The sequence below is a fragment of the Mesocricetus auratus genome, unplaced genomic scaffold (genome assembly GCF_017639785.1).
Source record: "Mesocricetus auratus isolate SY011 unplaced genomic scaffold, BCM_Maur_2.0 Super-Scaffold_100004, whole genome shotgun sequence".
In the NCBI taxonomy this organism is placed as follows: domain Eukaryota; kingdom Metazoa; phylum Chordata; class Mammalia; order Rodentia; family Cricetidae; genus Mesocricetus; species Mesocricetus auratus.
In genome coordinates, this window is record NW_024429189.1 from 96,513,535 (window position 1) to 96,657,713 (window position 144,179).

Here is a 144,179-nt window from a genome sequence, read left to right on the forward strand (position 1 = left end):
TCATTGTGTAAATGTACTACATTTTCATAATCCATTCATCAGGTGAGGAACATCTAGGCTGTTTCCAATATCTGTCTATTGTGAATGAGTAGAACGAACATAGATGAACAAATGAATATCTCTTGTAGTAAGATATGCCAAGAGTGGTATAACTGGTTCTTGTGGTAGATCCATTTTTTCATTTTTTTGAGATACAGCCACACTGATTTCCCACCAGCAATAAATATTGTTCCCTTTTCTCTGCATCCTTTCCAACATCTACTGTCATTTGTTTTATTAATCTTGGCCATTCTGACATGGGAAGGAGATAAAAATCTTTTTTATTATTATTATTTTAATTTTAAATAGCTTGTTTTACATGTCAATCCCAGTTCCCTCTCCCTTCCCTCCTCCCGCATCCCCCCACCATTACCCCATAGCCTCCCACCCTATCCCCACTCCCTTCCACAAAGGGGATATACAGAGTCTGTCATTTCACTCAAGGCAGGCACTCCCCTAAGAGTCCAGGCTGAGAGAGCATCCCTCTTTGTGTTATGGACACACAATGTCTGTTTGTATTCCAGGGATAAACACTGATCCACTGCTCAGGGCCCCATAGGTTGCCCAGGCCTCCTCACAGACTCTCACATTCAGGGGGTCTGGATCACTCCCATGCTGGCCTCCCAGCTGTCAGTCTGGGGTCCAAGAGCTCTCCCCTGTTCAGATCAGCTGTCTCTGCTGGTTTTGCCAGCCCATTCTTTGCCAATTTGCTCACCGTTCCTCTCTCTCTGTCACTGGGTTCCATGGGTTCAGTTCAGTGTTTAACTGTGGGTGTTTGCCTCTGCTTCCATCAGTCACTGGATGAAGGCTCCAGGATGGTTATAGACATCAAGTTCACTATCAGGAATGATCATTCGAGGTGGTCTCTCCACTACTGCCTAACTTGCCAGTTGGTGTCATCCCTTTAAATCCCTAGAGGTCACAATGGTGCCTGATGTGTCTTCTAACCTATGATTCGCTCTTCCCCCTATTCTACCCCCCCACTCAACCTTCCTGTTCCCCCATGACCTACTCTCTTTTCCTCTTCTCCTCCTCTTTTCTTCCCAGCTCCCACTCCTCCCCCCCATACACCTCGCCATGTTCCCCATCTGTTCAGAAGATCTTGCCTCATTTCTCTTCTCTGAGGTACCATGCATATCTCTTAGGTTCTTTCCTGTTTCCAAGACTCTCTGTCAGTGGAAGTGCAGACTGGCACTATCCTGATCCGTGTCTAAAATCCATATATGAGTGAGTACATACCATGTTTTTCTTTTTGTGACTGGGTTACCTCACTCAGGCTGGTTTCTTCCAGTGCCATCCATTTACCTGCGAATTTCAAGATTCCATTGTTTTTTTTTCTGCTGAGTAGTATTCCATTGTGTAAATATACCACATTTTCTCTATCTACTCTTCAGTTGAGGGGCATCTAGGTTGCTTCCAGGTTCTGGCTATTACAAATAATGCTGCTATGAACATAGTGGAGCAGATGCCCTTGTTGTATTAATTTGCCTCTTTTGGATATATGCCTAGGAGTGGAATTGCTGGGTCTTGTGGTAGATTGATTCCCATTTTCCTGAGGAATCTCCATACCGATTTCCAAAGTGGCTGTATGAGTTGGCACTCCCACCTACAATGGAGGAGTGTTCCCCTCTCTCCACATCCTCTCCAGCATAAATTGTCTTCGGTGTTTTTTTATTTTAGCCATTCTAACAGGAGTAAGATGGTATCTCAAAGTATTTTGATTTGCATTACCCTGATGGCTAAGGATGTTGAGCACTTTCTTAAGTGTCTCTTGGCCATTTTAGCCTCCTTTGTTGAGAATTCTCTATTTAGTTCTGTACCCCACCTTTTAATTGGATCCTTTGGTGTTTTGGAGACTTGCTTCTTTGGAGATTAGCCCTCTGTCAGTTGTGGGGTTAGTAAATATCTTTTCCCATTCTGTGGACTGCCTTTTTGTCTTGTTGACTGTGTCCTTTGCCTTACAGAAGCTTTTTAGTTTCAGGAGGTCCCATTTGTTAATTGTTGATCTCAGTGTCTGTGCCACTGGTGTTATGTTCAGGAAGTGGTCTCCTGTACCAACTCATTGAAGAGTATCTCCCACTTTCTCTTCTAAGAGTTTCAGTGTGGCTGGATTTATGTTGAGATCTTTGATCCATTTGGACTTAAGTTTTGTACAAGGCGATAAACATGGATCTATCTGCAGTCTTCTGCATACTAATACCCAGTAATGCCAGCACCATTTGTTGAAGATGCATTCTTTTTTCCATTGTATAGTTTTAGCTTCTTTGTCAAAAATCAAGTGTTCATAGGTGTGTGGGTTAAAATCAGGGTTTTCAATTCGGTTCCATTGGTCTACCTGCCTATTTTTGTGCCAATACCAAGCTGTTTTCAGGACTATAGCTCTATAGAGCTTGAAGTCAGGTATGGTGATGCCTCCTGAAGTTTCTTTATTGTATAGGGTTGCTTTGACTATCCTGCGCCTTTTGTTTTTCCATATAAAGTTGATTATTGTTCTTTCCAGGTCTGTGAAGAATTATGCCGGAATTTTGATAGGGATTGATTGAATCTGTAGACTGCTTTTGGCAAGATTGCCATTTTTATTATGTTGATCCTACCAATCGAAAAGCATGGGAGATCTTTCCATTTTCTGGTATCTTCTTTAATTTCTTTCTTTAAAGACTCAAAGTTCTTGATATACAGGCCTTTCACTTCCTTGGCTAACATTATCCCCAGATATTTGATGCTGTTTATGGCTGTTGTAAAGGGTGATGTTTCTCTGGATTTCTTTCTCAGCCACTTCATCATCTGTATATAATAGGGCCACTGATTTTTTTGAGTTAACCTTGTATCCTGCCACTTTGCTGAAAGTGTCTATCAGCTCTAGGAGTTCCCTTGTGGAGTTTTTCGGGTCACTTATGTAAACTATCATATCATCTGCAAATAGTGAAAGCTTGACTTCTTTTCCTATTTGTATACCCTTGATCTCCTTTTGCTGTCTTATTGTTGTAGCTAGAACTTAAAGTACAATATTGAAGAGATTTGGCAAGAGTGGACAGCCTTGTCTTGTTCCTGATTTTAGAGGAATTGCATTGAGTTTCTCTCCACTTAGTTTGATGTTAGCTGTTGGTTTACTGTATATTGCTTTTATTATATTCAGGTATGTTCCTGTTATCCCTGATCTCTCTAGGACCTTTATCATGAAGGGGTGCTGGATTTTGTCAAAGGCTTTTTCAGCATCTAGTGAGATGATGATGTGGTTTTTCTTTCACAGTTTGTTTATATGGTGGATTACATTGATAGATTTTCTAATGTTGAACCATCCCTGCATTCCTGGGATGAAGCCTACTTGATCATGGTGGATGATTTTCCTGATGTGTTCTTGAGTCCGGTTTGCTAGTATTTTATTGAGTATTTTTGCATCGATGGTCTTGAGGGAAATTGGCCTATAGTTTTCTTTCTTAGTTGTGTCTCTGTGTGGCTTGGGTATCAAGGTAATTGTAGCCTCATAAAAAGAGTTTGGCAGTGAGCCTCCTGCTTCTATTGTGTGGAATACTTTGAGGAGTGTTGGAATTATCTCTTCTTTGAATTTCTGGTAGAATTCTGCACTGAAGCCATCTGGGCCTGGGCTTTTTTTGGTTGGGAGACTTTTGATGACTGCTTCTATTTCATTAAGGGTTATAGGTCGGTTTAGATTGATTATCTGTTCTTGATTTAGTTTTGGCAAGTGATATCTATCCAGGAAATTGTCCATTTCCTTTAAATTTTCGAATTTTGTGGAGTACAGATTTTCAAAGTATGCCTTGATGATTCTCTGGATTTCCTCAGTGTCCGTTATGTCCCCCTTTTCATTTCTGATTTTGTTAATTAGCATGCTCTCTCTCTGTCTTTTGGTTAGTTTGGACAGAGGTTTGTCCATTTTGTTGATTTTCTCAAAGAACCAACTCTTTGTTTCATTAATTCTTCTCAATGTTTTCCTGGTTTCTACTTGATTGACTTCAGCTCTCAATTTGATTATTTCCTGGTGTTTGCTCCTCCTGGGTGAGTTTGCTTTCTTTTGTCCTAGAACATTCAGCTGTGCTATTAATTCTCTAGTGTGACTGTTCTCCAGTTTCTTCATGTGGGCAATTAGTGCTATGAACTTTCCTCTCAGCACTGCTTTCTGAGTGTCCCATAAGTTTGGGTATGTTGTGTCTTCATTCTCATTGAATCCCAGGAAGTCTTTAATTTCTTTTTTTATTTCTTCCTTTACCCAGGGATGGTGCAATTGTGCATTGCTCAATTTCCATGAGTTTGTAGGGTTTCTGCGATTTGTGTTATTGTTGAATTCTAATTTTAATGCATGGTGGTCTGATAAGATACAGGGGGTTATTCCAATTTTTTTGTATCTGTGGAGATTTGCTATGTTTCCCATTATGTGGTCAATTTTAGAGAAGGTTCCATGTGGCGCCGAGAAGAAGGTATATCCCTTTGTGTTTGGGTGGAATGTTCTATAGATGTCTGTTAAACCCAGTTGGGTCATAACTTCTATTAGTTCTTTTGTTTCTTTTTTAAGTTTCTGTTTGGAGGTCCTGTCTAGGGGTGAGAGCGGAGTGTTGAAGTCTCCTATTATTAGTGTGTGAGATTTTATGTGCGATTTGAGCTTTAGTAATGTTTCTTTCACGAATGCAGGTGCCTTTGTATTTGGGGCATGGATGTTTAAAATTGAGACTTCATCTTGATGGACTTTTCCTTTGATGAATATGAAATGTCCTTCTTCTCTTTTGATTTATTTTAATTTGAGGTCAGTTTGTTAGATATTAGGATTGCTACACCCACTTGTTTCTTGGGTCCGTTTGATTGGAAAATCTTTTCCCAACCCTTTACTCTGAGATAACGTCTGTCTTTGATGTTGAGATGTGTTTCTTGTATGCAGCAGAAGGAAGGGTTCTGTCTTTGTATCCATTCTGCTAGTCTGTGTCTTTTTATAGGCAAGTTTAGGCAGGGGATGGGGGAGTGTTCCCCCCCCCCCCCGAGGCCCAAGCTCACCTGAAGCTGGGATCTCCGGAGGTTGGGGCTGATGCCTTTCCTGTGTGGGCAGGTCTTCTGGATGCCAGGAGCAGCCCTCGGAAGATCGAGGGGATGGGTGTTGGGCGGAGGATGGGGAGTGTCCCCCCGGAGTCCCAAGCTCACCTGTAGCTGGGATCACCTAGTTTTGGGGGCCTAGAAGGGCTGATGTCTTTCCTGTCGAGATAAAATCTTGAAGTAGTCTTAATTTGTTGAGTGTGGTAGCTGTGGGGTCCTTGGTGGAGACTCTGCTGTATCTTTTATTCTTGAAGAACTTAGGTGGACAACACTGCCAACTCAAGATATAACATGACCCATCAGTAAAGGTTTGGTGGCCTCTGTGTGACCAGGCAATTGTTTTTGAGCAGGGAAGCCCTTCAGCAGCATTATCTACTTAGGCCTCTATTTTCCACATACAATCTATTTTGATATGGCATGGCCATTGCCCTCACAGCAGATGTAGTTACCTACACAAGACTTGCACAAAATGGGGCTTGTCTTTATCCTGTCATTTATTTATTTGTTTGTTTATTTAAATTAGAAACAAGCTTACTTCACATATCAATCCCAGATCCCTCCTGCTATCTTCCTCCCCCTCACCTCCCCAACTCCCCACCCAATCCCACTCTACTCCCGGGAGAGTGAGGCCCTCCATGGGGCATGTCCAAAGTCTTTCATATCATCCTGGGCAGGGGCTCAGCCCTTCCCCATGTGTCAAGGTTGAGAGAGCATCCCTCTATGTGGAATGGGCTCCCAAAGTCCATTCCTATGCCAGAGATAAATACTGATCTACTACCCAAGGCCCCTTAGATTGCTGATGCCTCCTAACTGACACCCAAATTTAGGGAGTCTGGATCAGTCCCATGCTGGCCTCTCAGTCATCAGTCTGGGGTCCATGAGTTCCCCTTTGTTCAGGTGAGCTGTTTCTGTGGGTTTCACCAGCCCAGTTCAGTGTTAAGCTGTGGGTGTCTGTTTCTACTCCCATCAGCCACTGGATGGAGGCTCATATAAGACAGTTGTCAACCTCATTATCAGGGAAGGGCATTTAAGGCAGCATCTCCACTATTGCTTAGATTGCCAGTTGGTGTCATCCTTGTAGATCTCTGGAAATCTCACTAGTACCAGATCTCTCCTCAAACGTATAATGAGTCCCTCTATTATGGCATCTCTCATCCTGCTCTCCTCTATTCTTCCCCTGACTCAAACTTCCTTCTCTCCCATGTCCTCCTCTCCCCTCCTCTTCTCTCCCTGTCTTTCTCCCAGCTCCATCTTTCCTCCTTCCATGCTCCCAATCCACTCAGAAGATCCTGTCCCATTAGCCTACTCTGAGGTACCATGCATATCTCTCTTGGGGTCCTCCCTGTTTCCTAGACTCTCTGGCAGTGGGATTGTAGGCTGGAACTCCCCTGCTCCATGTCTAAAATCCATATATGAGTGAGTACATACCATGTTTGTCTTTTTGTGATTGGATTACCTCACTCAGGATGGTTTCTTATAGTTCCATCCATTTGTCTGCAAATTTCAAGATACTGAAAGACCCCTACCCAGGACCCCCTAGGAAAAGAAAAGCAAGGCCAGGCCATTGCCTAATGAAAGAAACCCAGACCAGGTGCTTTGCCCAGCTGGCAGGATGTCAAACAGGATCTGTGGTCACCAGAGCAGTCATGGGACCTGGATAATAATTGCTGAAGCGTGCCAGGGTCTTTTATGTGGCAATACCAGGACACCTAGTCCTTGGCAACTACCCTTGCCCCCAGTTGTGTCTATGATCACCATAGTAGTCATGGGACCCGGATAATAATTGCTGAAGTATGCCTGGGTCTTTCATAAAGTAATACCAGGAAACTTAGTCCGTGGGAACTACCCCTGCCCCCAAGATGAGCCAATGAAATGTCTGTTGCTTATGTAACCATTAAAACTCTATAAATATTGTGCTCCCTACAAGCCCGGTATGCTCTGCACCGGAGTTGCAGTAGCATCCGCAGGCGCCTGTGTACTCAATAAATCACCTCTTGCATTTGCAGCCAGTGGTCTGGCCCCAGTTCTTGGGCAGAGGGTTCGGTTCAGTGCCCAGCGCTTTGATGCCGAGGTCTTTCAATACCATTTATTTTTCTGCTGAGTAGTACTCCATTGTGTAAATGTACCACATTTTCTCTATCCCCTTTTCAGTTGAAGGGTATCTAAGTTGCTTCTAGGTTCTGGCTATTACAAATAATACTGCTATGAACATAGTTGAACAGATGTCCTTGTATGAATATGCATATTTGGGTATATGCCTAAGAGTGGAATTGCTGGATCTTGTGGTAGACTGATTTCCATTTTCCTGAGGAATCTCCATACTGATTTCCAAAGTGGCTGTAAGAGTTGGCCCTGCCATCAGCAGTGGAGGAGTGTTCCCCTTTCTCCACATCCTCTCCAGCATGAATTGTCTTTGGTGCTTTTGATTTTAGCCATTCTGACAGGAGTAAAATGGTATCTCAAAGTTGTTTTGATTTGCATTTCCCTGATGGCTAAGGATGTTGAGCACTTTTTAAAGTATTTATCAGTCAGTTTAGACTCCTCTATTGAGAATTCTCCATTCAGTACTGTACCCCAGAACTGAATGGCCTTTAAAATAATATTTATTTTTTTTATTTTAAATAGCTTGTTTTACATGTCAATCTCAGTTCCCTCTCCCTCCCCTCCTCCCGCACCCCCCGCCCCCCATCCTCCCACCCTATTGCCAATTCCTTCCGCATAGGGGATATCTAGAGTCTATCATTTCATTCAGGGTAGAGTCCAGGCACTTCCCTAAGAGTCCAGGCAGAGAGAGCATCCCTCTTTGTGTTATGGACACACAATGTCTGTTAGTATTCGAGGGATAAACACTGATCCACTGCTCAGGACCCCATAGGTAGCCCAGGCCTCCTCATTGACTCTCACATTCAGGGGGTCTGGATCAGTCCCATTTCATCTGGATCAGTCTGTCATTTCATCCAGGGCAGGGCCTAGACCCTCCCCCCAAGAGTTCAGGGTGAGAGTGCATCTCACATTTTTGGATGGGAGTCCAAAGTCCATTTGTATACCCAGGATAAATACTGATCTACTACCCAAGGCTCAATAGGCCTCCTCACTGACACCCACATTCAGGGGGTCTTGATCAGTCCCATGCTGGATTCCCAGGCTGATGCCTGGGATTCAATAGCTACCCCTTGTCAGGTCAGCTGTTTCTGGGGTTAAACCAGCTCAGTCTGATTGATTTTAGTTTCAAGTCTAATTTGTTAACTGCTACGATAGCTATACTAGCTTGTTTCTTGGGTTCATTTGATTGGAAAATCTTACCTTACTCTGAGCTAATGTCTGTCTTTGAAGTTGAGGTGTGCTTCTTATATGCAGCAGAAGGATGGATTCTGTCTTCATATCCATTCTGTTAGCCTGTGTCTTTTTTTTTTTTTTTTTTTGGTTTTATGAGACAGGGTTTCTCTGTATTGTTTTGGAGGCTGTTGGTCCAGCCTGGCCTCGAACTCACAGAGATCTGCCTGCCTCTGCCTCCCGAGTGCTGGGATTAAAGGCGTGCGCCACCACCGCCCGGCAGCCTGTGTCTTTTTATAAGCAAATTAAGACCATTAATATTGAGGGAAATAAAGGACCATTGAGTGTTAATTCTTGTTTGCTTTTAATTTGTTGTTGGTGGTGTTATTGTTTGTGGATTTATCCTGCTTTTTCTTTTGACTTTGGTAAAGTGGGATTATCTATTGCCTATGTTTTTGTGAGTATAGTTAACTTCCTTAGGTTGGAGTTTTCCTTCCAGTACTTTCTGTAGGGCTGGATTAGTGGTTATGTATTGTTTAAATTTGATTTTGTCATGGAACATCTTGTTTACTCCATCTATAGTAATTGAAAGCTTTGCTGGGTATAGTAGTCTGGGCTGGCATCCGTGGTCTCTTAGTGTTGGTAGAATATCTATCCAGGACGTTCTGGCTTTCAGAGTTTCCATGGAGAAGTCAGGTGTGATTCTGATAGGTTTGCCTTTATTATGTTACTTGGCCCTTTTCCTTTGCAGCTCTTAATATTCTTTCTTTATTCTGTATGTTTGGTGTTTTAATTATTATGTGGCAAGGGGACTTTTTGTGGTCCACTCTATTTGGTGTTCTGTAGGCTTCTTGTACTTTCATTGGCATTTCTTTCTTTAAGTTGGGAAAATTTTCTTCTATGATTTTGTTGAATATGTTTTCTGCACCTTTGTGTTGGGTTTCTTCACCTTCTTCTATACCTATTATTCTTATGTTTGGCCTTCTCATGGTGTCCCATATTTCCTGGATATTTTGTGTTAGGGATTTGTTGGACTTAAGATTTTCTTTGGTCAATGAATCTATTTCTCCAAGTGTGTCTTCAACACCCGATATTCTCTCTTGCAACTCTTGTGTTCTGTTGGTTATGCTTGCATCTGTAGTTCCTGATCATTTACCCACCTTTTCAAATTCCATCATTTCTTCAGACTGTGTTTTTTTTTAATTGTCTCTATTTTAGCTTTCAAACGTTGCACTGTTTGAATTGTTTCTTGCAATTTTTAGTTTGTCTTTTCTTCCATTTCTTTAAAGGATTTTCTCATTTCCTCTAGCATCTTCATGAAGTTGTTTTTAAGGTTGTTCTCTTCTGCATCATCTGTGTTGGGATGTTCAGGTCTTGCTGGTGTAGAATCCCTAGACTCTGGTGGCATCTTATATTTGTTTTCCTGTTATTGAATGTGTTCTTATGTTGTCATCTTCCCTTCCCTTCTTCCAGTGGATATAGGTGGGGTCTCTTCCTCTCCTAATGGGTATGGGTACAAGGTTCTCTTTTGGTGGGTGCAAGCAGGTCCTATACTCTGATGGGTCTCACAGTGGGTGCAGGCGAGTCTGAGGCACTCCCTCTCCTGCTGGGTGGGAGCTCTGCCCTGTTTGGAGGTGGGGGTAGACCAACTATCTAAGCAGGCTTGCAGTTGCTTGGTGAGCTGGGAACAAGTCAATCTGCCTGCAGTCCCCAGGTCAGTAGATCCCAGAGTTATCCTGTCATTTTTACCCTCCTCCACAAACTCTTTCAAGATTCATTCACCCAACTTTATCTCCAATTTTTTAACTTATCAAATCTAATTTGATTCTCTGGAACATCGTGAGCCTACCCAGGGCCACACCCATAAAGAAAATTGACTGTCCCTGTCCCAGGAGCTATCAACTGCTAATGGCTCTTCAGCTAAGGGGGGGGGGTATTTCATTCATGTGTCCTCTAGTTTATTCCAATAATTCATATACCCATTTCTGTGCTGACATGTTGTTTTACTGGGTTCCATAGTATGCTTTTAAATCACATATGCTGATATGCCTGGAATTATTTTTTATTACTTAGAATTGATTTGGTGATCTGGGGTCTTTTGTGTTGCTGTATGTATTTTATGTATTTTAAGATTGTTTCTATTCCTGGGGAAAATATTATTGTAATTTTTTTGAACTCTGAAGAATTCTCTTGGTTTTCACCTTTTTCACAATATTGACTCTCCAAATCCATAGGCATGCACATGCACACATGCATGCCTCTCCATGTGTGTGACTGTAAAGTTATGTAAATGCCACAGTGTGCATGTAGAGGTCAGAAGACACTTTGTGAGTCCGTTTTATCCTTAAACTCTGTTGAAACACAGTGTCTTTTCTGCTACACTGTGTAACGCAGTCAGACTGGCCTTGGGGCTTCTAGGAGATCCTCCATCCCTGATTCTGTTCTTCCCTTAGAAGTCCTGCTGTCACAGACAGGCGCAGCACATCTTGTTTTTTCACACAGGTTCTAGGGGTTGAACTCATCCTCATGCCTTCACTGTAAGCACTTTTACCTCTTAAAAAGTGAAGAAACAGCAATTAATCTTCATGACTTTATATTTTTATTTAATCCAGTATATAAAAACTATTTCCATTTCATGGTGTGATCATTGTAAAGACTATTGAGATATTTTCCATTTTGTAATAGCAAGTGTTCAATTTTCAGATTAAAGGCCAGTCCTAGCAACTTAATCATATTGGGTCAGAAGGATTACAAGTTTGAGTACAGCCTGGTCCTCACCAAGGGAACCTATTAAAGATATATTGAGATTGATTTACAACTCACGTCAGTATGGATCAACCACCTGGTGAGTGCTTTATAATCACGTAAGGTTTGTGTCTATCACAATGGACAAGGAAGTCACTTCAACTCAAAAGAGAAGGATCCATGTTAGGAATATTATATCTTGTAGAGCATGATAAGGAGAGAACTGTATATTTGAATTCATTCACTGTTTATTGAGCACCTCCTATGTGCCAAGTGCTGTGGTCTAGGCCTTGCAGACAACTCACTTAGTGACTTAGAACAAGACTCTTCCATTCTCAGGGCCTCCGACTTCCTGTTTTACCTTTTGGGAAAATTAATATATCTGGGATGAAATGTGTAACAGTCAGAGGAAAAAGTACCTCAGGAAATTATTTGCTTAATGAAGAAGTCTTCAAAGGTCATTGATACTAGTCACTTCATTAACTTGGTACTTGGAATATTCATAGTCTCTATTATTAATGTCAAAACCACCCAACTTCATCCATGGAAGCAATGAGTTGTCACACTCATGCTGTCACTGAGACCTTGATTTCATCACGGTGTTACTGGCCATCCTTTTGGGAGGTGCTAAAGAAGAGCTAATAAAACAAGTCATAAATTCCAAGGGCTGCAAACATGACATGCAGTCATCACCATCTATCAGTCTACTTAACTCTGGGAAGATGCCCAGGTGTTGCAAGGAGTGGTACTGGGACTTCTTACTGCCACTGGACTTGGAAATATAGTCACCTTGTTAGCTTATAGGAGTCCATGACTTAGGTATGACTTCAGCTTCAAGAGAAAAGGGAAATAGACCTCTCTCCCGGCCCCCCTGACCCGGAAGCCAAGTAGCATTCACCACTCCCAACAGGTGGGCTGTTCCAGGAAATCAGGTTGCCATTTCTCTGCTGGGAAAATTATTCTACACAAATATTTAGGAGGGAGAAGGACTCAGAAAGTAGAAGTGTTAGAAACTTATTAAATAGATAATGATCAGAAAATCAACTTAGGTTTCAGGACAAACAGGCATGACAATTGTCACGCAGAGGGATGACAAGGCATGACAATTGATATAAAAGTTCAAGTGATGAACACTGAAAAATAATCCCTGACTTTAGCCTGTGGCCTGTAGCTTAGCAAAGTGCTTTTGCAGCATTGTTGCTTAGCATGAGTGGTAGCCAGTGTGTTATGATGCTCAATTTATAGAAAATGCGGTGGTGAAAGTTATGGAACTGGTAAATGGCAAAACCATCTGTAGGCACCATGATTTTTTGCTTTTGTTGGTCCTTTCCACATTTTGCTGTTGTTGAGACAAAATAAAAGTAGTCCTGATGTCTTTTCCAACTTGGAGAAGCTATAGAGCTTTGTGGAAGAGTGCGTGCAGAAAGGGCCTGGCAGCTGAGCAGTATCCGAGCTAACTCAAGAATAGAAGGAGGCAGGGCTCTATCAGTTTTTACACATTGTTTTTTTCCTACAGGCAAGATAAAAGGAAAGGACAATGGCTGCTCTTTTTTCTATAGGCACAGTCATGTTTGCAATGCTTTAGCTTCCAGTGATGACGAAGTGAAACAATGGCTGGACTTCTGAATTTGATCTGTTCCCAGGGCAGAATCCTCTTTCAACATTGGGCATTAGCTGCAACAAAAAAGTCCTAAAACCATGTGGGAAAACAACTGGTACTATAATGCTAGCTGTTGCTAAACGTTGATGCTCAATAGATTAGGTATAGACAACGCCTTCATCATGTAGTTTCTTTTTATAAATGAAGATACATTTATTTTATTTTTATGTGTATGAGTATTTGGCCTGCACACATGTATGTGCAGGGTCTGAGAAAGGTGTTGGATCCCCTGGAACTGGAGTTATGAATGGTGCTGGAAATTGAACCTGGGTCCTCTGTAAGAGAAACCAGTGTTCTTAACAATTGAACTATGTCTCTGGCCCCTTTACTTATATTTTCAATTACACTGGCTTTATTGGTATATAATCTCATCCTAAACCAGAGGTCATCTGTTTTTCCAGTGCTATTGACCACAAAAGGTCATCACTGAGAAGCATTTCCCTGGGAGTGGGCATAATGAATTTAATTTAAAAGAAAAACGTATTCTAGATTGCATCTATGTGAAACACATCCACACCCTGTAGTTTATACTGGCACAAAACAGAGATATAGGCCAGTGGAATAGAATAGTGGGCCCAGAAATAAACCCACACATATACAGTCACCTAATTTTTGACAAAAGTTAAAAAAAATACACCAGAAAAAAGAAGACAGCTTCTTCAACAAATGATACTGAGAAAAACTCTATATTCACATGTAGAAAAATGAAACTAAACTCCTACCTCTTGAATAAATATTCACAATGAGTCGAAGAAAAGAGGCTTGAGGACTGGAAAGATGACCCCATGGTTAAGAGCACTGGCTGCTTTTGCAGAGGACCCAGGTTTGATTCCCAGCACACACACAGTGGTTCACAACTGTCTGTAACTGCAGTTGCCTGGAATCTGACACTCTCCTCTGGCCTCTGCAGGTACCACACATATAAGTGGTGCCCAGACCAGTAAAACTCTCATACGCATTAAAAAAAAAAAAGAAAAGATAAAGGGCATATATGTAGCCTGAAGCTTTGAAATTCTAGGGGAAAACACTTTAGGATATAGGCACACATAAGAACTTTTTAAAAATTTAAATTAGAAACAAGCTTGCTTCACATAAAAAAAAACTTTTAAGAAAGAACTTCAGTTCTTCCAGTGGCACAGGAAATAACTCAAATAATTGACAAATAGCTTCACATGAAATTGGTAAACTTCTGTACAATGAATGAAATAATCACCAGAGTGAAGTAGAAACTTACAGAATAGGGAAAAACCTTTGCCAACTGTGTATACCAGGGGTTAATATCTTAAAGACATAAAAGACTAAAAAAGTGGACACAGCAATGGGCTAATGAACTGAATAGACAGTTCTCAAAAGAAAGCAGACAGATGACCAGTAAATGTTTGGAAAGAGTTTGACATCCTTAGCCATCAGAGAAATTCAAGTTAAAACTGCTTTGGGAGTTAGAGGTTGCTCAGTGACTGAGAGAGATGTATGATAATACTGTTAGTCCAGAGGCCTGGAGTTCAGTTCCCAGCACCCATGTCTGCAGCTCACAGTCTCCTATGACTCCAGCTCCAGGGGTGGAGTCCAGTGCTCAACCCACACATAGACACATGTGTATACACATAACTAAAAATAAAATAAACCTTTAAGAGAACCCTCTCTTAAGATTCTGTTTCACTCTAGTTGGAATGGCTAGCTTCAAGAAAACCATTGTTGGCAGGAGCACAGAGAAAGAAAAATCCTATTGGGGGTGTAAATTGGTGTAACCACAATGGAAATCAATACAGAGATTTTCTCAAAAAAAAAAAAATAAAACTGCCACGTGGACCACTGATACCATTGAGTCTATACCCAAAGGACTCACCATTCCACACTCCTTTGTTTATTACTGCATCATTCATACTATGTAGGATATGGAGTTAGCTTAGATGAATGGATAAATAAAATATACATAAACACAACAAAATTTTATTATCTTTAAAGAAAAATGAAATAACAGTCTTTGCAGGAAAATGGATGGAATTAAGCATCCTATGTTAAGCAAATTAAGCCAAACTCAGGACAAATCTCAAATTAGAACCTAGATTTAACTTAGATTTATACACACACTTGCCCACTCCCCATCGTGTGTGGGGTGTGTGTGTGTGTGTGTATAAATCAGTAGTGGACAATGAGAAGAAGCAATCTTTTTTCTTTTTATTATTATTATTTTCATTTTAAATAGCTTGTTTCTCATGTCAATCCCAGTTCCCTCTCCCTCCCCTCCTCCCGCACCCCCCACCATCCCCCTCAGCCTCCCACCCTATCGCCATTTCCTTCCACATAGGGGATATCTAGAGTCTGTCATTTCACTCAGGGTAGGGTCCAGGCACTCCCCTAAGAGTCCAGGCTGAGAGAGCATCCCTCTTTGTGTTATGGACACACGATGTCTGTTTGTATTCCAGGGATAAACACTGATCCACTGCTCAGGACCCCATAGGTAGCCCAGGCTTCCTCATTGACTCTCACATTCAGGGGGTCTGGATCAGTCCCATGCTGGCCTCCCAGCTGTCAGTCTGGGGTCCAAGAGCTCTCCCCTGTTCAGATCAGCTGTCTCTGCTGGTTTTGCCAGCCCGTTCTTTGCCAATTTACTCACCGCTCCTCTCTCTCTGTCACTGGGTTCCATGGGTTCAGTTCAGTGTTTAACTGTGGGTGTTTGCCTCTGCTTCCATCAGTCACTGGATGAAGGCTCCAGGATGGTTATAGACATCAAGTTCATTATCAGGAATGGGCATTCGAGGTGGTCTCTCCACTATTGCTTAGCTTGCCAATTGGTGTCATCCGTTTAGATCACTAGAGGTCTCACTGGTGCCTGGTCTGTCTTCTAACCTATGATTCCCTCTTCCCCCTATTCTACTCCCCCCCACTCAACCTTCCTGTTCCCCCATGACCTACTCTCTCTTCCTCTTCTCCCCTCTCTTCTTCCCAGCTCCCACTCCCGCCCCTCGCCGTGTTCCCCATCTGTTCAGAAGATCTAGCCGCCTCATTCCTCTTCTCTTGGGTACCATGCATATCTCTTAGGTTCTTTCTTGTTCCCAGACTCGAGAAGAAGCAATCTTAAGGGAGGAGAGGCTAATGAAATCTATGTGACATGAAGGCACAGAGGGCTGCTGGGGAGGGGGTCAGAAAAAGTGGGGAGGATTAGAGGGGGGGGATGAAAAGAACGATGCATGAACATACCACAATGAACCTATTACTCTCTGATTTTTTAGAAAGTCTTTCCACAGATACACAAATCTGTGGATGCAGCAGTTCTGTAAGTGAAAAGGGGTCTCACACACAATGATTTGTGCATTGGCAGCAATCAAATATCTGTTGAGTGAGTAAACAAATCAATCTCCATGTTATAGATAATAAAAGTGAGGCCTAAAGTGGTTGTGTGGTTTGTCTCAGTGAGGGATCCGTAGCTGAGATCTGTGTTTTCTGATTCAAGTCTTATGAGGATCCTGTTTAATCTCTCTCTTGAGAAATCTGCTCTATGGAATATAACAAGGGGACACAGTCACACTTTTCTTGTATGATTTTTCATGAAACAGAGACTCATGAGTATTGAAGGTCTCTGTAGTCGTTCCTAATCACTGGCGTGGCTACAAGTTAAATCATTATTCACTCCCCCTGGAAAAGCCATAAAAATATCAAATTAGCATTGGCTTCCAAAGTAGCCCAAGGCAGAGTGGAAAATGGTAGGGAACAGTAGCCAACTTTCCAATTATCTCATCGAGAAATCAAAGCAGAAGAGCTAATCCATGAGCCACCAAGCACAAATGTAAAATAATAACTGCTTGGTGGAGAAAGCAGAAAATATACACGTGGGAAATCCCCCAAGCAGCACCTGGTATTAATGTCTCTCCCAGATGGGAGAGCCAGATGGCCCCACAAAGAGCGTTTATTTATTCTCCAGGAGTTTCAGCATTGAAGACAGAAATAAGAAATGGCTTCATTTTGTATATTAATATGAAGCTTTTGAGATTATAATAAACTTACATCATTTCCTCCTTCCCTTTCCTCCCTCCAGTCCTTCCCATATACCCCTCTTTGCTCTCTTTCAAAATCATGGCTGCAAAGGTGTTTATGACCAAACCTCCCAGGAGGACTGGAGGATGGAGTCAGGGGTGAGGGGAGAATGTGGCTGCCATAAATGCTAATGTTTTGGGAGAGGTGTTCACACTGTTTTTCTTTTGGGAAGGATTCAGGTACTAATGGGTGGGTGGTCTCTACCAGAGGCCAAGGAAATCTTATTAGATGTTTCCCAGGACTCAACTCGCCAGATTGAAGGAGAACGTAAAATGACAAGATAGCCAACATCTCTAAAATATTGCTGCTGCTGCTGCTGCTGCTGCTGCTGCTGCTGCTATAACTGAACCTGCATCTGTCTTCAGCGCTAGCAAATCCATCCTGTGAAATACAATATCCTTTTTCTGACTTCTACAAAGCACTGCTTTATGCTAAGCCTGGACTAGAGCTCATCCTAACCAAGGCTAAGCCCTTCAGGACACCAATTAGTCAATGACTAACCATGATGCTTCTGTCCGGGGAGAAAATAACTGTGAAAAACAGCTGGGATTCCAGAACTACCAACACCAGGACCACCTTTCTGGCCACAGATGAGGCTTGGACCCCAGGGATATTCTGATCTGAAGAGGTACTTCCTCCGGAACCATTCCTTTCAAATTTTATTATCCCCAAAGTGGGGGAGAATGAAAGGACTGCCAAGTGTTGTCACTGGCTGTCTTGTTCTACCCTGCAACTTTAGGACCTGCAGAGAAAGGGATTCCCCCACCCCTGAGAAACCTTCCGGGTCCGCTGGCCCTCCCTTCCTCCTTGCAGGCTGCACAGCAACCCCCGCTAAGCCACCCCTCCCTTTTAATTTTTTAAGTTAGGCAAACCCAACGTTTATTTAAAGCAAACAATCTTATTAGAGTTTAAAAGAAAAATTCCAGGGCAGGCAAGCTGGAGAGGAGGATGGAGAAGAGAAGGGGAAGAAAAAAACAAGTGTGCCTGTTTGAGTTGAGTAGGCACGGAAATCAGCTACATGCTGAGCACACAGGCAAATGGTAGGGAGGTGAGTTTTAGAGAGAGATTGCAGATGCCCCAAGTACCAGAAAAAAGCATACTTAGGTTCCATCCAGCATCTGAAATAGACAAAAAAGAAGAAAAAGAAATAGTTAACGCCTTTCTGAGTCAAGACTCAGAAATGCCAACAGACACTGCAGAGCCTCATGGCAGCCAATGTGACTATCCCATCACTGCACTCTTGTCCAAGCATGTTAGCTTTAATTTGTGCTCTCCCAGCAGCAAGCCCCATGCATCTGAGGCCTCAGAGTACTGAGCATACTGTCAGGGAACATGTGGTCAGTAAGTGGACAAGGTGGGGTACCGAGAAGCATCTGTAGATTGACAAATGGTCTTTGACCTGATGGCCTCTCCAGTGGAAAACAGAAATTTGGAGCCAGGGGAAAGCTCAAATTCAACTTCCTGCTTCTTGTAGTAAGGAAACAGACCCAGAGATGGAGAGTGACCTACCCAAAAACACAGTTACATATATGCAGAAGGATTTTGACTTTCCATTTCAGATGGCTTAGGTGTCACACTGAACATAAACCGCAGGCTAGTGAGTACAGCAGGTACACAACCAGGCTGGGTCTCCAAGACCAGGAAACCACAGCAAGTCCTGTTCCTCCAGTATTCCTTGTTCATTTACAGCCTGGATTTGTGTTGCTGAGTCATCAAGATCTCTTTCTGCCTGACATTCTGTGATGGTTCTGGGGTTAGACAACACTTCGGGAATCGTTCTGTATCCCCACACACACCGTACAGGGTTAGGGTTTTATCCAGTGTCAACAGAAATCAAAGTAATGTATACACATGCCAACTGCTTCATCTATTATTACACAAGATGCAATTTTGAGGATGGGGTTGGAACCAGACAATGGCTTGCATTTGTGATGGATGAATTAGTAACACCAACACAGGAGCTATCTCAGATTCCCAAAAGGCATGTTGGCACATTGCAGGACCAAAAAAACATCTACCCACTCATCCCCATAGAGGGCTTTCCTAACCCCAGGCCATAGCCTTGTCAATGCCAACTACACACTGCTGTGAGGTTGATACCATGTCTTGTTTACCACGGTGACTGGCAGGTGTACCTTCTTCTTAATGGTCAACAAACTGAGCATCGTCTATGGAAACAGGGAAGCAGAACAGAAATGAGGCTGTGATGTGCATGAAACACTTTGGATTATCTTGTTACTTGGGCACACCTCCTCCTTCCTTCTTATACCCAAAGGGATGTGAAAGAAGAGCATTTTCAAAACTATTCTGTAAAACACTGTGTGTGTGTGTGTGTGTGTGTGTGTGTGTGTGTGTTGTTTCACATATAAACAATCTCCTTGGGTGATGTGGGCCATGAGACATGCTACACCTTTGGAGACTCACATGAACTTCATAAAGACTCAGAAATTCTACAATGGAAACATCTGATTGCATTCAACCACCTTCCCTCAACAATTATTGGCCTCTTCCTCTTCAGATCTAAGAAACTGGTGTTCTTTCTAGAGCATACAATTTTGGAGGCACTGGATTAGATAACCTTGAAATGCTTTTGTAAACCTTTCTCTCTCATCTAGAGGTCATGGAGACTGTGGACTTTAGAGTTAGATGGACTCAGGTTCAAATCTTCACTCTGCTCCTTAATAGTTGCGTGGCCTTGGGCATGGCCCTTAAAGTTCCTGTAGGGTGGGCTTGGTGATGCCTTCCTGTTAGGATCACAAGTTAGCTATTGATGGTGCTAAATAAGGTAACAGACTCAAGTATCCGTAACAGTAGTTGGCACACTCTAGGCCCATAGTAAACACCTGGCACTCTGCTCCTCACTCGCTTCTTCAACACCCTTCCCTGTCTCTGCTGCTTCAGATATAGCTGCTATCAGGGGAGAATACAGCAAAGAGGTAAGCCGAGGCCAGGCCCTCACATGACCCTTTGATGTTCTTTTGATTTCATAGACCAGGTGCTTGGTAGGGAGGCCTAGGTGACAGGGCCAAAGGGTAGGTGGCAGAGAATCCTGCTTTTGTTTATCAACCAAGTGAGTCATCTGTGCTAGGCAACTAGGTACTGTTGGGGATTAAGAGAAGTTGCAAGAATACTTTCCATTTGTTCCAGAATAATTCCCACAATTTAGGACTGTGATAGCAAACTGATTCTCAAGGCCCCATGTAGAACAAAGTTTTGTGTTTGCCCGGGCAAGAAGCAAACGTTGAGGAGGAGCTGGGTTGGGACTCTGAAAGGGTGGGATTAAGAAGGTTTCGAGCAACTCTGAACAGACCATAGCCATAGTAGGAGATGCTGGGAAACAAAGCCACCGCTCGACAAACACACATCAAAGCCTCGGGTTGGTGGCATCGTGACTACTGAGGGGACTGATACAAGGCGTCCACAAGGGAGGGAAGGACAGATGGAGCCTGGGTCTTGGTGAGTACTGAACAAGGCCCTACAGACTGATCTTGCTTTTGTAGGCCTCATCTTGCACTCCCTCCCCATTACAGGGCAAACTGAAATGAAAGAGCCCAGCTCTAGAGGACAATAGTGGCTTTGAGTCTCCCTCTGGCTTCGATGCCTTTGTATTCCTGGGAAAGTTACCCAGTCTCTCAAAGAAACTTAGTTTCGTCCTGTGTGACATGGTAATAAGGATACCCACCTCAGAGAACAATTGCAAGGATGGGAGGAATCCTCACTGATGGGTCCCAGATTGTGACACCTTGAGCTTTCAGATGGGAATACTCTTCCATTCCAAACAAGTTTATTTTCATATGCTTAGCATATAACTAATAAAACAAACTCTCTTATTTCGATAGTTACTATGGGTTTGAAGTCAATATGCAAGTTGAAAGAAGAAAAGGTATTTGAAGGAAACTATTTGATAAATAAGGGCACAGCAGGTGTGCACATGAGGGACACTCAGAATTCACAGGAAGGCAAGTGGGGTCTGGCACATGGCAGGAGGTCAAATCCCCTCCTGTTCTTCCACACCCACGAAAGGGAGAGAAGCTCCCATTTTCAGCGTGCAAGTCCCCACTCCCATTTTCAGCATGCAAGTCCCCACTCTTCTGGCTAAATCACCCCATTGTTTCCATTTGCTCCAGCCATAGGTCTTACTTAGGTCACCACCGGGACATTCTTGCCCCAAGTCCTCTTGCCTTAATGGGGGCATTGTAAGCTCTAACAGCTTGTACCAAATGACACCCTCCATGTCTTCTGGAGAGTTTCAGAAGGTAAAAACTCTTCACAGGAAAATGGAGGGAGAGAAGGAGAGAACTAGAGAGGACAAGAGAAAGGGAGAAAAAAGGAGTAGGAGAACAAGACAGAGGAGGGGTCTTGCTCAGATTCTGTGCCTTTCTGTTTCTCTCTTGTCTCTGTCTGCGCCCCCCCCAATATCCAAAGAAAGGCAGCAACTTCCCCCAGAAAACAGAGCGCCTAAACTCTGATGTCTCATTTATTCGACCCATTCTGTTTTCTTTTGCAGCAGGGATTCCCAGCCCTAGAAGGACCAAGTAGGTCATCTTTAAAATGGGTTCATCTGTGAGAATGGAACTAAAGCAAAAGCCACGAGCCAAAGAGCTCTAAACCCCCTAGACCCTGGTAGCTGAAGGCCTAGCCCTCAGGTGGCACAGTGGAGGAGATCCTGCTGCCTGGAGTGGAGCTTGGCTACATGAGCAGAGGGAGGACAGGACAGGACTAAAAGGTGTAGCTCTTGCCGTTCCCTCCAAGGCTTAGCAGATTCCCTTAGATCCTTAGATACATGTGTTTTGTTCTCATCCTCTGTATGGCCTTAGACAACATTTCAGGTTATTTCCTGGTGGCTGTGCTGGGAACCTGGTGAGGTTTTCACTTTGACGTTCTCACGGTCACCTCTCATTTGTGACTTTCATTCCCAAGGCCTTCTTCTGTCCACATTATTGTTTGAAAAGACTATGTATGGATGGTAGACCCTATGGACCATCAGGTCTGCACCGCATCTCTCCATTAAAACCCTAATTTTGCATTGGACATGCAGAGCATGCATGGTAGTAATCTAGCAAGACAACTGTCTTTCCCAGCCCCTCACAGAGGAGGGGGAGCAGCAGCCCTCAGCTGCAGCAGAGCTGTGACTTCACCAGCAGCGGCCGAGGCATCCAGGATAGCTCATTACATAACCAGCTGGCAATACTCTTTGCCCTTCTGCTTCCCTGCCAGAAACACAGGGTGTCACCCAAAAGTGTGCTAAGCATGAGCTTGAGGCCAGGTAAAGCCAGATGGAACTGGAAGCAATCCTCATAACCATGTCCCAGACCTAGGTAGCCTGTCTAAATGTTTCATTTAGAAGAAAGATAAAAAGAAAAAGAAAAAGAAAAAAAACCCGCTTACGTGATTAAGACCCATCCTTGGTGACCCTGTGATATGCAGTCAAATGAAATCCCCCCAAGGACTCTGGCATGGTGGCCCACACCTATATTCTCAGCTTGTGGGAACCTGAGGCAAGCACATCAAAAGCCCCACTCCAGCTTGGGCCACATAGTGAAACTCTGCCTCAAATAGTGGAGAATTAACAACTTATCTCAGCGGTAGATTGCCTAACATGTGCAAGGCCCTGGGCTCAATCCCCAGTACCACAAAAACAAACAACAAAACCAATACTATAATTTCCCTCATTATCAGGTTCCTATATCCTCTCTCCAGAGAAAACTAGAGTTAGCATCTTCTTTTAAGTCTTTCCAGCTATTAACAAATTGTATACAAGGATAACTACATCTATCTATTTTTTCAAGGCTTCTACTGAAATGTAGACTCCTAAAACTTAGGAATGGGGTGGGGTGGGGATACAAAATACATTGTGATCAACTGGTTCAGAGATTCTCACCGAGAACCAGGAATGGGCAGAGGTGGCCGCGTCTACTGCCGACCACAGAGTCTGATGAGAGAGGCTACTGTGGGTTTGTAGATGAGATAATGTAATGGCTGAGACAAAGGTTGACACCTCGAGCCCTGTATCTCCCAAGGTCTCCAGGTATGTTAGAGACAAACCTTGTCTAGACCCCAAGTCCCCAGGTAACTAATGCAAAAGGCTCTGTGTTCCCCAAATGTTGGGGACACAAAATCCAAGCCAGAAAGTATATTGGGAAAGTCAAGAAAAACTGGGTGCTAGGTGCTTGCTGGAAGAAGACAAGAGATTATTTATTCTGAGTTTTTATTGACCTAAATTAATAATTCTCTTTCCTCTCTGGTTCCTTCCGCAAAGGCCCCAAGAATATTGTCATTCTATGAGGAGCAAGTCTTGTTTGGATTTTCTAGACCTTTTTATTTTTTTAAATGTCAGAGAAGTGGATAAAGCTATTTCTTCAAACATGTCCCTACTTCCTGCAGTCTAGTCTGACAGAGAAGGTTGTAGCCTTGCTTACATGTCACATCCTGTCATGAAGATCCGTGTTGTGCCCAACAAGCTTCCACCCCCTGAATTTTATGATTCCCCTGTTTTATTATTTTCTTTACCGATGCATGAAACTAAGACCTAAATGTGCCTGGGAACCTTCATGTTGCTGCTGAGGAGTAATGAACCTTTATTATTGGGTTAATCCCATGAAGATGAAGACTCCCAGTGAAATGCATCCAGCAGACAATATATTTCCCAACCATAAAATAAAGCACTGTCTGGCAAATCAGCTCAGTGGCAGAGAACCTGTCTATCGAAGCAAGTATTGTTCCTAGCACTAAACTCACTGCTGAAACTTTAGTGCTAAAAATCTTAAAATAAATTAATAGCAAATATCATACAAAATAATAGGCCCTGCCATGACATTTGTAGACGCACACAATGTACTTTGATCATATTCCCTTTGTCCCTGTCTGCCTCCCTCCCATTTCTCTGTCCTTCCTCCCAAATAGCCCCCCTTCTACTTTTACATATTTTTTAAAGTAAGCTAGATTCTACATATGAGAAAATATGCTTTATTTGTCTTTTGGACTCTGACTTATTCTATCCATTCTCTTGCAAATAACATAATATCACTTTTAGGGCTAACTAAAATTCATATGTATGATGTGTCTCACCTTTGCTCTAACCATACCTAGAAATAGGCACTGAGGCTGCTTCTGAGGTGTGGTTCCTGGGGATAGCGCTGAGTGAACCTGCATTGGCAGTGTTTTCACTGTGTACCAACTTTGGTTTCTTCGGGTGTGTGCCCAGGAGAGGTGCAGCAGAGGAACAGACTTTTATTTAACTCACTCAGTGTGTGGTGAGACCAAATGAGAACAGACATTGTGCCTTTTGCACTCGACCATAGTGCCTTATTTCAAAAGCTACTGAAAAGTAAGTATTATGGTGTGCCAGGTCTGAAAAGTGGCCAATAGAAGAGCTGGTCATATCCCATCCGGCCCCTGATGACATGCTGTAGGGCCCCTTCAATATGTCGGTCCATGATGCACTCAGATTTGTCTTCCAACCTTTATGCTAACAAGAATGCTTTCTTCCTATCTCTGTTAGCTTGCATCTTTTATGTCATAGTGAAATGTTCTCTTCCCTGTGTATCTACTATATTCAGTAGGCAAACCTTACTGAGACCTGTGATATGCTTGTGTTCTATGCATTCTGCTCTTATAGGTCAGCATTTCAGTAAATGCCGGGCCCTAGTTCATTCATCATTCCTCAGAAAAAGAAGAATAAAACCTTACTTTCCTCTCATGCACATGATTTATGTCTATTTCTTGTAGACACTAGAAACATTGTAGACACAGCAAAACAACAGGGGATATAAAATATTTGTAATTTGTTACACAAATTCTGGACTCTAAAATTTTTTCTATTTGTTAGAAATATGTCAAAATAGGATCACACCAAATCCATAGACACACAGGCTGTCTTAGTTAAACTCCGTACTTAATGGAACAAAAACCAGCAGACACAAATGTGGGGAGGTCAGTTGGAAGGAGGAGGGAAGAATGAAGAGAGACGAGGGAGGGGGAAGAGGGAGGAGATAAGAGAAGGTGGAATGAGAATCATCAGATTGCTTTATCTACATACACAAAGCTGTGAAATAATAAATTTAATAGAGACATGTCTCCTATCATACTACATGTATGGAGGTGTCGAGGGAGTTTCTGGACTGAAGCAGAAAGTGACTGAATTGTCATAGCAGAAACAGTTCTCACAGCTGGAAGTTCCAGGTGCACTGGTCTCACTGTTCAAGGCTGAAGTGAGAGGAGGTCATCAAAGGAAGCAGCCCTGCACTGTCTTTGGCTCTGTCACTGGGGTCACATTCTGTGACCTCAGGCGAAACTTTGATCTGCAGACTTTGGTCCTTTATCAGAAAAGTGAAAGGCTGCACTTGATGGCCTCTGGGCTGTTTTCTTCCTGAAAATTGACATGATCCAATGAACTGTCCCTTGTTATCATTTTATGGTATACTCTTTTTCTTTTCTTTTCTTTCTTTTTTTTTTTTGTGCAGGGTGTGGCAGGAATTTGTCTTGTTTGGTTTTTAGAGACCAGGTTTTACTGTGTATCCCTGGCTGTCCTGGAACTCACTCTGTAGACCAGGCTGGCCTGGAACTCAGAGATCCACCTGCCTCTGCCTCTGCCTCTGCCTCTGCCTCTGCCTCCTGAGTGCTGGAATTAAAGGCATGCGCCACCACTGCCCAGCTTTTCTGGTGTGTTCTTAAGATACAACTTGGTCCTCCAGCTGTGGCATCAACAACCAAGTGGTGGGTTGCAGTTTCTTTTCTGTGTCTGGTTTTCCTGCCAGTGCTCACAAATGGCCAACACACAGTTTGGCAGGGAAGCCAGTCTTTCTGACAGAGACTTCAGTGAGCTGAGATCCATACCCTGCTCTCCCCTCTAGGTCTAAGAATTTAGGACAACTGTTGGGACTAAAGGTTGAGCTAAGCCTTTCCAGCCTTCCCCACTGACCCCAAGCACTGTGTGTTCTACACAAGGCCATGTGCAGCCAGTGGGATGCAGACTCTTCCTTGTGTTCTGGCATGGATGCCTCTCCATGATCTTCTCCTTCATGGTTTGTCTTAAATACATCCTCCTTAAGGAGATCTCCCTTATCTCCATAACCAGTTTCTATCACATGACTACAAGTGATATACACTCTTTTGGTTATTAGTTTATCATCTTCAAATTTTTCTGTTGCTTCTTGCCTAACTTTTCAAGTAACTATGTTGTTTAGAATTCATGGTAGCAGTCAAAGAAAAATGCATAGACCCAAGAAGGGATTATCAGAGGCCTACTCTTCCTCCAGATTTTGTTTAGTTGTATTTGTTTGGGGAGAATGAAAAATTGGGGTACAAACATTAAAGTTGATGTTTTTGGGCTCAGATCCCAAGGATCCCTGCCTTCCTGTTCATTCCTGGATTGTTATCATTGTCACCAAGATCAGTAGCATCAGTCTCTGGGATGGAGGACCAGGTGGGAGCCTTCCTAAAGTCCAGATTTCACTGATTGGGAGGAGCCAGGGCAGGCAGATCCTGGTAGCCCACATTACCTTATCAAGGCAGTTAGCTTCTGTAAGCCTTTGCTTTCTTAGCTTTGAAATGGATCTATGCTTCCCAGGGAGCATTGGAAATTAACAAATAAGGAACTCTTGGCACAAAACTTGACATCAGGAATAGTGGTGTGTGTGTGTGTGTGTGTGTGTGTGTGTGTGTGTGTGTGTGTGTGTGTGTGTTATCCCTCATCTTGTATGCCGATCATTCTCCCAGAAATGGCACTAACAGATTTAAAGTATATATTCTTTGGTGCCTGACATGACACAGGGCATCTTCTAAAGGAGGAGAGCAAGGTAATGATCCTTGACATTCACAAGGACTGTGATATAAGTCATCTGATTCCACACCAAACTTTGAAGGTGAGAAGAATAACAGAAAGTGAAGGAATTAGTATGAACATATTCTAGAAGGTCTTGCTTCCAAACTATGGAATTCATATACTAAGCCATGGGGAGACTCAGAAAAAGCTTCCTCTTCTCATTGATGTCTTCATGAGCAGTTGGGGAGTGAGAGGAAGCACTAACCTGAGGCAGAAGCTCTGAGGCAGTGGTTCTCAACCTGTGAGTCATGACCCCTTGGTCACCTAAGACCATCTGCATATCAGGTATTTACACCATGATTTATAACAGTTGCAAAATTACAGTTACGAAGTAGCAACAAAAGTAATTTTATGGTTGGGGGTCACCACAACATATGGAACTGTACTAAAGGGTGGCAGCATTAGGAAAGTTGAGAACCACTGCTCTGAGGAGACAAATCTCGGTGTAACTGAGGACAGATTCCTGTTCCTTTAAATGCACTTTTTTAACTCCAGGTCACAGCAGCATATCTCACACACTGCGCCTTCGTAGGATCAGTGCTGGTATAGACACCGGTCATCAAAGAGCCAGCTCCTAAGGGATGTTGGGTCAGCCCTGGAACCTCTCCAGAGACTTCACATAGACTGCTTGCAAAGGTGTGAGGGTCAGGATTATCATGAGATGTACACTAGGGCAGGGCAGTGTGCTGGGGGACCATCTGGACCAGGCAGCTTCTTTTTGTTGTTTGTCAATGCTCAATTTTACAAGAAAGCATTAAGAATCCACATGCTCTATATTTTTAAGAAAGAAGACAAGTTTATGCTGAGTGATGACCTGAACTCCCCAACCTTTATACAAATCTCATATCAGTTAAGTTGGTTAGGCAACTAAAATAAAGGTTAGATCCAGTGACTTCATGTGATGCCTATTAGTATTGTTCAAATAGGTACAATTTGCCCATAACTTTGACCAAGTGTTACCAGGACAACTTTAATCTGTGTCTGTTTCAGCTTCCGATGTGGGATTCCGATCAATGAGTTGGGGCCCCAAGCTTCTTCAGGAAAACAGCTTTTAATTGTGCTAGCAGATTCAGCCAAATGTCTGTTTCAAAGAACCAAGCCCCAAATATAGAGAAACAGAGCCTTTTAGCATTTTGCTTCTTTGTTTCCCATACATGGTAATATATGAACGACTTCACTGACTATTTTAAACCACAGGGTGGGATTCTAATTCGGAGGGAAAAGAAGAGGCTGTGGAGAGATGTGGTGGAGTTTCACATTCACTAGCAATCACAGATCTGTTTGTGCACTCACTTGCTGTTTTGCTTTTCCTGGATTTTCAGGACATCAACCATAGTAACATGGTGGCAGACCCTGGTGACAGCCACAGGGGAAGTCACTGGTCCTGTCATTCTATCTCTGTTCTTACTTCATCACAGGAAGGTAAACTAGTCACCCCGTTATCCCCAAGACTTGTGAATGACTGTTCTTTCTGTACTGTCCATTCACGTGTGTGTGTCTGTGGCCAGCACCCAGATGTGGAAACAGACCCACAGGGGACTCACAGGGCTATAGCTAATAGAGGTACTGTCAGTCCCAGCTCTAAGTCCCATCAGGGAAGCAGCCAAACTCTGTGTGAAGGGATTTTGATAGCATGGATAGTGACTAATAATAATGTTCTCCTGATTTTTTCTTTTAAAAAGGTATTTTTCATTTTCTTAATTTCTTTTCGAAAGTTTTATAAATATATATTGCATTTATATCATTCTTCCCCTTCCTCTCCTCCCATGCCTCCACATTGTGCTCCCTCTCAAATTCTTGTATTTATACACACACATCCACACACAGAGAGAGAAAGAAAACTAAATAAACTCAGCAAGTTGAATTTATATATTTATTCAGTGTGTGTGTGTGTGTGTGTGTGTGTGTGTGTGTGTGTGTGTTTAGGTTTGACCACCTGTATTGGATAATCAATTAGGAGGCGTATACCTGGGCAAAACTCATCCCTCTCATCAGTCATAAGCTGCCTATAGCTCTTCTTCTAGGGGTAAGGCCATGAAAGCTCCTCCCTCCATGTCAGCATGTCTTGTTTGGTCAGTCCTATTACTGAGATTTCATGGGTGCTGCTCCCTTATCTTATAGAGAAGATACACAGCACATGTCCAGGTCTTCTGACTGTTCAAGTCTTGCTGTCCGCTGTGCTAGTCCCTGAGCCTTAGGTGTGGGGTTTGTGTTAAAGATGTATCTGGGCTGGACAACTTCTCAGAGACTGTGCTTTGTGTGTTGTGAAATCTCCAGCACCCTAAATCCCTTAATTAGAGGGAGAAAAAAGACAAATGATCAATAAGCCTGCCTTTAAAAGCCTCCATTTACGTGCTCCATCTTACCTGGTGTCTGAGCTGCTGAGTGTGGGTAAGCAGGAATTTCATCCTGTGTATAGCTGGCTGACTCACAGGATGAGTTGAATTGAATTGAAAATCATTTAGCCGAAATTGTGACACAGCTAGCAATTATAGTTTGCCTGCAGGTTGGGGCTGTGGCAGTGGCCATGATGCAATCTTCCAACAGCTAGCAGTAGGTTTAGGCAGACTCCCTGCTGCAGCCTGCTGCCGGTGAGTTAACCTGCTGCTGGCTAACAGCTAAGTGGGCAAGGGAAACTGGTCCAAACAATGTCTCCGGGAGGGTTCCTAGAAGTGACTAAATGGTGGTTCTGGGTTTCACTGCAGCTGGGCAGGATGTGTGGTCAGGCTGCAGAGGTCAGTGTGAAAGCATTCCCAGGCCACACAGCAGGAAAGCTCTGGAGCCTGGATTTACAACTTGGTCTCGGAGCCCAGTGTCTGTATTCACTTACCACACTGCAGTGGAGACTGGTCCAAGGGAAGACCTCATGACCAGACGTCAAATAGACACTTGTGGGCCCCTTTGCAAAAGTTGTGGCACTCGGAACTGTGCAATTCTTTAAAGGGTAATAATAACTCTAATAATCTCACCACTGGCTTCTTGCACGGGGCTGTGCCAGAGGACATGCTAATTAAGCTCTTTATGGCTCCTTTAATTCTCCCAACAATTCTGCCTCAGTTTTACAGACAAGGAAATGGAAGCTCTGAATGGCGAGATGACTTGACAAAACCAGAATATGGACCCAGGTCTGCATGACCTCAGGCTCTTCCCCAAGGACAGTGCCACCTGCTTGTCATCTCTGCGGGTTCCTTTGTCCTATAATTCAAAGGAATACCTGGAGTCCAATTCCTCCTGGTTCTCATGGTCAACAAAAATCTTAGTACTAAGTAAACTCTTCCTTCTCCTTGTGCCACACTCAAGAGTGCATGGAGCAGCTGGGCGGTGGTGGCACATGCCTTTAATCCCAGCACTCGGGAGGCAGAGGCAGGCGGATTTCTGTGAGTTCGAGGCCAGGCTGGACCGACAGCCTCCAAAACAATACAGAGAAACCCTGTCTCGTAAAAACCAAAAAAAAAAAAAAAAAAAAAAAAAAAAAAAAAAGAGTGCATGGAGCGCCTCCACATTCCTTCATCGCACTGGGACACACAGCAACATCCGGGCTCCTGGTAGGATGGATCCTGAGTACGCCAGGCCTGCCCCAGAGTCACAGCTGGTGCCACAGCAGGGGCCAAGGCCACCCGCAAGCCTCCACATGGGGTTCAAGGCTGTTTGCCAGATAGCTCTGACACCTCTGCTCTCTTCTTGGCTGTCTACCAGGAATAGGTGCCAAGCTACTTCTCCAAAAACCATCAGAACTCTGAAAAGGCCAAGCTCCCTCATAATGTAGGCAGTGACCTCAGCGGCTGATCAAACCAGATCTGGAGTCACTTAAATGTGGGTCCCAGTCCTACAGTTAGATCCTTGGAACCCACATAAAAGGCTGGACATGGAGGCACATAGCAGCAATCCCAGGGAGATGGGAGGCAGGGGCCAGAGAATTGCCCAAAACCAGGAGGGCCAGATAGCCTAGAGTGCCAGCATGGAGGAAACAAGAGAGAACAAGGTAGAAGGAGAGAACAGACACCCCAAAGTTGCTTTCTGATCTCCACATATGCATGCATGCACACATGTGCATGGCGCACACACTAATAAAAATATATTTTATTTTTATTGAAACAGGTATGTGTTCTCACCATGTGTCAAGTACTCATCTAGGTTTTGAGGAGAAGATTAATAATATACAGCCTATTTCTCCGGTCTAAGGGTGGAGACGTAGGAAGAAGATAGTTAAAGGACAGGGCATCTGTAACTGCTGTATCTTAAACCCTCAATACTTTCTTCTTCTCCCTTCCTTCCTTCCTTCCTTCCTTCCTTGCTTCCCTCCTTCTTTCCTTCCTTTCTTTCCTCCCTCCCTTCCCTTCTCTTCCTTCCTTCCTTTCTTTCTTTCTTTCTTGCATTGCTAGGAATTGAACCCAGACTCTTTGTGCTGACGCCCAATCAGTGAGCTTTACTCCCACCACATACCTTTTCCCAAGCTAGCCTATTACTTGTGATCCTCCTGCCTCAGCTTCTCAAGAACTGTGATTACAGCTATGCCCCAACACAGCCAGCTACATCTGGAGATGGTTTTGAGCCATTTGATGTGGAGAACAAAATTCTGGTCTTCTGGAAGAACAGCAAAAACTCTTAACCACTAAGCCATCCCTCCAGTAATTAATCTCTGTTTTAAAACTGATATATGAGCTAGGGCCAAAAAGCTGGCCAATGACTCCTCCTACAGTCCTAGAGAAAGCTTGTGGCAGAACTGGCAAGCCAGCAGCTATTTCTGGTCCTTCATGATAAAAGACTGTGGCCCCCTAATCTGATTCTAACTGCTGTCTGATTCCAAAAGATCTTTGGTTTAGTTCATGATGAGACTCATATATTCACTTTCCTCTTGAATAATCATGTGCAATTAATATCTCATCCCTGTAGGGTGAGAGCATGGGTATGTTTATCCTCAAACCTAAACAAAGCTTCCAAGCTTCAAATCTGAAGGATGACCCAGGCCCAGACAGCAATGGGACCTCGAGCTCTCAGCCTCACCATGTACTTTCTAACATACTCAATGCTGAGCCCTTGAACCATGCCATGTGGAAGCAGACAGCCCTAATAATATATGCGCACAGTGAGAAAGGACGTTGCTAAGTTCTAGACATGTCCTTAACACACAAGACGTCCTTGCATCAGCTCCAGACAAGTTTCCCGAAACCTGTGGTCCAGGAAGTCACTCACCTTTGTGAAAGAAATAAAGAATCATAAGAGCAAACCATTCGACTTCCTTTCATCTCCTTTCTTCTCTCCAAGCCAGTCTTGCATAAGCATGATGACCTTCCATTGGGTGACGGGTATGTTGTAAGTGAAACGTTTACAGGCACCACAGGAATGACCTGGTGCCTCGCCCACCTCATTAGAATTCTAATTGGGGTGTGTAGGAGAGGCTCCTATAAATGGTAAAGCAATCCTCGGCGCCTGTCTCCCCACACCATCTCTGTCATTCCCAGAGGAGCCCCAGGAAAGGCAGAAGAAGCCGAACATGAGTGGTGAGTGTGGTGTCTCTCCAGCAGGTCCTTGTGGGAAACCCATACCGCCCTCTGGGTCTGGCAGAGAAGTCAGTTGGGACAGCTGTCTGTCGTGGGGACTCTGAAAGCTGGGCTTCAGTGATTTAGGTTCTGTCTCAGAGGTGACTTCTTTTCTAGAACGCCGGCTGTGTTCCCCTAGCATACTCCAGTGGTGGAACATGACCAGAATGTGTGGAGTGATGGGCAGGATGACCTACCCAGCGGGGGTCACATTCCCCTTGAGGACGAGCTTTGTCTTATTACCACTGCTCTCACACATCGGTCGCTACCTATAAAGACAGCATTCTGCATTTCTCAGTACCCTTTTACCAGCTGTCAGTAGCAGGGGCAAAGAAAAGCAAATCTCACAGAGACACAGGGGCGAGAGACACACACGTGGAAACTGAGTGTTGAGAAGCCGTCAGCTGGAATGCTCCTAAGTAAACTACAGGTCCTGTAATACCGGCAGACTCCCTGGCTTGACTTGCTGTGTGGAAGCCCAGTAGCAGACACAGCAAACACGTCGCAAGACCTGGCTGTCCCTACAACAGCACCAGGGAAGGCAACTGAAAAGGAACAAGAAGTGCAGGTTTTTTGACTCCGTGGTTACTGTCGAGGATCTGGGCCCTGTTAATTACTGCCTGTCATGGTGATCGGCCTTGGACCTTGACGGCAGCAATGCCAAACCCAAACAAGGCATGAGTCAACCCTGTAAAATATGAATGGTGGTTAGGAGCACAGGAAAGTACCAATCCAGATGTGAAAGGCAGGTATGGCCACTTGGGAAAGCCTCCAGATGGGGACAGAACAGAGACTTCACTTCTTAGCTCCATTCCCTCTCATGAATACAGGCATGGCTGCAATGCTAATAAAAGGAGCTCTGGGGATTAGAAACTTCGCTAAAAGGGAATGGTAGTTGTCATCTAGTAAACAGATCTTCTGCCAGGCAGAGGCTGAGACCTGGAATGGGCAAAGCCTTACTAAGGTCAAGCAGCAAGTTGGTAGAAAGAATGAACCTACCCCCAGCACCATGGAGCTTTCTACCGAGCCTGTGTCCAGATTTGAGCTCATACGTGGTTCTTGGCAGGTGAACCCAGACCTTTTCCTTGAACTAGGACTTGGTCACCTTTTTCCAGGGAAGAGTCAGGGATTCCTCCTGGGTTCCTGACTTCTTTGGATGTCCACACACTCCTTTGGATGTTCACACCCTTCTTTCAGTTGCTTGGACCAGAGAACGATCTATGCTCCCTGAAAAGCAGACTACCTCTCTGGACTCCCTGTCTGGAGACTGCAGCCCACCCAGTGTTCGTACTGAAGACCAGCTACCACCTGGTTCCCCTCTATTACCTCTCAGCTTCTGCTCCCCACTCATCAGAGGCAGAGCTCACTTGGCCTCTGGGCCGCTCAAACTGTAGCTGTCATTTCGGATTATATTCAGGAGTAAGGCTGTTGAAGGGATTGGCTTTCAGCCCTGACCCTTCTAGGGATTTTGGGTAGATTCCGCACCCTGTGAGTCTCTTTCCTCACCTCTAAAATGGATTATCCTCGCTCAAGGAGCATTCATCAGCACAACTTACTAGTAATTGGGAGTTTCTTTAGTGAGCCTCTTTTCTCCGAGTCTTGGAATCTTCAGAAAACCTTATGAGAAAGGGAGACGTGTTGGAGGTGCCAAGGGAGAGAGGGAGGGGAGTAATTGGTGTGTGTATGATGAAGATTCGTTGTTTCCATGTATGGAATCATCAGAGAATAAATAAAGGATATTCTATGCTTTAAAAATGAGAATACCCCATGAGATAAAATCTATTTCCTACTCCCAAGTGACTTCTAAAGGACCATTCTGTTAGGTGCCTCCCTAGCACACATCACTCCAGCCTCCTCCTCAGCTCCCCATCACACACCCCCAGGTATCCTTGGGTCCATGCCCTCTTCGCATTCACCTGCAGTGGTTTCCCTACGTTGTCTCTACCCTGCAGGTCTGTGATGTACATATGGGGCAGTCATCCTCCTCTCCGGGGCCCACATGCCAGGCTAGGGTGTGTACTGGAGTTCAGAAATTCTTTCTCTATCACTTGGAAGGAAAGGAAACAAGGCTGGGTCTCTTGGGCTGAGAGATGGGTTCCAAAGAGACTGTGTTCCCCTTTCCGAGTCTCCCTCCCTTGGGAGACACAGCAGATTCTCCCCTGCCTCCCCCATGGAGCAGCTGTACCACTCATTAGTGTGAATGAGGTTTGACAAGTATAAAGTGATGCATACGCCTAAGGTAACTATTCTCAGCTCCGGCTACACATTTAGAATCAGCAAGAAGGCTGATTGCAATGCCAGGGATGCTTCTGATATGGAGAGCCTGGCTTGATTGGTTCCGGAAACTCTTGGATCGAGACATCAGTCTCCTGGTGACTCCTGGTGTTGAGGCTTACAAACTCAATCTTTGGGAAGGAGGAATGAGGAGTCCTTCACCTCTTACCCATCAGCATGAGGTCTGGGCATGGAGTGGGCTATGGTTAGTGGTTGCTGGTTTTTCTCCGCAAGCTTCCAGAGCACCACAGTGGTTGGCTGCAGCTAACACCTCAGAGTCAGATTTTTGTCAAGCAAAATTGGATTCCAGCTTGGACTTGGGTCTAGGTTCTGTCTGAGCTTGTGATATGGGAGAAATGAGTTCACCCAGCTGAATTTACAAATCCTTCATCTGTAAGTTGGTACAACGCCGCAGGCTTTTGTGACTGTTGAAAGATGTGAGCATGGAGCTCAGTGCTAGGCACAGAGAAAGCTGAAGCCTTCCCGGCCCTGAACTCTTGCTGTTACATGTGAAGTCCCTGTGTTCTCCTTTTGTACTGTTGAGGCACTCACAATTCAGAGACATTGAGGTCCTTACCAGCTGTCCAGGGCTTATTCCTTTTCACCCCAGGGAACTTTACCAGCCCCTTCCTCATCTAACAGAGCCTAGCCTTGGGCCAGGAAATGTTGCCATGTGTGCTGCACCGGACTTGAGGGATATCTGAATGTTGGGAGAAGCTAAAAGTAATTGTCACAGACTGGAAAGAAAGGAGGAAAGTGTAGCTGAGCAGGGAGTCCTGGGAGCCAGAGGTGTGGCTGCCATGACCTGGAGCCTGGGGGAGTGGCACCGCAATGACTCAGGCTTCCAGGCCTAGCCCTGCTTCTAAACCCCTCTGACTTCAGTAAGTCACTTCTGCTACCTTGAGATGAGGGTTGGGGACTCAATCTTCAGAAATGTAATATATGGGAATTCTATTGAATCATATCACTATTTTCCAAGTTGTCCACTGCAATCCATTCCAGGTTGTGACATCGGTTTAGTGGATTGTGGTCAGCATATTTTTTGTAAGGTAAAGTAATCAAGAAAATATTAGAGTACGTTATGGTATTCAGTTCCACATCAATGTAAGAGAACACTAAAATATCCTTCTTACTGCAGTCTACTCAGCTAAATAACTTCTAGAATCTCCATTAGTTGGGGATACAGAGCTGGCTCAGTAGTTGAGAGTACTTGTTCCTGCAGAGAACATGGTAGGTCAGTTCCTACCACTCACATGGCGTCCCAATCATCCATAATTCCAATTGCAGAGGACACAATGACCTCTTCTGGCTTCTGAGGGCACCAGGCACACAAGTGGTACACAGGCAAATCATTCATACACATAAAAAAATAGTGAAGTATAATTTCCATTAACTCTAGAAATCTATAATATAAAATTCATCTTTGCCTAAAGGAGACACAATAGGGAGAGGAGTCCAGACAAGTGTGTGTGTGAGCTCAGTCAGTCCTGCCATGCTGGCACCCTGCCAGCTCCCTTCTCGGCCCAGCACTTAGCAGCCAAGACATTCTCACCTGTCTGCTGCCAGCAATTCCTTTAGAGCTAGGCTGATAAGGGTCGGTTCGGTTGATAGTAATCTCTTTCCACGGTCTGGCATCTTCTCATGCTTCCCTGCCAGTATGAGCCACAGAATAGATGGGCCAAGGATCTAACCACGGGGTCACAGGGTTAGACTTACTTGTAAATGATAGTGAGCCCCTCAAAAGCAACAACTTAGGAAAAGAAAGAACACAGTTCATTTCCTCTTTCCAGGAGGTCTGAGTGTAGGTAGATCCGGGAAGAGACAGGAAGTGCACAGTTCTCAGAGCGCGGGCTCTGCCGGCCTCACGCCTCACTACCCCTCATGTGTGCCCTGTGTAATCTGAGGTGACTATTGCAAGTTCCGTCCCCATCACTCTACACCCCAGACAGCAGGGTGGAAGAAAGGGAAGGAAAATAGGCCAAGCACTGTCAAAGAGGCTTTGTGGCTGGGTGTGATGGTAATGGTGAGGTGATGTCATTCAGTACTGGGAGGCTGAGGCAGGGGGATCAAAAGTTCAGGCAAGATTGAGTGAGTTCAAAGTGCTAGGGACATAAAATAGGGTCATACCTTCAAGGTCCTCCTGAGCTATAGAGTGAGAACCTCAGAACCAAAAATCTTCTTAGAGGGAATTGAAGACAGAACTTCAAAGAAGTACTTACTTCATAATGGCACTTTTCACAACAGCCAAAATGTAGAAACAACCCCTGTCCACCAGGGGACAAACAAAATGTGGTATGTTCAGATAATGGGATATGGTTCAGCCATAAGAGAGTAAGCTATCCGTACACCCTACAGCTGGGATATGGTTCAGCCATAAGAGAGTAAGCTATCCGTACACCCTACAGCATGAATGAGCCTTTAAAGCATTGTAACAAGCGAGAGAAGGCAGACCTAAAGGCTGCCACATACTGTGTGATTCCATTTATATCAGATGTCCAGAACAGACAAAACCCTAGAGGGGGAACAGATTAGCAGTCAGGAGACAGCGGGGAGTGAGGAGAGACTATAATGATCCACAGGCCTGTTTTTGGAAACTAGATAGAGTTCACGCAACACACAAATATACTAAAACCCACTGAAATGTACCTTTAAATGCTTAAGATGTTAGTTTTTATGTTATATGCATATTACTACAATTAAAAAATTTTAAAGACTTTGGAACTTGTAGCCTATGAGTCACTGGCCAGACATGACTCATACACCCAGCTGAGGTGACCTGTGAATGCACGGCCTATTAAAATGGGGGGCTTGTTATCGGAAGGGGAACAAGTGAACACTGGGATAGAATTAGCAGTCACCCCATTTGAATACTGGTGACACTGATATTTTGGGGGGTGGGGAGAGAGCTGAGACATGTCTTCAGCCTGACACTGTAGTCAAGCAGTGACTCAGCCTCGTGCGGATTGTGAAGTGGCCTGGAGAGGGACCTCAGGGGCATTTGCTTGGAGGCAGTCGCTTCCTCCAGCCCTCCCCATCTTCGTGCCGGTTAGAAGCTTGTGAGTTGTCTCTTGACTCTTTCCCCTCTATTTTCCAGTGCTGAGACTCGAACACGGGGCTTTGTGCGTTCTAGACTAGTGCCCTGAACCACGCTATACCATCGGCCTTTCTTTTGTCTGCAATGATTTTTAAGTGTGTGACTTGATGGTCAATTTCAGACCTATCATGCTCCCTTCATCTCTTCCCTTCACTGAAACTGGTGTGGAAAACAGCCCTGAGGTTAAAACATGTTCCTGAGTTTCCAACTTGAGGAGACCCGAGGTGGCTGACAATCTTCTCGCCTTTCCTTCCCTACTCTTTTCAAAAAACAGACAAAGTGCTCTGTCAAAAGCAATGAGATGGGCATAGTCAAAGGCCCTTGGTACCTGTGATTCAGAGGTTCACGGGTGGGACCAGGTCTAAGAGAGGCAGCCAGTGGGCGGAGGCTTTCTGGACACTGCCTTCCTGTGCAGCTCCTTCAGGGACAGCAAGGCAGACAGCTCTTCTTCACTCACTTCCCCCCGAAGATTGCCTCTTAAGGACATGTTTCTTCTCCTGCAGAAACTCACTGCCCACTGTGTGTGAGGAGGATACAATGTCAGGGTGTAGACAGTGCATCCTGAGGACAGCTTACCCCCAACGTTGCTTCTGGGTTCTGAGTCTCACATGGGAAGAACTGGGGGACACAGTGGCAGAGTAGAGCCAGTAAGATCTGGTGGAAAGGAAAATTCTAGACTGCTCACAGTACTTCTAGTTACCCAATGGATATAGTTTCCATACCAACCAACAGCACCACCAAGGTGCCTTATGGCTGGACTCAATCTGGACACTGTTTGCAGTTAGCACAGACTCTATGGGTTATGGGCTGAGTTCACAGGGCTGTGTTAATCCCACAGACTCAAGGAGAACAACCACCAAGCCAAATTATGACCAAATTAAGGAAAACTTTACTCATGAATACATCAGAACTGAATTGGTGGCATCTCCCCATAAGGTGGGGTTCGTGAGACCAGCCCTGAGCCAATTTCCCAAGCCCCCTTTATAGGGCAAACCAGAAAGGTGGGAAATTTTGCACATAAGCATGGTTACAGACAAGAGAACAACAGAATTTTACAAAGCAAGTAAGGAAACCTTTCTGGAGAGTTTGTTACAGAATATTTCATGAATACCGGACACGGTACAGCCCAGCTCTGAGGAACAGAAACTTAACCTGGACACAGATTCAAAATGGCTTAACAAAATGGAGACTGGCTGGTTTCTCAGCTGCCCCTACTACCTTACTTTTGACCAACCATCTACAAAACTGGAAGGGGGATTGTTCACTAATGATCAAAGATATGTTAGAATATCTCATAGAACTTAGGAAAACAGTGTATTTATTAGATTACCAGTCTATTGTCAAAGGACAGAACTCAGGACCAGGCAGATGCAGACATGCAAAGGACAGGATATGTCCTCACTCCCCAGCAGCTCTGACACTCTCCAGCATAGACCTCTCCAAGCTCCCTTTTCTGGTTTTATGAAGGTTTCATTACATATGCATCCTTGATTGATTACAGAGTTAGCTAATGATTAATGATGCTCATAGTCATTGCTGATTAAATCAGTTTCCCATCCCTGAAGAACAGGGTGATGGCACTGAAAGCTCTAGCCCTCTGACCATATGGTTGGTTTCCTAGGCAACCAGCCACTATCCAGAGGCTGTCAGAAGCCCTCAGTCATCTTATTAGTTTAAAAAGACACCCACCCTTTCCAAGATTCCAAATGTTTTAGACAGCTTATGCCAGGAAAATGCAAAGACCAAATCTGTGTCATACAGCAGAGCCCAGGTTCTGTTGACTTCTAGGCACAGGGTAAAACACTTGTCTCCTGAGATTGTCTTCAGTTGTCAAGTTTCGTCAATAGTATACGTCATGGGTCCCGGGTGCTGTCAACAGTTGACACACTACATGCTGGTGACAAACATGAGTCCAACTTTCCTTCTTCCTTCAGCTCAGGGAAGCCTTGCAGTCTCACAGCACCCCCACAGGGAGCAGATACTTGGTGTCAAGAGGCAGAGAGAATTACTCTCATGACTGTGTACCCCACTCAGGAATGGGATAACTATGACCAAGCCTTCCGCACATCTTGGCTCTTTCATCTGTAAAACAGGTGACTCCAAATGCAGCTCACAACATTAATGAGCTAAGGCATGTAAAGACCGGGGATGATTGTAAGCACATCAAAGTCCAGTCAGCTTCAGCTAATGCTCTGATCCTTACCTCCACAATCACCCTGGATCTGACTGGTCTGCTGCCGTGGTGGGAAGGGATGGAGTCCCCAGAGCTCAGTCTCGTCTTGATCATACCTTCCAAACACAGGGCACTAGGCTCTAGGATGAATGAGGAAGACACGGTGACAGCACAGCCTATAACTGTTAGTACAGCAAAGAAGGAGTAGACCTGTTGGAGGGGAGCAGATGCCAACCATAAACGTGGACCTACCCACCCTTCTAGCCTTACCCCTGTCCTCAGCAGAGGGTCATCTGGAATACGCTTTCTGCTCCCAGACAGTTTATGGTCTAGTGAGCCTTATCTCTGGTCATGCTCATTTGTGGAATAAAGAAGCCCAGGGAGGCTCAAGAGGTCTGATCACCTGTCCCAGAAAGCCTTTCTTTCCTTCTCTTTTCCTTTCTTTTATTTTTGCTTTCTGTTTGTTTTGTTCTTTTGAGGCAGAATTCTTTTGTATAACCTTGGCTGTCCTGGAACTCACTTTGTAAACCAGGCTGGCCTCTGCCTCCCAGGTGCTTTGGATTAAAGGCATGTGCCGCCAGCAATGCACAGGGGCTGCACATACTTATGAGGCATGGTGTGATGATTTGCCACATGTGTACATCATGTGATGTTTAGGTCAGGTTAAACATTTCCATCTCCTCAAATACTTTTCATTTCTCGAACAATCAAAGAACTCTTTACTGGTATCTAACTGGGATTTAGTGCCTATTGGTCAGCATCTCTCCAGATATCTGTCCCTTCATAGTCTCTGCATTCTGGGAAGCACCATTTTACTCTCAGCCTCTATGAAACCAACTTTTTCATGTTCCACAAGTGAATGAGACCACAGTGTGTCTTGCTTATGACATTTAACATAATGTCCTCTAGTCCTACACATGCTTGTCCCAGAAAATGAGATTTCTTTCTTTCTTTCTTTTGTATCTGAGTAACATTTTCTTTAACCATTCATGAACTGATTTGTGTTTGTTTTTATTTCTTGGCTATTGTGAATAAAAAGTAAGCTAGGTATGGTGGAGAAAGCCTGTACCCTCAGCCCCCAGAAGCTGATATAGGAGGGTCATGAGTTTGAGGTTAGTCTGGGATGTATAGCAAGCCCAAGCCAGCTGGACTACAGAGCAAGATCCTGACCCCTCCATCCCCCAAAGCCAAAATTAACACGGACGCAATTTCTTTTCATTGATTTTATTTCCTTTGATACATATTCACTGTGGGATTGATCAGTCATAAGGCAGTCCGATTTTTAATTTGTTTTGAAGGACCTCCATACTGTTTTTCACAATGGCTGTACTGTAAGAATTTCTTTTTTGGTTTTTGGTTTTTGGTTTTTCCAGACACGGTTTCTTTGTGTAGCCCTGGCCTCAACTTAGAGATCCCCTGCTTCTGCATCCCAGGTGCTTTGGATTGAAGGCATGTGCCGCCAGCAGTGTGCAAGGCCTCACACCACTTCCTTTGTCTTTTTGGTAGTAGTGATTCTTACCAGAGCAAGATAGCATCTCATTGTGGTTTTGATTCACATTCCCTGGTGATTGGATAGGCTGAGTCCCGTATACCTTCATATTCCTTTCTGCCATTTTTACATTTTCTTTTAAAGTCAAACTTTCACATGCTTCTTCTCCAATGTGTCTAACATAGTTTTACAAACAATAAGTCACATTCACTCACTCACACACACACACACACACACACACACACACTTTGAATACCCCTAATTTGCCTTGTTGTGTGGATTACATTTTAAATTGTATTCAAAACAGGATTGTTGGGTTTGTTTGGAGTTTGTTTTTATTTTATGTGTGTGTGGATGGTTTGTCTGCATGCATGTCCGTGGGTCACCTGTGTGCTCAGTGCCTACAGAAGCCAGAGAAGGGCATAGGATCCTCTGGAACTAGAGTTAGACAATTCTTAGCCTCCATGTGGGTTTTTGGACTCAAACCTGAGTCTTCTGAAAGAATAGCCAATGCTGTTAACCACTGAGCCATCTCTCTAGGTCCCAAGATGGTTATATTTGGTGTTAGTTTTTCTTTGTCTGTTTACATATTATTTCATTCACTTGTGTGTCTAATCATTTAAGTGGTGCTAGGCATCAGAATACAAAGATCAAGAAGATATATCCTGATAGACAGTCTGTCAGCACATATAAATTGAAATGATCTCTGATATTGGGATATGCCATCATATACTCATCAAAATTATATTTCATCATGAAAACAGAGACCAGTTTGGTTTACAAGGGAATAAGTGATGTAACATCCCAGTCACAACTCAAACAAATAAGATCTCAACAGGTTTGTTTGAGTTAAATGTCCCATGTATCATGCTATCCCTCATAAACCTAATGTAGTTTCACTCTACTGCCTACAATAATCTGGAAAGCAGTGGAGGGTGGCTTTTGAGATGTTTGTCCTAGGGAGCACTTGCAAGTCGCTTCCGCTAATACTCCAGTCTCTAGGCCTATACATCCAAGGCCAACACCAAGAATTTAACAAATATAGGGGTAAAACGTATAGAAGCCAATGCTGGCTGGGTATGAGAGTGGTAAACTACATATGGGTATTGGAGAAATTGCCTCTGTTTTCTTTCCTTCTCTTTTGTTCCTGTACATGCCAGGGAGTGCACTGTGTTTGGGATTGTGCTCCGGAATATATATGCTCCCTACCTTATTTTCCGAGGAAGGTCTTTCCCTGAACCTGGAGTTGGCTTTTTGTCTAGATTTCCTGGTCAGCAGTGCTAGGTGATCTGCTTGTTTCCATCCTGAGTGCTGGCGCTGCAGCTGCACACCAACATACCCAACTGCTTCTGCGGGTGCTAAGATCTGGACCCAGGTCCTCACGCTTTCACAGCGAGGATTTCACCCACCATGCTGCCTTCTCAGTCTCTCCTGGCACTGTTCTTCTAGCTGGCTGGGTGATATTTCCCTGAGGGTTTGGTCTACTCCTCAAGGCCTGATGACAAGTCACCTGGTAGATGGAGAGATTCTGAGTAAAGAGAATAGCGTGTGGAGTGGCCTGATCATCCGAAAGGCAGAGCATTTATGTGACCTTGGGTCATGTGCATTGGAGTATTTGAAAACAGAAAGGTTGGATGAGAACAAGTGGTGAACATCCTGCTGTGTAGAATCAAAGCTTTTGTTTTAGTTTTTCCAGACAGGATTTCTCTGTGCAGAACAGGCTGGCCTTGAACTCACAAAGATGCTCCTGCCTCTGCTTCCCAAGTGCTGGGATTAAAGGCATGTGCCACCACCACAGCTTTTGTGTTTCAACTTGACTCTTTCTAGAAGTTCAACTCTATTCTGCCACCTCACCCATGGATGCCCTTTTGGTATGCTGCACACTTCTCTACTCTTCAAGACTTCAGGTTCTGATTTCTGTCTCACAGCTTTACAGGTCCAAAATGTCAACTGGCAGATGCCTGTGAATCGGAGGGCACATCACACAGACAAGTTCTCCAGCCAGGATTTCATTGTCCGGAGAGGACAACCTTGGGAGATGATAATAGTCTGCAACCGAAGTCTTGAGTCTGGTGATGATCTGAACTTCATCGTTTCCACAGGTACCTGCTCTGTCCCATCCACACATATATACAGCTGAGTTGCCCCTGGGGGGTCACTGGGCTCTGGGTTATGTCATTGCTTGGTTGACTTTGGTGGTTATGTATCTCTGAGCATGAAACTTATCTTCAAATCAAGAAGGGTATGGCCTACACGTTCCCTCAAGCACTGTGATAAGAGGCTTTACTGGATGAAATCCTAGATCCATGTTTTTCAACCTTAATGCTGCGACCCTTTAATATACTTCCTCATGTTGTGGTGATCCCCAAGCATAAAATTATTTTCATTGCTACTTCAGTACTGTTTTTTGCTCCTGTTATGAATCATAATGTAAGTATCTGTGCTTTCTGATGGTCTTAGGTGACCCACAACCCACAGGTTGAGAACCACTGAACTAGATGAGTTTGCAGTGTCATCAGAGCCTGACTTCTCCCCAGGACCTACCCAACACACTTTTGTCTCCTTCATTTTCTATTTCCTTGACAGGTCCCCAACCCTCAGAGTCAGCCAGGACAAAGGCTGTCTTTTCAGTCTCTGGGAGAAGTACAGGTGGCTGGAATGCAGCAGTTAAAGCCAACAATAACAATAATCTGATCGTTGCTATCACCAGTCCTGCCAGTGCACCCATCGGATGGTACACAATGAATATTGAAATCTCCTCCCAGGGCAGGGTTTCCTCTCAGAAACTCGGAACATTCATACTCCTCTTCAATCCATGGCTGCAAGGTAAGCCTCTAAATGCCCCATTCCCCCACGGTCCCGAAAGAAGCAATGAGTGTGAGAAAGAAGGGTGGCTGAGATGTACTTCTTATGGACTTAGATCTAATTGCAGGAAGTTTGTGGGCTGTGGAGGGAGCAGAAAAGCTACTGGTCAGAAGGTCTGCACTTACTCAGCTGCGTGACTCTAGGCAGTTACACTATCTCATCCTCAAATTTGTCCCATTAAATGTACATCCTATTATTACTTTTCTGGGGCTCCCATGGGGATTGTGTGGCTTCTCTTTCCAGCCTGAGTCCCCACAATAAGAGCTGCAAGCATCCTAACTCAGGACTTCATTCCGTAGCACAGATGGGGCTGAACCCAGAGAGACTCTTGCTCTGACCCCAAATCAGTCTTCAGGAGTGGGAGGAAAATTTATCCCATTGGTTCATTGCAGTATCTACTTTTTGTTTTTTGTTCTTTTTCCTTATGTGTGTGTATGTGTGTGTGTATCAAACAGCGGATGATGTTTTTATGAGTAATAACGCCGAAAGACAAGAGTATGTTGAGGAAGACTCTGGCATCATCTACGTGGGCAGCACAAATCGAATTGGCATGGTTGGCTGGAACTTTGGCCAGGTAAAAGGTCCATGACAAGGCTAGGGTTATCTCCCTAATACACAAGATGCTCAGGGCTTATAGCAGATTTGCTCATCTTCTGGCCCTTCATTTCCTGTTCATTCATTTGGAACACATTTGTTGATCATATACCCTGTTTCTAGACCCTAAGCTGAATATTAAGGACACAGATGAATAAATTTTCTGCTTCAAAGGAGTCACAATCTAGTAGGAAGATGGACTCATTACTGAATTGATGCAGTGAAATAGTTCTGATGCCATGACACATAAATAAGTAAAAGCCAGCAAAGAATCTCAGGACAATAACATAGCTTCTGTTTTTCATATCACATGAAAACACAGTAAAACTCCGCCATTGTGTGTACTGGGCCTTTCAAAGTCATGGCCTTTGTTTGGCATTTCCACCTGAGTTCAGGGAGTCCCCAGGTTTTCTCAGTCTAGAAAATGTTTAGGAGTGCCTTTTCACTTGTAATTTTCCCAGGTAGTAAGCAAAGGAATTAGAGTGAAGTACCTTCGGCAGCCAGGGTATCTAGATGCCCAGAAACTGATAGGGAAGTACATTCTTGTGCACTCCAGGTTCTGTTATGTAGCTAACACCAGCAAGTTTCTAAGCTGAGTCTATGTGTTGACTTCATTAAAAGGAAGAAAATGATGACGATAAGAGCATATAATACACCCAAGGGTGGGAGGGGCCTATTTTTGGTGGGTTGGTTAGTGAAATTCTTTCTTAGGAAGGAATTTTTGAACCTGACGAGGTAAGAAAGTCTGCTAGCTACCTTGAAGAACATTCCAGGAAGAAGGAGAAACAGTGAAGACTTAAGGCAACAAGAGCTAGCATGTGAAACAATTAGTGTGTCTTATATAGCCACACATTTTATCTTTATACCTAGTCTGTCAGGAATCTAAATGACATACTCAAGAGCACTGTGAGAGCCACAAAGGAACCTTGAGATGTGCTTGTTATTATAAGATCCATCATTAAACAGATCGGGAAACCAAGGCTAGAAAGGAAAAGTTGTCCTGAGTCCATGGCACACTGGGAGTAGACTGTGCCATGTTGTCCCCACTCACGTTGGTGGAGTGGGTTCTGGCTCATGTAGCATGAGAGAGAGAGCTGGTGAGCTTGCTGGGTAAAGGCTGGTGCAGTGACTGCTTCTGGATAGCTGTTAGCTCTGAAGGACACAGAGTGAAAGTAGGTCCTGTGTTCTTCACCATTGTGTCTCTTGTCCCCTTAATTAACAACAACCAAATGGGTCATTTCTCTCATCTTACCATGTGGTCCCCTTATAAACAGTTTGAAGAAGATATTCTGGGCATCAGCCTCACCATTTTGGATAGAAGTCTGAATTTCCGCCGTGATCCTGTTACTGATGTGGCCCGCAGAAACGACCCCAAATATGTTTGCCGGGTGCTGAGTGCCATGGTAAGTACCAGGAGATGACAGTAAGTACTACTCACCATGCTGCCATGTGGCAGCATGTCAGACCCATGCACTCCATGTCTCATGTGAGCCTGGCCAAATACAATCAGTAGCTATGACCTTGCCCACTTTGCCAATAGAGACCATGGAACTCCTGCAAGTTAAAGAGCTTGCCTGATATATGTAGTGACTGAGAAGCAAAGACAGAACCAGACCCAAGCCTGGCTAGTTTCAAGGCTCTTTCTGCCCTATGACAAGGCCGTCTTAGATGGGATGGGAACACACCATTCAGGCGTTCACTAGAATGCAATGTAAAGGTAGACCTCTGCTCCATCATGAGGTCTCCTAGGAAGGGAGGTATGTGCCCAGTGAGACTAGAATGTGCACCTCCTTGGCAGCATGGAACTCTCAAGTGTCACAACAGAAGGAGAGCAGGTGGTCTGACTCATTATCTGGACAGACTGTTCACAGTGTGTCCCTGTGAGTCAATCAAGGGGTTGAGTTGTCTGCTCAGGACCTCTTTCCATTTTATGGACCTGTACATGAGAAACCTATCACACACACACACACACACACACACACACACACACACCACAATCCTGGAGGAATCCATGACTTCGTACTCAGTGTTCACAGAGTGTTTCCCTCAAAAGTGACCAGATGGAGCATCTACCTGCTCAAAAATGTAAAGGTCACCAGGTGTGGTGGCTCTTGGGAGCCTGAGGAGGCCAGAGGATCATGAATTCTCAGTCAGCTGGAGCTTCACAGTGGGGCCCTGTCTCCAAAGAAGGCTGGCAATCAAAGTGAGCTCTTTCATTCTAACTTTCTTGAATTAAATAATCATCCAGAATATTCTTAGTGTCTTTTTTGTTGGCCCATGGTTTAGGCACATCTTGGACTATTCCCAAGCTGCCCAGTTCCTTTGTTAGAAATCTGAATAGGCTTTGGGCAGCATGCTAATGCCTTAGCTTAATTAGGGAGGACTTCTCAAAAGAAGGGTATCTAGAACAAGAGCTTGGACCCAGAGACACTTAGAATCAGATTCACAAGGCCTATAATAGCCAGGACAGAGAATAGAGTAAAGGGGGCCTGGGCTGAACCTTGCAAAGCAAGTAGCTTGGATAAAGGGGTAGCCGATAGAGGCAGAGGCCAAGTAAAACTGGATGGAATTCAGCGCCACTTAAGAAGCCAGATTTCCTGCCAACAAATAGAGTATGTGAGTCCAGCCTTGAAGCCAGCTGGCTCTTGCAGCTGCTGACTCACTCTCAGCCTGGGGCCAACCCACTCTATCTCAGAGCCGATTTCCTCAGACGTGCCTCCCCGATGCTCTCTCCAGACCCTCCTGTTGGGCTGGGTCAGGCCAAGAGCTAATTATGGCTTATGCAGAGCTTTGAAGTCCTGGGCTTTGAGCCAGCAGTGACCTTAACCCAAAGCACCTGTAACCCAGGAGCCAGTGAGCTGCCGAACTTCCATGGTCAAGGACACCCTCGCTTGCATGGTACCACTAGAAGTGAGACAGAGCTCACCTCTGGGAAGGCTGGCGGCTTGTCCTAGGTCTTCTGCATCTGTTGTCCACTTTCATAAGCCTTGGCACGCTCATATGTTCCAAAGAGAGGGCAGATCTGAAGGGTTGAGGAAGCTGTGAGGTTTTAGTCTAGCCTCTCTGTGCAGTTGAGATAAACGGCAAAGTTTAATGGACTCTGAAAACTGGACGGATGATGAAGTACCTCTGGGAATCTAGTTTTCACCTTCCCTGCATTAGCATGGGAAGACCTAATGGTCACAGAAACAAACTGACTCCCAGATAACCAAGGACACAAGTGACAGATAATGCTCATGAGCTCATTCTCTCCTCTGTCACCTGGCGGTGTTTAAAGGTGCATGTGAGAATGTGCAGTGCTGAGGATTGAACCCACGGCTGCACACATGCTAGGCAAGTACCCTACTACTGAGCTACATTCCCAGCTCTGTTTTATAACTTCTATTTTGAATACATCCAGGCCTATACAAAAGTAGAGAGGTCCCTACATAGCTGTCATCAGTTTCAACAGTTGAAGGCTGGTTTCATCTCTAACCCCTTCTCCACAGATGACTTGATAAGGCCCAGCATTGTATCCTTTGATATCATTTCATCTATAAGTACTTCATGTGTGTCTCTAAAAGAAATGGACAAAGAGAACTCAGGTCCTCCTAGTCCTCATCCAGTGTTCTGTCAATGCTGTATCACATTTGTGTTCCTTATACTAGATCCATGCTTAAGTTAAATGGATAAATGAACAAATCAATGAATGAATGAAGAAAGGAATGACAATATTCCATCTTTATTTTTTCTAAAATGTTATATGTTAAAGTTCTAAAGTAATTTTTAGAATACAGGTTTATATACACACACACGTACGCACGCACGCACGCATGCACATACTTCAAAACAGCCATTGTCTTCTGCAAACAGGACTTCTGAGCCCAGTCTTGCTGCTGACAAACTATGGAGTCTCCTACTTCTGTGTCATCCTGCAACAGAATCAGTGTCATTTAAGAGCAATCAAACATGATAAGCAAAGTACTTCTAAACTCACAAACCCCACTCCCCCTAGGAGATTTGTCACAGTTTGCATGGCAGAAAAGTGCACTCACGGCTCCATGGCTTCCCATCTTCTACCCAGTGTTCTGAACCCCGTAAGTCACTCTTGTAGGAAAGACATAGTATTGATTCACATGGATGTGGGGTGTGTTTCTGCACAGATCAATGCCAATGATGACAGCGGTGTTATTTCTGGGAATTGGAGCGGCAATTATGCTGGTGGCCTGGACCCAAGAACCTGGAATGGTAGTGTGGAGATCCTCAAGAATTGGAAAAAATCTGGCTACAGGCCAGTCCAATACGGCCAGTGCTGGGTCTTTGCTGGGACCCTCAACACAGGTATATGGGTGTGGTGCGCCTTTTATGAGTAGTAATGGGGTGTGTTAATGTACCACCTTCACCACAACCAGCATCCTCATACTGGCCTTGGTTTGTAGTGCTGCGGTGCTTGGGGGTTCCCTCTCGGGTGATCACCAACTTCAACTCAGCTCACGACACAGACCGAAACCTCAGTGTGGATGTGTACTACGACGCCATGGGAAATCCCCTGGAGAAAGGCAGTGACAGCGTGTGGTGAGTGATCAAGCATTTCCCTGGGCATAGAGTGCCACATTTGAGCAACTCCCCCACCTTCCCCTGGAGCTCAGCTCCACACTGGAATCAGAGGGAAAGTGACACATGAGCCAGGGCACGATTGAGAGTAGAGATGCTGCTAGTGCTGATCACGTACCTCTCAGGACCAGAACCACAGCCCTTGGAAGGGTCTGATGCCAGCAGAGAACGGAGCCAGAAATTCCAGGAGATCATCCTGGCTTTATAGCATCCATTGGTCCTGGTCCCACTTGAGAAGTTTAAAACTTGTTAGCTACTGATTTTCTAGCAACAACAAAAATACCAATTTATCTCAATCCTAGCAACCCATATGACTTGAGAATTTTTTCCCTTCTCAAGGGGTTACTTTGTTTTGTTGTTGTTAGTGCTATTTGTTCATTATATTTGTTGTATGTCCTTATTTTCTTTTGAGACAGAGAATCACTCTGTAGACCAGGATAACCTCAACTCAAGATCTTCCTGCCTCAGCTCTGAGTGCTGAGATTAGAGTGTGCACCACCATGCCTGGCTTATTTTCCTAAACACGCCAAAAAAAAAGGCAATATATTTTCTCATAGCTTATATACATTTATTATGCCTCTTACTAGACAGAATGAAAACATATTTATTCTGTGTTGCAGATGAAAATACGAAAACTTATATGTTTAGACATCATATATTTCTAATCATAAATATGCCATTGTCATATGTTGCCATATGCACAAAGATACACATAATTTATAAAGATGCTGGCTAGATGTAGGTAATGTAAAACTTAAGATGTATAACTACTTATAGCAGTGTATGTACAATATATGTATATTATTACAACCATTTAAGGATATATCATATGATAGGCTATTATCAATTGAAAATGGTGTATATATGCATATATATCTGTGAGTTTCCCTATATAAGATACCACACACATAGTCAAGAATCCATAGCTTAAATAAGTTTCAAAGGACACATATGCATAATTTCTCACAAGTATCCACGTGACTAGATGAACTTCATAGCAGCTATCATTTTTGTTCAACTTTGAGATTGTTTATATAACATATTATTTCCAGAATAAGAAGTTCCAACTTTTCCGAACTATGTTTAGTCTGATAGAATAAAATGAAATAAAAATAGAAAAAAAGTGGAGAAAGTTGTTAACACAAATAAACAACCCTGTGTCATCAACTGAACCAATAAAAATATCCCCTCCCCTCTACAGGAGAGGGAGCTCATATAATTCACCTGTAGTCATGTGGCTTGAGACTGTTTCCCAGGGGCTTGTATTAGGATTTTTTCCTTGCTTTGTAGATATACAGCATTCTCTCTAGAGACATCAATACTTATGACAAGAGTTTTGTTTTCCAGTTTCTCACAAAACAATATTTTTTCTTCTTCCCAAAATTTTGTTTTGCTATTGTGTCTGAAATCTCCTCACAGTCAGTTCTGATTACTGGGGGAACACCACTCCGCTACAGTAGGGAGACCACTGGCCAAGCCAGGGCAGCCTGACTCTCCTCTGGGGAAGGTTCCTTTTGTTTTAACCCATCCGTGATGACCCTGCACACCCGGAACAGCAAGGAGACCAGAGAGCTTAAGACTGGGTTCCTCTCCTGCGTTCGCAGCAGTGTTGGGGACAAGGGGCTGGGGCATTAGGTGTGGCTCCTTAGCAACACGCCATGGTGTGTGATGTGCAGGCCAGTGATTCAGATTAAGCCCTGTGAGAACCCAGGGAAGGAATCCTAAAATGAGCCTTCGACAAAACAGGAAGGTTGGGCTGTGAGATTGTGTTATTTTCCTGTCAGCTTAGTAGTTTATTCCAAATATGACCACCTTTAAGACAAACAGGGCCTGATGGAGACAGACCTGCGTGGCTCCACTGTCATCCTGTTGGCTGTAAGGAAAGACTGCAGATCTAGAATCAACGGTTCCCGTGGGTCCCGTGACCCGCACTCCCACTCCTTTTGCGGACCCCTCTCAGGGGCCAATGGGAACAACATTCACTCCCCACCTGTATCACTCCCTGACAGCTGTGTGTACAGAGTGGGACCTGGATGGTAGCAGAATAGGGAGCCCCAAGCCCTGTTTGCAACTCGGCTATCCACCTGCTGCGAACTTGTGCAAGCCCCTTGTCCTTCGTTCCCGAGTTTCTCCACCAGTGAAGCATGAGAGTTGGTCTGGGACTCGATTATCATTGCAACCTCTTGCCAGCTCTTGTAAGTCTCAACCGTATTCTTATTGTCAGACCACGTGTTTGCTGTGAGGTCTAGCTGCTCCCTCCAGAGACTCACACACCCAGTATACCAAGGAGAGCAGAGCTACTTCTCTGCTCTAAGAAGCAGAGCTTACTTTTAGGCAGAAAATCTTGGGTCTAAATCTTTGTGTCATGGATGTTGGAAGCTTTAAATTTAAATTCCTCTCCATATGAGCCTAAAGCTACAGAAGATGAGCATCAGTTTGAGATGCTTAGCAACAGTAACAACAGCTGATACATGGCAGCGTGCCAACTAGCGGTCACATTGTTGACATTTAAACCATCAAATCATGAAACAGGTGCTATTATTTTAGTATTTTCAGGCCCAACTTACTGTTGAGGGGCTGAGGCACAGAGGGGTTGAACAATTTTCCCAAAATGCATAACTAGGAAGTAGAGATGGGATTTGAACTCAGGCAAATTTGAAAACTACAAAGCACCAGAGAATGTTAGTGTTACCATCCCTGACTAAAGTCTGCAAAATTCAGCACTCCTGTCTGGGTATTTTTCCAAAGGAGGTTGGCAGGACATCATGGTGTGAGGGATGGGTCTGATGTCTGACCCCCTTGGATGTAAAAGCTGGGTTCCTTGGCTCACATTAGACAGTAAATGACACTTCCTAATAAGATAAAAATGTCTCAGGGGTGCCACAAAGAAAAATGACTCGCCCAAAGTCACACTGTAAATTTGTGACTAAGCTAGAGTTGGAATATAATATATTTCTATTAACTCAAAGAACATTAGCACTAGAATTTGAGGGAGCATCTGGTCATCTTACAGAGGGGGGAAGAGATTCCCACCAAGATTACAGCCAACCCTCTGTATTAATGAGTCCCACATTCACCGACTCAACGACTGTGAACTGTAAGTGTAGTTAGGCCTACAGTGATTCTGTCTGTCTGAACACAATAGACCTTTTCTTTTCATTATTCTCTAAGCAATATCATATAGCTGTATATCACATTTACATTGTAATAGGCATTATAAGTCACCTAGAGATGATGTAAAGAATATGATATGTACATTCATACACACATACATATATATACTACATATATACATATACATCATATACATATACATATATATTCGAATATCCTGTCTCTTTATATAAGGGATTTGAGCACTTCAGAGTTTGGTACCCAATGGGATCCTGGGACCAGCCCCTTGTGGCCTGTAACTTATCTAAAGATGAGCAGCTAGAGACAGACATTCTCACTGACCACAAGTTGCTTAATTTTTGTTTTTTTATTGTCTGGATTTTTTTGTGTGTGTACTTAATTTCTCACCTATAAATTGAAGGGTTGGGTTAGGAATCCTCTGCAATTTCTTCCAGGGCTTCCTTTTAATCAGCCTCCAGTGGCGTACACCCTTCCCCCAGGCCATTCCACTGATGCTGAAGTTTTGGCTAAGAGAGATAAGCTTTCTTGTCTATCCAGAGCCTTTGCATTCTTTAGGGTACTTTGGGGGAATTTAATGTTGGTGGGTTGTGGTTGTGTCATTGTTTTTAACCCAGTTTCCTGCTGGTAACTGAAGGGGAGGGCTCTGGAAACTTCTAGTTTGTTTTCTCTACTCATTCTCCCTCTGGATTTCTGTGGCCACAGACAGGACCCTACCTGTAGATTTTGTAGTGCTCCAAGGTAGGAGGCCGGTGGGGACTGCTCTGCCCTGCCCTGCTCTTCCTAGGGAGCGGAGTTAAGAAGAGCTGTTGCTCACTGTTTATTCAACTGCAGTGGCCCATCCCGTCTTCCTACACAGAGCTCTGCCCTTGGATTCCTGCCCCTAGTAACCCTTAACCACTTGACTGCAAAGAGGTCACCAAGGCTGGTAACATGGCCTTGTCCCTGAAGCAGCTCAAATCAGCAAGCATGACTCAGCACTTGCACTGGGACACTGGGTGCCAAGAGGTCAAAAGCAGGGACTGTACTAGAGTAGCTACAACCACATACAGAGAGCAGTGATTATGGAGTACAGATGGAGTCACTGGGTGACACACTGAAAGACCCCAGGCGGGGGACTTTCACGGGAGGGAGACCCGAACCCAAGGAACACCGAGGCCACGAGCTTGGATGCAAACAGCAAGAGGCTTTATTGATAATACACGGGTACCCGGGGCGTCTCAGTCTCGGGAACTGAGAGCCCCGAGCTGGGGACTCAGGGGTTCTTTTATAGCAAAAAGCGCAGTACAGAAGCGAGAAGCCTAGTTACAGGACCCTGATTGGGTAATTTAAATGAGGCGGGGGGCTCAGAACGAGGTTTCTCTCATCTGGACAGAGAGGCAATTAAGGTTTCTCTCATCTGGACAGAGAGGCAATTAAGGTTTCTCTCATCTGGACAGAGAGGCAATTAAGGTTTCTCTCATAACCAATTCTCGGCCTTGGCCCTATCTGAAGAACAAAGGTTTCTGTGCCTGCCCAATCTTTCTGGGCTGGCTGTGCAGACCATAGACACCTGGGCCCCTATCTGGACAGAGATAGTAGTAACTATGCAGCTGTAAAGTCCTTGAGCTGAGCTTCCTTCTGATCAAAAAATGACTATTCGGCTGATCTGTGGGGGAAAGGAATTTTCCATAGGCCTCAGCCACCGGTGCTGGGCCGGGGTCTTTCATTCCCCCATTGCTCTTGTAACTGAATGAAATCTTTCATTCAGAGGTTTCTGCCATCTCGAAATCCCTTTGCTTTAGCTGCTGGTATTGTTGAGTCAAAACCAGTGATTGTACAATTGATAACCTTTCCTTTATGAACTGGATCAATCTGTTTAAGATGCATGGCCCAATCATCAGAATCAGAAATATAATGATCAGGGGTCCCATAATAGTGGATATGAGAGTCGAATACCAAGGGGACCTGTTATACCAATTCTGAAACCATCCCTGTTGGGACTCAATTAATTGGTGGTACTTTTGGCGTCTTTCTTTTATTTTAGCCAGGTTATCTCTTACCACTCCGGTATGGTCTGCGTAAAAGCAGCATTCTTCTTTAAGGGCCGCACAAATTCCCCCTTGCTGTAAAAATAAGAGGTCTAGTCCCCTTCTGTTTTGGAGGGCTACTTCTGCCAGGGAGGACAGAGACTTCTCCAGGGCAGCGACAGACTCCTCTAAAGACCGAATATCTGCACGCATTACTTGTTGTAGGAGTTGGAACTGTTTAGTTTCCTGCAGTGCGGCAGTACCGGTTCCTATTCCTGCTGCTATGCCTCCCATGGTTAGTCCTCCTAGTAGGATGGCAGTAGTGATGGAGATAGGTTCCCTCTTAATGCGGCCAGTACTTATCATGTCATAGTCAGAGGGGTGGTAAATTACCTTAGGCCATAATTCAATCAGAACACAATAGTCAACGGTGGCACCTAGTACCGTGGTGGAGACACAAGGGGTTAATCCAGTGTTGCATGCCCAATATGTCCCATTGGGGGCTATCAAGTAGCGGCCACTTTGGGGCAAAGGCTCAGTGGCATTGCATAGTCCTTGATGTGTGGTGGGGACGTTACCTATACATAGCCCCTTTCCAGATACTTCTGAGATGGTCAATTTATGTTGCGTAGCTGTCCCACAAAGAGCCTCGGCTGTGGCCTGATTTGTATATTCGCCCATAACCGCTAAGCCTTCATAATAGGGAGGTTGCGGAGTCAGACAAAGCCAGCATTCCTTAGTCTTATCTGGGCGAGTTAAATTCAGAGTGGCATATGTCCCTTCCAGCGGGGTTCAAGGTTCTTAGCCTGGTGGCGCCGGACCCAAACGCTGTCTCCCACGTTGTAGGAGTGAGGGACGATAGGGTGTTTCCTCTGGTCTCGGTAGGCTTGGGCCAGAGGCTTCCAGACTTCCTGCTGAACCAGCTGGAGTGCCTGCAGGTGAGCTTGAAGAGAGGGGGAATTGGCATAGTCAGAAATATCTTGGTCAAAGAACTGAACAAAGGGAATGGTGGTTCCATGTAAAATCTCAAAAGGGGTGAGGCCATGGGGGCCCGGTGTATTCGGGCACAATAGAGGGCAAGGGGGAGCAAGAGGACCCAGTCTTTAGTGCCAGCTGCCAGCGATAATTTAGTTATAGTCTCCTTAATGGTTCTATTTATTTGTTCTACCTGTCCTGAGCTTTGGGGTTATTAAGCACAATGTAATCTCCAATTAATCCCCGACAAGGTGGCCACAGACTGACTTACCTGAGAAACAAAGGCAGGCCCGTTGTCTGTCCCCAATACCTGTGGCATTCCGTAACGGGGGAAGATTTCTTCAAGAAGTTTCTTGGTGACCACCTTTGTTGTCTCGTGCTTGGTGGGGTAGGCTTCAGTCCATCCCGAGAAGGTGTTAACAAAAACCAGGAGATCTGTGAAATCTATTTCCCAGTGCACCCCAGGCCAGTGCCCCCGAGCTCGGGTCCCCATGGGTAGCTTTAGCCTGGTCATATTGACGTGGGCGCAGGCGTCACATTGCTCAGTCACTTGTTTTATTATTTCTTCTATTCCCAACAGGTGGCGGGTATTTTCTTCCCGGGCTAACAGTTCTCTCATTTTCCTGGAGCTCAAATGAGTGAGTTTGTGTAGGCTGTTAACCAGATATCTAGTCATTAGGCGGGGAAGAACAGTTTTCCCTTGATAGGTCCAGAGACCATCATGTACTCGGGTCGCCCCCAGTCTTTTCATGGCCTTGATGTCTTTTATCTTATAGTCCCATGACGGGGAGGTCTTCTCGGAAGCCTCATTAGTTGCAGGGACTACAGCCGCCTGGAGGAGGTGACTGTTGCTTTCCAAGGTCCAGGCAGCCTCCCGGGCGGCCAGGTCGGCCCTCCGGTTTCCCCGGGCAACGGGGCTGTCGCCTTTCTGATGCCCTGGGCAATGTATGATACTGAGGGCGGTTGGGAGGTGCAGAGCCTCTAAGAGGGCCAGGATTTCCTTTTTGTTTTTAATGTCTCTGCCCTCTGAGGTCAATAGCCCCCTTCGCCTATAAATTTCACCATGGATGTGAGCGGTGGCAAAAGCATAGCGGCTGTCTGTGTAGACAGTGAGTTTCTTACCTTCTGCCAGTCTCAGGGCCTGTGTCAAGGCAATCAGTTCTGCTCGTTGAGCCGATGTTCCTGGCGGCAGGGCCTCAGCCCAAATTGTTTCTGACTCAGTTGTCACTGCAGCACCGGCTTTCCGCTCCCCTTGATGTACAAAGCTGCTTCCGTCCGTGAACCAGACAAGGTCAGGGTTGGGAAGGGGTTGATCCGTGAGGTCAGCTCTCGTCCCATGGACCTCAGCCAGGATCTGTAAGCAGTCATGAGTCTCTGCTTCCCCGGGGAGGGGAAGTAGCGAGGCGGGGTTCAGAGTCACCGGAGCCCCGAAGTGAATTCTATCCTTGTCCAGCAACAGAGTCTGGTAATGAGTCATCCTGGCATTGGTGAGCCAGCGGCCCGGTGGCTGTCTGATGACCGCCTCCATAGCATGGGGGGCATAGATAGTCAAAGGCTGCCCCAAAGTCAATTTGTGAGAGTCTTTTATGAGAACTGTGGTGGCGGCGATCATGCGGAGACATGGGGGCCATCCTGACGCTACGGGGTCTAATCTCTTAGATAGGTAGGCAACCGGTCGTCTCCAGGGCCCAAGTTTTTGAGTTAGGACCCCCTTCGCATAACCCTCTTGCTCAGCCACGAATAAGTCAAAGGGTTTAGTCAGATCCGGTAACCCCAGGGCTGGGGAGCAGAGCAGAGCCTTCTTGATGTTCATGAAGGCTTGTTCCTGGCTCTCCCCCAGTCAAAGGTAGCCCCTGTCTTGGTGAGGGGGTACAGGGGTGCTGCCATTTCCGCAAACCCGGGGATCCACAGTCTACAGAAACCTGCTGTTCCCAAGAATTCCCGCAATTTTCGGGGGGTCTTGGGAGGAGGGATGTCGAGTATGGCCTGTTTGCGGGCTTCTGTTAGCCAACGTTTTCCATCCTGGATTTTGTACCCCAGGTAGGTGACCTGGGTCCGACAGATTTGGGCCTTTTGGCAGAGGCCCTATACCCCAAGTCTCCTAAAGTCTTTAAGAGAGCTTCTGTCCCCCTCAGGCATTCTTCCTCTGTTTTGGTGGCTATCAGGATGTCATCCACATATTGTAAGAGGAGGACCTCAGGGTGGTGGACTCTAAATCCGGCCAAGTCCTGATGTAAGGCCTCATCAAAGAGGGTGGGGCTATTTTTGAACCCTTGGGGCAACCTAGTCCATGTAAGTTGTCCCGAGATTCCCAGGTCTGCATCCTGCCATTCAAAGGCAAACAGCGGCTGACTGTCTTTGTGCAACCGCAAGCAGAAGAAGGCATCCTTTAAATCCAGGACTGAGTACCAAATATAGTCAGGTGGCAGTCCACTCAGGAGGTTATAGGGATTGGGGACCGTGGGGTGTATGTCCTCAACCCGCTTATTGACTTCCCGGAGGTCCTGGACCGGCCTATAGTCATTGGTTCCGGGCTTCTTGACTGGCAACAAGGGAGTGTTCCAGGGGGACCGGCAGGGGGTTAGAATGCCCTGCTCCAGTAGCCTCTTAATGTGAGGTTTGATTCCATCGCGGGCCTCCCGGGACATGGGATATTGTTTAATTGAGGCCGGGAGAGCAGATGCCTTTAAATGGACTATGATGGGAGCCTGCTGGAGGGCTAGTCCCATTCCTCCAGTCTCTGCCCAGGACTGGGGAAAGTCAGTCAACCAGCGGTCCTCGACCTTAAAAGAGTCATCCTTGGGCTCATGTATTCTATATTCCTCTTCTAAGGCTATAGTCAGTACCGTGAGTGGGGCCCCCTCTGGCCCCGTGACTCTTATGTTGGCTTTCTCGAAATGTGCTTGAGCCTTTAACTTCGTTAGGAGGTCTCGACCCAGGAGGGGGTATGGGCAGTCAGGAACATGTAAAAAGGAGTGCATCACCTTACCGGTCGCTAGGTGGAGCTGGCGGTCCGTGGTCCATCGATATTGCTTCCCACCGGTAGCTCCTTGTACCCAGGCAGTTCGTCGGCTCAGGGGGCCGGGTGACCGATTTAGAACAGAGTGTGGAGCCCCCGTGTCTACCAGGAAGGTGACCGGGCGCCCCCCTACTGGTATGGTTATCCGGGGCTCAGGGGGGGCTCCTGGCCCTGACCTCCCTAATCTTCGAGGCTCAGCAGGTCGGAGGTCTGAGAGCGGGGTTTGGGCCTTTGGAATGTCCTTCTTTGTTTCTTGGGACATTCTCTTGCCCAGTGTCCTCTCTCCTTGCAGTATGCACACTGGTTCCTTTCCAGGCGAGGCCCTCTTTGTCCCTCTCTCTGCCTATCCTGTCTCTCTCTGCAACTACTGTGGCCAATAGTTTAGTCATCTCTCTATTACGCTTCTCGTCCCTCTCTATCCTGTCTCTCTCATTTCCTGTCTCTGACATTCTGTTTACCTCTTTTCTCTCTCTCTCTGAGCTTCTCTTTTATTAAAAAAATACGTTCTGTCTCCCTCAATACATCTGGTAGTGTATACCCCTGTCATATGGGTTATACATTCTGTAAGCTTCCTTAAGTCTTTCAAAAAAATGCGGCTGGCGATTCCTCTGCCTTCTGAACTATCTGTCTTACCTGGGCCAAATTTATAGATTGCTTATCCGTCTTTCGGAGACTCGCTACAAGCAACTGGCATTAAAGACATTAGATGGGTCCTACCTGCCTCAGTGGTGAAGTCCCAGTCTGGGCAGCATCAATTTCATTTGGAAGCTGCGTAGGTTGTCCATTTGCCCCAGGAACAAATTTTCCGGGCTTCAAGGACCCGCTGTCTCTCCTCCGAAGTTAGGAGGACTTGCAAAAAGCTGTTGGGCAGTGAGAACCGATTCTAATAGATCAGTCAGTCTCACGGGGTCTGCTGAAAAGGAGGGGTTATTATTTTTCCAGTTATAAAGATCTGAGGCAGAGAACGGCCAGTACTGCAACTGGCCATCATGGCCCGTCCGGAGGCAGGACGGTTTAATCCGGAGCGGGCTGAGGCTACGGCGCCGCCCGAAAGGGCCGGAGCGTCTGCCGGGGAGCGGGGCCGAGGGGCGTGGCGGCCGCTCTCTGACCCGGTCCATCGCGGGCCGCAGGGAGGCAGACACAGCTCCCCTCGCATTGTCGCCGGTCGGTCGCGCCGTCACATTCAGGGCGCCCTTCGCGCAGCGGCCGGGACGCTGAACGCGAACCGGAAATGGGCCGCAGCCCGAGCGGTGCCGCGCGGCGGCGGGGGTTAGGGAAGAGGAGGGGGAGGGAGGGTCATAGACCGGCACTTCCCAGGTAACTATATAGGGTACTTGGTCCGGGTGGCCCTGGGGTCCAGGATCCATGACTTTCTCTTTCACCTGGAAAATAATTTGAGGGTTAAAGGTGCCATCTCGTGGCCAGCCAACATCAAAAGTTGGCCATTCAGAAGAGCAAAAGGTGATTCATTGCTTCTTGCGCACATCGACAGACCGGTTGTGAGCGTACTCCTGGACCTGTTGCCAATGTGAAAGGGTCAGGCTAAGCAGAGTGGTAACTGTCTGGCCCATTTTCTCGAGAGCGATGACAAACGACACTAAGACGGACAAACAGATAAGAAACAAAAACAAACAGATTTTCGCTGCGCGGCTTTGATGAAAGTCAAAAGCAAATTCAGATCGGGGACGGGGGCCTTGTGCTCCCGTCCTTGTCCCCTATCAGGATGGAAACTCCTTCGGCCAGCGGGACTTCCCCAAACAGACGGGGCAGATTCCTAGGCATCTACCCCAAACAACCGAGTCCCTAAGAACTCCAGCTCCAGATACAGACCTGCCCCAAACAGACGAGTTCCCTAAGAACTCCAGACGGGGCAGATGGACACCTACCCCAAACAGACGGGGCCCCAAACAGACGAGTTCCTAAGAACTCCAGACGGGGCAGATGGACACCTGCCCCAAACAGACGGGGCCCCAAACAGACGAGTTCCTAAGAACTCCAGACGGGGCAGATGGACACCTGCCCCAAACAGACGGGGCCCCAAACAGACGAGTTCCTAAGAACTCCAGACGGGGCAGATGGACACCTGCCCCAAACAGACGGGCCAGATCGTGTCCTAGAGCTGCGGTCGGTGCCACCAGATACAGATGTATACAGCTGTATATTACAGACGCAGGCGCAATAAAACAACAGGCATAGACAGACAGACAGCAGACAACAGAAACAACAGAAATTTAGTCCGGACAATTCTTACCTCCCAGAAGTGGGTCGGTGGTCCCTGGGCAGGGTCTCAATTCCCGGCCAATGCACCAAATGAAAGACCCCAGGCGGGGGACTTTCACGGGAGGGAGACCCGAACCCAAGGAACACCGAGGCCACGAGCTTGGATGCAAACAGCAAGAGGCTTTATTGATAATACACGGGTACCCGGGGCGTCTCAGTCTCGGGAACTGAGAGCCCCGAGCTGGGGACTCAGGGGTTCTTTTATAGCAAAAAGCGCAGTACAGAAGCGAGAAGCCTAGTTACAGGACCCTGATTGGGTAATTTAAATGAGGCGGGGGGCTCAGAACGAGGTTTCTCTCATCTGGACAGAGAGGCAATTAAGGTTTCTCTCATCTGGACAGAGAGGCAATTAAGGTTTCTCTCATCTGGACAGAGAGGCAATTAAGGTTTCTCTCATAACCAATTCTCGGCCTTGGCCCTATCTGAAGAACAAAGGTTTCTGTGCCTGCCCAATCTTTCTGGGCTGGCTGTGCAGACCATAGACACCTGGGCCCCTATCTGGACAGAGATAGTAGTAACTATGCAGCTGTAAAGTCCTTGAGCTGAGCTTCCTTCTGATCAAAAAATGACTATTCGGCTGATCTGTGGGGGAAAGGAATTTTCCATAGGCCTCAGCCACCGGTGCTGGGCCGGGGTCTTTCAACACAAGACTCAGAGGTAGCACCGAGCTCTGCTCAACACTCTCTCAAGATCTGGAAAGTCGTCTCAGTGCTTGGAGTGTTGCTACAGAAGACCCAGGAATTTGAGACCACTCTCTAGACAAAGTGAGCAGAGCTGGAGACAACCTCCAGACCAGTGGCCTGTGAACTTCAAGTTTGCATCACACCTAATGCAGGTGGGAAGCTGGGAGGAACAGACTTGTGTGATTGTTAGCCAACACTGCGGTAGCTCTGAGGCGGGAAGTCCGTCTTTCCAGAGCTCTGTCCTGAAACCTTCACGACAGAAACAGAGTCGAAGGTCAGGTAGTCAGGAAAGAGAGTGCCCACACCATACACAAAAGCAAGTATTTCCTTGATGATACACATCCCCGGCATGTGACTAACGTGGATGATTTTGCCAGAGGGAGGAACCAGGATGCATTTGCTATCTGCTCTGTCTTAAAACTCCCACCTTACAAATAAGTACTAAAAACACAGCTACTGTAAGGATATCTTTTTAAAGCCAGCTTACCCTTCCCCTAGAGTTCTTTGCCAGAAACAAAGCGACCTGAGGCTTGGCATCCTCACCCCCTCCTCATCCCTCCTGTGCATCTTGTGTCCATGTATGGTCATTGTCACACACTTCCTGTGCCTCCTCCTTCTTGGTGACTATTAGTCAAGCTCATGGTCCCATTTAAAAAAGGACTTTATGGATCGTTCTTGGGTTTTTGTTTGTGTTGTGTTGTTTTGTTTATTGAGCTATTGGAGCCAGTCCTGGAACTCGCTCTGTAGACCAGGCTGACTCAGAAATTCACCTACTTCTGCTTCCCAAGTGCTGAGATTAAAAGCATGTGCCTCCACCACCTGGCTGACTTTCTGGATCTTTCTGGAGATAATTTTTATAACTTTTTTCTCTCGCAATAGGAATTTTCAAAACCTAAGAGAAGCAAAACTCCTCTATGACCATATTGTTCATATTTTTAACATTTGATAGTTTCCTTAGTGCCTTTTTATTGATTATAGAATTATGATAATACATTTTGCCAAGTTCAAGAACAAGATAGAACATGTGATAGATGCCTTCTATTATTGCTCATAGTTGGAAGTCAATCACTTCATGGTTTCAATCATAGGACTTGTTTGTTTTTTAGGATGGAGACTGAGCCTAGAGTCTTTAACTATTTTTACATTTATTATTTGTCTAAACAGCATGTATCTGTGTATGTATATGTGTGCCACAGTGAGCATGTGAAAGTCAAAGGACAGCCTGTGGGAATCAGATCTTTCACCACGAGGCTTCCAGGGATGGAACTCAGGTCATCAGGCATGGCAGCAATCACTCTCACCCACTGAGCCATCTTTCCAGCCCTAAGTCCATCTTGCCCATTTTTATAGTATATATATAATCTTTAAATATTCATTTATCTTCCAGTCATGCAAGAAATGAACAATTTTCCTGATTAAAAAATGAAACGCCACAAAAATAATGTCAAATTTGTTGTATATGTATTGTTTATCATAAACTCTAAATTTGGCTAACACAATCTAAACATTAGAAACTAACTAGGTCCAATTTTTTCCAATGATAGGGACCAAACCTAGACCTCAAGCTTGTTAGGCAAGTGCTCTACCTCTGAGCTAAGTCTTTACCTCCTCTACAACTTTTTTAGTAATTTTATTATTACTTTGTGTGTTCATGAGGGGTGGGGTGTGTGACACTGAGCACATGTGCAATTCAGTGAAGTACCTTGTAGATCTGTCTCTGTCTCTCTCCTTCCACCTCGACACTCTTCCAAAGCTCCAGCTCGGATCCCAGGGTTGCTTGGCAACCACCCTTACCTCTGAGACATCTCACCAGCCCCACTCACACATGCACATGCACTGTGTAGACATGCACACTGCTTTCATACTTGATTTTGTAATGAATTTTCTACTTTCATTTGATTTTAGAACATCTGATGCCAGTTGATTTGTTTGGGTTTTGTTTGTTTGCTTGTTTGTTTGTTTGGTTGGTTGGTTTTGGTTTGGTGTGGCTTTGGGGGGACTGATTGTTTGTTTTGTTGGGGGGGTTGTTTTGGTTTTGAGATGTGTGTCACTATGTAGCCCAGTCTGGCCTGGAGTACCAGTCTCCTGCTTTGGTTTGGTTTGGTGTGGCTTTGGGGGGACTGATTGTTTGTTTTGTTGAGGGGGTTGTTTTGGTTTTGAGATGTGTGTCACTGTGTAGCCCAGTCTGGCCTGGAGTCCCAGGTCTCCTGCTTTGGCATCTCTGGGCCCCACACACAGCCTTCGCTTGTTTTCTTCCTTTGTGCCGTGCTTTAGGTAACCTTTCCTTGGTGATACTAGCTTCATTTTGCTTACCACTTATTTGACAGCTGTGTAATATTCTATTAAGCTGTGCAACTGTTTACCTGGCTATTCTTTTACTGGTGAATTTTTCCTTCAACATTCTTGCTGTCACAAGCAATGCAGGAGTGGGGTGCCTTAACCTGGACAACTGTGTGTATCCATAAAAGTTTTCCCACTGGAGAAATCCCTCACGGTGGAAATACTGGCTTAGTGGGTATGCAGATTTTTAGAGACGTTTATACTCATTGCCAAATTGCCCTCTGCAAAGGTCAAACTGATTTAAATCCCCACCAGTGGATGCACTTGCTTTCTTAACTGAAAGTGAACAGGGTTCCAGCCTAGATTTTGATCTCTGCTAGGCTAGCAGGCAGAATCCGCCTGGCTGTCACAGTTTCTCTTTGTCATTTTAATCATCTTTTAATAGCAGGGAGGTTAAAACTAGTGTCATATGTCCAGTCACCATTTACACTGCTTATGAAAACTATCTGTTCATCACTCTTTATTGGCGTGTTTTTCTTTTCTTTTTGTTTTTATTAATGTGTAAGTATTTTATAACATAATATGGTAAGTCTCTGTTGTACCTATTTTTCTACTTTATTGGTTTTTCATCATCTTTTTTTCTCTCCTATTTCCAGACTAGATAATCCAAGTGATCTGCAGAACTCTCTTTGAGTATGTTTATCCTTCCTCTGTTATGGCTATTCTCCTAATAAACTCACCCATTTAACTGTTCAATTTCAGCTATCAGGGAAGTTGCAGTTAAAATGTTCCATTTGGTTCTTCTAAAATATTTCTATTTATCTGTCAGAGATTTCTCTCTTTTTGTTCTCTGTGAATTTATTTCCCCTCGTGTCATTGATTGTGGTTGCAGTAGCTGCTGAAGTCCTTGCCTCACAACGCCAACGTGATTGTCTTCTCTCTTGCGGTCCTTTGTACGTTGCGTTACTTTGACTTTACCCTGGGTGTGATAAACAAGCTCTGTTCTCTAACTGTGTACTAGCAAAACCCTTGGGGGACCCAGATTGCAAACCGCCTCAGTACAGGGGCAGGCAGTTCAGTTCCATCACTTTTGGTGGGCTACTTGTTCTGCCTTAGGCATGATGGCTCACGCAGACATGTGAGCAATTTATAGATGAATTTGGGGTCCTTTCCCTAGATTCTCACTTTTCAGAGCAGACTCCTTACATCCCTTGGTCATCCCACACTCTGGTTCCTGTGTCTGGAAGCTTCTGGAGGATTTCAGGGACACGATACCACCAAGTCTATTAGAATCTCTGGTACAGAGTGCACCCCTCCAGGGAGGATCTGGGAGCTGTGTTGCTTGGTTGGAGAGGTGGTGTTGCCACTCACTTGTTACATGGCCTTCTTTCTGCAGGAATTTCCATGTCTGGAATGAGGGCTGGTTCGTGCGGACTGACCTAGGCCCCTCATACAATGGATGGCAAGTGCTGGATGCCACCCCCCAGGAGAGAAGCCAAGGTAATCTTGCCTGAGCCCACTGAAGCTTGGCTGCTATTTACAGGAGGAAGTAACCCAAAGCCCTCTCTAGCTCCACAATGCACAGTGGGATAAAAAAATTTTAATGGAGTTCTCCTAGTTTTGTGTTGTTCATACTGCTATTTAAATGGATACCTCCCCTGCAGCCCCTCCGGCTGTGGTTAACACGGAAGAGCCCTAGCATATGTCAGGCAATAGGGAAAAGATACCCTCCCATGTCAATGATTACTTCCACCACTGTCCATGCAGCATGGCCCTCCCATGGCAGAAGCCCTGTGGATGCAGTCCTGTTATTCTTTCTGTGACAGGCCCAAGGCAATGGCTGCTGCTGCATCCACTCCTGTATGCCTTCAGACATGCTAGTCTCCCCCTCCTCAGGGCCCCTGCGCTCCCTTTTGTCTCTTACCTCTTTCTTTCCCATCAAAGATGGGTCTCAGGCTCTCTGGGGTTTCCTTCTTCTGCCTCTAACCTCTAGAGAAGCCTGCCTTGCCTGTTACCTTTATTTTGAGCTATTTCTTTCAAACTAAAAAAAAAAAGTATAAACTAACCAATATTGCTTATATAAATAATATACAAATATATAATTGAAAGTATCAGAGTAACTCAGATAGTTATCAAAAGACTTAGAATAAAAATTCAGTCTTACTGTCATTCCAATATCCTTACCTTTCCCAGTAACACCTGGCCTTTCTTACAGAAACACGGTGTGGGCTGGAGGGGAACCTTTAGGATATTTTCTAGCCACTGTTTTGTAAACTTTTCAGTACAACTCATGAGTGGTTATAAAACCAAGTTAATGAATTGTGACCATGCCAAGAGGTAAAAACAAAACAGAATAGAAAGGAGAATAAAGTAAAGTATCAGGGCTAATAAAACTATTGACCTATTAAATGTCTTGAGTATGCCAAGATATCAAAATTTACTTTCTGTGATTTATGATTTTAAAAAGAATCTGGGTCACTCTCTTCCCTGTGTATGAAAAGTTTTATGTGAATCTTTTTGTTAGTTTTGTAAACATGTGGATATACACAGACACAGACACACACACACACATGTATATGTGTGTGTGTTTCTATATATGTCTATCTTTGTTTAGCCAAATAATCTACCTGTGCTGAATTTTAGAGGTGGGGGGGGGGAGAAGTGAGGGTTGGGTTAGGATTCAGAAGAGGCAGGGATCCCATGCAGTAGACAGATATTCAGGAAAGACTTCTGAAAACAAAAGGTTCATGCACCTCTGGGCTAGAGCAATTTCGGAGGCAGAAAGGCAACACTTCACAGCAAGAACAGGCTGACATTGGGGTCAGCCCAGGTGACACGCATGCAAGACATACAGTTCAGCCTATCTTAAGTGGAGTTGGCACAGGGGCTTGGTACAGAATGATGGTGATGGATCGCTCTCTGCCAGACCGATGGGTCAGTCAGGTCTGAGGCTCAGCTGGAGTAAAGACAGAGACTGACATGTTGGTTTAAGGCCCTCAGAGTCTGCTCCTAGGCTGACCGGAGTGGATGAGCTTAACCGTGGTTTGCACACTCCAAACTCTGCATCTTGGCCACCAGGTGTGTTCCAGTGTGGTCCTGCTTCAGTTAATGCAATCCGAGAGGGTGATGTGGACAAGAATTTTGACATGATCTTCATCTTCGCGGAGGTCAATGCCGATCGGATCACTTGGATCTATAATAGTAGGAATGGCAACCAGAAGCAGAATTCTTTGGACACTCACTCCATTGGCAAGTACATCAGCACCAAGGCCGTGGGCAGCAACTCTCGCTTGGATGTCACAGACAAGTATAAATATCCAGAAGGTAAGATTAGAGCTCTTGTAATGGGTGGAGTGATATCACATGGATCTCAGTGATGGGTGGACAGCTTTGAGAATAGCAAGAAAAAACCTAACTGTCCTATGTCTCAGTTAGTTCTGCACAAATGGTAGGGTGGCTCTCTCGTCGGTGCTCAACTGCTGTTTTCAATAGGGATAGAAACACCACGGACAGCTAAAATACAAGGGCAGTTAGCTTCACAGCACAGACAACTGAGAGCCCAGCCCTCCTCCAGATGTGTTCCTCTCTCAATTGCACAACTGAGCTGATGTCACTTTCATTGAACATCACATGGAGAGGCATGGTTCCCAGGGGTTTGGAACACATTTCTCTATCAGTCCATTTCCCTCATCTCCCAGAGCATAAACAGAAAATGCGATTTCAACAAAGAAATAGAGAAAGAAACTCAGGAATGCAGGCTTGTGCCATATACATTCAAAGTCCCCATTCCCTAAAAGCCCAGAGGTATGATTACATGACGTCATGGTCCCTGAAATCTACGTCACCTGTACTGCTGCTGGTCTCCTATAGTTGCCTTGGAAGCGCCATGTATGAAGCTGCCTCATCTCTCTTAGATTTGTTCCTCAGAAGTTGTTTCGGGAACCAGGAGCATAGTAGTTCTCAGTAATGGCAAAGGCTCTCCATCTGAAGGTGTGGTTCAACTTTGGAGATATCACAGAGTAACTTAGCAGTTGCTCTAACAGGCCACAGGCATCTTCAGTCGATACTTCACTCCAAAATACTTGGAAATGGTTGAGTCAGTTGATCCCCACAGTTGATTTCTGTGCATATGTGTGTGTGGGGTGACAAAAAGTACCCTTCTAAATGTGCCTACAGTGCTCCTAAAATCAGGCCAACCCTCTGACACCTATTGGCTGTGGGTGTTGGCCAGAGTTCACAGAAAGAGAAAACTGACTCCAGGAGGTGGAGTCTGGCTCCAAGGCCAGGGGCATCCACATTTACATGTACATCCACATGTAGTGATAGATGGACATTTTGTGGGTTGTCCTCAGTCAATAAACACTGCTGAGTCTGTCAATATAAAAACCAAAAATCCCAGTGAGATTCTCCACAACAGAAACACATTTACTTGATAATGGCGGAGCACTGGAAGGACACACCCGCTGTGGAAAACTATCAGTCTAGTCAAAGGGGTTGAGGTAAAGCAGATGCTTTCAGAGGCAGAAACGAGGAAGATTCCATCAGACGTTCTGAGACAGTGCTTTTGGGCCACAGTGATTAATAACCAAGGTGGCCTTGGTGCAAGGTTGAGCAGACAGTCTCTGGCAGATGTCCTCGTGGTTCTTTTGTGGTGAGTTGCATTTGTGGCCTTCCAGAAGCTCGTGGCTCTGGCAGTCTTTTGCCAAAGCAACCATCAGGCAGTTATGCAAAAGGACTCTTCCTTCGTATTTTTGTTACTATTGACACAAGTGACTCTATGTTGACCCTCACAACTTTCTGAATGCCTACTGCCTAGTCCAGGTACCCTGTAGATAAAACACAGCAGATGGTATCACTGGACAGGACAGTGATAGACTGATATTTTCAATATCATGGTGTAAAACAAGAATAGAGAACAGGAAACAAATAAGCCAGGACAGAAGGTGACTCTCAGTCCTACCTACCACTTAGAACAAGCTTTGTAGGATCTCTGATTCCCTTGTCCCTTTGCCTGCAAGATGAGAACAGCAGTACCTCTCTTGGGTTGGATTTTGTTTTTTGTTTTTTGTTTTTCGAGACAGGGTTTCTCTGTGGCTTTGGAGGCTGTCCTATTGGGTTGGATTTTGATTCAAAACTGCGCACAAATTGGGAAATACAGTGTTTGTTTGGCACTAAGGACTTAATGGGAAGTACAGTGTTGGGCACACAGGAAGGACTTAATGACTAGGATGGGGCTCTTCAATCACTTGGATGTCTGTACTCTCCCTGGAATAAGGCCTTTCCACAGACTATTTTGTTGAGGTGCTGTTTACATGGCTGTATGAGCCTGTGAGAGTCTCTATTCCTCTTACACTTTGATCCTGCTTCTCTGGAGTTCTAGCAACCTGCTAAGCCTTTTGGAAGCTCCCTATGGGGCTCCTGGAAGTTCCTTGGCTGGCACATGACAGCAGGATGGAGCAGTTGTCTGATGTTACCCAGATCTTCTTGCCTAATGATGCCAGTTGGTCTCAGAGGGCCCCAGGCAGGAAAAGCTCATAAAATGGGTTGCTAAGCATTTACACAATAGCAATACGTGGTGGGAAAACAGCAGCAGGAAGCATAGTCTTGAGTAAGCTCAGCCAGTGACCTATATAGGCTCAGGAAACTCCCTGTGCAAACACCTGCTTCCAGGTCTCAGGCACAGAGACTCAGAAGCTCTGCACAGCCTTCAGCCGTGGGTGTGGCCTGACAAGTCAGCTAGAGGATGGAAGGGCATCCAGAGAAACCTGGTCCTCCAGGAGCTCTCAAGCCTGGTAATCCAGCTACCTTCTTGCAGCAGGGTACAGGGAAGGATCCTTAGACCAGGCTCCAGATTCCTGGAGATAAGTCCCTCCCTTTCTTTATCCGAACTCCAGAGTAGTCCAAGCCAGTAACTTCTCTTAGATGCATGAGCCTCTGATGTCTCTGCCAGGAAATCTACATAATTCATGGAGAGGACTTGCTAACTTGGAGAGCATCCATCTTAAGCCTTCTGGTTTGCCTTGAAATGTTCACAAGTTGGTTGGGGAAAACCTAGGGACCACCAACACAGCCCACAAATGCCAACATGGTCACTCTTCTATCTTCTTGGGAAGCCGGGACCTTCTGCTATATGGTACATGTCTTCAGGTCAAGGCAGAGAGTCAGAGGCGAGCTGCTTAGTCAGCCTGGGTTTTAGGTTGTTTGCTCTGTTCTCAGTGTGCCACAAGTCTTTAGGGTGCCACCAATGCTCCCCCTGCACTGCCTCTGCTGTCACAGTCAGCAGTACCTACAGCCTGGGTCCAAGTCAGGAGATGCACCCTCTTATATGATTAGCCCTGGCAGTTTGGAGACTCCACATTTCTTGGCGACTCTTACTAGTCATGACTTGGAACCTTTTCAACCACAGTACGTTCTAGTTGACTTGCACAGACAAGAATGTCAGCTCCTGACTCCCAAAGTACATTTAGACACAAGGCAGGTGAACATGGGAAGTGTTTGGAAGTTCTTTCTTGTAACTTTGGTTCTGCTTATGCATCCATTCTAAGTCTCTTCGGCTCAGTTTTGTCATATGTTTATAAATGATCAGTTTGGTCTCACAAAAGACCCTTCATCCGAAGAAAGAGAAAAGAAATGAGAAAGAGATGGAAAGAGGGAGGAGAAAAGAAAGGGAGTGAAGGAGGAAGGGAGGGGAGGGATGGATGGACCGAGGGAAGGAGGAAGGGAGGGGGAGGGAGGGATGGACGGAGGGAGGGAGGAAGGGAGGGATGGAGGGATGGATGGACCGAGGGAGGGAGGAAGGGAGGAAGGAAGGGAGGGGGAGGGAGGGATGGAGGGATGGATGGACGGAGGGAGGGAGGAAGGGAGGGGAGAGAGGGAGGGATGGATGGATGGAGGGAGGGAGGAAGGGAGGGGGAGGGAGGGATGGACGGAGGGAGGGAGGAAGGGAGGGGGAGGGAGGGAAAGAAATCAGACTTAAATGATGAAGCCCCACAGTACTGGTTTCCAGGACCTGACCCAGCTTTCCCTGCAGCTTCCTGACAGTGTAGACTTGATTGCAAAAGGCCCAGAGACTGGTTGGACTAGAAGCCTTATACTAAGTGCTAATGGAGACCTTACAAGATCAGGCACTTGCTGGGAGCAGCTTGGACACATAGAAGTGGTATCAGCGTTAGTTCTAGGTCACTATCCAGGGGTGTCATACTATCCATTGTCTGAATTGCAGCCGCATCCCTGAGGTATCCTTGTTTTATTTTTGTTTCATTCACCAACACACAGGTTCCAGTGAGGAAAGACAAGTGCACCAAAAGGCTTTGAGCAAACTTAAGCCTAATGCATCTTTTGACCCAACGTCTGCGAGAGATTTGGCAGCGGAGGAAGGGGCACCCAGCATTTCTGGGAGGTTCAAGGTCATTGGTGCCCTGGCAGTGGGCAAAGAAGTCAGTCTGGCCCTGATGCTCAAAAACCTGACTAGTGACAGGAAGACGGTGACAGTGAACATGACAGCCTGGACCATTGTCTACAATGGCACCCTTGTCCACGAAGTCTGGAAGGACTCTGCCACAATCTCCTTGGACCCTGATGAAGGTAACTCATCCTGTACTTGGTGGGACTCAGCAAACCTAAGGAACTGATCACTGAAGGGTTCCTGCTGGACTCTGGGTGAGTCAGCTGACTATGGGAAGAGTAGTGAATGCTCCATGGATAAGCTTTCTGATGCTCTGGAAGTTGCTATCCTGTGAGCAAGGCCAGTCATTATGGTGCTAATTGCATATTTATTACACCCTAGCAAGGGAAGAAGGGAGGCTTTGGTAGTTCATAGCCACAACACAATGTCCCAAACAGGTTTGTGCAACCCTGCATGATTTTCATAGTGAATGTAACCTCACCTGACCTTCTAAACAGGGTAGATTTCTGTTACAGAGGCTGGCATAAGGCTTGTGACTTGCTTGTACCATAGTGATTATGGGCCAATGCTGAGGTCTTGTCCTTGGTTTCCTGATGTTAAACCCAGAGTCACCTCCTGTTTGCTAGGTTTTGTTGCTGCTACCCTGCTCTCATTCCACCCCCACCCCAGTCTTATTGTAGGTTTGGCCTTGGGTGGCCTGTGATAGGTCCCAGGGTCTTAAATCCTTGCCCTATGTTGCCCATAGCTTCCAGGGTCTGAGCGTAGTTTCCTGACTCCTGATGACAGTCACAGGTTTTCTAGGAGATCTAAGCATTTGGGAGGTTATTAGGTGCTCCAGAGCAGCACAAATGGGACGGGAACAGGTAGGACAGAGGGAGGTTGATCCTGTGGACAGAGAGAGGTTGATCCTGTGGACAGAGAGAGGTTGATCCTGTGGACAGAGGGAGGTTGATTCTGTGGGACAGAGGGAGGTTGATCCTGTGGATAGTGGGAGGTCGATTCTGTGGAATTAGAGGGAGGTCAATTCTGTGGGATTAGAGGGAGGTTGATCCTGTGGGACAGAGGGAGGTTGATCCTGGGGGATTAGAGGGAAGTTGATTCTATGGGATTAGAGGGAGGTCAATTCTGTGGGATTAGAGGGAGGTTGATCTTGTGGGACAGAGGGAGGTTGATCCTGGGGGACAAAGAGAGGTTGATCCTGTGGGATTAGAGGGAGGTTGATCCTATGGGACAGAGGGAGGTTGATCCTGTGGGATTAGGAATGCAGGTGTACCCACACTGGCAAAATCCTTGAGCTGTTGTGAAAAGTGAAGGCTGACAAAGCAGATTAACAAGGGTGGGGTGGCCATTTGCTTCACAAATTAATAACAATTAATAGAAACTGATTAATTATACAGCCCATCTTGAAAGAATTCCAAGAGAGATTGAGCTACATTACCTCCACTGCAAGGCAGCAAATCTTCGCAGTTTATCCTCCAGCAGAAATATCAATATCAGAAGCAACCATTGCTATTATTACCTCTGACACTTAACAAGGGAGCCTTTTTGTTTTGGTGAGGGGAGACCTAGATCTGGAACTCAGGGTGTCCTGAATGCTGGGCAAGAACTCAACCAAAGATACATTTCTGGCCCAGGAAGACCTGTTTTTGTAAGCCAGAAATATTCCATAGGAAGGAGAAATATTTTAATCCTCTGTGAAAGACAGCAGAGGGGAATGGAAAGCAGGGAGGATGCAGGTGAACCCTGACACTTGGGTACTTTCTGGATAAGCCTAGTTAAGTCTCCTCCCCTTTCTGAGCCCCAGAGTTGGACCACTGAGAAGGTGGGATCAACTGATCCAAGGATACCTCCTCTGGCTCTTGCCAGCTCCCTTGGGGGTAAAAGCAGAAGGAGCTTTCTCCTGGCTAGCTCCCACAAGAGCAACTGTGGAAGCGAGCAGTGCCCAGACCATCTGATGGGGAAATCCCCGTGGTCTGCAGCCTCGGGAGAGGGGGTTGGAAGTGTAACTCGCTGATCGGGTGTGAGCACAAGGCCTTGGGTCCTGTCTCCAGCACCACACAGAGAGCTAGGGGAGGAAGTTCCGTTGAGGGAAATTGTCCACAAATCAGAGTGTGGTGGAAACACGCCTGATTTCTATATAGAATGATAACAAAGTGTGGGCTGTTTTCGTTTTTGTTTTTGTTTCTTGGAGGTGGTACCCTTTGCACGGTGGGGAAAGGGACAAGCTGAGGCTCTGAACTTTATCCCTAAGGCATCAAGAAGCCATGGGAGGTTTTTGTTGTGGAGCACAAGAGGAGCAGCATGCTTTAGAAGACACTGTGCAGTCTCTACAGCTTGGCCTTCCTAGTGTGTGAGCAGCTGTGGAAAGGGAGAGCCCAGACAGAGGGAGGCAGCTGCGGACACTGTCATACCAAAATCGCAGCTTATTAGATGACTGGAAGAACTGAAGCATCTATTTGGCCAATATCTTGGCCTCCCTTCCTAGTCATTACTGTGTTGTCATCCTTATTGCTGCTGCCATTAGGCAATGGGTTAGCATCCTTGTTCTGCCCCTGTCCCTTAGAAGGAAACACACTTTGAATTCCCAGGCCTGGGAGGGGCAGCTGCACTTCAGCCCTTCAAGTCCCCTTTTTGGAGTCTGTTGTTGGCTTGCAACCTGGCATCTCCTTGGTCCCTATTCTAGAATACACATACACACCACACCACACACACACACACACACACACAGAGAGAGAGAGAGAGAGAGAGAGAGAGAGAGAGAGAGAGAGAGCTAAAAATCTAAACCCAAACCAACAAAAACAAACACCACAAGACCTGAGCAGTGAAAACTTTGAAAGCAAATGGGCCACATCCAGACCCTCCCACCAGCTCAGCTCACCACAACTCAGTTGTGAGGACGATCTTAGAGTTCTTCTTCACCCTCGGTCCACCCGCTCCCGGCTTCTCCTTTCAGAAATACAGCATCCTGTGAAGATTGCCTACTCTCGGTATGATGGGTACCTGAAGGCAGACAACATGATCCGAACCACAGCAATATGCAAGGTGACAGATGAGGCTGAGGTGGTGGTGGAGAGGGATGTCATCCTAGACAACCCCTCCGTGATCCTGGAGGTAAGAGGATAGGGAGGGGTGCCTCCCCCAGACAGCCCTATCCTAGGAACACCGCTAGTCCCTAGGAAGTGAGCAGAAAAGGATGGGTTTCTCTAGGGGTGGACACAAGAGCTTCTTGTGGACTAGCCACCCTTGACTTACTGTACCTGTATATAGAGTTTGTATCTTCCTGTATAATCCCACTGTGGGGCTTCCCAAGTGCCCATCATATAGGATCCAGGTAATTGTATTAGCCCTGGTCCCGCCTCTTCTAAGCTGCCCATAGCTGGTAGGGTTCCTAGTGTCAAGACAGGGAACCCAGGGTTTCCATTTTGGTGCAGGCTCCCATTTCCCTGTGCAGCTAACCTTCTGCTGTCCTATTTGGCCCAGCCATGCTTCAAAACAACATTGTTCCCACTTCAGGGGCTAGACAGTCATCGTGGGGCGGCAGTTCCAACCTTGGGCCTTGCACCTACAGAGATTTGACCTTACATCTGAGCTCCACTATTTATCAGCATGGAAAATGAGGAAGTCCTTTAGCTGAGTCTACTGCTCCAAATCTGTCAGAGTGAGGAGAAGACACTCCCCTTGCAGGTGACACTTCCTCAGAGTAGCTTCTCTTGACAGGTCTTCACGGTCAGGTCACCGGTAACACACCCTCAGAGTATTCTAAACATTTGTTCCAGCTAAAAGCACACCTTTGTATAATAATTTGTTCCCTGGTCTGATTGACAGTGCCAGTAGAGCAGGTGTTACTGCTGTTCTGGGGTCAGCTTACCATATAAACTTCCTAAGACAGAAGCAGTACCCTCCATAGGTCCCACCTGCAATGGAGCTAGTGGCCTAGCATTCCTTCCTTCCCGAGAGCAGCTGTTGCCAGCCCCCGCAAGGTTCAGCCTCTCTCGCTTCACAAGGCATTCCTAAGAAGCTCTCCCTGTCCATCTGCTGATCCAATGGTCAGCTGAGTATTGTTTCCAACTCCCTGTGCTGATAAACAATGCTGGGCAGTGACCAGCTCAGCTATAAAAACATTTTTTGCCCCTAAACGATGAGCATTTAAATTAAGTTAGTTTTCCCCATTTTACTCCCAATCCTCAAACATCCTTATAGTCATTTTATTCATATATCATATTCCATTCTTCTCATTTTTTAGATTTCCATGCGATGTCTAATTTATCTATAAAGACACTAACATCGTTACCACCGCATGCAGTCAAGAAATAGGCCATACTGAATTTCCTTGGGTCTCTGTATAAGATACAATTTTCCTTCTCTCAGACACATCTTCCCCTCTGTTGGGCATCTAGAAAACAGGCACATTTTTGTCCACTAAATAAATGTGTGGTTCACTCAGAGCAGTGTCAGAGTTTTAAACTCATAAAAGAAAGCTATAAAAAAGAATATTCTGGGTAAAATTCTCTTGTCCCATCTAACATTGATTGGTATTTAACATGGGTTAACATGCAGACCTTAGACCATGGGATCAGAAGTAAAGCCTGAATATTTTTCCAAAGGGGTGAGAACCTTCAAATCTGTGACTAGTGTTACATATCCAGACTGCTGGATGCATCTATAGACTTGGGTTAATACATCCCCATAAAGATAAAGAAACAATACTTGAGAATATAAGTGAGTATGTTTATAGATGTGGTTAATAAACAACTATATACAGGTGTATAAATTTAATATCCACAGGACAAATGTTACTATTTATGTATTGTCATATACCAATAACATAAAACTATGCTTTTCTCTTAAAATTATTTCATATACTTTGAGTTCCAAGACAGAAATTACAGTAATCATGGTGTTTACTATGTTTTACTTTCTCACAATGTACAATTATATGTTACAGTGTCTGTCCAAAAAAAAAAAAAAAAAAGCCTAGGCTTTGGGACCAAGAAAGCCCTTCTTTTTCCCGGTGTGTGAGTTTCCCATGCTGTCAAACCAGTCTGAACTTGGCCTTAGACACTAATGACACTAATGACAAGGAAAACAAACAAACAACAAAACAAACTCACAAGCCCAGCAATCTCCAGTGGCTCTCAAAGGAAGAAAATCGAGACACCTGCCAGTCATACAATTTCAACATCTATTTCCAAAACACTCTCTTTCTTTTTCCATGATGTCATTTGTTCCTAGCTAGAAGGGGAGAGATAAGTAATTACCCCTCTTTGACTGCTATGTCTGCCCAGGTTTGAGGTTAATGCTTATCAGACAAATGACGCCTCCACCTTTGGGGGTGAATAAGTAGTTTGTGTTGCTTGTATGACCCCAAATCGTGCCATCGTCCCCTGCGGCTCTGGCCTGGTCATGGGAGCCTGTTGAGACCACAGTGAGACACGCAGGAATTGTCTGGGCTCCCAAAACTGAGAAGGAAATTGGCAGTCTAGGTGTCACCACAGAAAAATGGCCTGTTTGCCCCAATCCTTGTGATTAAAGGCAGAAGGGACCATGGCTGTGAGCCCGTGTCTAAGCCACCACAGGAGCCTTCCGTCTACCCCCAGCACCTGTGACATCTCCCAGGAATGGCTTTCAGAGGGAAAAAAAAAGAAACAACCCATAAAGGGGCTGGAGAGACAGGAGTTAAAAAGCATGTACTGTCCTTACCCATGTTTGGTTCCCAGCACCATGTTAGGGGGCTCACAGTGGCCTTTAACTCCAGCTCCAGGGACCTGATGTCCTTTCCTAGCCTCCTGGGAGGTCAGAAACACACACACACACACACACACACACACACACACACTAAAATTTTTAAGGAAAAAAGCAATAAACAGGAGGTTCTGGAAAAGCAGTAAGCAATGGGCTGTCTTTGGAAGCAGGCACTGCCCATTCTGGACGAGCTGAGCTGGGGTTGTGAGCATGTCTCCTTATGCCTCCAGTCACAGAGGACAGGCAGAAGTCCCTCTGAATCTGTTCCCCACATACAGTGCAGCGATAATAGCGATGTCTTGGTTAGGAGACCCCCTGACACTTAGGGCTGAATGAATTGCCCTTCCCTCCTACATCCTAGACAACATTTCTCTCTCACCCCATCGCCATGCTAGGCTCTCACAGGGAAGCAGACAGGGACCACACTGCTAGCATCCTGACTCATGGACCCTCCCTACAGGTAACGGAGCAGGCTCGGGTGCGGAAGCCTCTGATTGTGCAGATGCTTTTCTCCAACCCCCTGGATGAGCCAGTGAGGGACTGTGTGCTGATGGTGGAGGGCAGTGGCCTGCTACGTGGCAACCTCAAAATTGAGTGAGTACAGGCTAAGCAGCTTTGTGGGGTGGCCAAGAGTGGGACAGGGTGGCCTGCCCTGAGCCTTTAGATAGGACAGGTAGAGCACCCTCTGACCTCAAATCTTCATTCATTGTGGGGTGGGGACCCAGGGATCTGCATTTGTATTTGGTCTGGAGTTCAAAATCTTGAAGCCCTAATTGCCAGTGTTACAGTCTGATCTTTAGGGATCGGCAAAATTGGGAGATGGTAAGACTCCCTACCTCCTCCCCACCGAAGGGACCCGAGCCATCAGAGGCAGCTAGAGGAAGGTGAAGCAGTGGGGGCTAACCCTGGCACCACTGGGCCAGAGCTTCGAGTCCTATGTGGCCCACGCAGCCTGAGCCCTCCGGATTTCACATCAACACTAATCTGTGTCCTTCCCCATCAGTGTGCCAGCCCTGCGCCCCAAGGAGAAGTCCCGGATCCGGTTTGAGATTCTTCCCACCCGGAGTGGCATCAAGCAACTAGTTGCCGACTTTTCCTGCAACAAGTTCCCCGCAATCAAAGCCATGCTGTCCATTGAGGTGGTTGAGTGAAGGACCCTCGGCACTCCCACAAACCTGGGTGACAGACCAGACAGGGCTCTCCTGGGGAGTGAAGCTGCTGCCTGTGCTGTCCAGCTTGAGAAGCCTTCTGTGTCCCCATGGCTGCCAGACGTGGACTTGTAGCAAGCTCCTACCATATCCCCTTCACCTCAAGCTAGGCCAGGTCCACCCTGGTCTAGGACTTGATCATTTTTGCACATTTCCTCATTGCTTCCCTTGGAGATGCCTATTCTGTGAGCCTTTGACCCTACTGATCTCTCACACCCATCAATGCTGTGGACAGACAGCAGCTACCCTGGGAACTCAACGCATACTGGGAAGAAGCCAGCCTGGACTGTCTGCTGGTTCCCAGCCTGCAGTTGGGGCATCTGTTCCTCCCTCAGCCTCCACAGAAGGCAAGGAGTAGTTAGTCACAAGCACAGCACTCACATCCTCACAGTCAAAATAAATGTTAAACAAGTGCAATCATACAGCGCCGAGTCCGTCCTTACAATCAAAATAAACGTCAAGTGAGTACAATCATACAAGCCAATTCCATCGGACTGCTTTGCCTGGGGTGGTGAAGGAGGGGGAGGGGCCGGGGTCACCTCATCTAGGAGAAGGGCCAAATAAGGTGGCCCTGTGTATCAGTAACTATAGGGAATGTGTTTGTTCTTTGTGGTTTCAAGGGTAAAAAACAGAGAAACACTGCCAATCCAAACTTCCTAATGCAATGTCTAAATTGTTGAGGTTGCCTTGGGAGGGAGCTGCTTGTCATGGCAGGCTCGAGCCAATGCCTGCTCTTAGAAAACTCCTTTAGCACCTTCGTACATGTGTCAGAGAGACAAAGGACTTCAAAGTAGTATTTTCAGGAAACTTAAGGTAGAGCAGGCTCTGCTCACACTGGGATCTTTCCTGTTCTATTAGTCTGTGTCCTGTTGCTTTAACAAAAATGCCCAAGGCTGGACAATATCCAAATAAGAGAATAACCCTCACAGTTTGTTAGGCTAAAAGTCCAAACAGCACAGTAGTGGCTCTGACAGGGACTTCATGGCGGATGGCAGACATGTTTACAAGAAGGAAAAAGTCACACAGTAAGAGAGGAAGTCAGAGAGCAGGCAAGGCCAATCCCTCCGGGTTGTAACAACTCACTTTCATAACTCAGAGTCTCAGAGAGCTGGCTGTCCCTCCTGAAAGCAGCACTCCTAATGGCTGCCCAGTAGCCCCGAAGCTCTCCATCACCTCCTAACATAGCCACGCTGAGGACTCGGCTTCTGGTGACTAAGCCTCCAGTAAAAACTCAAGTTGCATAAAAAATGTAGCACTCCCTTGAGCTAGCCTGCAGTCAGAAGTTCGTGTTGTCAGCAAGCCGATGACTTAGACAAACCCTTATACAAACTCAGAGCCTCCTCAGCATTTGCCCATTGAAATTACCTCCAGCAACTAAGCACATACCTGCATTCCCAGCTCTTAGGAAATTGTGACAGGGGGGTCATGAGTTCAAGGCCAGCCTGTGCTACATAGTGAGACCCTATCTCAAACAACAAAAATAACCTCAAGCAGACCCCATAGTTTTCCCATATTGTCCTGACTAATCCCATTCAGGCCATTCTGTTTTATTTTTCCAAACTTCAGGAAAAAGTCCATTCTAAACAGAAACTGCCACTTCGCATTCGGTTCGAAGCCTGCCCCCTTTACACTCAGCTCCAGTCACCCCTGTGCTTGCGAAGGAAAAGCCATCCTCGCCTTCCTCCTTTTCCTTCCTGCCGTTATAACAGGCAGGGAGTCACAAGAAAAATGACAAAAGTCTACTTTCACTGGCCCTGATGCCACATGGCCATGAATCTCATTTGTGAGCTGGTGTTGAAGGGTAGGCTTTGTCTACAGCATGCTCTGTAACAGGTAGCGTGGCTTCGGTCCAGGAGGTGCACCTCTGTCTCTAACTTCCCCACAAGAGTACAGAAGCACCTTCCTGATGCTTTCAGCCCAGGTCCACTGGCCCAGGGGGGTCACATCCCCTTGTCCCACCAGTGAGAAAGCATCAGCAAGCATGCTGTGCTCAGCCACACAGCCCTCTCGAGGCTAGTTAAGCTGCGCCCACACCCCAATTCCCCCCAGGAAGGCCAGCAACAGAACCATGTCCATGCTTGTTCCCCGCGCCAAACTTTCCCCAGAAGTCCCACCTGGCCACGACCCTGGTGGCTGAGGGCAGCTGAGCCCTAAGTCTCAGCCGCAGAACTGGTCCCCAGCTATGGAGGATGGGCTTGTGTCTCTATTTGTAAACTTCACAACTCAGTCTCTTTCTCTGCCAGTGACTCCTGGGGCCTGCCCTTCACCTTGAGTTAGGGACGGGGATGCTCACTCTGCATCAGAGACTGTGCCTCGGCCCCAGCGAAGGGTGAAGTAAGACAGAAGACTGCTCTGGCCTCTGATGAAAAACTCCAGAGCTTTTCATTACCTCCCACTCACAGGAGTCTAGACTGATTCCTCAAGTGCCAGGTGATCTGTGCTTTCCAATTACCCACTCTAAGGCAGCCCCTGTACCGTACGGGGGCCAGAGACATCAAATCCAGCACCAGCATGATGATTGCTTTGGCTTCCTGCCCTCAAGGAGATTCTTAAGATGTACCATTAAAAAGAAAGAAAGAAAGAAAAGGTATGCCAGGTGTCCATCTAACTCAGGCACAGGCATCTTGAGAAATAGATCTAATAAACTTCTTGCCCTACTTGGGTTCTGAACCATTTTAGGAACAAAATGGGATGGAGAGATGGATCTGTGGCCAGGACTAATTGCTGCTCTTCTACGTGGGTTTGATTTCAGGCCACCACGTGACAGCTCACAACCATCTGCAACTCTAGCTCCAGGGGTTCCAAGGCCCTCTTCTGGCCTCCATAGACACCAGGCACACGCGTGGTACACAGAGAGACATGCAGCAAAACTTCCGTATACATAAAATAAAAATTAAAAAAACGCAGTGTGACAGTTGACATTTTAAATTATCCATTTTTATGCCTCCTCGTGTCCCACTGGCTCGAACTTAGTAACATGGTCACAGTTAACTACCATGTCAGCTGGAAGTGGGGCCATTAGCTAGATGGACTTTCACTAGGCCAATACATATAGTTTCTGTCACTATAGCAAAGAGAGGTAACCACTAGCTGTCACGACTCTATCCCCCAACACATAGGCGATGCAGGACAAGGACTTGTAGGAAACTCAGAGAAGCCAAGAGCACCGAAAGAAAGTGGAATCTTTCATATCTAATTGTTCTTTCCAAACCACCCACCAAGCAAGCCCCCATGCCCTGACCCTGCATGGGGCAGAGGGAAGCTTCAAGCTTGCATAGGAGGAACTGTCCCCGGCGAAGAAGAGGCCTTTCCCCAGAACAAGCACTGCTTCCTTAATCCTCTCTGCTCTTCCCCACTGTGGCTATCAGTCCCAAGCCACCATGTCAGATGTGTAATGTTCTTAAGATACCCTGGTCTCCTTGTGAGAAACACTGTTTGATTAGCATCATGCTGACTCTGTAAGATGCTATATATTCTTAATATATACTTCTTAATACACTTACTTGGCATAAAACATAGCTTATTCAAGATACCCTCCCCCGTCCCAAACTTTTTATCTTCTCTATTCTCTTTATCTTCTGTATCCTGGGCCTCCCTCTCAGAACCATGCACTGAAGAACAAGCTCCTGGTCCAGGTCATTGATAGCCAATCTATAACAGATTATCTTCCTTTCTAATGAAATTTCAGTATTTGAACACATGCAGACACATTAAAGCATTCCATACAAACATGTTAGCAACTTTAAACAGCTCAACTAGGTTAAAAAAATAAGAGGATTGCTGTTGTTTTAAAGTAGACAATTACATTACCCCACCCCACTCCTCCTAGTGGATACATCAGAGTGTATTCTTCCTAATATTGTATAGTCCTTAGAAATAGGAGCAGGACACCCCCTAGTGGTCTACGAGAAAATTACATACACCTGTAACTCAATCTGATGGCCTATGTTGCAGCTCTAATTCTGTGGGGCTGAGGGTTTAATTCTAAAGAAGGATTTGGGCATTTCTTTTATTGTGACAACTGCACACTGCATCCTGCATGATGTGAACCTCTGATATCATGAGGTCATAAAATTACAAGTCCAAGATTTCAGTGAATGGTAAGTGGTTAGTGAGTCCCTGCTTCTGAAGGTCAGAGTCTGAGGCTTGGGCAGCAATGCTTCCGGCTTTCTGCAAGCTCACTCATGCTGATTGGAAAGCTGCCCTGAGGGTGGTGGGAGAGAGGTAGGAAAACAGTACTTAAACACAGACCACAACCCCATGTACCAATGACTGCTGGGGAATAGTCGGGAAGTGGGTGTGATGGTCACGTGTCTCTGCAACTTGACAGTGTTTGGGACCACCTAGGAGACACACCACACCTCTGAGCATGTCTGTGAAAGTCTGTCTAGAGAGGTTTAACTGAAGGGTCCAGACTCACCCTGAGTGTAGACAGCACCATGCCATTGGCTGGGGTCCCAGACTAAGGAACAGGAGAGCCACACAGAGCACACCGCACACTGCTCTCTACTTCCCAGTGATGGACACACAGGGCCAGCTGTTCCATATCCCTGCCATCACAGACAGAGCAGCTCTTACTGCCTTCACTTCCCTTCCCAGGCATGATAGACTGAACCCTCAAACCATAGCTAAAATAAACGTATCCTTCTTACTGTGCTTTTGTTAACATGACGAGAACAGGAAGTGCTATTTAGTGGGAGTTCAACACTACAAATAAGTATGGTCAGCAGCGGCCTGCGTCATGATGTTTCAGAGAAGAGCCAGGACTCTCTTGGGAACTGGCTAGTGACCATCCATGCTACACTCTCCCAGAGGATCTGACTGCATTCTGTCCATGTCCAGAAAATTTGAGTCAGGATAAATTCAAAAGCAATAAGCCAAGTTGTCGGGTGAGGAAATTGCATGACAGAGCGCCATGCAGGCTGTGAAATGTGGTTGCTCATTGCTCATAGATTTGTGTGAGGGAGTCCAGATAAGCAAGAAATATGCATTGGTGAGAAAAAGAGTGTGTTTAAGGCTGCAGACATGGGACGTGAATGCAACTATAATTATTAGAGATGAATATCATTGAAGAGGAGCCTTGACTCTTCCTCCAGCCTGGGTAGATCACCCCAGGCCCTGCCCCCACCATACACATCTTCACCACCCCGCACACACCCCTGCAGAAGAGGCCAGAGGACTGGCACTGTTTGCAGCACACACTTCTGTCGCCTTGTGTGAATTCCAGCTAGGGAAGCAAGAGGCTGTGGCTCCTTCACCTACTACACAGTCTGGCGGCCGAGGTTAGAGGACTCAGAACTCACTGTCCCTACAGCATGCTCCTGTACCATGTACTCCAGTGATGAGGTGACAAGGGTGAGATCCTTTACCCTGGTGCACACTAGGGCAGCACCAGGTGCATCTAGGCTGGTGAGGTCTGAGGACGTGAGGTTCCCTCTGCTCCTAGCACACCCCGACGGGGCAAGTCAGAGGACATGCAACTTGCCTGTTCCCAGTGAAAATTCTCTGTGCTCCATGTACACCAGGCACATGAACTTAGAGGACCTGTGACATCATCCCACCATGTGCACGAGTGCACAACACACAGACACACCACCACCACCACCACCACCGCCACCCTGAGTGCACTCTGACTTGCGAGGTCAGAGGCTGTATGGAACACCTCCTTCCAACTCACAGAAAGGCCAGTGGTGGTTCTCCCAACTTTGCCCTAGGTGGCCATGGTCACCTCAGCTACCCCCTTGAACTTCAAGCAACAGGAACAGAACCAAGATCTATCAAGACACAGAAACACCAAGTACCAAGTCAAACACTCATTCAACATAGGTGTGCCAGAAAGACCTGGTCAACAAACCAGGCAAGGCTCAATGCAAAACACCAGTCATGTGAAAAGCCAAGACAAGATGTCCTCCCCAACTTTGATGATACCCCATTGGAGGCCTCACCATCTCTGAGGCATAGATGGGGGAATGGGATGGGGAGATGGTGGGGGGAATGGGAAGATGGGGAGGAAACTGGGATTGCATGTAAAATAAGATTGTTTTTAATTTAAATTAAAATTTTTAAAAGATGTTCCCTGAAAACATTTTTTTCCTAACCCAATAGTAACACTCCCCCAATAGAGTGACTTTGATGAAATTCCAGACAAAGGACTAATACAGACATGTTCAAAGAATTTAAAAAGGACAGGAATAAACTTGTGGATGGTTTGAAAATGATATGAATAATCCCCTAACGGGAATTCAGGAAACACAAACAGCTGAATTAAATAAGGGAATCAATTCAGTATGTGAAAATAGAACTCAACAGAGATAGAAACACTGAAGAAAAACTGAGCTCAAATGAAACTGGAGACTCTGGAAGCCAGGAACCTCGGGGCACAATATCAAGCCTGGAGACAGTGTAGAGGGAATTAGGTCAGACAGTCAACTCAATGACAAATATTCTAAGGTATGAATGGAATATACAAGATCTTTGCCACAGCATTTAAAGGCCATATCTGCAAATTATAGGCAAGGGAAATAAAGTCTATGGAAAAGTCAATAAAAGTGTTTTCAATAAACTCATAGAAGAGAATTCCCCAAATGTGTGAAAAGAAATGCTCATCTGGGCACAAGAAAACTAAATAGACAGAGCTAGAAAAAGAATTCCCCACATAATAGTACAGTTTTTTTAAAGACATAAATATTCAGAACAAAGGAAATATATTAAAGTGGCAGGAGAGGGATTGAGTCACGTTTATAGGCAGGCTCATGAAAACAAAAGCAAAATGTTCATCTGAAACTCTAAAAGCACGTAGGGCTTAAAAGTTGGGCATCAGTTCACGCGGTGGCAGCTAAGCAGCACAGCTCCAGTGACAGATTTGGCTTCGCACGCAGGTGCCTCCCGCCCAGCGCCATCACGATTCCCAAGAGGAAGGTTAGTGTGGATGGAGCTGCAAAGGCTGAGCCCGAGCGGTACTCCACGAGGCTGTCAGCTAAGCCCGCCTGTGCCAAGGTGAATGCGAATCGGAAAAAGGCCACACGAAAGGACAAATCATCAGACAAAAAAAAAAAAAAAAGCGCAAACAAAAAGAGGGGCGCAACGGGCAAACAGGCTGACCAGCAAACTGCAGATCTGCCTGCAGGAAACAGAGACGGGGGACCCGAGGCCAGCCTCTGAGGCAGAAGGAGAAGAAGCCAAGTTGGAGTAACCATCATGTCTGTCAGTGGTCCCCGCCTCCCTTCGTGTACAATCCAGAGGCATATTTTTATCAACTGTCTTGTAAATGTGAGGTTTTTTAGTAGCTCTAGAAACATTTTTAAAGAGGAAAGCCTATCTCGTTCCATTTTTCAAGTGTAAATGATTTTGAAGAAATTGCATCATTTGCTGGTTGTTTATTTTTTTGGTGCAACCAGAACATAGCAGGATACTGAATCAGGAGAGGCTGTGACTGTCTGGGGTGGGGGTCAGCATAACATTCCATAGAGGGGGCTAGTTTTCTATATACAACACAAAGCATACTGAGTGGCAATCTGGAGTCTGGTCAAGCATTTGTGTCTGGAATATTTTCAGTTGTATCTGGTCTCATGTTTCTAGTAGAACTGTTTCCTTAAAAACCACTCTTGGTCCTCGCCCTGTCAGAACTGTTATGTCTTTGGTCATGGCAGTCAGTCCATTTTCCTAACTATTGTGACAATGCACTGTGAAAGGTGGGAACTTTGAGTGTGTGCTGTTGTGGCACACAATTGTGACCATTTGATGGCTATGAGAGGTGTTAAGGGAAACCTGCAAGTCTGGGGATGGAGCACCCCCAGAATAAGTTCAAAGAGAAACGACACGTGGCTCTTTTGGGTATGTAAACACAATGTGTGACACTTCAGAGTTTGGGCACATACTTTGAGAACTGAAGTGTCTGTGTGCTCCACTCTTCAACCAGTAAAATCTCAGTTGTGAAAGAGTTAAAAAAAAAGTTGCCCATCAAGTTCTGAAAGACAGCAGCTGTGAACCCTGTTACAGTATCCAGCAGAAGAGAAACAAAACTTTACACGGCAAAATCAGGCTAAAGCAATCTCTGACCACTAAGCCAGCACTCAGGAGGATATTGGAATGAATGCTACAGATGGAAGAAAATGATAACTCTTCCAAGAGGCTACAGGAAAAGAAAGAAAGAGACTGGACAGTTACTAAACAAATAAGGACAAAGAAAACACTACACAATAACATCAAAAAATGAGAGGAGTTAACACACCTTTCAGTAATAACCGGGAATACTGAACAGACTGTTTCTTCATTCAAAAGATACAAACTAGCAGATTGGATCAGAAAACAGAATCCCTGGGCTGGTAAGAAGGTTCAGTTGGTAAAGACACCTGCTGCCAAGCCTGGACATGTGAGTTCAATATCCAAGACTCACATGGGGAAGGAAAAAACTGACTTCCACAAGCTGCCCTCTGACCTCCATACATGCACCATGGTGCATGCACGCATGCACACGCACACTCTCTAAGTAAATAAATAATTAAACTGTTATTTAAAAAGAAAACAGGAGCCTTATGATTACTGCCAAAGATGGACACGCGTTGCCCACAAGCCTGGCTGGCATGCATGGTGCCTGAAGGTGATGTGCAGACTTCTGGCGGAGGAAATTCACCAGCAGTCTTTCCTAGCTCTGGCCCAAGCATGTTCGGTACAATAGTGATGACTGTTTGGGGGGGGGGAAACAAACCACTTTCTGATTGAATTTCAAGTCTACTCCACAAGTGGGAAACCATGCCTGATAAGGTAAACCAACTCAAAACCCTATGGCTACATTGCCCTTGATTGCCTCCCAGAACCTGAAGTTAAGACTCTATTTCTGGAGACACCACACACTTTGGACACAGGACTAAGAGGAGTGAAGCTAGAACCAACCCCAAAGCCTCCTCCCTGAGCATTAGCTGTCATCATATTGGAAAGTGCTATGCACAATACCAAGGAGATAAATAGTCAATAGTCCTACCCTTGAACCGCAATAACGACCAGCCAGGAAAGATATCCCCAATAGTGTGGCACTATCACCTTTATCTCGGGTTATACAACAGATGTCTAAGAAGACTAGATGCCCACTCACCAGGAGGGTATTCATGCCTAGCACTGTAAACCTAGTCAACTAGCCATGGCTAGAAAAGTCATAGACCCTAGAGGAGAACCCAATACTCTCACTTTTCTAAACAAATGCAGTTTCTTGCTACAGTTCTAAATATACTCACAGATAAATGTAGCTGTCATCTCTTGTCAAAGAAGCCTCTGTTTTTCTTAAGCTTGAGTACATTTCATTAGAATTTAAAGGAAACAAACAAGACTAAGCTACCTCTCTCAGAGATAAGGGGGAAGGCCATGCCATTTGAGCCAGCATAGAAGTCAGACCCACGGCAGCTGAGCAGTCATATGATGGGGAAGGAAGCATTAGACAAGGAGTAAGGAAGTCTGAAAGGTTAAGGAAGCCCAGGGCTTAGGGGAAGCAGAACTCATGTGGAAATAGAAAGGGAAAAGGTACACTTTTCTGAGTATTTCGGACAAGTTGGCAAACTCACAGAGCAGCATGGCTGAGCTCTGTAAGACTGCCAGAGAGTGGGAATTTAGGAAAGAAAAGGCACGTGGTCTCATGAGAGGACAATTACCCCCCTTATCCCTTTAGCAAGGCTTAAGGTGAGCCCAGCTTTCCAGGAGTGACCCCTTGACCAGGTGACTGATCTGGCCCAAGTGGAACGTTAGGCTTCCACCCAGGCCAAAGAGGCTATTCACCTGACCAGAGTTCTTTTGTCCCTTAATGGGCTCTTACTGCTTCTCTAACATGCCCCCTCTCAGGGGTAACCCTAAAATCAGGAACCAGATCAGGCATCAGAACTCCCAAACACCAGAGAAACTTCTTTCTGAAGCAGAGGCCATTACGAAGACCCACAACTGGTCAAATGCAGAGAAGGAATTTGGGGGAACATCTGCAACACAACCCCCGCACCCAAGGCTCGGGACCAGTGTATGAGACAGAACGGAAAGAGCATAGGAACAGAAGACCAGAGTACCTGCTGCTAAGTGATGTCCTCCAGACAGGGGAGAAATGTTGCATTCATCAAATCTCCACAGCACGACCACCTGAAGAGGACAGCATCAGTCGACAAGTCAACACGGAGGGGGAAGTTTCCCGAGGCCCCTCCCCAGATGAGGAGCTATAGGCAATCAATAATTGCTAAGAGGGGACTCATCAGTTTTCTTCAGGAATTAGCTCCAAGATAAGTTATCCAATACCAGGGGGTCAGGACTTGCGCGTGCGCGCGTGTGTGTATGTGTGTAACAATAACATTTACAGGAAAAAAGTCACGAATTTGAGAGGGAATGGAGGACATGGAAGGAGCTGGAGGAGGTCTTGTTACATTTTTATTGCTGTGACAAACATAACTAAAGCAACTTATAAAAGAAAGCATTTAACTGGGCTTACAGTTGCAGAGTCTGTGGTGACTTGAAATGGTCCTCACAGGTCCATAGGCAGTGGCACTATTAGGAGGTATGACGTCGTTGGAAGAGGTGTGGTTTTGTGGAGGAAGTGTGTCACTGGGAGTGGGTTTTGAGAACTCAGAAGCTCACGCCAGGCTTAGAGGCTCACTGTCTCACCCGCTGCCTATCCAGATGCAGAACTCTCAGCTACCTCTCCAGCACCATGTCTGCCTGCATGCCACAATGTTCCTGCCATGATGATGATGGACTAAACCTCTGAACTGTAAGGCACAATTAAATGTTTTCCTTTATAAGAGTTGCTGTGGCCATGGTGTCTCTTCATAGCAATAGAACCCTCACTAAGGCAGAGTCCATGATGGCAGAGCAAAGGCATGGTGGCAGGAACAGCAGAGAGTTCACATCTTGACCCCCAAGCAGGAGGCAGAGTGGCACACTGCGAATGAGGTAGTCTTTTGAAACCTCAAATACCAACCCCCAATGACAGACCTCCGCTAACAAGGCCACACCTTCTAATCCTTCCCTAACAGTTCCACCAGCTGGGGACCAAGCAAGTATTTAAACATCTGAGCCTATAGGGGCCATTCTCACTCACCTCACTGCACTCCCTGGGCCCGTAGGCTTGTGGCCATGCAGTAATGCAAAGTGTTGAGTTTAACTTCAGAATTCCCTGCAGTCTTTCAGCCTTGCACTGTTTAAAAATCTAAAGTTCAAAATCTCTTCTGAGACTCAAGGCAAACTCTTAACTGTAACACCCTGTAAATTGCATACTTCCAACACACAATGGCTCAGAACATAAATTACCGTTCTGAAAGGGAGCAACGAGAGCATAGTAAAAAAACACTGAACCAAAGCAAAACCCTGGAGAACAACTCCGAATCCTATAGCTCTTTGTCTGTTGTCAGAGGGTCTAGATGGTTCCCCTCTTCCAGCCCTGCTGCCTTCAACATAATGCTCTTGTGGTCTTCTTACACACACACACACACTCTCTCTCTCTCTCTCTCTCTCTCTCTCACACACACACACACACACACACACACACACATACACACACACAGAAATAAGCATAAAACAAAAGAGATAAAATACTCTCAATAACATTCTTAAATGTAAATGCCTCAGCTCATTAATAAAGAAGCACAGATTGCCTTAACAGATTGAAAAAGAAAATTGGATCCAACTTTCTGTTTTCACCAAGAAACACGCTTAACTGGTGTAGACACCCAGAGGTTAAGAGTCAAAGCATGTTTTAAAAAAAATCTATCAGGCAAATAGAAATTAAAAAAAAGAACAAGCTAGTGTGACTATTCTGATCTGATAACGTGGACTTCAAACAAAGTCAGTCAAAAGATGAAGAAGGCCATTACTTTATCAACAAAGGGAGCAATTCATCAAGAAAATGAAGGGACAAGGATGACAGGGAGTGGGGACAGCCACTGTCATGTTAATGACAGCCAGCAGAGGGAGAGTTAGACTAGAATGGCCCTGAAGAATCTGACATGTAGCCAATGCTGACTCAAAACCAGTGACTAATGGGCAATCAAGAGTGAGAACCAAGGCCCAAAAGAATGAACTAAAGCACATTGGAAACTTGCTAAAAACCAAAGCCACTCTATTCCAACATGGGAAGGGCAAGTGTTGGTGTGGAAGTTAAGTGGTATTAAGCACTCCAATTCCAACATGGGAAGGGCGGGTGTTGGTGTGGAAGTTAAGTGGTATCAAGCTCTCCAATTCCAACATGGGAAGGGCAGGTGTTGGTGTGGAAGTTAAGTGGTATCAAGCTCTCCAATTCCAACATGGGAAGGGCAGGTGTTGGTGTGGAAGTTAAATGGTATCAAGCTCTCCAATTCCAACATGGGAAGGGCAGGTGTTGGTGTGGAAGTTAAGTGGTATCAAGCTCTCCAACTCCAACATGGGAAGGGCGGGTGTTGGTGTGGAAGTTAAGTGGTATCAAGCTCTCCAACCCTGTTCTCTTGGCACCCTTCTGCCACTAGTCCCAGGCACTGCTGCAGGAACAGGCTTTTGTGCCCAACAGCCTTGTGCCAATGCCTTAGACGCTCTTCCCTGTGTGGGACCCAGCCCAGCACACGTGCATATACAACTGGAAACAAGCTTGTCAGACCCTGATCACGGTGCCTTCTCCATAGCAACCAGTAGCACTTCCCAGTGGCCAGCTACCTCAGTGTGACACTCCTGTTGTCTTGCCCTCTGGAAAACCACTCTTAGTAATGCCTCCATATACCTTTGCCTCCGGCTCTGCATTCACAGGACAGGGCAAAACAAGATGATAAACATGGTTGTAGCCAATACATTTTGACCCTGGTTTGATGCTGTGATAGGGTTTGCTGTCAATCTGACAGAATCTAGGATCACCTTGGAGATGGACCTCCAGACATGGTTGTGTGGGTTGACCTTGTGTTAACTGAGGGTGGCATTCCCTGTCTGGGTTCCAGACAGCGTAAGTGGAGGAAGGGAGGTGAGTAGAGCAGGTGCCCATCCACTGCTTTCTGCTACTTGACTATAAATGCAGTGTGACCAGCTGTCTTCAGGCCCTGTCATAGTGACTTCCTGGTAACAGTAATGGGACTGTAGCATGTGACTGGGAGCCAAATCAACCCTTTCTCCCTTCAGCAGTAGAGAGGGGGTTTGGGGTCTTTTTGGTTTTGCTTGGGTTTTTTGTTTGTTTGGTTTTGTTTTTGTTTGTTTGCTTTTTGGGTGTTTTCATTTCTGTTTTGCTTTTTGAGACAGGGTTTCTCTGTGTAGTACTAGTCCTGGCTGTCCTGGAACTCACTCTGTAGACCAGGCTGGCCTCAAATTCACAGAGACCCCACCTGCCTCTCCCTCCTATGTGTTGGGATTAAAGGCATGCGCCACCACTGCCTGGCTTGGTTTTTGTTTTTGACAAGGTCTTGTTATGTAGCCCTGGCTGGCCTAGAATTCATTGTATAGACCAGGCTAGCCTGGAACTCATAATGATTCACCTGTCTCTGTCTTCCAAATCCTGGGATGAAAGGCATATCCTACCATGCTTGGCCCTTAACTTGCTTTTCCCTGGGTATTTAATCACAGCAACAGAAAAGAAACTAAAACAGATGGTGTGGTGGTTTGAACAGAAATGGCCTCCATAGGCTCATATATTAGAAAGTTTGGTCATTAGTGAGTGGAGCTATTTGACTGCAATTAGGAGGTGTGGCCTTGTTGGAGGAAGGGTGTCACTGGGGGTAGGCTTTGAGGTTTCAGGGCCACAAGCCAGGCCAAGTGGTTCTCTCTTCCTGCTGCCTCAGGATCCAGATGTAGTGCTCTCAACTACCTTGTCTGCCTATGTGATACCATACGTCCTACCATGACAATAATAGACTAAACCTCTAAAACTGTAAGAGAACCCCAATTAAATGTTTTCCTTTACAAGAGTTTCCATGATCATGGTGTCTCTTCACAGCAATAAAATACTGACTAAGACAGATGGCTACACAGGACTGTGTTGCCCTATCCCTTACTTTATATATGTTTGAAATTTCCCACAATGAAATATACACACTCATGAAAGCACTAATCTGAAGACAAAGTCAGTGGTGAAGACCTCTACAAAGCAACAGAAGTGCTGTCAAGCTTCGTCAGGATTGGATTTGCAAATCTCTGGACATTAACCGAAGTCGTAACAAACAACCTTGCTGAGTCTCAATAGGAGGACCGAACTTGTGGCGTAATTTCTTGATCTATTTCTCTTCCCCATTCTCCATGGAAGTCTTAACACCCGGAGGTCACAGCAGTTACACCGGTAGTCAGCAGCCTGTGGCCACCAGAGGAACCAGATTTTGGAGCTTCAGAAAGTTCTCCAGGTGACAAAGTGATTGCTTACCACATGCAAAGCCCTGGTATTCCTAACACAGCCGAAGAAGGAAGCAGGGGCAGAAAGACAGTTCCCTGCAGAATATTGTTATTGCCTGACCTGGAAAGGTCTGTTCCCTGAAGCTGTCCTCACCTGATCTGAGCCAGAGCTCTTTCTGCAGGAAAAAATCCTATCCTCATGACCTTTGTCAGAAGTCATCAGCAATTGTTCAGCATCGGGAGCTGCCTGGGACAGTGATGCCACATGGGTCAAACAAGAGCCTGGGAAAACTGTTAAGATTTTGAAAATAAAATGATCTTAGTCCTGAGGATGCATATACGTCTCTATCTATGCCTGTATCTCTGTCTCTATATCTGTATACCTTCTTATCATCTATTTGTGGCTGTGACATATACACAGGAGGGAATACTCACAGAAAACTAGAGCAATCCCCAACATTTCTCATCTGGCTGACCAGGATGCCCTGATCAATGGTGTTACACGGCTTCATTTTATTCTTTTGCTTTTGTTTCTCTGTTGGGATCATTTCAGTGGACTCTCTTCAAGGCCACTAACTACTTCTGCCATCTGAAATCCAAGCAGATATAAAAGTTAAAGCGGAGCTGTAAAACTACAAGCCTCTTAGCAAAAGATGAAGAGACTTACTACTTACGGTGGTTTGAATGAGAATGGCCCCCGTGTGTTCATATACTTGAATATTAACACAGTTGGCAGAACTGTTTGGGAAGGATTAGGAGGTGTGGCCTTGTTGGAGGAGGTGTGTCACTGGGGGTAGGCTTTGATCTCTCTCTCTCTCTCTCTCCCTTACTCCCTCTATCTCCTCCCCCACCAACACCTCATGGTTATGGACTAGATGGAAGCTCTTAGCTATCTATGGCTCCCTGCCATGATGGCCATGGACTCACCCTTTGAAACTGTAAGCCAGTCCCCATTAAATGCTTTCTTCTATAAGTTGCCTTGGGCATGGTGTCGTCTCTTTACAGTAACAGAATAGTAACTAAGACATTATTCAATGAATGTAAGAAAATCACTGACTACTAAGCCATTTGAGCAGAAATAAAAGTAGCGCAGTCAAAAAAGGTATAAATCTGATTATATGATATATTCAGCTTTTGATAAAAACTATAAAATTCCTAAATGGCACCCATGATCAGGGGTCTGGGTCAGTCCTATGGCCTGGGCAATCTCTGGGGCCTCTGGCAGTGGATCAGTATTTATCCCTCAAATAAGAATGGACTTTGGGAGCCCACTCTACATAGAGGGATACTCTTTCAGCCTAAACACACGGGGGAGGGCCTATGCCCTGCTCCAAATGATATGACAGACTTTGAAGATTCCCCATGGAAGACCTCACCCTCCCTGGGGAACAGAAAGGGGATGGGATAGGGGACTGGTGGGGGGCAGGGGAGGAGAGGAGGGAGAGGGACCTGGGATTGACATGTAAAAGAAACTTGTTTCTAATTTAAATTATAAAAATCTGTGTAAAAAAGTTATAAAATTCATGTGAAACAGGAAAACACTGACTCTACAGGAAATAAAGTATCCAGCAAAAATGGCTCTAAGGGAGATGGTAGACCTACCAGAGCAAGACATTTAATCAGATGTTATACTTATAGGAAAGCATGTCTGAAACATTAAAGCAAAATACAGGGTCAATGTCTAACCACCTAGAGAATATTGGTATAGAAATACTAATTATAAACAGGAATCAAATACAAACTTTAAGCTGGAAAGTATGGGGCTGGAGAGATGGTTCAGTTGTTAAGAGCACTGGCTGCTCTTTCAGCCACCAAGTTCAATTCTCAGCACCCACATGACCACTTAAAACTGTCTGTAACTCCAGTTCCAGGAGATCCAGCTTCCTCTTCTGGCCTCCAAGAGTACCAGGCACACAAGTAGTGCACAGATATGAATGGCAGGTAAAACAGGAAATAAAACTGAAAAGTATAATGACTCTTCATAAATTTAACTGAAACTTTACAATTGACTGCATGAAAGGAAATTAAAGGGATGTCAAGAGGAAAAGAAGCCAAAATAGCTCTATTTGTAAATGGTAGGATGTTATACATAAGAGGTCTCCAAAATCCCACTGGAAAGTATCTCCAAATAATTAAAAATTTTAGCAAAGTGTCAAGACACATCAACTTACAAAAGTCAATAGCCTTTGTATGCTGAGAAAGAGATAATGGGTGTACACCCATTTACAATACCGTCAAAGAAAATAAAATATCTAGGAATAAGCCAAGCAAAGGAGGTAAAACACCTCTATAATGAAAACTTTTAAACCTGTGAAGAGAGAAAATGAGGAAAGACACTAGAAAATGGAAAGACTTTTCATGCTCATGGATTAATGGAATAGTAGGAAATGACCAATCTATCAAAAGCAGTTTAGATTCAATGCAATTCCAGTCATGCTCACAATATTTTTTTACAGAAATAGAAGAAAAAGTCCTAAAATTCATATGAAACCATAAAAGACCAAGGATGTCCAAAGCAGTCCTGGGGATGGGGCAAAGGAAGAAAACAGTGCTGGAGGGATTAGCATTCCACATTTGAAGCTATGTGACCTAACTATAATAACAAAACCAGTGTGACACAAAAGCAGATATACAGATTAATGGAGCAAAACCAAAGACCCAAGCCTTGTAGAGGGCACAAGGCCTTGTGCTCACAGACAAGCACTAGGGAAACCAGGAATATTAAACACACAGGGTTGAGCTGGGTGGTGTTGGCACACGCCTTTAATCCCAGCAGATTAAAGCAGAGGCAGGCGGATCTCTGTGAGTTCGAGGCCGGGATGGACCGACAGCCTCCAAAACAACAATACAGAGAAACCCTGTCTCGTAAAACAAAAAAAACAAACACACACACACACACACATACACACACACACACACACACACAGGGTTGTCTCCTCAGCAGAGGAGGAAATGGATACCTGTTTTTTTTTTTTTTTATCCAGAAGACTGGGAGCAGATGTAGTGTATAGCTATCTTATATGTAGTTAATAGCTATATAATGATGATCTGTACTATCTGAATCCCCCAGACTATTATTTTTATCCCAGACGTTTCCTCCCTAGACCTTTATCTTAAGCATTGTTTCTCAATCAATAGAACCTGTCTGTCTTAGTTAGAATTTCTATTGCTACAACAAAACACCAAGACCAAAAAGCAAGTTGGGGAAGAAAGGGTTTGTTTGGTTTACTCTTCAGCACTGCTGTTGTCACTGAAGGAAGTCAGGAAGGAACTCAAACAGGGCAGGCACCTGGAGGCAGGAGCTGATGCAGAGGTCATGGAGGGGTGCTTCCTTTGGCTTGCTCAGCCTGCTTTCTTATAGAACCCAGGACCACAGCCCAGGCATGGCACCACCCACCATGGGCTGGGCCCTCCCACATTGACCACTAATTGAAAAAAATGCCTTATGGCTGGATCTCATGGAGTCATTTCCTCAACTAAGGCTCCTTCCTCTCTGATGACTCTAGCTTGTGCCATGTTGACACACAAAACCAGCCAGGACACCATCCCTAGAGGAGATGGCACATGTACTTTGTAGAATGGTGGCCTCTACAATTACCTAGAACATACCAGATCATCCTGTAGGCCCTTAAGCTATAGAACTCATTCTTACAGAAGGGATCACCTGTACTTTGCAAAAGCATTTCAATGTAGTCACACCTTAAGCTTTATTGTGATAATTTTCACCAAGAAACTTCTTTCTAAAGTTGTGCTGTGCTTATATATGGATAATTAAGTTGTGTTGAACTAGATTTCCTTGTTGCCTCCCATGGATCATTACTCTTCCAGTCCTGGTGTTTGTAGAGACTCCCACAATACATGAGTACAAGTAACTACAGGCATCTAGTGTTTGTCAATGATTCCAAGAACATACACTGGAAGGAAAAATAGTAATCTTAAAGATTGGTACATACATATGATGGAAAACTCCTCAGCTGTGAAACAAACAAAACCAAAATCATAAATGTGAAAGTAAATGGATACAATTAGAAAATATTATATTGCGTGAGATGACTCAATCCATAAAGACAAATGTCACAAGTTCTCTCTCATCTGTGGTTCTTAGCTCCAAATCATCAGGTATGAGTACATATCCTGGAGTGACTGCAGAAACCAATGTTAAACATAACCAAGGTAGCAGTGCTAGAGAGGAGACTAGAAGGATGTGGGTGAAATGAAGAGGAATGTATTAGTGACTTTTCTGTTGCTGTAATAAAACACCATGACAAAGGAGGCCTTACCTGGGTTTATGATTCCAGAGGGATAAGATTCCACCATCACTATGGTGGGGAAGCAGGGCAGCAGGCAATGGGCAGGCATGATGGCTTGTAGCAGCAGGCTGAACCCTGCCATCTGGACAATAAACCTGAAAACCTATTGTAGAGTACTCCTTTACAGTGTGTGAAGATATTTCACTGTGACTGGTTTAATAAAAAGCTAAATGGCCAATAGTTAGGCAAGATTCGGGGGGCAGAGAGAACACCAGGAAGAAGGGTAGAGTCACGAGGAGTTGCCAGCCAGGCACTGAGGGTGCACAGCTAGCAGCATGGGCTTTACAAAGTAAGGTAATCGAGCCACGTAAAAGAATATAGATTAAAATATGCATTAATCTAAGTTACAAGAGCCAGTTAGGAACAAGCTTAAGCTATTAGCTGAGCTTTAATAATTAGTAGTAAGTCTCCATGTGATTTGGGAGCTTGCAGGAGGACAGAAAAGGTCTGACTACAAAAAACCACAGATGAAGGTATAGTACGAGTTCTAACAGGTCTTAATAATAAAAACCCAGAATCAGATATTGGAGTAAATGCTCTAAGGTCAGAGAAGTAAAGGAGCCAGCCACAAGAGAGATCTCTTACCTCTACTGAGTCCTCAGACTGAGTGCAATGACCTCCTGTCTCCTCCTGTCTTATACTCCTCTCTCCACCCAGCCATATCACTCCTGTCTCCGCCTCCCTAGTGCTGGGATTGAAGGTGTGAGACTCCCAGGTACTGGGATTAAAGGTGTGAGCCACCACTGATTGGCTCTGTTTCTCTTTTAGACTGGGTAAATCTCAGATAGACCAGGGTGGCCTTGAACTCATAGACATCTGCCTGACTCTGCCTCCCAAGTGCTGGGATTACAGGTGTGTGCCACCACTGCCTGGCCTCTATGACTAACTAGTGTCTAGCTCCACCCTCTTATCTTCAGGAAAGCTTTATTTGTTAGAGTATAAACAAGATGTCAACCACAGGAAGGATGTATCTATGATCCCTTTCCTCCAATCTCCTCTGTGGCTGTAAAGCCAGCCCCACATGGACAACACGGCCACATTCAGCTGCTACTTTGGGACAAACCCTGGTCCCTGAACCACAGTAGCAGCAGTTTTTGCTTTTGTTACTTTCTAGGGACAGAAAATACCTTAGGCTCTTTATCACAAGTTGGAAATTTAATTGAGTGAGCTTCTGCCTTCTGAGGACACCACTCCCTTTCTCCCAATGCAAATCAGGCCTCTTCTTATTGGCATTAATCTCCTTAACAATTACACAAACACGAGAGAGCCAACTGAAAATGGTGTATTTACACTCTCAAAGCCACCTCCAGTGGCACACCTCCTCCAACAATACCACACTTTCTCCAGCAGTGCCACACCTCCTAAACCTCCCAAAATAGTGCCAACAACAGGGAACCAAGTGCTCAAATATATGAGCCTATTGGGGACATCCAAATCATCACAAGGAAAATTGAGGGAATGAGAAGGGAGGTCGATATAGAAAGAGAAGAATGGAAGAAAGATATATATATAACACTAAGGATATTTGAACCATAAAGAATAGTATCATTTTGTATTTCCTAAAATAGCAAAACTCCAGTACTAAGCATGAGAAACTTCTTTCCAAGTCATTGGTCAGGGGAGTCCAAGAGACTCCAAAAACAATACAGGCTATTGCTGTTTTCCTGGGTTGCCCACAAGAAGTTGAAGATAAGTAGCTATTGCTGAAGACACATTCACTTTAGACACAGAACTCAGGGTTCAAACTGGATCTGACCTGAAAACCTCCTCCTTAAGAACTAGCCTTTAAGCCGGGCGTTGGTGGCGCACGCCTTTAATCCCAGCACTCGGGAGGCAGAGGCAGGAGGATCTCTGTGAGTTCGAGGCCAGCCTGGTCTACAAGAGCTAGTTCCAGGACAGCCTTCAAAGCCACAGAGAAACCCTGTCTTGAAAAACCAAAAAAAAAAAAAAAAAAGAACTAGCCTTTATAGAAACCGATGGTACTATGCAAGCTGTCGAGTAAACGAAGCAATCAATAGTCCTACCCAGCTGTCACACCTAAGAACCACATGATATCCCTAAAGGTACAATAGTGCCAATGATATCTTGGCAGTAGTCAATAGCTGTCTGATTGTACTTAAGGCCTGTCCAACAGAAGTTTTAAAACCATGCCAGGTATTGGAAATCTAGTTAGCTACCCGGGGCTAATAAGGTCATGGATCTTCTAGGAGAACCTACTACTGACACTTTATTAAACCAGTCTAATTCCTAACTAAATTCTAAATACTTATTCTGATATCACAGATAAATGTAGCCCTCAACCCTCATCAAGGAATCGTCTCTTTGCAGTAGATTTAGACCACTACAGAAAACTACAACTGGGAAAATTGCAGAGAACAACTAATCATGGAGTGGCCAGATGCAATTGAAACATCTGCAATACAATCTCAACACTTAAGGGTCAGAGAACACAATGGAAGAGGGGGAAGCAAGATTTTAAGAGTTAAAAGACCAGAAAGTTTTCTATGAGTTGTGTCTCCAAGAAATGACAGGGAAGCTACACCCATATGACTGACTAACCAAGACCTAAACAAATACAACACCAATAAACATAGAAGGAATTGTGGTGATATATTATTTGTGATTTAATAAAGCTTGCCTGAGGGTTCAGAATGCAAAACTAGCCACAAGCCATAGAGATCAGGCAGTGGTGATACACATCTTTAATCCCAGCAGCCATACTAGCTAGCTATAGAAGCCAGGCAATGCTACACACCTTTAATCCCAGTACTCAGAAGACTGGTAGATGGATCTCTGTTAGTTCAAGGCCACACTGAGCTTCACAAAATTGATCCAGTCCTAAAGCGAAACAACTTACACAAAGGTGATCTCAGCACTTGGGATCACATTCCTTTAATTATAGCACTAGGGAAGTATAAAAGGAAGAAACAAAGGGTCTCATGTGGAGATTTAGTTTCCAGACAGAGAGAGCTATTGTCTCTGAGGATTTGTGGAGGCAGGATCACCCTTTCAGTCTGAGGTAAAGGTAAAAGCTAGTGGCTGTCTGCTTTGCAATACCTGTATCTGGGTTTTTATTTTTGATGTTATCAGGAGTAAATATTATGAGGCTCCAATTCTAGGCAAAGAACTACTGGGAACTAATGACTATTGAGAAAGGAAGAATTAGCCTTACCCAATATCAGCTAATTTGTTATCCATTACCAAGTGGCCATTCCTGATCTACACTAAATGAATTTAGCAGGATGTGTATGTGTGTGTGTGTGTGTGTATGTGTGTGTGTGTGTGTGTGTGTAACAATAATAATTAAAAGAGGCCATGGGTTTTGAGAAAGAACATGGGGCAGGAACCCAGGGAGAGTTGCAGGAAGGAGAGGTGGATAAATAACTATATTTTAATTTTTAATAAAAGTAAAATTTACTTCAGGGAATTAACTTGGGGTTGCAGAAGAAAGAACGTGGCATAGGAAAGGGATAAAGGACTCATTAACAGAAATCTTTAGCCAAGTTTTAGAGTGTAAGAAATAACTTTACTGACACCAAATAATAAACAACACTGCAGACAGTTATCATCAAGCCATATCAATTATCGAGCTTTATCTACACATTGTTTGCAGGATTTATGGTGCATAGTTGTCATATAAGGTTGTTCCTAAGATGTTGGCTACTTTCAGCAAATGATTACACAAAACAGATACATGCACACACACACACACACACACACACACACACACACACACATCACTCTAGATCAGGAGTGTGGGAGAAAATTTAAGATTAGAGTTATGCATTAGCTTAAGTTGTAAAAGCTGATTGTATGGGAAATCCAAGGTCAGTTATATTACTCTCTTAAAGGCAGGTTAAACCTAAAGGACACAGCAAGACAGCAGGTTAATTGCACAGTCTTAATAATAACTTTACTGTGAGGTCTGGGTAAGTTCAGTCTTTCTGAATGCAAGAGATATTTTCATAAAATTGTATCACTACATGACAACACCTACCTATAAGCTCAACTTTGGGGGACAGAGACAGATGGATTCAGGGGTTTGTTGGTTGGCCAGCCTAGCCAAAATGGTGAGCTCCAAATTCAGTGAGGGACATAGTCTCAAAAAAGAAGGTGGAAGGCAAATGAGGAAAACACCTGATGTCAGCCTGGGGATTCTACCTCTAAGTGCATGTGAATACATATGCAACACAGAGAGAGAGAGAGAGAGAGAGAGAGAGAGAGAGAGAGAGAGAGAGAGAGAGAGAGAGAGAGACCTTACCAGACTAGAAAAATATTTTCTGAATAGAACACTTATAGTGCAGGCACTAAGAACAATTGATAAATAGGACCTCATGAAACTAAAAAGCTTCTGCATGGCAAAAGGCACCATCATTTGGACAATGCAGCAGACTACACAATGGGAAAATATTTTTACCAATTACGCATCCAATAGAAGGTTAATATCCAAAATATATAAAGAACTCAAAAAAACTGGACATCAAGACAACAAATAACTCAGTTTAAAAATAGGGTACAGACCCAAACAGAATTTTTGAAAGAGGGAACTCACATGATTTAGAAACACATAAATATTCAATATCCTTAGTCATCAGAGAATTGAAAATCAAAAACTACTTTGAGATCTCATCTTGCATCATTTAAAATGGTCAAGACCAATAAAACAATTGACTGCTCATGCTAGCAAGGATATGGAGTAAAGGGAACACTCATCCACTGCTGGTGGGAGTGCAAACTTTTATAGTCACTTTGGAAATCAGTGTGGTGGTTCCTCAGAAAGATAGGAATCACTTTACCTCAAGATCCAGCTCTACCACTCTTGGGCATATACCCAAAGGATGCTTCATCCTACCACAGAGACATGTGCTGAACCATGTTCATTGTTGCTCTATTCACAATAGCCAGAAATTTGAAACAACCTAGATGTCTGTCAGTGTATGAATAAAGAAAAGTGTGGCACATTCACACTATGTAGTAGTACTCAGCTATTAAAAAATGAAATCATGAAAGTTGCATCCTAAGTAAGGTATCCCAGAAGCAGAAAGACAATAAAGTATGTATTCACTTATATGCAGATTTAGCCGTCAGGTCATTGACAAGCAAGGTACAATCCATATAGCCACAGAGGTTAGGTAGAAAGTAAGAAACTAGGTAGGAGAAAGGGAGGGGAGGGAACAAAAAAGCAAGGGAAGAAGAGGGTAAGGGTAGGAATATGGGGAGGGACATCTAAAACTAAGGGTCATTTGAGGGACTATAAAAACCTAATGCAATAGAAGCTTCCTAAAATATCTACAAACATGAAGGTGATCTAAATGAAATTGCCAAATACCAGGGGAGACAGAGCCCCAGCTGAACATTTCTCTTCACCATCTCTGGAGTCTATAAGGGACTTAAATGGGCCTGGAATTCATAGTATCTCTCTATAGGAGGGGAAAGGGGCAACCAGTCAGGATCAGAAAGGGGTAAGTGAAAAGATAACTGCCTATCATGCAGGTTAAAGGGGGTATAAACCAAGCTGATGGGGGCTTATGGCCAATACCAGCGAGGAGGATTGGGGGCCAGAGGTGGTCAGGGTTCAAAACTTAATGCCAGCTCTAAAGGGAAAGTTAATTCTGTTTTCTGCCGTATCTAAGGTATCCTGAGCCTCATGGAGATGGAGGATGTGGGAGCTTGGGTGGCCGCAGGGCCTCATGTTTCTCCAAAAGGAGGGGGACTTTATTCCCCATTAGTTCTCCCATAGTCCAGAAACATAACCAAGGGTATAATGGTTAATAGTGGTTGTCAACTTGACAGGATCTGAAATCCCCTAGGAAACAACGCTCTGGGCACATCTGCCAGAGGTTTCTATATTGAGTTGATTGAGAGGGACGGGATATACCATGAATGTGGGAGGCACCATTCCACTGGCTGGGATTTCGGGACAGAATAAAGAGGACTGCCAATCTTCACCCCCTAGATGCACTATGACTAACTGCCTCGTGCTCCCACCGCCATGTCTTCTCACCATGATGGTGCACCCTCAAACCCTGAGCCAAAATTAACTCTTCCTTGCTTGAATTGCTTTTGTCAGGAATTCTGTCATGGTGATGATGGAAGAAGCTGACATGAGGAATTTTCTTTCTTTTTTTTCAGGTTTGACCTGAGCTTGGGGTCCTTGGATGGTGCCTAGTCCTCCCTCATGAGGGAGGGTAGGACATTCTCACTTCTGGTGGGCCGTGTTTTGCAGATTGCACATAAACATAAAGAGGCCTATAACCCAGGGCCTTGAGCAGTTCCAGCTGAAATGTCCTAGCTGATGGGAAGTAGCAGGAAAGAGTCATTTTACCCAAGGCTGGGTCAGTTCCTGTAGTCTGAACTGGATAGCTGTTAGGTGGCACTCCAGGGTCTCCTGAGGTGGGCAGGGAGGAGGCTGTTGATGCCATTCTTTTGCTCCTTTAGCCCTGATGGATATTAAAGGCCTTGAAGGCCATGTCTAATAAGCAAGTCTGGAATCCCTGATCTTGTTTTTTGAAGCTTTTGTCTAATATCCAGACAGGCTTGACTTATGAATTATGGATCCAGGAGGTCTTGGTCCGCTTCTGGACTCTGGGTTCAAATCTGTGTGCTTGCACATGGTTTTCAGCTAGCCCAGACTGAGAGGGTGAGGGGTTTTCATAAACTCTACAGTAGTTCCTGCAGCTTATTATGGTTAATGGGTTTGATGACTACAAAGTCCCTCTAATAATTAAGCAATCATATAGTCTCATGAGTCTTCCCACTCCATCCGCTACGTCGGTAGCCTGAAGTGACTAGCAGTGCTCTGAGTCAGCCTGGCCAGGTTGTAGTTGACTTACAAACAAGAAGCACATTTGCCTAGGCACCCATTAAAGACCAGACATGGAACTTTGCTCGTGAGTGTGTCAGGTGGTCAGGGTGACATATGCATCCTGCCAGGTTAGGTCAAAGCCACTGTGAGCTTTTGGAATTATTTAATAAAGATGGAAGGATCCTAGATAAATGACCCTAGTTTGGATTACACTTGGTACAGGTCATACATGGAGAAAGGAACAGGTCTTAGAGAGTTCCAAGATCCCCGTTGGCCACCTCCTAGAGAAGGATGTTTCCCATGGGGTGGAAGTAGCTTTTAAGTGCTTGTTGGTCCCTCACAGGTGTGGGATGGAGAAAGTACCCCTGGGTAGGGAGGTGGGCCAGTTGAAGAAAGTTCCGTGTATGGGAATGAGGGAGGGGGAGAAAGAAGAGAGAGAGAGAGACCAGAGAGGGGAAAGTGGAGGAGAAGCTGTCAAGCAGTTGTATGGTGGCAACGATGTCAAAGCTGGAGTAAGCACAAACCACGGGTCACCAAGGGCGTCCTCTGGAACCACGTTTAGGGGTAAGGGACTTGTGTAAGGAAATCCCATGATGCATGATGACATTCTTTCTGTAACTGAGGGCCCAGTGTTGGAACATGAAGGCTCATGTGTAACCTATCTCAGACTTCCTTCCTGAATTGTGACAAAAGATGTCTAGTTATAGGATACAATTATAGCTTAATTGCCATTAAGCAGCCAGCGTTTCTTGGTCCAAGAGTGAGTATTTGTTACAAATAAATAGGTGTTGTGTTGTGTTATATTGTGTTTGTTTGCTTATTTGTTGTTTCCCCTTTTGTAAGTCTGGGAATAAAACTTGGATCTATTTTTCATAATATGTCCTAGGGGTGAACTAGAATATGAGACTCATCACAAGTCCTACCGGAAGTACACCAGTCATTCTAAGGGCATCCTTTTGAGTTATCAGACACCCAAGCCATGGGTAAGACCCAGTTTCACAGAGCATACTGGACCAAGACATTCATTGTCCAAGAAAGAAGACTTCTGACTCACAGAGGTGAAATACAGTTTTGTTCTTAGCTAACCCTATCTGGTTGGACAGGCTAGACCAACCTTCAAGTGATACAGACAGAATCAGTTGTGTAGGAAAGGGGAGCTGGGTAGCTCGCCATCCTAAAGAAAGCAAAAATGTTTGCTTGTAGATCTCTTAGATCCAGAAGTCTGGCTAGGAGGAAATGTGCAGGCAAAATTTTCATCAATTATGTGTTCACCAAGGGCCAGGCTGAGGAAGGGTGTGAATAAAGAGAAGGAGCACTTGAGTGCTCCCAGTGTGTGTGTGGATTTGCCCTGAATGTTTGGGTTGCTGTCCCTGTGCCACAATATTAACAGTGAGGGGAATTGTATAAACAATAAAAGTATCCCTTACCATTTGGAAGGAGCCATAAGGAAGCTCACAGGGCTGCTCAGTCAGCCATGATAAGCACCAGAGTAAAGAGAGAGGTCAAGTGACCTGGACCCAAAAGTCATTCTTCAGTGACAGTGTCCTAAGAAAAAGGACCAGAAGATAAAAATAGATAACTTTAGGATCAAGAGGCCTTGCACAAGCTATGCCTTATGCCAAGCAAACTTTTTAAGAAGTACAGCATCTTCTATACTATTCCCAGGGAAGAAATGGAACAAAGTCATCAGAAACTATCATATGGTGGGACAAAGTCAGCAGGAAGCTAATAAAACAGTGTCCTACAAGGGAACAGAGATTATCTCCAGCGCATCACAGACTGAGCACACGGTGGCCTTGGAATCACTAACCATAGTCTTGGAAGGCAAAAAGCACTGGGCTCTCAGGATCTGAAGCTGAGGCTCTGTCCTCAGACCCTGGTCTCAGGCCATTACTAGCTCTGTCAAGCATGTTTCTGCTTTTACCTAAGGAACTATGTTCCTTCTGGGGCCTCAGGGAAAGCCCAGGATCAGCCCAGCTCTCCACAGTCAACAAGGAAAGGGAAGAATTTCCCAGCCAGGCAAACAAAATGTTGTGCCAGGAAAAGGGAGTCCAGCTGTGGGGATAATTTATTTACCAGACAAGAACTGATAGAAAAGTTTTAGTAAATAATGAGGCCAGTAAGATGGTTCTATAGTCAAAGGCTCTTGCAGCACAAACCCAGTGGCCTGAGTTCAATCTCCAGAAACCATATAAAAGAAGGAGAAAGCTGACTCTATAAGACTGTCCTCAAACTCCCTGTGTGCAACACACACACACACACACACACACACACACACAAACACACACACACACACAAACACACACACACACACACACTTTGTTTAATGCTTTGTTTAATTTTTTTAAAGAGTAGGCCATTTGGGCAAAACACTACAGGCATTCTCAGTGAATCACCTCAGTGAATCACTTTTACAACAGTTAGGAGAAATTAGTTGGCCTGGTCATATGGGCCATTTTATGGAGTCATATAGAAATAGAATATAAAAGTAGAGTTCAACAGAACAGCTCACTGTCTTGTTAGGCAATTAACTTTATAACACCACTTGCCCTTCCTGAGACTGACTCTTTGTGATGATGTGTCAAGGGTCATTAGGAATTAGGCTTTAGTCATTTGTAAAAAGCATTTCAAATCACTGGGACAGGCTCTAAACAACTAGGTAGGGTCTGACCATTACATACTGGAGAATTTAACTTTTAATGCTGGGACCTTTTATTTTTGTTCTTTGCCAGTCGCTTATATTTAAAACTCAAAGACAGTGAGATGGCTCAGAGATAAAAGTGCATGCTAGCAAGCCTAATGACCTGAGTTTGATCCCAGGGACCCACGTGGTGAAAAGAGAGGACACGTGTACACATACACCAATACACTAAATATATAAATTTAATAAAAAATGTAAAAATCAGAGATTTTTCAGTAAATTATTAAATTACAATCATGGAAAAACAAGAACAAGCTAAACTCAAAAGCATTAGAAAGAAGCAATTGTGATTAGGGAAGAAGCTAGTGAAATATAAATTTAAAAAGCAATACAAAGAATCAGTGAGATGTGGTTGATTCTTTGAAAAATTGACAAACCCTTAACAAAACTAACCAAAAACAGGAGCTAAAAGGCCGAAATTAGTAAAATCTCAAATGAACATGGGGACATTTATCAGTAAACTTTGGAAAACCATAAGCACATACTTTAAAAACTCATACCCATTGAGTTGAAAAATAGAAACAAAATGGATAAATTTCTAAACAACCCACCAGATTTAAACCAAAATGACACAGAGAATTTAAACAAATCTGTAACAAGCAATGACATTGAAGACCTGATTTTAAAAGTTCCCAGGCCCAAATGCATTCACTGCAGAATTCTAGTAGACCTTGAAAAAGAATCAACTCTTCTCAAACCGGTCCACAAAACAGAAAGAAGAAAACAATTGTAAACTCTTTCACGGTGCCAGTATTAGCCTGGTACCAAGACCAGAAAAAAAACACAACAACAAAAAAGGAAAACTATATACCAAATAGACACAAACTTTTTCAGAAACTGCTTGAAAACTAAATTCAAGAACATGTCAAATAGATGATTCACCATGATCAAGCTGTTTTCACTCCGAGATGCAGGGGTGGTTCAGTATATGTGAACAAGCAAATGTTACACATAGCACAAATGTCCTCAAGGAAAGAAGTCCAACTATTGTCTCAGCTGATGCAGGAAAGTCCTTTGACAAAAAAATCCAGCGTCATTTCACAATGAATGCCGCAAAGAAACTAGAAATGGAACACATATGAGCATGAGAAAAGCTAAGTATAACAAACTGCTTTAGTTTGGTTTTTACTGCTGTGATAAACACCATGACCAAAAGCAACTTGGGGAGGACAGGATTTGTTTGCCTTACACATCCCAATCATAGTCCATCACGGGGGAAGCCAATGCAGAAACTCAACAAGGCAGGAACCTAGAAGTAAGAACTGAATGACAGACTATGGAGGAATACTGCTTACAAGTTTGATCCCTAGGGCTTTCTAGGTTTGCTTTCTTATACAACTTAGAACCCACCTTCCCAGGGATGGCACTGGTCACCATGGACTAGGCCCTTCCACATCAATCGTTAATCAAGAAAATTATCCACAGACTTGCTCACAGGTCAGTTGGATGGCAACAACTTATCAACTGAAATTTCCTCTTCTCAGGTGACTCCAGTTGTGTCATGAACTAACCAGCACCCATATATGTAGCCAACACCATGCTAAGTAGAGAAAAATGCCAAGGATTTCAGTACTATCAAGAGCATGTCCAGTGTGTTTATATGCTCTCCACTAATTTAATGTGCTCTTGAAGCTTTAACTAGAGCAATAAGACGAGAGAAGGGAATAATAGGAAAAAAAGGTGGAAAAGGAAGAAATTCAAAGTATCCCATCATATAATTCTATACATAAGAGCTCTTAGAGCTGATAAACATTTTCAGCAACAGGCAGGATACAACACTAACAAACAAAAATTGGTAGCCTTCCTATATGACAATGACAAACGCATAGAGAAAGAAATTGAAGAAACAATCTCATTCACAATTTCTGAAAAAGAAAAAAGAAAAACAAACCCAGGCAAGGAAGTAAAAGGCCTGCACAGAAAAATTTTAAAACACTGATGAAATAAATTAAAGAAGACATCAAATTATGGAAAGATCTTCTCCAGTGTTCATGCATTTTAAGAATTAACACTGTGAAGAAAAATCATATATATATATATATATATATATATATATATATAAATGGTAGAGGTTTGATATCCAGCACAAAGAACTAAAAAAAACTAAGCAACCAAACTTTTTAAAATGGGCTAAGAATTAAACAAAGAATTCTCAAAAGAAGAAACACAAGAGGCCAATAAATATCTCCAAAAGTGTTCAACCACTTTATCCATCAGGGGAACACAAGTTGAGATGTTTTGAGACTCCATCACCCCAGTCACCAAGAAAACAAATGACGACAAATTCTGACTCTCCCTTCCTCAGCAATCATTAAGACACGGGCTTTTAAGTAGTCGAAAGCCTGACAAAAATCAGTAGGAATCAAGCAATTATCTTAATAAAAACAAAGTCTTGAAAATGTTATACACACTAATTTAGTTAGCTTTCATTTTGGTAAGATTTAAAAACATGGCCTCTTTTCTATTCCATACAGAGTTAGCTTACATAGGCCCCAAATGTTATGCTTGTTGAGGTTCTATCTCCTGTGTCCATTATGAAAAGGAAAGTTAGTATGAACAATTTTGAAAAACGTATGTGGATATGGATATTTATACATATATCCATTATTTTATATATATGTGTGTGTGTGTGTATATACATATATATCACAGCCTTAACAAAAAAACTTACATTTATCACTTGCATATTCCTGAAAAACAAAGCCATAGCAATGTTGCAATAAAATAACATACCATTATTAAGAGATATTAACACAAAGCACTTCTGTGCCTTCATACTTTTTATTACCCTTGACTGTTAGAAAAGTAAAATATAATTTAATTTCTTTCTAGAATCTGTTTTGGGAGAAAATCCTTATAGAAATTTATGTTGCCGAGACAAAAATTTTATAGTAATGCAACTTCATCTCTCCATTGAATGTTGTTTTTAAAAATAAACTACTCCCAGGGCTACTGGGAGGGCTCAGCAGGTCTAACAATCTGAGGTCAATTCCTGGATCTTAGAATGGAGTAGGAGAGAACTAACCCCCAAAAGTTTTCCCTCAACCTCCATGTGTGGACCATGGCATGTGCATACTTTCACTTACACACACATGAAGTAAACAAACATATAAGATGGATTGAAAAGGACATCATTTTAAAATGAAAATACTCTACCTTCAGTAGTTTATGGTATTTTTGTCTCTTAAAGTACTTATTTTTAGAAAATCATCTTATAAGTACTATAACGTAGCCTCAGTTTCCAGAATTTACATTTAAAAGCACATCAGAACCAAAGGATTCCACTGGAAAGAAAGCTGAAAAAATCAACATTTCAACTAGTTAAACTCTATATTATCAGTTTCTTGAGTTCAAAATTCTACAGTTCATTATTAAATTTTTTGCATTGTAGTTAATATTTTTCAAGGGAAGAAAGAAAAAATAAATACAAAACTCCTATACTTTGGTATGGTTCAAAAATCACTCCCCATTCATATCTACATAATTTTTTTGTTTTGTTTTGTTTTTATCTTCACAATTTTAAGATGGGCTTGCAGATCCACTTCTGCAGGAAATCCAAAAACACATTTTGGAAGAGACAAGGTTTATAAATAAGCTTATAAATAAACACAGGGAATTTGGAAATCTCTGAGAGCGACAAAACTTTTGTCAGATATTAGATGGTTTTTGACTCAGAAACTAAGTCAAATGTGACCACACAAAACTCTCATTGTCTCAATGACCTTCGGGTTCTTGTCTTTAAAAGTCACTGAATGAAATTTATGGAGCCTGAATTTTATATATAAATATTTTTATGGGATGCTAAAAGAAAGAAAGAAGGTGGAGTCCCTGTATAGCAAGAGTGGGTCTCTGGAGTGAGACACCATTGAATATTACTGTCTGTGAGTTGATAAGGCTTTATTAGATGGAGGGAGGGATGATATGGTCAGTCCACTTTCCATTCAAGTTTCCTGGTGCCTGTCAGTTTCACGTACAACCTTATGCCTTGTTTTCAAGAAAGAGGTACTTCTATAAGAGTAAAAACCAAAAATAACCATTAAGAATTTCTGGTCAAGAAATTAGAATCTCTGCCTTGCTACTCTATAGAGTAGACTCTATAGAGAACATATGAGGCTCAGATCCAAATAGTCTACCTGAGCTCTTCCTCCATTTTCATTTCCCTGGTGAGGTAGTTGCTTGCTAGGGAAACTCTGTCCTCTAAGCCTATCTCCCTTTTGGGGGGCTATTCTAATGCCAGCTCTGCTTGGTACCAGCCCTGTGGCTACATGTGGTTCAGATCCAGGTAGTCTATCTTGGCTTTCCCACCAAGACTCTATTCATTCTAGTCACCATAGTCTTACCGCTATTTGCCAGAGATAGCATTGTTTTCTCAGCCGGCCGCCTACCCTCACCAGATTCCAGCCAAATTCCCATAAGAGACTCTTTAGCCATTACATGTGGCTCAGAGTCCCACAGTCCTGCCAGCTCCATGACTGGAACCCTCCACTTGTCCTATCCAGGCTTGAGAGCCAGGATATGATCACATTGCCTGAGGGAACTTGTTCTAGACTCTTTGACCAAACTGGTGAAGATATCAGACTATAGCAAAGAAACAGAAGACATGGATAGAAGTTATACCCCAAATACCAGATAAACAGAGGAAACTATAAATTATCCTGCTATAAATTATCCCCTCCTGAGTATTGTCATTACCCCTGAAGAAAGAAGAAAAGTGACTCTAATGACAACAAAATCACAGATTGACCCCAACACATGACAGTGGGTGATTCTAATACCCTGCCTTCACAAATAGGTAATCTGAGGAAAAAAACTAAATAGAGAAATTCTGAGATTAAGAAACATCATAAATCAAAGGGACCTAATATCTAGAACATTCTACCTAAACACTAAAGAGCCTGTTCTCAGTAGCCTATGGAACTTTCTCCAAAACTAAATACATATTAGGACACAAAGCAAATATAGGAAAATTGAAACCCCATCATGCATTCTATTTCACCACAATAGAATAAATATAGATAACAACAGTAATAGAAATGACAGAAAGTACATAAACTCATGGAAACTAAACAATATACTAATGAATAATAATTTGGTAAAGAAAGGAATCAGCACCTCAACACCTTGGAAAAGCAAGGACAAAACACACACTTCCCCCACCCCCAAAAAAGGAGACAGAAAGAAATAATCAAAATAAGTGCTGAAATCAATGAAATAGAAATAATCAAAAAACACAAAGAATCAATGAAATGAATAATTGGTCCTTTGAAAAGATTAACAACATTGACAAAACTCTATCCAAATTAACCAAGAAAAAGAGGAAAGGTATCCTGTTGTGGAATATTGCTTTAACTATGTGAAGGTGTGTTACATTTGTTTATTCTGCCTTTTTTAACAATGTAAAGATGTGCATTTGTTTCACTTTGCCTGCCTAAGGCACCTAATTGGTCTAATAAAAAGCTGAGTGGCCAATAGCTAGGCAGGGAGAGGGATAGGCAGGGCTGGTGGGCAGAGAGAATAAATAGGAGGAGAAATCTAGACTTGAGAAGAATGGGAGAGAAGAAGAAGGGATCAAGGGAAAAAGAGAAGGACATGCCTGGGTCTAGAAGCCAGACAGCTACCAGCCAGTCAGACACAAGAAGCAGTGAAAGTAGTACATACAGAAATAAAGAAATGTTGACTCCCCCACCCCCCCCAGATGGAAGACCAAGCAACCAGGAGCCTGAGAGAGAGAGCTGGTCCACTTCCGCCCATACTCAGGGCAGAGGGCTGAAGTGAGCACCGGGTCCCCATCTTAGACCCGATTTCCTCCCACTCGTCCTGTTTCGGATCCCCTGGCTGGGAGACAGCAGCCAGGTCAACTCCCCCACACCACCCCCCCGGATGGAAGACCAAGCAACCAGGAGCCTGAGAGAGAGCTGGTCCACTTCTGCCCACACTCAGGGCAGAGGGCAGAGGACAGACAGCAGAGGACAGAGAATATTGGATTTGCTTACACCCACCAAAAGGGAACCCTGGTCGCCTACAAACCAGGAGAGGAAGAGACTCTTTCTACACCCACTGGAAGAAGTGATGGGGAAGAGGCAATATAAGAACACACTCAGTAACAGAAAAACAAATATGACACCACCAGAGTTTAGAGATTCTACACCAGTAAGACCTGAACACCCCAATGCGGATGAAGCAGAAGGGAATGACCTTAAAAACACCTTCATGAAAATGATAGAGGCACTCAAAGAGGATGTGAGAAAACCCCTTAAAGAAATGGAAGAAAAAACTACCCAAAAAAACACAAGAAATAGAAGAAAAAACAAACCAAAAAATTCAACAAATGCAAGAAAGGGAGGAAAGCATGAAGCAAAAATTACAAGAAACAATTCAAACAGTGCAAGGGTTGAAAGCTGACATGGAGACAATAAAAAAACAGTCTGAAGGAATGCTGGAAATAGAAAAACTGGAGAAACAGTCAGGTACTACAAATGCAAGCATAACCAACAGAATACAAGAGATGGAAGAGAGAATCTCAGTTGTTGAAGACTCACTAGGAGAAATAGATTCATCAATCAAAGAAAATCTTAAGTCCAACAAATCCCTAACACAAAATATGCAGGAAATATGGAATACCGTGAAAAGACCAAATCTAAGAATAATAGGTATAGAAGGTGAAGAAATCCAACTCAAAGGGATAGAAAACATATTCAACAAAATCATAGAAGAAAAATTTCCCAACCTAAAGAAAGATATGCCAATGAAGATACAAGAAGCTTACAGAACACCAAATAGAGTGGATCACAAAAAAAAGTCCCCTTGCCACATAATAATTAGGACCCCAAGCATACAGAATAAAGAAAGAATACTTATAGCAGCTAGGAAAAAGGTCAAATAACATATAAAGGCAAACCTATCAGAATTACACCTGATTTCCCATGGAAACTCTGAAAGCCAGAAGGTCCTGGATAGATATTCTACTAACACTAAGAGACCAAGGATGCCATCCCAGACTACTATATACAGAAAAGCTTTCAATCACTATAAATGGAGAAAACAAGATATTCCATGACAAACCCATATTTAAGCAATACATATCCACTAACCCAGCCCTACAGAAAGTTCTGGAAGGAAAACTCCAGTCCAAAGAAGTTAACTACAACCAGAAAAACATAGGAAATAGATAATCCCACTTTACCAACACCCAAAAGAGAAAATGGATGGAAATCCACACACAATTCCATCAAGAACAACCATTCCGAATCAAACGAGAACGAACAAAGGTCATTAATATCCCTCAATATTAATGGTCTTAACTCGCCCATGAAAAGGCACAGGATGACAGAATAGATTCGAAGACAGAACCCATCCTTCTGCTGCATACAAGAAGCACACCTCAGCCTCAAAGACAGACACTATCTCAGAGTTAAGGGTTGGGAAAAGATTTTCCAATCAAATGGTCCCAAGAAACAAGCAGGGGCAGCAATTCTAGTATCTAACAAACTAGACTTTAAACTGAAATCAATCAAAATTGATGGAGGTCATTTCATATTCATCACAGGAAAAATCCACCAAGATGAAGTCTCAATTCTGAACATCTATGCCCCAAATACAAAGGCATCCACATTCATAAAAAAATTACTAAAACTCAAACCACATATAAAACCTCACACACTTAAAGTGGGAGACTTCAACACCCACTGTCACCACTAGACAGGACTACAAGACAGAAACTTAACAAAGAAACAAAGGAAATAATAGAAGTTATGACCCAATTGGGTTTGACAGACATCTATAGAACATTCCATCCAAACATAAAAGAATATACCTTCTTCTCAGCGCCACATGGAACCTTCTCAAAAAGTGACCACATACTTGGCAACATAGCAAACCTCAACAGGTACAAAAAAAATTGGAATAACTCCATGTATCTTATCAGACCACCATGATTTAAAGTTAGAGTTCAACAACAACACAAACTGCAGGAACCCTACAAACTCATGGAAATTGAATAATGCGCTATTGCACCACTCCTGGGTCAAAGAAGAAATAAAAAAAGAAATTAAAGACTTCCTAGAATTCAAAGGGAATGAAGACACAACATATCCAAACTTATGGGACACTTTGAAAGCAGTGCTAACAGGAAAGTTCATAGCACTAAGTGCCCATATGAAGAAACTGGAGAATAGTTACACTAGAGAATTAACAGTACAGCTGAAAGCTCTAGAACACAAAGAAGCAAACTCACCCAGGAGGAGTAGATGCCAGGAAATAACCAAATTGAGGGCTGAAACCAATAAAGCAGAAACTAGGAAAACAATACAAAGAATCAATGTAACAAAGAGTTGGTTCTTTGAGAAAATCAAGATAGACAAACCTTTACCCAAACTCACCAGAATGTGAACATGCAAATTAACAAAATCAGAAATGAAAAGGGGGGCATAACAATGGACACTGAGGAAATCCAGAGAATCATCAGGTCATACTTTGAAAACCTGTACTCCACAAAATTCAAAAATTTAAAGGAAATGGAAGACTTCCTGGGTAGATATCACCTGCCAAAATTAAATCAAGAACAGATAAGCAATTTAAATAGACCTATAACACTTTAGGAAATAGAAGCAGTCATCAAAAGTCTCCCAACCAAAAAAATCCCAGGGCCAGATGGCATCAGTGCAGATTTTTACCAGAAATTCAAAGAACAACTTATACCAATTCTCCTCAAAGTATTCCATGCAATAGAAGCAGAAAGGTCTTTGCCAAACTCTTTACGAGGCTTCAATAACATTGATACCCAAGCCACACAGAGACAACTAAGAAAGAGAACTTCAGACCAATTTCCCTCATGAACATTAATACAAAAATACTCAATAAAATACTGGCAAATCAGATCGAAGAACACATCAGAAAACTCATCCACCATGTTCAAATAGGCTTCATTCCAGGGATGCAGGGATGGTTCAACATACGAAAATCTATCAATGTAATCCACCATATAAACAAGCTGAGAAACAAAAATCACATGATCATCTCATTAGATGCTGAAAAAGCCTTTGACAAAATCCAACACCCCTTCATGATAAAGGTCTTGGAGAGATCTGGGATAACAGGAACATACCTAAACATATTAAAAGCTATATACAGCAAACCAACAGCCAACATCTAACTAAAGGGACAGAAACTCAAGGCGATTCTGCTAAAATCAGGAACAAGACAAGGCTGTCCACTCTCCCCATACCTCTTCAATATTGTACTGGAAGTTCTAGCTGGAGCAATAAGACAACAAAAGGAAATCAAGGGGATACAAATAGGAAAGGAAGAGGTTAAACTTTCACTATATGCAGATGATATGATAGTTTACATAAGTGACCCAAAGAACTCTACCAGGGAACTCTTACAGCTGATTAACACCTTCAGCAAAGTGGCAGGATACAAGATCAACTCAAGAAAATCAGTAGCCCTACTATACACAGACAATCAGAGGGCTGAGAAAGAAATCAGAGAAACATCACCCTTTACAATTGCCACACACAACATAAAATACCTTGGGGCAACGCTAACCAAACAAGTGAAAGACCTGTATAGCAAGAACTTTGAGTCTTTAAAGAAAGAAATTAAAGAAGACACCAGAAAATGGAAAGATTTCCCATGCTCTTGGATAGGTAGGATCAATGTAGCAAAAATCCTGCCAAAAGCAATCTACAGACTCAATGCAATCCCCATCAAAATTCCAGCACAATTCTTCACAGACCTTGAAAGAACAATTCTCAACTTTATATAGCAAAACAAAAGACCCAGGATAGCCAAAACAACCTTACTCAACAAAGCAACATCTGGAGGCATCACCATCCCTGACTTCAAGCTCTATTATAGAGCTATAGTCCTGAAAACAGCTTGGTATTGGCACAAAAAATAGTCAGGTAGACCAATGGAATTGAATTGAACACTCTGAGATTAATGCACAAACCTATGAACAGCTGATTTTCAACAAAAAAGCTAAAATTATACAATGGAAAAAACATCTTCAACAAATGGTGCTGGCATAACTGGATATTGACCTGTAGAAGACTGCAGATAGATCCATGTCTATTGCCATGCACAAAACTTAATTCCAAATGGATCAAAGACCTCAACATCAATCCAGCCACACTGAACCTGTTAGAAGAGAAATTGGGAGGTACCCTTGAACGAATTGGTACAGGAGACAGCTTCCTGAACATAATACCAGTAGCACAGACAGTGGGATCAACAATTAATAAATGAGACCTCCTGAAACTGAGTAGCTTCTGTAAGGCAAAGGACACAGTCAGCAAGACAAAAAGGCAACCCACAGATTGGGAAAAGATATTCACCAACCCCACATCTGGCAGGGCTGATCTTCAAAATTTACAAAGAACTCAAGAAGCTATTCTCCAAAACACCAAAGGACCCAATTAAAAAGTGGGGGACTGAACTAAACAGAGAATTCTCAATAGAGGAGACTAAAATGGCTGAGAGACACTTGAGAAAGTGCTCAACATCCTTAGACATTAGGGAAATGCAAATTATCTTACTCCTGTCAGAATGTCTAAAATCAAAAACACCAATGACAGCTTATGCTGGAGAGGAAGTGGAGAAAGGGGAACACTTGTCCATTGCTGATGGGAGTGCAAACTTGTACAACCACTTTGGAAATCAGTATGGAGATTCCTCAGGAAAATGGGAATCAGTCTACCACACGACCCAGCAATTCTACTCTTAGGCATATACCCAAAATACGCACATTCATACAACAAGGATGTCTGTTCCACTATGTTCACAGCAGCATTATTTGTAATAGCTAGATCCTGGAAGCAACTTAGATGCCCCACAACTGAAGAGTGGATAGAGAAAATGTGGTACATTTACACAATGGAGTACTACTCAGCTGAAAAAAAAAGCATTGGAATCTTGAAATTTGCAGGCAAATGGATGGCACTAGAAGAAACCATCCTGAGTGAGGTAACCCAGTGACAAAAAGACAAACATGGTATGTACTCACTCATATATGGATTTTAGACATGGATCAGGGGAGTGTCAGCCTACAATCCCAGGGCCAGTGAGTTTGGGAAACTGGGAGGTTCCCAAGAGATATGCATTATACCCCAGATAAGTGGAAAGAGGCAAGATCTCCTGAGCAGACTGGGAACATGGGGGGAGAGGAGAGGGAATCAGGAAAAAGAGAGGGGGATAAGAGGAGGGTAGAAGAAGACATGGGGGAGTAGGAAAGTTGAATCAGGGTAAGAATAGAGGAGACCAGGATAAGAGATACCATAATAGTTGCAGTCATTATAGCTTTGAGGAGAGAGCTGACACTAGTGAGATTTCCAGAGATCTACAAGGATAGCACCAAATGGAAAACTAAGTAATGGCGGAGAGACTACATTAATAGCCCCTACCTAATGATAAGGTTGATGACTTCCTTATATGCCATCCTAGAACCTTGATCCGGTGACTGATGGAAGCAGAGACAGATACTCACAGCTAAACACTGAACTGACCCACAGGAACCCAGTGACAGAGATGGAGGAGTGATGAGCAAAGGGGTCAAGACCGTGCTGGTGAAACCCATGAAGACAGATGACTGGAAAAGGGGGAACTCTTAAACCCCAGACTGATGGCTACGAGGCCAACAGGGGACTGATCCAAACTCCATGTAGTGCCAGTGAGGAGGCCTCAGAAAGCTCTGGGGCCTTGGGTAGTAGATTAGTGTTCACCATGGCATACAAATGAACTTTAGGAGCCCATTCCACATGGAAGGATGCTCTCTCAGTCTGGACACATGGGGAAGGGCCTAGGTCCTGCCCTGGATGAAATGACAGACTTTAGAGATTCCCCCCAAGGAGGGCCTCACCCTCCCTGGGGAAAGATGTGGGGATTGGGCTGGGGGTGGGGAGGTGGGGCTGGGGCTGGGAGGGAGAAGGGGGAGAGCTGGGATTGACATTTGAAGCATGCATGTTTCTAATTTAAATTTTTAAAAAAAGATTAGAAAAAAGGCATCCTTTCAAGAATCCTGTATTGTCAGCTAAGCACCGAGCCAAACTCCTAGGATCCAGTTGTAGAGAGGGAGGATTAAGGAGCAAAGGGTTCAGACCATGCTGGGGAAACCCACAGAAACAACTGACCTAAGCAAGTGGGAGCTCATGGACCCAGTCTGACAGCTGGAGAACCAGCATAGGACCCAACCAGGACCTCTGAATGTGGGTGTCAGTTGGGAGGCCTGGGCAGTTTACGGGGCTGCTGGCAGAGGAACAGTATTTATCCCTAGTGCATGAATGAGCTTTGGGAGCTTATTCCCTACATACATGGGGAGGGCCTAGGTCCTGCCCCAAATGGTGTGACAGACTTTGATGATCCCCTGTGGGAGTCCTTACCCTCCCTGAGGAGTGGATGGGGGATGGGATGGGGAGATGGTGGGAGGAGTGGAAGGACAGGAGGGAGAGGGAACTGGGATTGGTATGTAAAATAATTAAAAGCCAGGTGGTGGTGGCCCACACTTTCAATCCCAGCACTGAGGAGGCAGAGGCAGGCAGATCTCTGTGATTTCCAGGCCAACCTGGTCTACAAAGCTACACAAAGAAATCCTGTCTTGAAAAAAAAATTTAAAAAAAGAATCCTATGTTTTCATGTTCTTGATAATCAAGTACAATGTGACAGAGTTTGCTGTGGGGGTCCCCCTGCCACACCCTATCTACGAGGGACAACTGCCCCCTGTGCCAAGGCACATCTCATCCGGACCCCTGGCCTTCCATCCAAAGCACAGTAAGCCATGGTAAAAGCCAGAGCAGTAACTGAGCCTTTTGCCCTGTTATCATAGTTGGTCTGCTTGTTTATACAGCTTAACTCCTCTGTGATGAGACCAGGCTAAGAGCTACTCTGGTACTCCACGTTGTATCAAAGAGTGGTTTTTCAGGGTGGGCCTTGTCCTGAGAAATCCCACTTCACAAGCAGCTTTGACTCCATTTTGAGGAAGAAGGATGAGACCAGAAACTTCACCCTCTGTCAGGCTGGTCAATTACTTATTACTAGGAGTAGAAAGATAACCACCCTGTAAATTCACTGGGGTGAACTGAGATATGAACACATGAGCAATTAAAACCATATCAGAGAAACCAGACCCATGAATTTATTGAACACATCAAACCAAGGACAGGGTATGACGCCCTCACCCAAACCCCCTTACAGTGTTGGGAACCTAGCCCCGCGATGGTGTGTTCTCACACTAATCTGCCATCTGACACCTAGAGTGTGTGTGCATCAAGGATGACAAGAGGACTCCTCACCGTCCTTGGAACTTTGGATCCGCTTCGTCCCCACTGGTGACACAGCCTGCTCGACTACCTATCTGTTTACTCATTTGAAACTAGACCTGAACCTGAACCCAGCAGTTCCTGCTTGACACACAGCTTGGCCTTTCCCGTTGCAGCTAAGCTCCTCTCTCAAGCCCTGACTCAAGCAGCATCAGCAGCTGCTCCCTCCCCGGCACAGGTCTGGCTCCTTGTCGTATCAAATGACTCCTCAGCTCACTTCTTGAACTCTGCTTCAGCCTCTTGTATTCATTGTGTAAACCACATACATTCATACATGCATACATACATATATACATTCATTCATACATACATTCATACACACATACATACACGCATACATTCATACATACATATTATGTGTATGCTGTGTGTTATGAGAGTTGATGCTGGTAATTAAGATTGGGACCAAAAAAAAAAAAAAAAAAAAAAAGAATGAGACAAAAGAATTTGCATTTGGCTTGGCTGGTTTCCAAGGCGAGTAGGATTATATGACAAATCACTGTCATTGAAAGCACTGAACCTTATGAGTTTATTATTCTTCAATAAATCCTTCTACAAAAATACAAAAAAAAGAAATGTAAAATGCCCCAAGACAAAACATAGATAAAGAGAAACAGATTAAAATAGGAGCTAAGATAAAGCCTAGCATTCATGACTAATAACAAGTCTCCATGTGATAATTTGGGAGCTGGTTGGTGGCCCAAAAGAAAGTCTGCTAGGGGATCCAAATTAATAAAATTAGGGATCAAAAGAGAAAGATTACAATAGACACTAAGGAAATTCAGAGAATCATAGGGGTATACTTTACAATCAATATTCCCCCAAACTGGAAAATCTAGCAGATACATATGGATTTCTAGATATAATACCCCACAAAAGCTAAATCAATATGACAAAAACATTTTTAAGAACCATAATATCCAATGATATAGAAATGGTAATTTAAAAATCTCCCGGGGCCGGGCATTGGTGGCGCACGCCTTTAATCCCAGCACTCGGGAGGCAGAGGCAGGCGGATCTCTGTGAGTTCGAGACCAGCCTGGTCTACAGAGAGAGTTCCAGGACAGCCTACAAAACAATACAGAGAAACCCTGTCTCGAAAAACCTAATTAATTAATTAGGTACACCTCTTGTGCGAGTTCAAGGCCAGCCTGGTCTGCAGAGTGAGTTTCACAGAGAACAGCCAGAGCTGTGACACAGAGAAACCCTGTCTAGGGGAAAAAAAAAGAAAGAAAGAAATTGGGAATAAAAATCTCCCTACTAAAAAAGCCCAGGAAAGATGGAGTCAGAACAGAATTTTTTTCAAACTATTTTTTATTCAAATTAGAAACAAGCCTGCTTCATATATCCATCCCTGCTCCCTCTCCCTGCCCTCCTCCCCCGCCACCCATCAGCCCCCATCTGATCTTCCCTCTGCTCCCCAGGGAGGGTGAGGCACTCCATGAGGTATCCCCAAAGTCTGTCATATCATCCAACGCAGGGCCCAGGCCCTCCCCATGTGTCCAAGCCTAAAGCACATCCCTCCATGTGGAATGGGCTCCCAAAGTCTATTCATATGCCAGGGATAAATACTGATCCACTACCAGAGGCCCCATAGATTGCCGAAGCCTCCTCACTGACATCCATATTCCAGGGGTCTGGATCAGTCCCATGCTGGCCTCTCAGCCATCAGTTTGGAGTCCATGAGCTTCCCCTTGTTCAGGTCAGCTGCTTCTGTGGGCTTCACCAGCCTCGTCTTGACCCCTAGCCCATCAGTGCTCCCTCTCTGCAACTGGGTTCCAGGAGTTCAGTTCAGTGTTTAGCTGTGTGTATCTGCCTCTGCTTCTATCAGCCACTGGATGAAGGCTCTAGGATGGCATATAAGGTAATTATCAATCTCATTATAGGGAAAGGGCATTTAAGACAGCCTCTCCACAATTGCTTAGATTGCCAATTGGTGTCAACCTTGCAGATCTCTGGAAATCTCACTAGTGCCAGATCTGTCCTCAAACCTATAGTGGCTCCCTCCATTATGGTATCTCTCACCCTGCTCTCCTCTATTCTTCCCCCAACTCAAACTTCCTGTTCCTCCATTTCCTCCTCTCCCCACCTCTTCTCCCTCTCCCCTCCCCCCATGCTCCTTTCAGGAGATCCTGTCCCTTCCCTTTTCTGGGGGACCATGAATATCTCTCTTAGGGTCCTCACTGTTTCCCAGCCTCTTTGGCTGTGGGATTGTAAGCTGGCAATCCCCTGATCCATGTCTAAAATCCATATATGAGTGAGTACATACCATGTTTGTCTTTTTGTCACTGGGTTACCTCACTCAGGATGGTTTCTTCTAGTGCCATCCATTTGCCTGCAAATTTCAAGATTCCATTGTTTCTTTCCACTGAGTAGTACTCCATTGTGTACATGTACCACATTTTCTCTATCCACTGTTCACTTGAGGGTCATCTAGGTTGCTTCTAGGTTCTGGCTCTTACAAATAATACTGCTATGAACATGGTGGAACAGATGTCCTTGTTGTATGAATGTGCATATTTGGGTATATGCCTAAGAGTGGAATTGCTGAATCTTGTGGTAGACCGAGTCCCATTTTCCTGAGGAATCTCCATACTGATTTCCAAAGTGACTGTACAAATTGGCACTCCCACCAGAAGTGGAGGAGTGTTTCCCCTTTCTCTGCTTCCTCTCCAGCATAAACTGTCATTGGTGTTTTTGATTTTAGCCATTCTGACAGGAGTAAGATGGTATCTCAGAGTTGTTTTCATTTGCATTTCCATAATAGTTAAGAATGTTGAGCATTTTCTTAGGTGTCTATTGACCATTTTAGACTCCTCTATTGACAATTCTCTATTTAGTTCTGTACCCCACTTTTTAATTAGATTATTTGGTGTTCTGGAGACTAGCTTCTTGAATTCATTGTAAATTTTGGAGATCAACCCTGTCAGATACGGGGTTGGTGAATATCTTTTCTCATTCTGTAGGCTGCCTTTTTGTCTTGTTGACTGTGCCCTTTGCCTTACAGAAGGTTCTCAGTTTCAGGAGGTCCCATTTATTAATTGTTGAACTCAGTGTCTGTGCTAAGTTCAGGAGGCGGTCTCCTGTACCAATTCGTTCAAGGGTACTTCCCACTTTCTCTTCTAAGGGGTTCAGTGTGGCTGGATTTATGTTGAGGTCTCTGATCCATTTGGAGTTAAGTTTTGTGCATGATGATAGATATGGATCTATCTGCAGTTTTCTACATGCCAGCATCCAGTTATGTCAGCACCATTTGTTGAAGATTTCTTTTTTCCATTGTATAGTTTTAGCTTCTTTGTCAAAAATCAGGTGTTCATAGGTGTGTGGATTAATATCAGGGTTTTCAATTCGATTCCATTGGTCTACCTGCCTATTTTTGTGCCAGTACCAAACTGTTTTCAGGACTATAGCTCTAGAGTAGAGCTTGAAGTCAGGGATGGTGATGCCTCCGGAAATTCCTTTATTGTACAGAGTTGTTCTGGCTATCCTGGGTCTTTTGTTTGAAGTCATCCACCATGATCAACTAGGCTTTATCCCAGGGATGCAGGGATGGTTCAACATAGGAAAATCTATCAAAGAATCCACCATATAAACAAACTGCAAAAGAAAAACCACATGATCATCTCACTAGATGCTGAAAAAGCCTTTGACAAAATCCAACACCCCTTCATGATAAAGGTCCTGGAGAGATCAGGGATAACAGGAACATACCTGAACATAATAAAAGCAATATACAATAAACCAACAGTCAACATGAAACTAAATGGAGAGAAAATCAACCTGATTCCTCTAAAATCAGGAACAAGACAAGACTGTCCACTCTCCATATCTGCTCAATATTGTACTTGAAATTCTAGCTAGAGCAAAAAGACAAAAAAACAAGATCAAGGGGATACAAATTGCAAAGGAAGAAGTCAAGCTTTCGCTATTTGCAGATGATATGATAGTTTACACAAGTAGCCCCAAAAACTCTTCACAGGAATTCCTACAGTTGATAAACACATTCAGCAAAGTGGCAGGATACAAGATTAACTCAAAAAAATCAGTAGCCCTACTATACACAGATGATAAAAGAGCTGAGAAAGAAATCAGAGAAACATCACCCTTTACAACAGCTGCAAACTACATAAAATATCTTGGGGTAACACTAACCAAACAAGAGAGAGACCTGTATAGCAAGAACTTTCAGTCTTTAAAGAAAGAAATTAAAGAGGATACCAGAAAATGGAAAGATCTCACATGCTCTTGAATAGGTAGGATCAACATAGTAAAAATGGCAATCTTGCCAAAAGCAATCTACAGATTCAATGCAATCGCCATCAAAATACCGACACAATTCTCCATAGACCTTGTCAGCACAGAATCCTACCAGAACAATTGATGGCAATACTCTTCCAATTAGTCCACAAAATAGAAAATGAAGAAATATGTCCAAATTCTTTTTTCTTTTCCTTTTTCCAGACAGGGTTTCTCTGTGTAGCTCTGGCTGTCCTGGAACTTGCTCTGTATCCCAGGCTGTCCTCAGTCCACAGAGATCTGACTGTTTCTGCCTCTCAAGTGCTGGGATTAAAGGCATGTGCCTCCACCATCCAGTTCAAATTCTTTTTAAGAAGCCAGTATTACTCTGAAACAGAATTTGACATAAAATGGGTCAAACCTCACCAAAAGATTTGGTACCCTGAATCTAATAGATAAGAAAGTAGAACATGTACTTGAGCTCATTGGCACAGGAAGGAACTTTTTGAACAGGACTCAAACAACATAAGCATTAAGATCAACAAGCAATAAATGGGAGCTCATCAAACTAAAAATCACTCGTATATCAAAGGACACCATCATATGAGTCAAGAGGCAGCCAACATCAGAGGAAAAAATCCTTACCAGTTATATACATTGGATCAAGTGTTAGTATCTTGAATAAAAATCTCAAAAATCTCCATCAACTAAACAAACCCAGTTTAAAAATGGAGGATGACTCTCACATTAAGGGGGTCTGGATCAGTCCCATGCGGGCTTCCCAGCTGTCCATCTGGGGTCTGGATTACCTATGGGGTCCTGAGCAGTGGATCAGTGTTTATCCCTCGAATACTAACAGACATCGTGTGTCCATAACACAAAGAGGGATGCTCTCTCTGCCTGGACTCTTAGGGAAGTGCCTGGACCTTACCCTGAGTGAAATGATAGACTCTAGATATCCCCTAAGCGGAAGGAATTGGCAATAGGGTGGGAGGCTGGGGGGGGATGGGGAGGGTGCAGGAGGAGGGGAGAGAGAGGGAACTGGGATTGACATGTAAAACAAGCTATTTAAAATTCAAAAAAAAATGGAGGATGGAGGAGGGATGGGAGTAATGGAACATGCCTTTAATTCCAGCACTCAGAAGGCAGAGACAAGTAGTCTAGACAAGCCCATTCTACACAGTGAGATCTAGAACAGCTGGGGTTGTGTAGAGATACCTTGTCTCAAAAAGGGGGGAGGGAGGAGTTATGGTGGAATAAAACAGAGTTCTCAAAATGACAAAATACAAATGACTGAGAAATATTTTTTAACATATTCAACATCCTTAGCCATCAAGTAAATGCAAATTAAAACTATTTTCAGATTTTATCCTTTTCGATCAGAATGGCTGATCTAATAAATAAATGAACAAATAAAGTGACAAATGTGGCTGTGAATATGGGGAAAGAAAAACATTTATTCACTGCTAGTGGGAATGTGAACTAGTGTATCCACCATGGAAATAAGTGTGGAGGTTCCTCAAAAAGCTAGAAATAGATTTATCACATGATCCAGCTATACCTCTCTTGATGGATACACAAATGACTCTGTATCCTCCTATAGAGGTGCTTGTTTATCCATGTTCACTGATGCTCTATTTTCAATAACCAAGAAATGAAAATAGTCTAAATGCCCATCAGCTATTGAATGAATAATGAAAATGTAGTACATTGATACAATGGAGTATCATTCTGCTCTTAGGAAAAATGAAATTATGAAATTCACAGATAAATGGGTAGAGCTGAAAACCATCACTCTGAGTAAGGAAACCAAGACCCAGAAAGATAAGTGCTATGCTGTCCCCCATTTGTGGATGATAGCTTTAAATCTTCAGACACATGTGTTTCTTTTGAAATACCCACATAGGTCAAGAAAGGGGGCAAGTGGGGCATCTTAAGTGATGGGAGATAGAACAAAGTGTTATAAAGGCTTAAAGGGATATAATGGTAAAGAAAGGGCTTGATACAAAGGGCACATGGGGAATATGAGGGAGTGTTGGGTGGGGTATAACTAACACTAAAGACATTTTAGAAATCAGGCGCACATTTAAAGAGTTTAAAGGACATAACCCCCTAATAGGACAACAGTACCTCTATAAGGTGTCACAGGATAACAAATAAAAAGATCAGCTCCAGGAATGGGTTGTCTCCTTTGGATTCATTGGCAAGTGAGATCCCATGGACCCCCAGACTTTACAGGATATTGCTAATGCTTTTGTTAACCCTCCGGAACTTGACAGCAAGACCCTATTGCTGAGGTCACGATACACTACATCCATATAACATGGAGAAATCATGTTGATACTCACCTGGGCATTTCATCCTACCAGCTAGCTTTCAAAGTGTTGTTGGGTGCTAAGCACACTACTAAAAGAGAAAGGGAATCATGAATCTTACCCAGGTACGATCCCTGTAGCTACAACGATGGCAGGCCTGACAAGACATGTCCACTGGTGCAATAGTGGCATGAATGTTACAGAAGCAACCGACCATTTTCTTAGTGTACCTAAGGCCTGCTACACAAGTTCAAACTCTTACTTGGCAGTGTTTTATGGCCAATAGCCTGTGGCTAGACAGGTCATAGGCCCTAAGGGAGAATTTAGTATAATTACTCTGCTAAATTGACATAGTATTAAACCAACCCTTAATGACTTATTATTATACCCATAAAGTACTGCATCAGTCATCCTTCATCAGAGGAGCTTTTTCATGCAGTAAATGTTAATTAACACAGAGACCCACAACTGACCAAGGTACACAAAATAAGAGACTGTAGACTGCTCAGGCCTAAACAGAACGTCTATACTCCCTTTATGCAAGGCTCAAGAATTATGGCAAGATAGGAGGTGGCAGAAAGATTGTAAAAGCCATAGGTGGCACATGATTACAAGGAAACACTGTTTTCTGGACACCGAAGATTAGTAATATGTATTGAATTCACAGCTGTGAAAAAAGCATGCAATTTATGTGCAGGATCAGGCCAAACAAAAGGAGAGAAGTAGGCTCAAAGTTCCACCCCTTGATAAGGAGCTATAGGCAATGAACAGATGCTGGAAGAAAGAGAGTGAGTTTTCTTTAGGGGTGCAGTCCCTTATGGGTAGACCACCCTCCAGTGAAATCCATGCATCCAAGGGTATATGAACAGCACAAACTGTGCTTGATAGGTTAACAAAAGAAAAAGGTAGAGAAGGGGAGATGAATCTGAGGAGAGTGCGGATGTAAGAAAATGCATTGTATGAAATCCTCAAAGAACTAATAAAAATGAGAAAACAAAGAAAGAGAATATAATGTGAACATTGCAAACACTTCAGCTGAAAGAACATAGCTGATTTTTTAAAGCAAAGAAATAACACCAATCCAGGTGTTGGTGGCACACGCCTTTAATCCCAGCACTTGGGAGGCAGAGGCAGGCGAATCTCTGTGAGTTCGAGACCAGCCTGGTCTACAAGAGCTAGTTCCAGGACAGCCTCCAAAACAATACAGAGAAACCTGTCTTGAAAAACCAAAAGAAAAAAAAAAAACCAAGAAAGAAAGAAAAGAAAAGGCATTTCCCACATTTACTGAGACAATCCTGTGATTTCTGCCTTTTCTTCCATTAATGTGATCAATTGCATTTGTTTATTTATTTATGTGTGTATCTATGCATTGCTAGAATAAATCCAACTTGGTCTTGGTGATACCATGTTGAATTCAGCTTCCCAGTATTTTATTAATGATTTTTCTGTCTATGTTCGTCAAGGAGATCATTCTATAGTTTACTTTTGTATGTGTGTGATGTCTTTGCCTGATTTTGACATCAGAACAATACTAGCTTTGTAAAGAACTTGGAAGTTTTCTATTTCATTGATATCTGTAGTGCTGCCTCCCTTTTCAACTCTAGTTTTACTTATTTGAATCTTCTTTCTCCTTCTTTTAGTTAATTTTGCTAAAAATTTTGTCAGTTTTGTTTATCTTCCCAAATAAGCTCATCTTAATTTTATTAATTTTTGTGGGTTTTTTAATTTCTATTTTGTTCATTTCTGCCCTAATTGTGATGGTTTCTTCCTGTACACTATTAGGGGATTTGATTTGTTATTTCTTTCATGAGACATTAAGGTGTGTCATTACTTTCTTTTGTTGTTTACTTGAGATTTTCATATAGGCATTTAGTATCCCACAGATTTTGGTATATTATGTTTTCATTTTCATTCAATTCTAGGGACTTTCTTATCTCAACCTTGACCTCTTCCATGACTCATCTATTATTAAATAATGTTTTGTTTAATCTACATGCATTTGTATGCTTTCTGCAGTTTCTGTTGCTGTTGATATCTGACCCTATTCCATTATGCTAAGAAAGTTCCATTGTCTTAGAATACCTTTTCCACCATCTCACCCTGAAGTTATGTATGTATGTGGGCTCTAGGGATTCAAACTCAGATCTTCAAGCATCTAGAATTCAGTTGTAAGTATTCAATTTGATGAAATCTGATTACCAGCCAAATCAAGACGGAGAACATTTTTGTCTTCTCCAATTTTTCCATCCCTTTTACTGTTATAAAGCATAAAGTCTTTTATTTTAAACATTGTTATTCTTATTTTTATTCCTATTTATTTTGCATGTTTGGTATACATGTTTGTACATGAGTATATGGAATACATGTTTGCATATATGTGAATACATATGTGTACAGGTACACAAGCATGTGTGTACATGCATGTGGAGACCAGAGGTTGACAGTGGGTACTCCCTCAATCCCTCCCCACTTTACTCATAAAGATGGGTGTACTTAACTATACGAAATTTGTATCATATTCCATTCATATATCCATCACCTCGGCTAATATATAGAAAAATTCTGTCACTAGAAGCTGGAACCCCTCCTGTGGCTCCTTCCTAGCTACAGCAATCAATGCACATCTTTCAGTAGTATCTCTGAATACTAATGTTCTCAGTTCCCCCAATAAAACGATACAGACTATCTGGGCATGGTGGCACATGCTTTTAGCCCCAAAGCTCAGGAGGCAGAAGCAGGTGTATCTCTGTGAGTTCAAAGCCAGCCTAGTTTGGTTTACAGAGTGAGTTCCAAGACAGCCAGAGCTACACAGGGAAATACTGTCTTGAAAAACCCAAAACCAAAACCAAACAGAGAAAAAGACACACATTAGCAGACTAGATGAGAAAACAGAATCCACCATTTTGCTGCCTCCAAGAAACACATCTCACCACCAAAAATAAACATCATACCCTTTGGCCTTCTTTTTTTCTCAAGGTACTTTATTGAAACTAGAATGATGATATAAGCCTGTAATTCCAAGTACTAGGGAAGCCAAAGCAGGCAGGTTACAAGTTCCAGATCATCCAGGGAAACCCAGCGAGACTATATGTATAACAATAAATAAAAGACCCAGAGACTGATATTAGGGTCCAAGCTTCAAGCTGAAGATCATAAAAGCAAAACAGCCAGCCACTAGCTCTTACTTCTAGTTCAGGCTAAAAGGACTGAGTCACAAGCTCTCCACAGTGTGGCTGGAGATAATCCGGAGACTATCTCAGAAATGTAGCCCTGTCCTCAATGTGGCTAAAATTAAAGGTGTGAGCTCTAATTCTCTTTTAGTCCCTGGGTGGACTTGAACTAACAGAGATCCATCTGCCTTTATCTCCTGAGACCTGGGATTAAGGGTGTGTATCACCACCTCCTGACCAATATAACTTGTGGCTGACTTTGCTTTCTGAATCCTCAGGCATACTTTAATAAATCATAAATAATAGATCACCACAACTATGTTTTGAAATTAAAGGTTAAATAGAGGCTAGGGACATAGCCCAGTGGAAAAACATTTGCCTAGCATGTAAGAGACTAGAGTTCAATATCCAGCATTTTGTGTGTGTGTGTGTGTGTGTGTGAGAGAGAGAGAGAGAGAGATTTGAAAGATTTTATTGGTAATTGCCCCCCCAAATGATTGAACCTTATGGAGTATGGGTTGTTCAGTGTGTGTGTGTGTGTGTGTGTGTGTGTGTGTGTGTGTGTGTGTGTGTGTATTGAGTAATACCTCCTCTTATTATGCATTATCCGTGTGCTGAGTTTTGTTCCTGTTGTCATGCCGGGCAGTGATGGCGCACGCCTTTAATCCCAGCACTCGGGAGGCAGAGGCAGGTGGATCTCTGTGAGTTCAAGACCAAGCCTGGTCTACCGAGCGAGTTCCAGGACAGGCTCCAAAACAATACAGAGAAACCCTGTCTCAAAAAAAAAACAAAAAAGAAAGAAAAAGAAAACCCAGGTCTTGCTTCTTGACAGCAGTATCTTTTCACATTCTAAGTAGATACCAAGAACAGTAAATTTTTTTGAAGATTCTTCTCCCCAAATAGGCTGTTTTCTCCCCTTTTTTCATTTTGTTGTACCTATTTCTTCCTTCCTCTTCCATGGTAGACTTCTGATGTCGAGCAATGCTGCCTACTCATAGTTAAGAGTGGGGAACCACGGAGACCATTAGACATTCTAAGAGTGTACTCGTTGAGTCAGAGCATCCAAGTGACTGCCAAGAGCCATTCGGTTGGGAACAGTCTAACCAGAAGTGTTCTTCAGTCTGTCTTTTTACCTCATCAGATGTGCAAGAGGTTCCTGACTGTAGCTTCACGGCAGGATGTGGAGAGTCAGTGTCTCAGCAGCCAAGAGGTGCCTCCATTTTCAGGGTGACATCAGAGCTCTGCTCCGGGCTCTCAGCTCTTCTTTAGTCTCTGGAAATATTAAGTCATAGGCTTTTCTGAAAAAGAAAAGGATGTTAGACCCACAGAGTGAGAAGACCTGGGATTGGCTATTTCATAGCAGCCTTTCAGACTTCTCTTTGTTTTGTGACCACACTCCCCAGCCCCACTCCAGCCTCCACTGCTAAAGTCCTGAGAGTTTAAAAGGATTCTGCTGTGAATACTAGGTAGGTTTGTGTCATTGTCTGAACCTCCTCATTTCCAGGTTAAGAATCATTTTTCATATATGCTAAATCGTTTCCTAGACATCCCCCTGCTTTCCATCTAAAAATGTTTGCTGTTTCATCTTCTTCTAGGATCACCTAACTTTGTGCATTCATGCCCTTTATAGAAGAAATTCTTTATTTTTAACCAATACACAATAATTGTTCATGAAGTATTTCTTAGGTACAATGTAGTATTTTGATATATACACACAATATGTAATGATTGAATCAAGTAAAAAAGTAAACCAATTACCTCAAATATTTACCATCTCCTTGTATTGGGAACACACAAGGTCCCTCTTCTGGATGCACCACAACAGACATTTAGTTCTCTTTAGTCACAATCCCCATATACACTGTGCTATTTATAGAATATTAGGACTGTCCTGTCGTTTGATGAGGCTTCGAAGCATGGCCACAGATAGCCACTGCAGTTTCTGATACCCACACCTCTTTGCTTATCTATCCAACAAAATTCTCAGGAACAAATTTTTCTGTCTGGGCAAACTGCACTCTTGTCTGGCTGTCTGGAGTATGAGGCTAAGCATGACTTTGTATTTTCTGGGATGAAGTCTGAGCTGAAAGACTCTCACGCCTAAATATTTCTCCTTTTCTTCATTTTCATCTCCCTTAAGAGCTTGAAATTTTCTCTAAGGACAAGAAATAATGGGAGTCTGATTGTAAGAATATTTTCCCAACCAATTCAATTTGGGATGCAATAACAACAATACAAAAAAGCACTTACGGCTTTAGGGCTCAGAGGAAGAGCATCATTCTCCCAGCAGAATTAAGGTACTTTTTATTCTGTTTCCTAGGAAACCTTTGATAAAAAAAATTTCCTCTCCAAATTCTGAGCTGCTTATGCATGTCCTAGAAATGGTCAATTATGTCTTTGTCTGTTTTTCTTTCTTTTATAATATTGAGTTCCTTTAAGGCTAAGGATTGTATATTACCCACTTTTATCTTCCCCCACCCATTATCATCTTGGCAAAGGTGGTCTTAATAAACCTTTTATAAAAGAATTAGTGAAGAGTGGCAGGTTTTCAAACAAGGAAACTGCAGGGCTGTGTCCAATCTCCCACTACCCTGTAGTGCCTTACACGGCACTGACATCCATGTGTATGTGCACACATGTGCGCATGTGTGTGCGAGCATATGTGCATGTGTGCTTTTGTGTATGTGCGTGTCTGTGCACGCATTGTGTGCTATTGAGTCTGTGTGTGTGCAAGCATGTGTTCACCTATTATGCATGTGCTTTCATGTATGTGTGTGCACATGCATTATGTGCTGTGTGTGTGAGTGAGTGTGTGTGTTTGTGTGTGTGTGTGTGTATGTGTGTGCAGGAGTGAGAAAATGAACTTCAGTATTTTAAACAAAGCCGAATCTAGACCAACAAAGACAGAAAGCATGGCCACCTCTTTGTGTTTCTTCTGAGCTTGTCCTTAGCCACAACACTATAAATAAAAGAAATACAGACACTTTAAAAAAAATTATTGGGCTAGAAAGCTAGTTCACTCTTGTTATAGCATGATTAAAAATAAAGAGTGATTAATTAATAAGCACTAATGAAAAGAATGTGTTCTAAACTCAAGCTTCCTCAGTTCTAATTTTTACTACTTCCATTAGTAGCTTTGCAACTTCAAGGGCTGACAAGAAGAAATGACTCAGATGCCCAGGTTTCTGGGAGAAGCAGATCCCAGTAGTCCCTGGCACACAGAACACAGTACATGGTAGTATAATTCCCTAAAAGGGTGAAGAAAATAATTTTAAACCACTAATCTATTACCTATGAGTCCTGGTCCTGTTGAATCCCAGGGAAAAAAATCTTCAACCTGTATCAATCACAACTTTGACACTTCCACAAGGTCTTAGAGAGATGACTCAGACCTAACAACATGGATGCTCAGGCTATCAGACTTGCTCTTCTCCAGGATTACATCTGGGGAATTCACATGATTGAGTTAACCATGTGATATGTTTACAGAGATATTTATCTGCTCTGATCCTTGTCTGGTGGCATTTGATGAATGCCTATTTCCATCTTGCCTTCAAGACATAAAGTTAGTTCCTAAACCTGGAGTCTGTGACGCCTTCTATGGGCCTCAGCCTGCATCATTTCTTTTGCAAACCCAGGCCATTCCTAGTCAACAGACATTTATATAGCATCTATTTCCCCTTCTACTTTATATGGGAATTTCTGAACTCCTAACTACTGTGGGCATGAGACTTTTAATAGTCCTGTGTGCATGAGTTGTATATTGAGAGGATGAGGAGGCCCAGTGTGCTGGTACATGTCTGGAATCTCAACCCCTAGGAGGTCCAGCAAGGAGGATCTTGAGTTAGGGTCAGCCTAGATGCATAACAAGACTTGTCTCGAGAGGATGAAGAGGACCCACACAGAATCAGCAGCAACTCATAGCCTCCAAGTGATGTTCAGAGCCTCAGAGCTGGCCAGAAAAAGAAGAAACTAATAGCTGCTACTAGCCTTCCTGTCCCTGTTACACCAATGCCAGCAATACTGGTATCAATATCCTCTAATTGCAGGCTTCTGTATGGAATCCTGCTTGCATGAGCCTGATTTAACAAATATAAGTCAAAGCCCAGTGGTTCTCATACAAGAAAAGCTTGGACCTGAGTTTCAGTGTTCTAACATTGGGCAATGAGTCTAAGACTAGAAATTCATAATGTCCAGAAAGCATATTCAAAGGGGCTGGGCAGAGGTTAGGAGATGCCTCATTGGGTAAGAGTGCTTGCTTTTTGAACATGGGAAGCTGAGGGTGAATCCCCAGCAACCTCATAAAAATAGAAGGACATGGTCATGCATGCTTGTAACCCCAGCATGGGAAGGGGACAAAGACAGACAGATCCTTAGAGCTTGCTGGCCAACCAGCCTAGCCTAAATAGTGAGCATCAAGTTCAGTGAGAAAGAACCTATCTCAAGGCAAAAGCAATAGAGCAGGATACCAGATGACACACGCGTGCGCGCGCACAAACACACACACACACACAACACCTAAGGTCCTACCATTAACATCTTCCTATACTTATTTCATCATCTTCCCATCTACCTTATTTTGGGGTAGATTCCAAGATAAATTGAAGACATTATTCTTGGATGTTAAGTTCACATTAAATGAAATACGAATTATTTTTGTACACTTATTTAGTTTTGTATGTGGGAGGTGCACACATATGCCATGGTACATGTATGGAGGTTAGGGGACAATTTCCAGGAATTGGTTCTCTCCTTCCACCATGTGGATCCAGGGATCAAAATCAAATGTCAGGCTCGACAGCCTGCACCTTTCCCTGCTGAGCCATCCCACCAGCCCAAACTATACATATCCTAAGTATAGTTTCTAAATAAATTATTACAGCAATTTCCTCCAGCCTTTCCCCTGTCAACCTCTATCCCCACATCAACCCCAAAAAGGCACCCACTACTCCATTTTTCCTAAATAGAAGTCCTCTGAAACTCTGTAGCTAATGCTATTTTCCTATCTCTGGGAATTTGGCCCAGAGAAGTGATATCAAGCAAATAACTTGTCTGTTTCTCCTCTTGACCTCCTTTTCCCTTCCTACCTTAATCAGAGATGGACTTCTCATCTAATGTTGGAGGAAAGGACAGTCCAAAGACCTCCGACTACAGCTTATAGTTACATTCATCATTAAGTCTACTGGGCACATCTCTTGTTGTAGAGTCTACTAAACCTCTTTTAAAAACATCAGCTTAGGAAATACCATTCTAAACAAAACACGGAGACAAAACACCTAGCCAAACAGTGTATTCTGAACAACTGTCCATTGTTATTGGTCCTTTCTTCCCTATCAAGTTAATGAAATCTTTGACTTCCAAAGGTAACCCAGCTAAAAATACCTTTAAAACACTGTTTCCATCATGGAATGTATGAACCAACATGAACTAAGATTTAGAATCAGATAACATCTAGACATTAATGGAAAAAATGACATAGTCATTTTACGTTCCAATGAGTGACCCTTCGGTGGGCACAGGAAAGTCTTTGTTAAGTGGATTTGGGCAAGAATGAATAGATGGAAAGTGGATGAAATGAAGAAAGATCATATAAGTCTCCTAAGCATCCAAAAGCATGAGGTTTTTGTAGCTACTATGGCAGCTTGAGGTTCATAATGATGTTTGATAGCTGGAGAGATGGGCAATCCCGCAATGCCTAGACACTGGGGATGGGGCAAAGCCACATGTCTTCTCCTAACTTCTTCATGACTACTAACCCACACACAGATCTTCCGAAGATGCTACAAGAGTGGCTTGGTTTCTGACTCCCCTCCCCCCGGATCTGAACTCTGGCTATCTCCATCACCCAACAGGGTCATAGCTCTCAGGACAAGGCGATGAAGAAGTGAGTTAAGGCTTCATAGTCTTTTATTAGTTGTCCAATGACTTCATCCAGAGCTGGAAAGATCAGTATCATCTTCATTTTATAGCTGGATTAGCCAAGATCCAGAGAGAGGATGATCTGCTACCAGACCAGTCCAAATGTGTTCTCTGACTCAGTGTCTTGTGAAGATGAGTTCCCAGGATGATTTAGGTGACTCCTGACTGGAATACATAGAAGCTGGCTGCTCAGACATTAGAGTCTTCTCATGCACAGCAATAGGCCTATGGCTGCTAGAGCCTCAGAGCTTGGAAATGGGGTTCTCATCACCATGGGGGCATGGGATGTCCCTTCAGGGAATAATGCCTTGAGTTTTTCAGGGGTGATCTCATATTTAGCCTAACTTCCCATTCCTTGTAAATTGGTCAATATGTCATTTTCCTTAAAGAGATAACACTGGAGTCCCTCAAGGGAACCAGGTTATAGCCAGAAGCTCTAGAAATGTATTGAGGGTCTAGAGAAATGGTTCAGTAGTTTGTTTGCTTTGTTTTGGGTTTTTTATTGTATTGGGGAGGACATTTGGCTTTTTTACAAAGCTCTTTAAATGGAAGACTTAATTGAGAACAGCAGATTTTCATAAGAAGTCCCCATTCAGCTTTTTTAATACTGCATTTCATATAGTTGCTAGAAAGCTTCACTCGTGAGAAAAAAATTTAAGGCAAAAACAAAACACTTTAATTGTTGCAAAATTTCATAAAGTCTTGGAAATTTGGATCTTTCTCTGAGGACTAGAACATTGTGTGTGTGTGTGTGTGTGTGTGTGTGTGTGTGTGTGTAAATTTGGAATATTCTAGTCTATATATCCAAAATTTATATATACATATATATTAATCACCCTATGAATTGCTCAAATGATGATTCTGGCTTAGCAGTTATTTTAGGCAGCTTTCTGTTTCTATAGCAAATACTTAAGATAATGAACTTTTTAAAAAGAAAGGGATATCCTGGCTCATGTTTGGGATATTTTTCATCTATAATCAGTTGCTTCCCTAGCTATGAGGCTGCTATAAGGCACACATCACAACAGTAGCACATGGCTGGACAAAGCCACTCACCTCATGACTAGGACTTTTGAGGACAAGAAAAGGAAAGAAGGGCTGGGCCTCATTACCCCCTGCTCTGAAAACCACCCACTACCTCTCCACTGTCTCCCCATAGTGGGGACAGGCCTTTAATACACGGAGCCGTTAGAGGACAAAAGCCAAGCTACAGCACGGCCTGCATTTCTACCCAGCTGCCTGGAGACACAGAGACTGCTGGCTCAAGACCACAAACTAACAGTCACAGCCCAGCCTCTGACACCCTGAGACAGGGCTAGATAGAGATCATGGGCCCTGGAAATACTATAGGGTCCAGTCTATGATAATCAAAACAACAGTAAACTTAGAAGTAAGTAAACTCAAGAAAATTCTTAGTTTCTCTAAGGTGATTGCTTTGGTTAAGCATGTGAAGCCCCCATCACTGATCCAAGGAGAGGGCTCCTTAGGGAAACTAACTCCATCTCTCATCTTCCATTGCCCATTAAGAATTCTATGTTACTCTTCTCAACAAGATGGAGGATTTTTACACCAGCTACTGTCTGTAGAATGTAGAGTTTGATATTGGGAGCAAATGGGAGGGCTACACAATCCAAAGTCCTCATCTCAAACTGTAGCACGAATAATATAAACCCAGAGACAGATACTGGGGTTCAAGCTGAAGATCAAAGAAGCAGTGCAGCCAGCTAGAGAGTTCTCACCCCTGCCAAGGCTCAGACTGAAGGGGCGATCCACTGAACCTCAGATTACACATCCAGACTGCACTGCTTCTGACCAAATCTCAGATTCCTAGACTGCCATGCTCTCCTCAGCATGGCTGGAGACTAATTGCCAAATGAGACTCTTTGCTTCTTCCTTATATACCTGTCTAGTGTTGGGATTAAAGGTGTGAGCTCTGTTACTCTTTTTGACTGATTCACTCTCGTGCAACTCTGGGTGGCCTTGAACTCAGAGATCCATCTGTCTCTGTCTCCTGAGTCCTGGGATTAAAGGTGTGTGCCACCACTGCCCAGCTCCTATGGCTGTGGTTAGCTTTGCATTCTGATCCTTCAGGCAAGTTTTATTAAATCATAGATAATATATGACCATATCTGTCCATAGGATTTATGTGGGACGAAACAACCCATTGCAATATGAAGTTCGTGGACAGATAGAAAGCTTCAAAGAGCTGAGAGCCCTGGAAGTTGTTGCAGCCAGATCAGGCTCAGCTAGACTAGAGTTTTTGCACAAAAACAAGGGCAAACACAGGGCAGAAGGACCAGCCCAAGATATGCTGATGTAAGAGCAGAACAAATGTGCAAAAAAGTCTCTTGGCTGGTCTCTGCCTTTAAAGAAAGAACAAGTTCATACAGAAAAGCCAAACACCGATGTGAGAAGAAGAAGACAACTACAGCAGCGCCGAGGCTCTGCAGGCTCCACAGTGTGGCACACCTGGCCTGGGAGTCCCTAGGCTCGTCCTCAGCACAGCAAGCCCCAAGACCACTCAACTCAGAAAGAATGCCTGCAGCCGTTGATGCTATGCCCGGCATGCCTCTCTGTGCTCGATGTTACAGAAACTTGATTCTCAGAGCAGCACTGAGTGACAGATGTTTTCATCCCCCATCTTACACATGAGGAAACTGAGGCACCAAGAGGTTAAGTTTTCACCAACAGGGTGGTGGAGCTGAAATCTGAGTCAGGCAGTCTGACTCCAGAGCAAAGATCTCAAGCAAATCACATGACACAAGCACCTCTAAACCCACGATCTCTACCAGGAACTAGCCAAACTCGGGTTCTGATAACACACTGTTGGCTGTGATATCCTGCCTCGAAACTCAGTTGGCAGTATGTAGCATTTCATCCTTTTTAAAGAGTGTGTCTTACACGGTGGCCTCCAGGCTGGCTTTGAACTCCTGTTTCACAGCCTCCTGGGTGATGTGGTTGCAGACATAAACCACCATGCCTTGTTCCACTACAGCACTTAAGATTAAATATTACTCTTGGGAATAGCTCATTCAGTATCTTCGTTCCATGGTGCTGGTGGGGTGATGTGATAACTGCTGCTGAGCCCGTGTGAGGCAGACTGTTCCCACGGAGAAACAAGCAAACAAACAACAACACTTAACATATGTGCTATGATATGTGCTATTAAATATACTGACGGCCAGACCAAGGCCTTGAGGTAGACTGTATAGGCGAGGGTGTGCATGGAGCATTCAGGACAGCAGTGCTACTTGCGAAATGGTGCTTTGAAAATCCATGTGCACAGAAAGAGAGAGAAAGCCAAGCACACCGTGTGTTCTTGTCTTTTAAATAAGCTTTTTTAAAAGATGGTATATACACTCAATAAAATATTTCTAAGAACTCAAAAATCATTTCTACCTACTTCTGGGCTTCATTTCCCCTCTTAACATCTAACTTTTTTTTTTAATCTGGCAGTGTACCTAGGACACTAATTCATATCAGCATTTATCCACTACCCTCCCTTTACTGAATGGCTGTATCACATTTTCTTGCATGAACACATCTGATGCAAAACAAAGGTATTTTCTCTTTCCATCATAATTAGTTATATTAAATACCTTGTATATAAGTATCTGATCAAAAATATATATCTGTCTGAAAAATTCCTATATGTGAAATTGCTACTTGAAGAATAGGTTCACTTCTGTCATCTTACTTCCTAGAAGTTATTCTACTAATGAAACCTCTGGAGAGGTAGCTTAGCAGTTAAGAGAGCTGCCGCTCTTCCAGCGGACCTGAGTTCAGTTCCCAGAATCCATTCTTGGGCAGCTCACAACTGCCTGTAACCCCAGCTCCAATGAATCTGAGGCCTTCTACTGTCTTCCAAAGGCACTGCATTCATGTGGCATAAACAGAGAGAGAGAGAGAGAGAGAGACAGAGACAGAGACAGAGACAGACAGAGAGAGACAGAGAGAGACAGAGAGACAGAGACAGAGACAGACAGACATATATATATATATATATATATATATATATCCTTGTCTTAAAAATACAGAAAAAACACATAAGAAAATATTCCGTTCTTCATAAGGACAGAAAACCAGGAACAACCTACATTCCCACAACTAGGGAGGGACTAGCTAAATCACATAAATGGACACAGCGAACGCTGACACTGACAGTACCTGTCTCCAGTCTGGGCTTTCACAATGAGGAGCCCAGTGTGTGAGTAACTAAAAAGGTCATCTTACAAATAGCTTCTTTGTGCAATTAGGTTTCTATAAACTCATTTATATGTTTGTGGTGATATGTGTGTATGTTTCGTCCATCTCTGTATTGCTTGAGTTTCCTATGTGAGTATGTGTTTCTTCATAGTAACAAGAAGACTAAACCACTCTTACAGTGTCTAGTTACTCCCATAGGCACGGGTTTTAGCAAGGCACGCACCTGCTGCTTGGTGGATCTGTTCCAGGTGTTTCACTGGGGTGCTCGAAGCTGATCCTAGTCTTTGACTACTGTTTCTCATCTTTAGCTTGATTATTTAGAACCAGAAAATGTTGGAATTGTAAATTATAGCTTGGACCCTTATTTGACAGGTGAGGGCACCAAGGACAGAAAAAGGTAATTAATTTACTGAGGATTGCACAACCATTTGTCTCCAGAGCAACAAGCAAGCACTTAACCAAACTGAGCTGTTGTCCCCTAAATCTGAGTGTGGATCGCTTCTGAACAGGTTAGTCATCTTAAAATGCCTCGTCTCCTGGGAGACCTTGTCTCAGCAAACCCAGGATGAAACATAAAAGGGACCAGAGTTAGACTGTCATTAGTGGGGAGGAGCCTGACCCTGACAGGCTGAAAAGCAGCTTCATTAGTGCTCAGACTCTGCCCTGGCAGCAGGCCGCAGGGCATTAGCAGGGGAGCTTCCCTGGGCTAGTGCCAGGAGTCAGTTAATTATAAGGCAACGTGGGGCCTGAAAATGGCCCATTAAATGTGTTTGCATTGCACCAAGCAGAGCTCAAGCTTTGTCACTTTCTAAAAAAATAAAATAAAATAGAATGCTTCTGACACTTTATACACTTCTCTGAATGTTCCAGTGATCCCTGGCACAGTCCTGTCACATAGCACATGGACATACCACTGGCACTTACCTCTCCTTGAGCATCTCTCGAAGATTCCACCCCTCCTGCCTTAGCTCAGCCCACACCAGGGCTCTCAGAGCTCAAGTTGCCCATCAAAGCGTTTCCTCTACAAAGAGAAACTTCCTGACCAGCTTGTATAAAAATCAAATTGCTATTTAATTGCATATAAAATTCTAGAGAGCTAGATGTCAGAGTTCTGGGGTTCAGAATTTTTTAGCTGAAATGGCCCTAAAACTAATACTCTCCATTCTGTTTGTAGCTAGAGATATCCTAAAGCTCTGGGTGAGGAGGAAGCTTGCCCAAAGTCATGCAAGGCTCAGGATGAAGCCAGCTCAGAGAATTAGCAGATCCGCCTTGACTTTTAATCAAACAATAAGCTTTTCTCTTCTTATTTATGTCCTCCCAAGGATCCATGCCACTGGCACCCCTCCCAGCAGGCGAGCTGTGTTAGAGAAGCCTTGAACGATGTCCAAAGCCAGGCAAGACTCTTCCCAGGCAGATATACCAGATGTTCGCAATGCTGTCTTCTCCCCCAAAGCTCAGACCTCCCATAGAAGTAGGAATATTTGCACACATTGAAGGAGACAGGTTCACTAGAGGAATACTCCAACTCCCAGATTCCCAGTGATGGAGAGAGAGCACAGTCTCTGCTAGGGAAGGAACAGTTGAGTCCAGCTTCCGAAGCATTTGTCCCTGCCTGCTGGTTATCTTAATAACCCCTTAGGAGCCCTAGTAACAAGAGAAGAGTGTATTCCCTTTGCTAAGACGCAAGGATGGAGAGGACCTGAGATTCAGGCTAGGCTGTGTTGGTTCAAGGCTGTCCCTCCAGAGCTCAGGGCTCCTCATAAAAGTGAGGACCTGTACTGGTGTTGAGGAAGGTGTGGAGTGCTGGGTGCTGTCCCTGTAAAATCACAGGCCCATGCCTGTGGACCTAGAGGGTAGTTGTGGTCCCAGGACTCTTCTCATCTTGCCTTGAGGAGACGAGACAGCTTGGCCTGGGCACCATGACTCCTGGACTCTGGTCCAGACACTGCGGCTTTACTATCATGTGCCTTCGATGGCTCTGAGCCCCCAGGTACTTCTGAGGGCTGTGAGTGGCAAGAATGGCTGACCATCGCAACCAGTAGCTTCTCCCATTCTCCCCCTCCACTCCTCATTAGTCTTCCTGGGCCTGTTCCTCCTGTAACGCAGCCCTCACCTTCATGTTTCAAAGGCATCTTAGCTGGAGCCACTCCCACACAGGACACCTTCTAGGTGCAAACCAAAGCAATTACTGGGTGATTATGTGTCTCACGGATGTCATTGCTGGGGTGAGGAGGCCACACCTCTTCTTCTGAGCTCTGACTTTGCTGCCTAGGAGTGCCCTGTGATGTTCTTCGTTAAAGTGGATCTGAGGAGATTCTGGCGCACAACCCTGACAGTCTGCACACTGCGGCACAGAGACGAAGAGTCCATCTGGCTGTTGCATGGCAGGTGAGTGGGCAGCGGCCGGGGACCCCAGGCTATGGTGTCCCCAAGAGGATCTTTCACACATGTGGGGCAGGAGGGGTGCTGTTTGGGATGAAACTTTGATCATTGCTTGTTGGATTTTGGAATTTAGTTCACAAGATACTCTCTCCTGGTCATCAAGAGATAGAAGAGCTAGCCCCAAACCATTCTGTGAATCGTGGCCAAAGCTCAGCTAGGGTCAGACCTGCTCCATAAGCTTTGATAAAGGAGACAGGAACTGAAAGGAGAGGGAAGGATTCACATCTACACACACACAAAAAAAAAAAAACCAAAGAGAGAGAGAGAGGAGACTACACACCACATCATATACACAAACACAAACACAAACACACACACACACACACACACACACACGTGCACAAACACATACGCTATGCAGATTCAGAGACATTCCTGGACATACTTGGGAACCATGAGCCACACAAGACATAGAAAGAAGCCTCATGAGGAATCTCCTGAGCCACATCCTCTCCTAATTTGAGCCCATGTTCAAATCAGCAGTTCTCTCTGAGGTGAAGAGAATCATATGACCTTTGGCAGGGAGATTTGCCCTTGATGCCCCGTCTGAACCATGGGAGTTATAATACAAACAACTTCACAGCCCTGCTGAGAAGGGATCCAGGGTACTTCATGCTGCTGTACAATAGCTCGTGTGGGCCTAAAAGACAGTGGACTCAGGGACTGTGTCCCCGTAGCACAGTTCCACCACGGGGAATAGGGACAGCAAACACTGCTAGGTGCTGGGATCCAATGGGACCCAGCCAGCAGAACCAGGAACTTGCGGCCAAAGGTCTCCAAGGGATGTTCCCAGCTTTACACCCGCTATTTTCCACTCTTCAGCATCACAGGAAGATGTGTCAACCAACTCTTCTTTAGTTTTATTCTTTCAAATGCAGGTGACTTTTCACTTCTTCACATTTCTTCATGGCGGTGGCTAACATTAGTGGGCAGCCATGCCTGCCTGGTTCCTAGATCGCTGCTGGCTCCCAAGATGGGAGAGAATGCCTCCCCATCAGTGCGATGTAGAGACAGCCAGCTTTGTTTCCCTTTAGGCTAGCTTTTTTTCATGATGTACATACTCTTTCCCTAACATTGACTTAGCAAGAACAAACTTTATTCCTGAGGAAGGACAGGGTTAGTTATGGGGCTCCAGTGTCAGATCTGTAACTATTTTGATGGGTGGTCACTTGTATAATATTGGGGTCAGGAGCTAGAGAGATGGCTTAATAAGTAAAGGCTTGCTATGCAAGCCTAAGAGTCTGAGTTCAAATCCCCAGAAGGCACGGTGGCATACATTTGTAATCCCAGCATTCCTCAATGGGATGAGGACAGGAGAATCCCCAGAAGCTCATTGGCCACCAGCCTGGGGTGCACAGCAGCAGACAACAGAGACGCTGTCTCCAACAATTCAGAAGGTGAGGACTGACATCTGAAGATGTTCTTTGACCTCCAACGTATGTACCTAAATTCATACAACAAATGCAAACATATAGGCACACATCCTACACATACCCACAAATACAATGAAATGTTGGAATCAGAGCTAATATACCCAGCTTATAAACTGAATGTTGTATTGAATTCAATTACCCATGCTTTCTGGGTCCTCCTAGCTTCTGTGGGGTGTTCCCTCCTCAGAGCACGGATAAATGAGAACCAGAGCCTGATAGAGAATATGTCCTTTACAAATAAGACCCTCCCTCCTGTCCTGTTCAGACAGACATCACTAGTTGGTCCCAGAGTGCTTTCCTACAGAGCTTGGATATGATCAGTATTAGCAAACTCAATGAGACCCTTTAGCCATCAATGAACTACAATAGCCTTTCAGTTCAGAAATTCCGAGAGACGGTGAAATACTCCATGTGGTATTGGCTCTTCGTAACCATTGGTCTACTTGTGTGAGAGACACTGACTTCCCAAAGGACCAGGAAGGAAAAGGAGATGAAGCAGTAACCCCAGGAAGGCCCCAGGCAACTCCCCAATAAATCATTTAGCTGTGGAGCTCAGGTGCTCATGATGCATACTCAGAACAGAGTCATAATGGGGCCATTAAAAAACAATTATGCTGAGGCCTGGGTCTGGAAGATGGGACTGACTTCAGTGGGTTTTTTGTGATTAGTCTCTTAGGTACCATGCCAGGCTAGGACAGAGAATTGTCCCTTAGCTCTGTGGTGTCACTGTGGTGTGAAAGAAGGAAAGTGTGAAAATCTTGGTAGGTGTGGAGACCGCGGCAGGAAGTAAGCAAGTGGGACACAACATTCTACACGTAGGGCTCCTGTTCTGCTATCTTTAGGATCCGCTGGTAAATGCATCAGCTACAAGAGGAGGGAATGAGATTGGCAGGAACAGGAATTGGGGGTGAGGGCCAAACTGAGAGTAACCTGAAGTGCAATGGACTGTGTCTAGAACTCTTGTCCCTGGAGCTGGAGAAATGACATGTTGACACTTGTGCAATAAGAGAAGTCCCTTGCCCACTGTGAGCCTCAGTGTCTCCATAGCAACAGAGTGGATT

The 144,179-nt window shown here is 44.2% G+C and overlaps 1 protein-coding gene and 1 pseudogene across 2 annotated transcripts; both read left to right on the forward strand.

The window, feature by feature from the left end:
* Positions 1-20,107: 20,107 nt before the first annotated feature.
* Positions 20,108-78,446, forward strand: Tgm3 (transglutaminase 3). 2 transcript variants are annotated; one of them, XM_040746284.1, is made up of 13 exons: positions 20,108-20,248; positions 43,114-43,287; positions 43,772-44,011; positions 44,506-44,624; positions 45,919-46,047; positions 48,787-48,964; positions 49,063-49,198; positions 65,012-65,115; positions 66,694-66,939; positions 70,891-71,199; positions 73,974-74,131; positions 77,223-77,356; positions 77,766-78,446. In XM_040746284.1, exons 2-13 carry the CDS (start codon positions 43,143-43,145, stop codon positions 77,911-77,913), a joined length of 2,046 nt encoding a protein of 681 aa, XP_040602218.1. In that variant the 5' UTR covers positions 20,108-20,248; positions 43,114-43,142; the 3' UTR covers positions 77,914-78,446. The 2 variants fall into 2 exon arrangements, with proteins under 2 accessions (XP_040602218.1, XP_012967774.3); XM_013112320.3 differs by lacking the exon at positions 20,108-20,248 and adding an exon at positions 32,037-32,116.
* A 5,244-nt stretch (positions 78,447-83,690) lies between these two features.
* Positions 83,691-85,162, forward strand: LOC101826167 (annotated as a pseudogene).
* Positions 85,163-144,179: the final 59,017 nt, after the last annotated feature.

What these genes read in the sequence shown, in the direction of transcription:
- Tgm3 (XM_013112320.3), top strand. An exon ending in TGCTGGGACCCTCAACACAG is followed by an intron (nt 48,965 to 49,062) that starts GTATATGGGTGT and finishes CTTGGTTTGTAG; the next exon opens with TGCTGCGGTGCTTGGGGGTT. An exon ending in AAAGGCAGTGACAGCGTGTG is followed by an intron (nt 49,199 to 65,011) that starts GTGAGTGATCAA and finishes TTCTTTCTGCAG; the next exon opens with GAATTTCCATGTCTGGAATG.